General features: G+C 41.6%; 11 protein-coding genes and 1 long non-coding RNA gene across 15 annotated transcripts; 2 read left to right on the top strand and 10 right to left on the bottom strand.

Annotated features, from left to right (window-relative positions):
* Positions 1 to 11042: 11042 nt before the first annotated feature.
* hoxa1a (homeobox A1a) lies at positions 11043 to 14264 on the bottom strand. The gene is made up of 2 exons (XM_055893727.1): positions 13181 to 14264; positions 11043 to 12228 (listed from the first exon to the last, which is right to left on the bottom strand). The coding sequence occupies exons 1-2, from the start codon at positions 13794 to 13796 to the stop codon at positions 11858 to 11860; spliced, it is 987 nt and encodes a 328-aa protein (XP_055749702.1). The 5' UTR covers positions 13797 to 14264; the 3' UTR covers positions 11043 to 11857.
* Positions 14265 to 17887: 3623 nt separating this feature from the next.
* LOC129830899 (homeobox protein Hox-A2a-like) lies at positions 17888 to 20679 on the bottom strand. Its single transcript, XM_055893726.1, has 2 exons — positions 19655 to 20679; positions 17888 to 18993 (listed from the first exon to the last, which is right to left on the bottom strand). Exons 1-2 carry the CDS (start codon positions 20016 to 20018, stop codon positions 18224 to 18226), a joined length of 1134 nt encoding a protein of 377 aa, XP_055749701.1. The 5' UTR covers positions 20019 to 20679; the 3' UTR covers positions 17888 to 18223.
* Positions 20680 to 23861: 3182 nt separating this feature from the next.
* On the bottom strand, positions 23862 to 60671 carry LOC129830898 (homeobox protein Hox-A3a-like). Of its 4 annotated transcripts, XM_055893721.1 has the most exons (5): positions 58810 to 60671; positions 50672 to 50776; positions 33258 to 33318; positions 28795 to 29382; positions 23862 to 25483 (listed from the first exon to the last, which is right to left on the bottom strand). In XM_055893721.1, exons 4-5 carry the CDS (start codon positions 29264 to 29266, stop codon positions 24687 to 24689), a joined length of 1269 nt encoding a protein of 422 aa, XP_055749696.1. In that variant the 5' UTR covers positions 29267 to 29382; positions 33258 to 33318; positions 50672 to 50776; positions 58810 to 60671; the 3' UTR covers positions 23862 to 24686. The 4 variants fall into 4 exon arrangements, with proteins under 4 accessions (XP_055749696.1, XP_055749698.1, XP_055749697.1 ...); XM_055893723.1 differs by lacking the exons at positions 50672 to 50776; positions 58810 to 60671 and adding an exon at positions 39035 to 39367; XM_055893722.1 differs by lacking the exons at positions 50672 to 50776; positions 58810 to 60671 and adding an exon at positions 34752 to 34841.
* On the top strand, positions 35223 to 37403 carry LOC129830904 (uncharacterized). Its single transcript, XR_008755648.1, has 2 exons — positions 35223 to 35421; positions 36660 to 37403. It is a non-coding gene; the product is annotated as an uncharacterized LOC129830904 (long non-coding RNA).
* On the bottom strand, positions 41448 to 43645 carry LOC129830903 (homeobox protein Hox-A4-like). The gene is made up of 2 exons (XM_055893730.1): positions 43105 to 43645; positions 41448 to 42615 (listed from the first exon to the last, which is right to left on the bottom strand). Exons 1-2 carry the CDS (start codon positions 43517 to 43519, stop codon positions 42290 to 42292), a joined length of 741 nt encoding a protein of 246 aa, XP_055749705.1. The 5' UTR covers positions 43520 to 43645; the 3' UTR covers positions 41448 to 42289.
* LOC129830901 (homeobox protein Hox-A5-like) lies at positions 51399 to 54174 on the bottom strand. Its single transcript, XM_055893728.1, has 2 exons — positions 53122 to 54174; positions 51399 to 52472 (listed from the first exon to the last, which is right to left on the bottom strand). Exons 1-2 carry the CDS (start codon positions 53717 to 53719, stop codon positions 52216 to 52218), a joined length of 855 nt encoding a protein of 284 aa, XP_055749703.1. The 5' UTR covers positions 53720 to 54174; the 3' UTR covers positions 51399 to 52215.
* Positions 60672 to 60755: 84 nt separating the features above from the next.
* Positions 60756 to 63701, bottom strand: LOC129830902 (homeobox protein Hox-A7-like). Its single transcript, XM_055893729.1, has 2 exons — positions 63133 to 63701; positions 60756 to 61939 (listed from the first exon to the last, which is right to left on the bottom strand). The coding sequence occupies exons 1-2, from the start codon at positions 63497 to 63499 to the stop codon at positions 61548 to 61550; spliced, it is 759 nt and encodes a 252-aa protein (XP_055749704.1). The 5' UTR covers positions 63500 to 63701; the 3' UTR covers positions 60756 to 61547.
* A 4639-nt stretch (positions 63702 to 68340) lies between these two features.
* LOC129830897 (homeobox protein Hox-A9-like) lies at positions 68341 to 73666 on the bottom strand. The gene is made up of 2 exons (XM_055893720.1): positions 69834 to 73666; positions 68341 to 69468 (listed from the first exon to the last, which is right to left on the bottom strand). The coding sequence occupies exons 1-2, from the start codon at positions 70390 to 70392 to the stop codon at positions 69224 to 69226; spliced, it is 804 nt and encodes a 267-aa protein (XP_055749695.1). The 5' UTR covers positions 70393 to 73666; the 3' UTR covers positions 68341 to 69223.
* Positions 73667 to 74460: 794 nt separating this feature from the next.
* Positions 74461 to 77200, bottom strand: LOC129830541 (homeobox protein Hox-A10-like). The gene is made up of 2 exons (XM_055893108.1): positions 76174 to 77200; positions 74461 to 75301 (listed from the first exon to the last, which is right to left on the bottom strand). The coding sequence occupies exons 1-2, from the start codon at positions 77069 to 77071 to the stop codon at positions 75027 to 75029; spliced, it is 1173 nt and encodes a 390-aa protein (XP_055749083.1). The 5' UTR covers positions 77072 to 77200; the 3' UTR covers positions 74461 to 75026.
* A 4634-nt stretch (positions 77201 to 81834) lies between these two features.
* Positions 81835 to 84951, bottom strand: LOC129830540 (homeobox protein Hox-A11a-like). Its single transcript, XM_055893107.1, has 2 exons — positions 84047 to 84951; positions 81835 to 83216 (listed from the first exon to the last, which is right to left on the bottom strand). The coding sequence occupies exons 1-2, from the start codon at positions 84690 to 84692 to the stop codon at positions 82984 to 82986; spliced, it is 879 nt and encodes a 292-aa protein (XP_055749082.1). The 5' UTR covers positions 84693 to 84951; the 3' UTR covers positions 81835 to 82983.
* Positions 84952 to 95791: 10840 nt separating this feature from the next.
* On the bottom strand, positions 95792 to 97700 carry LOC129830539 (homeobox protein Hox-A13a-like). The gene is made up of 2 exons (XM_055893106.1): positions 97013 to 97700; positions 95792 to 96778 (listed from the first exon to the last, which is right to left on the bottom strand). Exons 1-2 carry the CDS (start codon positions 97677 to 97679, stop codon positions 96531 to 96533), a joined length of 915 nt encoding a protein of 304 aa, XP_055749081.1. The 5' UTR covers positions 97680 to 97700; the 3' UTR covers positions 95792 to 96530.
* Positions 97701 to 113502: 15802 nt separating this feature from the next.
* LOC129830896 (homeobox protein XHOX-3-like) lies at positions 113503 to 117869 on the top strand. Its single transcript, XM_055893719.1, has 3 exons — positions 113503 to 114074; positions 115207 to 115442; positions 115946 to 117869. Exons 1-3 carry the CDS (start codon positions 113702 to 113704, stop codon positions 116471 to 116473), a joined length of 1137 nt encoding a protein of 378 aa, XP_055749694.1. The 5' UTR covers positions 113503 to 113701; the 3' UTR covers positions 116474 to 117869.
* The last annotated feature ends 19631 nt before the right edge of the window (positions 117870 to 137500 follow it).

The following is a 137500-nucleotide window of genomic DNA, read 5'->3' as shown; positions in this document are numbered from 1 at the left end:
CTCTCTCACTCTGTTTCTCTCTCCCTCTGCTATCTCTCTTTCTCTCTCTCTCCCTCTCTAACTCCCCCTCTCTCTTTCTTTCCCTATCTCTCCCTCTGCTCTCTCTCTCGCTCGCTCTTTCTCTCCCTCTGCTCTCTTTCTGCCGTTCTCTCTTTCTCTCTATCTCTCTCTGCTCTCTCGCTCTCCCTCTTCTCTCTCCCTCTCTCCTGCTCTCTATTTCTCTCTCTAACAATCTCTCTCTCCCTCTCTCGCTCTCTGCTCTCTCTCTCTTTCTCTCTCTCTACCTCTCTCTCAATACTCTCTCTCCCTCTCTACTTTATCACTCTCTCCCTCTCTCTCTCTTTCTCTGCTTTCTCTCTATCTCCCCCTCTCCATCTCTCTGTCTGCTCTCTCTCTCACTCTCACGCTCTCTCCCTCTCCCTCTCGCTCTCTCTGCTCTCTCTCTCTCTCTCTCCCCCTCTCTCTCTCTCTCTTTCTCTCTCTCGCTCTGCTGAATCTATGGTTGACCGTGTAGTTCTCTAGGCCAGAGTCAGAGTTTGTGTCCAAATGATTGCCACGGATCAGAGATCACTTCACTGATTTGGGGTATTTATAACAACATTGTCTAATCCATGGATTATATGTGATTATAACAAAGCCTGCTGGAAATCCTGGGGAGGATTCTGGAGTGTTCCATCTGCAGCTTCCAATACCGTGATTCCGTACAGTGACCATTCCTGTCTGGTGAGAGAGGGGGATGGGCTTGCCCATCTGTGTGTGTGTGTGTGTGTGTGTGTGTGTGTGTGTGTGTGTGTGTGTGTGTGTGTGTGTGTGTGTGTGTGTGTGTGTGTGTGTGTGTGTGTGTGTGTGTGTGTGTGTGTGTGTGTGTGTGTGTGGAGGGGTAGCCTTTCTGTCAGGTGTTGGTACTCACATTAGTCACGTAAAAACAAAGCATTCTGGGAGGCGCTGATGGGCGACACAAAGGGAGCATCCAGACTCCCCTCTGTGTCAAACGATACCCGATACCCTCTCTCTCTCTCTCTCTCTCTCTCTCTCTCTCTCTCTCTCTCTCTCTCTCTCTCTCTGTGTGTTTATGTGTGTGTGTGTGTGTGGCGAGGGGGGTACTGGGGCTGGGGGCGTCCTATTGGCTGCCAGGCTGGGGTCACAGTGAGGTCGAGACTTACGTGATGGATGGACTACCCTGTCTCTACCCTGGGTTTCCTTCTCCTCCCTCTCCCTTGAGCTCTCGCTCTCTTCCTAAATTGTTTTCTCTACTGCGGTCTCCATCTCATGCTCTCTTTTTTCCAATTCCCTCTCTTTATCTCTCCCAGTGTCTTTCTCTCTCACTCTCTTTCTTTCACTCTCTGTTTAAAATAAAATGCCTCGCAATATCTCTAAATGCATTTCATTTTAATGCATTTTCTCGCTCCACTCCTTCTGATTCAATTTCCCTCTCAGCCTTTCTCATTATTTTACAGATCCCCATGTCTCTCTCCCCTCTCCCCCCCAGTCTTCCTCTCTCTTACAGATGTGCTGGTCTTCCATCAGTCATTTCAGGTCTAAACCAGAGAAACCTCATCACATGCCCTTCCACTCTCTGCTCCCTCAAGCCCTCATCTCTTTGTTCTCTCTTCCCTCCACCGCTTCTCTCTCTGTTCTCGCTATCTCTCCACTCTCTCTGTTCTCTCCATTCCTCCATCCCTCCTCTCTCCGTTCTCTCTCTTTCCCTCTTCTTTCTCTGTTCCCTCCATGCCTGCTCTCTCTGTTCCCTCCATGCCTCCTCTCTCTGTTCCCTCCATGCCTCCTCTCTCTGTCCCCTCTATCTCTCCCCTCTCTGTCCCCTCTATCCCTCCTCTCTCTGTTCCCTCCATCCCTCCTCTCTCTGTCCCCTCTATCCCTCCTCTCTCTGTTCCCTCCATCCTCCTCTCTCTGTCCCCTCTATCCCTCCTCTCTCTGTTCCCTCCATCCTCCTCTCTCTGTCCCCTCTATCATCCTCTTTCTGTTCCCTCCATACCTCCTCTCTCTGTCCCCTCTATCCCTCCTCTCTCTGTTCCCTCTATCCCTCCTCTCTCTGTTCCCTCCATCCCTCCTCTCTCTGTCCCATCTATCCTCCTCTCTCTGTTCCCTCTATCCCTCCTCTCTCTGTTCCCTCCATCCCTCCTCTCTCTGTCCCCTCTATCCTCCTCTCTCTGTTCCCTCCATCCCTCCTCTCGCTGTCCCCTCTATCCTCCTCTCTCTGTTCCCTCCCTCCCTCCTCTCTCTGTTCCCTCTATCCCTCCTCTCTCTGTTCCCTCCCTCCCTCCTCTCTCTGTCCCCTCTATCCTCCTCTCTCTGTTCCCTCCATCCCTCCTCTCTCTGTCCCCTCTATCCTCCTCTCTCTGTTCCCTCCCTCCCTCCTCTCTCTGTCCCCTCTATCCTCCTCTCTCTGTTCCCTCCATCCCTCCTCTCTCTGTCCCCTCTATCCTCCTCTCTCTGTTCCCTCCATCCCTCCTCTCTCTGTCCCCTCTATCCCTCCTCTCTCTGTTCCCTCCATCCCTCCTCTCCCTGTCCCCTCTATCCTCCTCTCTCTGTCCCCTCTATCCTTCTCTCTCTGTCCCCTCTATCCTCCTCTCTCTGTCCCCTCTATCCTCCTCTCTCTGTCCCCTCTATCCTCCTCTCTCTGTCCCCTCTATCCTCCTCTCTCTGTTCCCTCCCTCCACTCTCTGTTGTCTCCCGCATGCCTTCATCAGAAGGCCTGAAGACTGCTGAGGAGAGGATCTTTAAACTGAGAGACAAGGCCGGTAATAGCCTCATTATTATCATGTAACTACAGGTGAGACTTGCTTCTAATCCAATAAAAATAAGAAAGTGATTGGCTGCTCACTACTTGATGGGCACATGAAACTGATGTTTATTGAGCTAAAGTTCACCCTTGGGAGCAATAAACAGTACCATTCACTCTCTTTTCATTGCTTTATCGTTTGACATGTTTAGGTGGTTGTAATTCCTGTATTTTCAATTGTTCATTATAGACACTCTTCAATGACTTAACCTGACCTAGTTCACCTAGTTATTAACCGAGCTCCCGAGTGGCGCAGCGGTCTAAGGCACTGCATCTCAGTGCTAGAGGCGTCACCACAGACACCCTGGTTTGAATCCAGGCTGTATCACACCTGGCCATGATTGGGAGTGCCATAGGGTGACGCACAATTGCCTTAGCGTTGTCCTGGTTTGGCCGGTATAGGCCGGTATAGGCCGGTATAGGCCGTCATTGTAAATAAGAATTTGCTCTTAACTGACTTTCCTAGTTAAATAAAGTTTTATTTTTAACTGTCCACGTAGGGGTTTAAAATGTTGGTAACTTTCCCAGAATGTCCTGGTTTTCTAGAAATCCTGGTTGGAAGATTTTCAGAATCGGGGAGATAAGCAGGAAATCTGAGAATACTCCAACCAGGACTTCTGGAAAAACTGAAATGTACAACCCTATACCTTGTGTGAAGCAGTAGATGTAACTGGACTTGAGATAACTAGAGTATCTTTTTAAACTGCATTTCCAGCCTAGCGCTACATCACACATTCTACAAGCAACATCAGAGAGACATAATGTCATCTCTCACACTCTTTCTCTCTCATCACCGTTCTCTCTCTCTTTATTTTTTTCTCGATCATACTGTCAATCCCTCCATTGGCTCGATCCCTTAATCGGCACCCGGAGACCCACATCTGTCGATGGTGGAATTCATTTTGTCTGCCACTCAGAGAGGAGGGGTCAATGGCTGCCGACGTGCCAATAACCAGACTACCTGATGAGTTCTGTCTGTCTGTCTGTCTGTCTGTCTGTCTGTCTGTTTGACTTTCAGGATCTGGACGTATGTCATTGCATCATGTGGGATGTGTGTGTGTGTGTGTGTGTGTGTGTGTGTGTGTGTGTGTGTGTGTGTGTGTGTGTGTGTGTGTGTGTGTGTGTGTGTGTGTGTGTGTGTGTGTGTGTGTGTGTGTGTGTGTGTGTGTGTGTGTGTGTGTGTGTGTGTGTGTGCGGGGTGCGTGCGTGTGTGTATATATACAGTGCTGTGAATAAGTATTTGCCCCATTTCTAATGTTCTCAACATTTGTGGGTTTTCAACAAGAACTGCTCGCTTCAAGTCCTGCCACAACATCTCAGTTGGGATTCGGTCTGGGCTAGGCCATTCCAAAACCTGAAATTTGTTGCTTTTTAGACATTTTCCTGTGGACTTTATTGTGTGTTTTGGAACATTGTCTTGCTGCATGACCCAGCTGCACTTCAGCTCCAGAGCTGACAAGGTAAAAATCTGTCGTTCTGCCCCTGAGCAAGGCAGTTAACCCACTGATTATGGCAGCCCCCCGCACCTCTCTGCTTCAGAGGGGTTGGGTTAAATGCGGAAGACACATTTCAGTTGAATGCATTCAGTTGTACAACTGACTAGGTATCCCTCTTTCCCTTTTCCTTTCAGCTGGCAGACGGATGGCCTGACATTCTCTTGTAGAAGTTTCTGATACAGAGCAGAATTCATGGTTCATTATATTAAGGCAAGTCGTCCAGGTTCTGAGGCAGCAAAGCATCCCCAAACCATCACACTACCACCATAAGGTTCTTACTGTGGAATGCAGTGTTTGGTTTTCGCCAGCCATAATAGGACCGATGTTGTCCAATAAGTTATACTTTTGACTCAACTGTCCATAGAACATTCTTCCAAGAGTCTTGATGATCATCCCGGTACTTCCAGGTGCTTTTTGGCAAACTTGAGTTTGCTCTTTTTGGAAGAGATGGGTCTCATTATGTCTGGTGAAAGCCAAACACTGCATTCTACAATAAGAACCTTATACCAAAATTCCTCCACAGTGAGGTGAGAGAATGAACAACAACTACAGGAAGCATTTGGTTGCAGTCATTGAAGCTAAAGGTGACACAACCAGTTATTGTGTGTAAGAGGGCAATTACTTATTCACACAGGTGAATAGGGTGTTACATAACTTTGTGTGTGTGTGTATTTGTAGCATTAGTGTGTACATGCATGTGCGTGTGTGTGTGATAACCGCAATTAGTTGTATTGAGGGCCCAAGGGCTTATTGCTGTGGGTGTTTACTTGTACTGTGACATCTGTTCAGTGTGTGTGTGTGTGTGTGTGTGTGTGTGTGTGTGTGTGTGTGTGTGTGTGTGTGTGTGTGTGTGTGTGTGTGTGTGTGTGTGTGTGTGTGTGTGTGTGTGTGTGTGTGTGTGTGTGTGTGTGTGTGTGTGTGTGCGTATTTGCGTGTGAATACCTGTGTACCTTCAGCTGTCCTGTCCCTTTCATACTGTGACGGCTGCTGATGACGTCATATCACCCCTTTATCACACGTTCCTTCTTATCATCATCTGATGACTCTTCTTCTGCTCTCTGCCTAAAGAAGGGAGCAGAGGTGAGGACAGACGTCTGGCATACCTGATCACAGAAACACGTGTTGTTTGATGATTTCTTCATAACATAGGTAGGCCTATAGGTCAATGTATACAAGGTGAAATAGATCCACAAACACATACAGACAGACGCACGCACACATAGTGAGAGAGCGAGCGAGCAAGAGATAGAGAGAATTTCAATGGTGGATGTCTCCGATCTGTTTAGCATGTTCAAACATCACCTCGTGCTATTCTTGTCATTGAGCACTAATGCGAAACCCCAAAGTGTTTATGGCGTATCCCTTGGAGACACTATCCATTTCACAACATCGATTCATGTTGAGAAAAAAAAGAAAGATAGAAACGTTTTGGGAAGAAAAACTGTCTCTGTGCTGTCAACTCCCCAAAGGAGTCTTCCTGTGATACAGAAAAGTCTGAAGAATAGAAAACTAAATGGACAGATTAATGATAAATAACGTTTCAAACTTCTGAGAGGGTTATAGTTTATAAATGGAACGCATTAAGTTTAACAAATTGTTGAAAGAGTGTGCGCGCCAGCCCGCATGTCCGCGCCAGCCTCCCTCAATCACTCTTGCGCAGACGACATCGATAAACACAACAGAAGTCCAGAAACCAAGGCTTGCTGGGAAAACGAAGAATCAAACAAAGTTCAAAACTGAAGTAAACCGTTGAACGAATAGATATTTATTTTTGTTGCTAACAATGCATTTGAGAGTTACATCGATCAGCCTCATCTCTAAATGTCGGAGTGAGCTGAGAAAACTTTATCACGCACAGTAGTATTTGTTTTCTCTTAAGATTATTTAGTTATGTTTTTATCAAGTGAATTTTGTCAGATAATATAACAATCAGTTGTACATGTTATTGAAAATGTAGTGGTTTGTGCGATCTTTTTTATTTCCATAATGTTAAGCATTAACTTCTTTGAATAAAATTGAAAATGAGAGATTGCAACCCAGAAATTGTAGGGCCTATATCGGAATTGCATATAATAACATTCGTTTATGTATTGGTCTAATGGTTACAAAAACAAATGACAAGAAAACGTTTCTAGAGACATTAGCCTACTATTACTATGATCTTAACGATCCATTTGAAAGAGAAAAAAACTGAAATTACGATATTATATTAGACGCTTCCACAAATAATTAGTTTTGGTCTAAAGCATTCAATTAATCTAGTTTACAAAAGATAATCCAAAAAAATAAACAAAGGAAGTTGTTATGGCAAATGTGCTAATACCTTTCCGATTCAGTTAAATCAGTTAAAAGCACTTGTTGAAAGTTAATATAATTGGATTATGGTACTTTAACCGCCGGGGGAAAAACGGTTGGTTTGGAAACGAGAAAAATGATAACATTAGGCCTCCCTAGAATATATCCAGACAAATAGAAATAGGCCCGACATATTTAGATTTCACTTGAAAAGTTCATGTGAGCACTCAAAAAGTGTTTTTACATTTGGATAATAAAATGTTGCATTACATCCTCCAATGCTCAAGTTGTTTTGCACAAATTGTCCTTCCTGGTCCAAATCCAGGATACACGATGAAATATTTATTAAATTTCATAATCTACGTCACCTCGTTCTGTCAAAAGGTTTAAACATCTATTCCCCCATCACAAGGCCGTAATTGTTTACGTCAGACATCTATCATCGAACACTGTTTATCCGCGAGCCTAATGGGTACCATCAACTAGGCTTACACAAGAACACTCCACGTGAGCAGAATCTACCGGCTGGAGTCGGTGAAAGGGATGTTCTAACATACCTTGATTCTGAGGTCATACTTGTAAAAACGTGAATTGTACCTACAACAGATGTGTCCTGCTAAAACCGAGAAGGAGTATTGCTTTGTAGCTAGATTGTGACTTTGTTGTTTGCCCAGTGTGGTCTTTAAACTGGTGTTTGGGTTCGGGGCTGCTGTGACAAACAGCCTCGGAGAGGAACGGTGACCGCCGAATGACCCCGAGTTTTCTTTACTTTGTGTTTTTAATTCAAGCCTCGTCGCCCTGGTTCATACGGTGTTACCGCTAGTGTGGGGGAACGTTCAGTGGTTCCAAAGGCCTCGTGTAGGCTACAGAAAGAAAGAAGAGAATAGTGGATAGGCCTCATATAGACAGACGGGTATGAAACTCCAGGCAAAAACGACACATGTTGGTAGCCTATAGCCTACGGCTGGGTTATTTTGGTAAATATTATGTATTTTGAATTCAATTGAATACAGGCCTAGCCTATATATCATAAACTGACATAGATATGGATAATAGCATGCATCATAGAACTGCTGTAGAGCAGTTGCTAAAGATAGCCTACGTTGACTATAGTAGTGAAACTCTAACCATAGTAATGTCTGATAGGTTGTCCTAATATTGTAATATTATTGCATGAAAATACATTTACAATTTAACCATGGACCAACTATCAAGCATGAAGATTATCGAATGAATGTTGCAAGAACAACGTTTTATTTGAAATAGTATTGGAAATTATATTTTCTGTTTTGGCCATTTATTTTGTATAAACCTCGAACATTATAGTATAAATGTAATTTATTTTGAGATTCAAATTGTCAAACTGCAAATAAATAAATAAAACCCTGTTTGTGGACTAATACACGCCTATATACTCTGGCACAATTAGGTGGACATGTTTTACAATCACATACATGTATTTTCCAATAGGCCTGTGTTATTATATGTCGTTATTTCCCTGTGCTTCGTGCATTATTGGCGTTTTAAACAAGTCTACCCAAGTAATCGCATTAATGATTTCATAAGCACGGCCCTGCACGGTGACGCAAATGACATAGAGACGCCAGCTCTCTATCCTCATGGCAAACAGAAAATATAATTCCAACGGTAATTTTGTAGATATTGATTACATTTCGAAAGATTCGAAACCAAAACAAGGACCTAGGTTTATTTTAAAAGAATGTTGGAGAGATTTGTGGAATTAAATATTATAAAGTATATTATATTATAAAGTATATTGTATTATAAAGTATATTATAAAGTATCTCTTAAAATGAATACATTGTGATCAATTGGCTTTACTGAAAATGATCTGGCATATTTCTATTATTTCAAATAAAATATCTGAAGCAAGGAAAATAATTGTATTTTAAATCATGTGAAACAATGAGCTCATTTAGGAAATGCTACAGGCTCAACATTGATGTAACATGTTATCGTAATTTAACATTCAAATAGGCTATTCACTATGTAACATTCAGTGAAAACAAGTGTCACATTAGCAGGTCAGATTTTGAGCAGAGAAAACGACAAGTTAATTAATTGACTATTGGGAACTTTTGATTACATATGGACCATTGTATGTAAAAATTTAAGGAGAATTGTGTATAGGAAAATAGCATATATTTATATCTAAATAATATATATATTTAAACTGTGTATACAGCCTAGGGCCTAAACCAACTGGTAGGCAGGCCTATGTTTGAAAGTGGCTAGACGACCGACAAACATGACTGGCCTGGTCTATCAACCAACAACAAACCCCTGATGAACATCGTTATGACTATTTATACAGAAACACCCCTACTATTCAGGAATGACGGTGTCTTTTAGGATTTTACTCTCACAAAAAAAGTCAAATGGGACAACAAGATGTCAATGTCTAATCAAACAATCCTTCTTTTTTTGTCCAAAAGTGATCAGATGGTCCCCTAATTTCAAACCAATAAGGAGAATGTCTATCATTAGAAATAACTAAACGTTTCCCAAACTCTCCACGGGAAAAAAAACATCAGCATCACTTACGTTGCTAGTCCAATCGGTTTCCGCTATCTCCTGAGAGCCGGAGCTAGCGGCCCATGCAGCCTGGCGAGGCCTCGCGCACAAATAGCAGCTCTCTCAGGTGGATCCAAGGTAAAGTTGAACGTCGGTCATTAATCATGACTCGATTTCAACCTCGAGTTCTTCCTTTTATGGCAGGATCGACTCGCACCCTGCACACGAGGAATTGCAACATTAACAGAAAGAGAATGTATGGCAGCTAGCAGACATGTTTTGCCGGAAAAACGTAACGTGAAGTGTTCAGAGTAAGTAACAGTTCTTTAAAGAAATGTATGTCGTTTTAGACCAGTGTGTAAACTTACTGTTTTGTGGCAGCTTGAAACTCATCCAATTCATACCAATATTTGGCTTTGCCACTTTCCAACAGCAACTAACCAAATATTCATGGTTGCAATCCAAATTAAAATATAAAAGAAAAAGGAATGTTAATGGAACTGTGGGTGTGTTCGGAGTGGTGAGGACGGTGAATTGACGTACTATTTTGGTTTATTTTCATATCATTTTCATATATTTATTTTCCTCAATGGAAGCTATTGAAATGAGGAACAATAAAGGTGTAAGTACCAGCCCACATGTATCCGAATAATACACACTAAACCCAGTCAACATGTGAAAATATATAGGTCCGCTGTATTTGTTTGATTGATTCTACATCGCTTATGGGAGGTGAAGCACAAGTAGTCCTACCGCAGTCCTTTGTGGTTGAAACAGTGTTTGTATTATTTGCATTGTTTCGTGTGTGTGTGTGTGTGTGTGTGTGTGTGTGTGTGTGTGTGTGTGTGTGCGTGTGCGTGTGCGTGTGCGTGTGTGTGTGTGTGAGCTCCTGACTTCATTGCTGACTTTATACTCTCCAGTCAATATGACAGACACGCATCTTCCCGTATGCCACCTTACAAGTAATGCATGAACATATTGACATTTCTCTGTATTTATTGGACATAAGCCTACATCTATCTAATAGATCAATGGACATAAGCCTACATCTATCTAATAGATCAATGGACATAAGCCTACATCTGTCCTCTATTTGTCCTTCTCAATGTGAACAGGGGATCCGAAAGCGCATGACTCCCATCGCACACGGTTGGTACTTGACACGTCATCTGGCACATTGCAATATTTGTACCTGTACCTTATGTACTGCCGCAGCCAAGTCACTGCCCATACTCAACCGTGGATCTGGAGCATCCTTTCTGACCTATCATTTCCCAGCCTTATGCCGTCAGGGGGAGATGCCACACATCTCTGGTACCTTGAGGAGCCTGACAGACACACCGAAAATGACAGGAGCAGAAGGGCTCATCCTTGTCAATATCCTCCTCTCGATGTTTTAATCAATGACCTTTTTTGTCCCTTCAATAAGCCAGCAGCTCGATAAGGTTGTCATCGCGAATGCCACTGACGTCTGCGCTCTCATCCCCTCCGTGGAAAAACATGCCTTTATTATGCCAGTAATGCTTTAACCCATGGGACGGGAGTGCGCACGGCTGCATGCACTGAGAGCGTTTCAACTGGAACACGTAAAGCCCTATGCTGGAGAGATAATGACGTTGGACTTTGGACATGAGAAACCTTAAGCTATTGTATTGTAGTCGATTATTATAGTCGGGTCATTCTCAGAGGCCTGTATACAGGTACACTTGCAATGCTATCATATAAGAATAACACTATTGTAGTAGCATCTAAGGGAATATGGGTCATGTCTTCCACTTTCCACGGGTCACCTTTGACAGAAATGGCCTCTGTTCCATTTCGATGAGAGATCCAAATTTGAATGCTTGGTGATGCATTTAGAGAGAAAAAAGGCCTATGATCATCCTTTTAGCCACAATAAACATACATCCAGAAAATGTCGTAGAGGCAAAAGCACTTTAATACACATATTTTGACCCGTAAACATCGCGCTGAAAAACCCTTTACATGTGCTCTGCTCGAATAAATAGTAACAGACAAGCCTTATAAGACATAAGTCATCATCGGTCTCCAAACTGATAAAACTCAGTGTCCTGTCAAGTATAGGCTACATGAAAGCTTGGCGTATCATGCAAACCTCACACAATACATTCAGATTGACACTCGCGACACTAGGATAGTACAAACACAGGTCGGAAACACAGGTTTGAAAATGATTCGGGAGGTATTCTAAGAATGTGCCAGCAGTGATTCCACACATAAGAGTTCTCCTGGCTGATTGTGCGTAAAACACAACTCCTAGTGCAAACAGTCTGTGAAAGTAGTGCTGCACTGTCTAATGAATCAATCTGGCACACATGAGGTATTTGTTTCGTTGTGCAGCTTGTGTAGGCTATAAATCCAGCTCGTTGTGGAGCAATGGTACACTCTGCAGCATTTGCATTGGGAAAGTATCCCATGTGCACTATGATTACTCTACACATGAATGTACAATTGGAATAGAAATCTGACAGATTTGAACTCAAAACTCCATGAACTGGTCAGATATGTTACCCTGTTTAAACCACAAATTACAACACACCATAGATGAACCACGCAGCCAGGACAATAGCCCAATCTCATTGTCTCAAAATCCCCCAAGTAGTGCATACATTTTTATATTTACCTTGTTCAAATTAATTTAACCTATCCGAGTTAGGACTTGTACATTATATTTACTATATGTAGACCGTTGCCACGCGGCAAGGGTTCTTTAGCTGGAGGAGTATGGGTCAACCCCAGAGGACACTGTTGAAGAGGCTGGAGATGGGGTGGAGGGGGCGGAGAGGGACTTCTCAGATCCGGCTGCTTTTTCCGGGCAGCTATCCCTCGGGTCTGACACTGCGGCATTGGTGGGTAGCAGGCATTCCTTCTCGCGCTTCTTCTGTTTCATCCTGCGGTTCTGGAACCAGATTTTGACCTGAGTCTCGTTCAGTTGAAGCGCTGCCGCGATCTCCACGCGCCGCGCGCGGGTCAAATACTTGTTGAAGTGGAACTCCTTCTCAAGCTCAGTGAGTTGCTTGGTGGTGAAGTTGGTCCGGACGGTGTTGGACTGCCCCCCATAGCCGTACTCCCCTGATCTGCCTGTAGAGGAATGAAGGGAGAATATGAGGGATCCCTGGAGGTCAGGACTAAATAAAGGCCAAGGAAGTTGGCTGACACATTTCTCCCAACCTATGATCCTTAGAAATCGTGTGCCATGCACACATGTTTGGAAAGGTACTGTCATTTTTACGCACAATGGTTTAAATCCATCTTTTTGATCGCCAGAAGTTAACATAACTAAAAGTAGTTCAAATGTATATGTTCAAATGCACAACAATGTAAACATTGCCACAATTACTTTGTGACATGTTCATTTTCACTCATTCAACCTTTCATGCATGCTCAAATCACTTATGATGACATCAGTAAATGTTTCGTTACTTTGTATTCAATATTTTACGAAAGGCAAACAGTTCATCACCTTTTTCACAGTCAAATACACGCGTCATGCGTGGATATTAGATGCCTGCTTAGATGTCCACTTTCTCCAACACCCCAAAATGTTCCATGCATTCCAGATATCACACCCAAGACAAACCAGACACCATACCAATAGCTTACCCGGCCTAAAACTCAGACTTACAACTGGTAATTACATATGGCCCAACACTTCAAAACACGTCCTAAAGGAGAGTTTGGCCAACTTGAGAGCTGAATACCATAGAACTGAATGCCATGTGGTTGCATCTAAGAAGCGTTCCATAATGTCACTCACCATGCGTCATTTGGATACGATCTATGTGGCGTCAGAATGGCTGCCGTGACATTGTGGTGTTGTGTCAGCGTATCATTGTGAAATCATATCTATTTGAAACTGCAATGGCCAAACCCTCATCCTCCACTCTGCACTTGGGTTACTTCCTCCAAAATCTGTCTTGACTACACCTGTTCCAATAATAACAGACGGCCAATCGATATATTACTCACACTCTACATTTGGGTTTATGAGAGGTGCATTCATCTGTCAACTTATGCATTGTACGGCACCCACCTGTCTTGGGCGGGTTCCTCTTCACTTTCATCCAATCGAAGGTCTGTGCGTTGGAGGCGCTCTCGGAGGACAGGGGCGAGCAGCACGAGTCAAGGTGGGCCGCGTGCAGAGGTGACAGCGGGTTTGAGCACCCAGAGAAAGGAGGCAGGTTCGCCTGCTCGTGCCCGCCACCATAGGTGGCGTGAGCATACTGGAGCTGACCCAGGGGCGCTCCCCCATAACCTTGGCGATGCTGCGGTACCATGGACGAGGAAATGTTGCCGGAGTACATTAATGGGGCGCACTGGGGGAAACCCGTGGCCGACTCCACTTCCTGGTTCAGTGCGTAATGGTTGTAGGTGGCACAAAAGCCCTGGGGTCCATAGCCTGAGCCGCAGGCAGGATGGGCCCCATAGGCTAAACCCAGAGAGCCAGTAGGAGTCTGGTAGGACCCCGTTTGGTGAGGGATGCCATCCGGGGAAGACCTATTGGGCATGAAGCGCTCATCCGCCCCACAGTTGTTCACGGTGACTGCGCAGGACTGGAATGTAGTAATTCCGTGGTCGGAGTGGAAAGCCCTGACTGAGCAGGACCCGCCGTCGCCGCTCATCACAGAGTAATCTAACAAGCTGCTCATTGTAGCATTGTCTCAGCGGGACTGACACCGTCCACAAAAGGCCCGGTCTTCTGATGAATCTCTCCTTGTCTCACCCTGGGTGACCGTGCCACCTTACCGGTTCCCTGCCTTATCAGATAAGGGAGGGGGCAACACAGGGCGATATCAATGAAACGGTGGGTGGTCACGTGGACCGGGTCAGCCAGTGAGCTGCTTGGCCCTGTCCCCTTAGCTGTGACAGATTGTTGTCTGAGTGGGTATTTAAATTCCAAGCGCTCATCGATCAAGGTGACGTGCTTCGGCACTAATGTATTGGCCGAGCAAACAATGAGCCCGGAGGCAGACACGGCGGACAGCGCTCAGGTCGCATGTAGAGCGGGGAACAGCAAATACGGCATCCACTCTATAGCCTGCCCAGCTCGGATGACTGTCTGGAGAATAGTTGTAGGCTTTCCCAAGACCCTCCAGGAAAATGACCTACTCTGTTTCTTCAGTATGCACGAGGTAAGGTGGCATTTCAAGATGAACAGGGGGGATATGGAAATATAACAGAATGTATTGAGAGAGAGAGAGAGAGAGAGAGAGAGAGAGAGAGAGAGAGAGAGAGAGAGAGAGAGAGAGAGAGAGAGAGAGAGAGAGAGAGAGAGAGAGAGAGAGAGAGAGAGAGAGAGAGAGAGAGAGAGAGAGAGAGAGAGAGAGAGAGAGAGAGAGAGAGAGAGAGAGAGAGAGAGAAAGAGAGAAAGAGAGAAAGAGAGAAAGAGAGAAAGAGAGAAAGAGAGAGAGAGAGAGAGAGAGAGAGAGAGAGAGAGAGAGAGAGAGAGAGAGAAAGAGAGAAAGATAAGAGACTGTGTGTTAACATCGTCAGCTGGTTGGCATGGAGACGTGAGTCTGGTACACCCGTTCCTCTCAACTGCAACTTACCATAACCGTGGGCCTATTCAGCAGGATTCAACGTGCATTATGTTATTTCACTAGATTGGGGTCTGTATACATCACTTATGTATCAAGGACTTCCCTGTCGTTTGACCTCATCTCTGCGTTGATAGCGGGACAGAGGCATTGTAGGGTTTAGATTTCTTTGAGGCAGGCTAGCTGAGCCTCACGACGATATTTGAAGAGCACAAAGTTGACCCATCACAAAGAATCATAGTGACACAGTATTAATAGTGTTGCTCCAAAGGCCAGTCTACAGTGTAGGTTACTCTCATGATCAAGTGATCAGCTGATTTAATAATGGGAGGTCTGTGTTGTAAGGCTCCTACAGCCTGAGGAGAAACTGCTGCTTGATTATCCTGTTATGAGACCGTTTGAGAAATGAATGGTGATGAAATATACTGTTGCAGAGAAAGAGTAAAATATAGGGTGACTGGTGCTCTCAGTCCTGGTGCTAAACTCTGTCAATTGAATGCAAACGGATTTATTGGCATGGGAAACATGTTTACATTGCCAAAGCAAGTGGAATAGATAACAAACCGAAGTGAAATAAACAATCAGAAATTAATATTAAACATTACACTCACAAAAGATTCAAAAGAATAGAGACATGTCAAAGGTTATATTACTGGCTATGGACAGTGTTGTAACAATGTACAAATAGTTATTAAAGTAGGGGTTTGTTCTTCAATGGTTGCTCTTTGCTTGTGGCAACAGGTCACACATACTTCTGCTGTGATGGGAGTTTGGGAGTTTATATGGGAGTTTATCCAAATTAGATTTGTTTTCAAATTATTCGTGGGTCTGTGTAATCTAAGGGAATTATGGTCATACATTTGACACGAGGTCAGGGTGTGCAGCTCGTTTCCACCTCATTCTGTGGGCAGTGGGCACATAGCATCTCTCTCTCTCTCTCTCTCTCTCACACACACACACACACACACACACACACACACACACACACACACACACACACACACACACACACACACACACACACACACACACAGATTCAACCCAAGCCCAATAGGCTACGTCATAGTCACAAAGTATGTTTTTATACAACGTCACAAAGACACGTGACATGATGTTTCAAAATCAGTTGCAAGCTGAACTGTATGATCAATATTATCGCACACAGAAAGACACACACGGGCACATATCACACTCACACATAACAAAGACAGAGAGAGGACGAGGGTAGAGTGAGAAGAGGGGGAGAGTGGTTTGCGCCCCTACTGGATGATAAGAGGACTGTATGGCCTAGTGTCGGTCATTCTTACAACAGCCTCTTTTCCTTCTCAGCAGTATTTCCCTCGCGGTAGTAGATTAGCTCACATTGAGCTTCTAGAGCATAACCCATATGAACGCTGATAGGGCCTATCGTAAATTTAGAATAAAAACGGACTGACACTACAAGACTCTTAAGTCTGAGAAATGCAAGAAAGTATCACACTCCTTCCTTACTCTTCAATTTTCTCACTTCATCATCTCTCTCTCTCTCTACAACGGTGCACACAGCCTAGCCCCTAGTGCGTGGGCGCAGCATTGAATCTCTTCCCCAGGCCATGGACGTTCCAGAATACGCTTTGTGCGAACATGGAATGGGGAGAGAAAAGGCGCATTGTTTCGGAATGATTTCGTTACCAGCCTTTGGAAAGGAAATCCCAAGTTGGACCAGAGTTGTATAGCCTAGGCTTATATAGCAGCTTTCCTCTTCGCATATGTGCATAGCCCACTGTTTTTAGGAAGTTAAATATTGGCTAAACGTCACTCCAGTTAAATGTAATACGGCTATGCACTTAACTTTGCAATGAAACGTTTTATGATCGATCCATGCTATGTAGCAACCGGTGGTTAGTATGCCCACAAGCATAAGCATGTTGAGTGAAATAGCCTATTCCGAAATTATAACAGGAATGTAATAATTCTACCCACATTTCATACAACTTGCACAGTGAAATGGGTAATACACACATTTCTCCAAGACTATGGAGAAATATATTTCTGCAAGAACAAAACACATTTATAGCCGAAAGCCATTTTGCCCTAATAGATTATTCTTATGAAAATCCCAATTTAACCAAATGCATTTCTTGGCATAGGCCTACACTGTTCCCCAACATTAAACGCATTAGAGCTATTTTTAGAAAATATAAAACGTTTAAAATGAATACTAATGTATAGGCCTGCAGCAGGCTGTTTTGAATTAAGCTACTTACAGCACGAGGGGTGAGATTCTTCTGCTGTCCGCTGCCCTGCACGCTTGGAAAGCCCGCGCGCTGTATTTGAACAGCTATAAAAATGAATTATTACCCAAAGCCTACAAAGCTTCCGCGTTTTTGGCTTCGAATTGCGAATCCCATCCAAAAACATTTTATTTGTGCGTTATACATCACAATTGGTCTCTTTGATGCCATTCTTATTAATGACGTGGTTTGATTTATGAGCTCGGAAAACATGGCTCGAGCATTTGCCTCCCCATGCATCCAGCACTGGGAGCTCGCACTACAGGGAGACATGCTATTGCTAGCCTACCATGTTTACAATTCTACTAACTTTACAACTAGAGCAAGTAAAATAGGACATTTATTCAAAATATACTGTAGTAGGTAAGTTTACGGAGTTTGTTGTATAATCGCCTCTGAGTTACATGAAATTGGACCAGAAAAGTTTTCAAAATAGTTTCTGATTCAAAATTGTAAGATGATGTTTTTATTCAACAAAGTATTTGAACTAATATAAACTTAATTCTCGAATTTCACCGCTATTTAAATCAGTGAAAATAATTTTAAAGGTGCTAATTTGAAATGAACATAAACAGAATACAACCTCAATGGCTCTAAATTGGTGAACTGAGATTATTAAACCTCATCGATGAAGATTTGTGTTTGGGGTTTTTTATCCCACGAAATGTTATACTTACAATATAATATAAACCAAGCATTTATTATAATTACTATAGAATTCATACTCAGAGATCAGGATATATTGGCCTGCTTTCATCAGACTATTTTGCCTTGCAAATTAACGAGAGTAAATTTGTATTCAGGATGAACTAATTAACATTTAATCGATTGGTTATTCCTCCTTTCTATTTTTTGGACAAAAATAAATTTGATCCAAATTACACTTTACACTTCATGAAACGGTTTGGATAATAATAACTGTACACAATCTTGCAATTTCCTTATGGTAATTCAGATTTATTTCTAACAAAAATAGTCATGGAGTTGTAAGCTATACAAAAATAAAATGACCAGATTTCATACTATTGTGCACCTTTACACAAATTGCATCTTGAGAAATCAATTTGTTATTGTAATTACAAGCATATTGTATATTTGTCCAGACTCTTACCTTAAATTAATCGACTAATCAATTAATCAATGAAAATAAAATGTGCCGATCATATAGGCCTAAAACAACCACCAAAATTAAATTCATAATTAAACCAGAGTTTTAATTTATTAAATGTTCAGGTTTAAAAGTCTTGTTCTATTTTTTGATTGATTTCAATAGCTCAGATGTTGCAAGTCGATTGTAGTTAGTGACTCCGAGAAAAAGTAGAAGCTGTCCGTAGATATGTCCAGATTGTCCACGGGGCTGTCCAGGGATTCTGACAAACTGGGCGAAGCGGCATCGGAGAGGTGAAGGCAAGAATCCGAGGAGAATACTTGGAAGTCGTGTATTGAGCCGTCCAGGGCCGCGGGACTACCGCCATTGTCCGGGCCAGTTGCAGAGCCGGAGCCTATTGTTGACACGCAGCCTGGAACAGTGGGTGACGGGTTGAGAAAATGTTTCAGATTTTTGTCATTGCTGCTCAGTGGCGAAACTGTATAACTCTGGGCCTCGCCATTGTGCGGACCAACATTCTGGAGCTGCTGGGAAGAGCTCAGCGAGTTATGCTGAAAGGAGCAGGCCTCTCTCTCCATAAGGGCCCCGGTCACTGTATTGAGGCTCTGCTCAAACAGCGAGCCATCATTCTCCTCGTCGTTGCTCTGGATTCCGTCCCCGGCGCTCGGTCCTTTCCCTTCGCCACTGTGGTTCTCCTTGCATTGGGTCTGCCTCTTGTGCTTCATCCGGCGGTTCTGGAACCACACTTTGACCTGCCGCTCGGTGAGGTCCAGCAGGGCGGCTATCTCCACCCTTCTCGGTCGGCACAGATACTTGTTGAAGTGGAACTCCTTCTCCAGCTCCAGGAGCTGTGTGTTGGTGTACGCAGTCCTCAACCGCCGGGAGCCCCCTCCCCCTCCTCCTCCACTTTCTAGAATCTCAGGGGAACCTGAAACAGCAGCACATAAACCATAAGATTAAGAAGCATTTCAACATGAGCAACAATTACTTGATAATGCACATATTACGCCCGAATAGACACAAACCACCAGAGAGTAAGTAGCCTATTCCACACAGTGGCTACTTCGGCAAAATGGCCGCTCATTCAGAGCAGCACCCAATGCATCCCTTTACCCACAAATATTATTGCAATATGGATATTGATAAATAAATGCACACTATTAGACTAAGTCCTATAGTGCACCATATGTACCTAATTTCCCCTCAAAATACAGCAGAGAGAGAAAGCGGTAGTGTAGTCCAGGCCGGTGTAGGGTAGCTGATATACTAATGAATGCCCCAGCTGCCCCGCACCGCAACACTAGTCTATCACTCTTCATTACTGTCACACATCAGAACTCTGGCACTGCTCAGCGAGGAAGGTCAGCGTGGAAATCAAATACATATTTTTAAATTACTTACCTTTTCCCAAACTTTTAGGAGAAGTAGAGTAAAAATATGTTGATCCCAATGCGTAATTGTGAACAGGAAATTAATGTCGAATATGCAACTTGGTAATGACTAGCCTATTACCACTCCTTCAGGTGCTTAGAACGTGGATTCTGCATAAACATGTCGACACTTTAAATTACCCCATAAAAACCACCCACCTTTCGGGGAGAAGCATACAGGTCCACTCGTTATAGCTGTCGCCGTGGAAGTCGGCAGGTGATTCTTCTTGGAGGCTTTCTTCTCCCGCATCCAGGGGTATTCCGGGGGTAGGGAGGCGGTGGGCAGAGGGCAGCATCCATCCGGGCTGAGTCTGGGCCGGCTGTGCCTCGGGTGGCTTCCCGGGTTGAAGCTGGGAATGGTCTGCTCAAAAGGAGGAGGAATCAGTGTCGAGCGTGAAAGCGTCGATCTCTTGATTGATGAACTTTGAAATGAATCACCGACAGGGGGGAAAGATGTCAGGCACTCAGCAAGCGACGGCTGACTATTGATAAAACCGCTCTCTCGCTCGAATTCGTAATTCATCTCAGCTCACTGCGAGCCGGGGAAAGTTTGCTGCGTGTATTTTTATTTGTCGCGGCTCAATGAGAAAGATATACTTTTTTCAAATTCACTGATTACGGCCGTATGGTGAACGAGCTGCTATTAAACTATTGAATTCATGGAGACAAGGTGGAAATTGGAACGAACTGCCTGTCACATGATTACTTCTGCCCAATGACAATTTGGGGTTTAATCAAAAGAAGCCACTGTCTGCTTGATTGATCTAAAAACTCTGGTAAAGAACGCCTCGTCTATGCGGGGAAGGCTGTTTTTATTTACACCTTTGTCTCGTCCCTTAACCCCCCAGTCAACTCCACTAAGCTATAAATGTGTTTTTAGAATGGCCGCCTGCGCGCTGTGACAGGGAAGTAGACTTGCTCGTGCACTCTTCTTTTCTGGTGTCGAGTATGTCAATAGAGAACGCCCCGCGCCACGCAAATCACGCAAATCACGCCAATAGATAGCTACATGCTATGCCTGCGGTCATTAGCAAAGTTAGCCATTCATGTAGAGTTCAGTCAGGGAAAACACACCGCAAAACTAATACTGAGGGCTCCTGAAGAAACAAAACCCAACAATCCAATGTGTTCCAAAGCGGTAGAGCTAACCATATAGACTGTGTTCATAGACGTTCTGTTCAATAGAAGCATCTATGGGCTATATAGGCAAGGCTCATACATTGATACACACAACTGGGAACTTAGAGTCATACTTATTGTGGCTAATGCTCACTACGATGCCATGTTACTGTCACCCACTTGTGTGCAATACATTCATTACACATGAAGAAGTGAAATATTGTGCACAACACCCAAATACCCAAATAGCCTATACACACACACACACACACACACACACACACACACACACACACACACACACACACACACACACACACACACACACACACACACACACACACACTATACAAGTGGTGTATGTATTAGCAATCGGATTTTATACAATGATACGAACCTATATATTTCAAATGTCAAATTCAGCAAATTGTGCATTTGCATACCAATCATGTTCTGCTTCACTTTAGCCCACAATGCTTTGGGAACCGTTACTCGTTCTCTATCTCTATAAAAGACAGCACTTACACCACTCTGCATCGGTCACTCTGCATAGTACTCCCGGGTTCACTAAAGTAAGGTTGACCGATATTCTAAAAATAATCTGGTCTTTATGCTGCTTCTCTTGCGGGTTTTCCCCGGACATGGGAGGTTTTAGAAGGCGTCTGAGGCCAGGTGTGGTGGGTTGTGGGTGGACAAGTGCAAGAATGGAGAAAAGGATCCTCTTTACATACATCCTCTTTACAGAGAGTGATATGTGCCCACATTTCTAATACCCCTTTGTTCTATTGCACAGTATAAACCAAACCTGCCATGGGAATAGGTCGTTTAAACGAATACATTGCAGGGAGATTCTGTAGAAGGACATGTGTATCGACTGAGCAGCTCCCACAGTGTTTGGTAATTTGCCCGTCCAGTACAATCTGTGAAAGCCACATTTTGGATGTTTTTTGTCAAACAGTCAGGAAGTAGCTATGTTGTTTTCTTTAGAAAAAAAACTGGAATAGTTGGTTGGAGAGAGGAGAAAAATAAGTGGTAGGCCTCGCTCAGTTTATTGCTTATATACCAAACAAAGAATCCTGGAAGCCTGCGCGCGATCAATCTTACTTGCTAAAAGGTCTGACAGCTCCGTGCCCTCAGAACACATTTAAGGCTTCTAACTCTCCCCTGGATCAAATGCAGCCAGGAAGCGGCGAGAAACACTGGCCACTCAGATTAGAACACGTTTCTGTTTGCAATCACAGCTTTTCTGTCGCTTAAAGGGTGTTTTAAGACATTAAAAATACAAGGAAAATTTAGCAGATGTGCGATAATGCGCGTAAACGGTGAGTAGGCTAAACCAACATCTCCATTGCATTTTTCTTTCTGGAATTTATTTTTGCGTGTTTACAAAACGTCCATATTTTCGTTGGAGCAAACATTTGGGTTTGTTGGAGGTGAGGAGAGTACGCAAAGGACGGGGCTGCTGAGGAGGAGAAGGATGGCTTTTGGGAATTACGCATAGGCTTTGTCTGCAAGGCAAGGAGTGGGTGGCGGCTCTCTGTGAACCCTACTCCGACCTACACACTTTTTTACAGGGTTATTCTGGGGGAATGATTTAGGACCCCTTTCCCACGGATGGAAATACAATGAACAACAATTCATTTTTTTCAAACCAAAACCTTATTTATGGTGCGTTAAAATCTCCTACATATGAGTCAAATCAATGCAGTGTGTGTGTGTGTGTGTGTGTGTGTGTGTGTGTGTGTGTGTGTGTGTGTGTGTGTGTGTGTGTGTGTGTGTGTGTGTGTGTGTGTGTGTGTGTGTGTGTGTGTGTGTGTGTGTGTGTGTGTGTGTGTGTGTGTGTGTGTGTGTGTGTTTTGGATCCAGAGCTGCTCAGTGTATGCTGACAGACCATGGTTCAATTGTTCTAGGTTCCCCTGCTAACCATATGTCAGGATCATAGAGCTCTTGCCCTATAATATCAGTCATTTTGTCATCGTTCTAAAGTAAATAAATTCGAGTACAGCTTCTGTAAAACTTTTCGATAATCCTGAAATGCATTTGAGGGGAAACTATCAATTTACTAGTAAAGTACGTGTCTTCGATTATTGGTAGGGAAATAGTGCACAATGCATGGTACTGAATTTTGCATCGTGTTCTGCATTATTGGTCTGTATTGACCTGCTTTCCATAATTAATCAATATGCTCATTGAATTATGTTTGAATATCTAAACTTGAATGTAGTCAAATTAATTCAATAGAAAATACGTGTTATTCTATATGTACGACAGCTTTCTTTTTCAGACATGTGTGAATTCAATTTGGGCGTGCCACAACAAAGGAAACTGAAGTACACATTCCCAAAGCTAGTCTTCAGAGAGACATACACAAGCTTTAATTGTCATAGTTATTTTACGTGACTGCACAATATTAACAGCTGAGATTATGTTGAATACTTTTTGTTTCTTCTAAACCTCTATAATTATTATTGTGAGCAGCGAATCCCGCGGCCACATAGGACTATTTAGCTGCATCAGATAGCATATAAATCAAATATTCATATGCCCTGTATTACACCCCCTTCATTAAGTCTCATCTACATCATTTACATTTGTAAATAACTATAATTATGAGCTTAACAGGCCATTTTCTGCATCCTATAGCGCCATAATACATTTGAAACAGTTCCACCTAAAATGTAGTGATTGAATATAGGTCTATCAGCAAACTTTTTCCACTAACGGTTTCTCATTTAACATATTTTATCCTAACAGATACTGCAGAAGATCCTCGTGACACTTTTGTTATTATGGATGTGCCCATGCGGAGGAGGAGCGGAACAAGGCCACCGCAAGAGCTTCTGAGTTGCCCACGCGCTAGAGGAGACAAAACAAGAGGCCTACAATGTTTTCGTGATTTATTGTCACTACAAATTAAATATGATGTTATAGATTATTAATGGTATTACAGATTATGAGATAATGGGGATACATTTGTTTTTATGAAATAGCATAGCCTCTAAAGTCCTACCATTTTTTTTTCTACCTCACAAATTAGGCTTTTTATGGAATATTAAGGTGTTTATTATTACTATTATTATTATTATTATTATTATTATCATTCCTTCCTTATTGTAGTTTGTGCCATTGTGTTCTACGTTCAAATTCCCTCGAAATTAAGGTAGAAAGATACATTTATATTGAAAATCATTTATTTATCCGAACTGCAGCAGGATGGAATGTATGACATTGAAACAGAAACTTGGTAATATCTCAAATATTTTTTTTTTCAATAAAAAAAATTCTAATGTCTGTCCTTCCTTCCAACCTTATTGCATGATTGCGTGATTTACATTCGTAGAGGAAAAAAAAGACCTCCTCGAAGAAAAATAACACCAACATATTATGTGCTGCTGAGAGTCGTGTCTGTCTGTGGTCTGTCTGCCGTCAGGTAAAGGGTAGAACTGGAGCCGAGGTCTGTTTCCAATAACCTTCTCCCCACATACAAAGAGCACGGGGTGGTTAAATAATACTAAAGAACTCTATATTACGTCAGAACAAAAATAAATAAAATGTTGAAAGTCCAACAGAACACAATTTGGGTCGGTCATAGGCTGGAGCTTCCAGACATTCCTTTGTGTGTGTGTCTCGAAAAACCCTGCACATGATTCCTATAAGGATCCTTCCACAAGTGCAACAAAATGCAAAACAATAACATAAAAACATATATTCAACTGTGGATAAATAACAAAAAATCACATTAAAAAGAATACCATAATATTTGTTCATATACCCTGTTTGATTTTTGTTTTTAGAAACAAGTTAAAGATTAAATAGATCTATGCATTTGTGTCCCCGCGCTTGTCATATCAGATAATATGTCTGCGTTGAACAATGACACCATAGCAAATAGACAGAATATTTTAAGCAAAGTGATTACTTTCCTATCCTACTTCACACATTCAACTATTTAAAAAACAAAACGTAAAACAAAGAAAAGGTGGAAGAAGCTACTGAAGAAGAGAAGGAACAAAGCGATGGTAGGTCTGGAGGTATAGGACAATGGGGCGGAGGGATCCGGGGTGCATCCCGGCTACAGATGCGTAAGTTTGGGCGCTTCCTGAATTCTTCCCTGAGAGTAGTGCGGCGTAAGGTCTGTGTACGTCGGGTTCGGATCACACAGTCCGTGATGGTGACTATTGCCCATAGTGATTGCTCCATTGTAGTCCATGTGTGTGGACGGCGGGTGCGAGAGATGGGTCAGGCCGAAAATGGAGGACCCGTTGTTGGGCATCGAATCGATGTAGCCTCCGCTAACATACACAGGGCTTCCCTGCTGCAAGTGCGCCCCATAGCCCCCATTGCCTTGGAGAGGATGCGCGTCATACTCGGGCGTGGGCGAGCCGCCAGTCCCGGGATATCTCTTCTGAGAGGGCGGGCAGTTGTTTAGGGAGCTGTTCAAGGGAGGGGGATATGACGTGGGCATACCGTATGCATTATGAGCGGGCTTATTGTAAGACGTTGGCGACAGGGACTCATAGGGGACACTGTTAACCAGAGAATGCATAGAGTTGAGGTATCCTCCACCCCCACTACTGGGAGATGGACCGAGGGGACTCCGAGGGGACTGTCCCCCGGGAGAGGGCATCATGCCGCACCCTTTCTGATCCTTTTTGTACTTCATCCTGCGGTTCTGGAACCAGATCTTAATCTGCCTCTCCGTGAGGTTGAGCAGGTTGGCCATCTCGACCCTGCGGGGTCTGCAGAGGTAACGGTTGAAGTGGAACTCCTTCTCCAGTTCCACCAGCTGTGCGCTGGTATAAGCCGTCCGGGCTCTCTTCGACGCGGCTGACCCGCCCGGGGGGCTCTTGTCTCCTTGGCAACTCTCAACTGCGCGGAAGAGGAAAAGGAAGAAGGTCAATCAGTAACCAACCCCAGCAGCAAGCACAAGAACAAGACCAAGAACCACAGAGTGACAAGATACATATAGCTGATTACACACGTCTCTCCGCATGGACCGACTCAAATACACATATCATTAAGAGTTCTACAAATGCAGATAAAACAGAGATGTCCCAGTAGACTGTGGATGTTACTAATTTAATTATATCAGACATATCATTAACTATGACTGTATACATGCTGAGGCCGGCTCTTAAGTGTTAGCTATGCTTTACGCAAAAGCCAAATAAAAATTGTGTGCGTGCGTGCGTGCGTGCGTGCGTGCGTGTGTGTGTGTGTGTGTGTGTGTGTGTGTGTGTGTGTGTGTGTGTGTGTGTGTGTGTGTGTGTGTGTGTGTGTGTGTGTGTGTGTGAGAAAACGAAAGATTAGATAGGGTTGTAGGACCACATCCATACACAGCCGTGCTGTGCATTATAATACCTCCTATATCTCACTGGAGCTGTATTCAAACATCTGTATTCCTCAAGGCGCATGAGCTAAACCTCGCCATGCCTTCTCCTTTGAGTCTCACCATGCTGAATGGCTGGGGCTCGGCCGCTGCACACCAAGGTGTTGGTCTAGTTACCGTTTGTGGCATGTTGCCAACATCTAATAAATTGTACTTCTAGCTACTGTACAGAGGCTGAGCGAGAGGAATGCAGCATGCCATCATGTTCCTACTGGGCACAGACATCAGTTGAAAGTTTAGTTTAGATTTACATTTGGTTGAGTTGTCAACTAACTTGAATTCAACATGAAATCAACCAAAAATGTTGATTTAGGTTCAAAGTTAGGTGAAAAAAATGCTAAAAAATGTTATCTTATGTAGATAACTTTTTGCAAATCCAAACAGTTTTCCACATTGATTCAATGAGAATCACATGTAAATTGTTGGTAGAAATGATGTGGAAACAACTTTGATTCAACCAATTTTTGCCCAGATTTTCTTTTTTAGAAATGAGGAGAGAAATATTTTCATCATCTCAGTTTCAGAAACGACGCTACTATACTGCTGCTTCCTGGACCCCTGGAAGAGAAGCTGCTGCTTTTTTATTGTTTTATCTTACATTTATTTAACTAGGCAAGTTAATTAAGAACAAGTTCTTATTTTCCATGACGGCCTAGGGGATGCCTTGTTCAGGGGCAGAACGGCCTTGTTCAGGGGCATAACTGCCTTTTTCAGGGGCATAACTGCCTTGTTCAGGGGCATAACTGCCTTGTTCAGGGGCAGAACGCCAGATTTTAAACTTATCAGCTCGGGGATTCGATCTTCTAAACTTTCGGTTACTAGTCCAACGCTCTAACCACTAGGCCGCCCCATACTGCTTTAGCTTTAGCAGTATGGGGATCTTAATAAAACACTTTTAAAATGTAGGAAACATGCTATAATCATTCTAATCATAATTATCCAAATAAAACATTTAGTAATTATACTGTTTTAAACATGAGCTACTGCTGTAATTGGAATTATTGGCATATGGTTGAGGGTTCTGTGAATTATTGGCATATGGTTGAGGGTTCTGTGAATTATTGGCATATCTTTGGGGGTTCTGTGAATTATTGGCATATGGTTGAGGGTTCTGTGAATTATTGGCATATCTTTGGGGGTTCTGTGAATTATTGGCATATCTTTGGGGGTTCTGTGAATTATTGGCATATGGTTGAGGGTTCTGTGAATTATTGGCATATCTTTGAGGGTTCTGTGAATTATTGGCATATGGTTGAGGGTTCTGTGAATTATTGGCATGTGTTTGGGGGTTCTGTGAATTATTGGCATATGGTTGAGGGTTCTGTGAATTATTGGCATATGGTTGAGGGTTCTGTGAATTATTGGCATATGGTTGAGGGTTCTGTGAATTATTGGCATATGGTTGAGGGTTCTGTGAATTATTGGCATATGGTTAAGGGTTCTGGGAATTTTTTGCATATGGTTGAGGGTTCTGTGAATTATATTCATACCTGTGCGTAAAAAGCAAGCTATAGAAGACTTCTATTCAATCAGCTTTAGCTGATTTCTGCACAGCGTCTGTTTTGACGTGTCAGAGCTGGAACTAGATTAGAGCGCCTCCTGACATTATACCTAAAACAGACATTGCCATTCGCTGCACTGGAGCTCTCATGAACAGAAATGCCATGCAGCCTTGTTTACACGTTCCACCACAGGAATGTGAGATGGAATCTACACCTCCATTATGACGATAGAAATACTCATTATTTTGTTTAATGATTTGTCCATTTGAGCGTCAATGTTTTTATACAGCCTACACTTTCTGTGTCTGAACTTCTAACTCGAGTGGGGCGGGTGTGGCTTCGTGACAATGATCGCAAGAGCAGCTGCTCACCGATTTGACTACTCCAATGCAGTTCCACCTCTGACACCGCCAAAACATCCATCCGCTATGCGGGTGTCTTTTAAAACCAGTAAACGCTCGATCTGATTGAATCTAGGTCTAGGGTTTGAAAACGTCCCTTTGGCATTAATTTGGCAGACATCCTGACAAACTCCTGATAAATGTGATTCACTAGATCTTCTAGATGCCTGGATGCCCCACTTATTTAACTTCTCACTAAATATATTCCCAAAAGGTGGACATAAATAGGCCTACTATAGCCTATGGAGACAATATGATTTGGTAAGGCCATGGGAATTTAAGCGTCTTTGAACTTTGGGTTACATGTTGGTAAACAACTTCCTCCCCATCCACTGGCTCTTCCTGTAATCAAAACAATGGAACAAATTGGAACAGCTGTTTTTGCGTGTTTGTTTGTTGTCCTGCACACAACTTGTGACCCGGGCCAATATGTGATGTTTATTCTAGCATCAAGTCAACGCTAGAGCATACGGACAACAAATGGTGCATGAACCAAGGCCTAAAACTATGAGGAATGCATCACAAAGGAGTATTTCTAATGAACAGGACTACATCATAATATATAATAAAGGATGCGTTATATATCAACATATCGAGATAACATTGGAGTATGCGTAATAGGCCTCTGGAATGCATAATGATGGAAGAACCATATGACATCACGGGAGTGTATGCGTAATAGGACTAGATTAGGATAGATAATAAGGAATACATCACAATGGTAGAACAATACTTCGTTCAGTTGTGAGGCAAACGTTTGAGAATATAAATGTATGCAGCATAATCAAACCTTCTATTGTAACCTTGGTTGGTTCTTCTGTTTACGCATGAATAATGAGGTGTATTTTATCACGTGTTTCATCAGCAGTGGGGGTCTAGGTCATATACCTGAGCTGGAGCTACTGGTTTTAGGCTTCTGGTTCTGACGGGACTCTTTCATCCATGGGAAGATGTGTTTCCGGGTGGTGGAGGTCGGCGAGCCGTGTACGGGGCCATTTGAGTCGGCTTGACTGGAGCCGTTGCTCTTGTTCTGGTTGAGAGAACCGGGGGACTGTGACTGGAGAGGGGGTGGCGGGACAGACACCGACACCTGTGGTTGATTGCTGTCGGTGAGGACGGGTGGCTGCGCCGCCAGGATGGCCGTACTCCTATCACAGCTCTCTGCTATCTCCCCCGGCTTCTGCAGTGCGACCGAGCCGTCTGGGGACTGCAGGGAGCAGGCGGGTCGATGGTACTCACTTTCCACATGAGAGGCCCGGGGATATTGGACCTGATTGGCGTCATAACTGAAGCCATTTGCGCTTTGATACGGGTAGCCACTGTAAATTGCGGAGCTGTCGTAGTAGGTTGCCTTTTGCATCTCGCCGTTTCCCAATATTTATTTCAGAAACTGACAGGGTCTTGACACCCTTGTAGAATAACATTGGCACCCTTGGTCACGTGACGCCTCTCCGCCAATGGCCTCCTCGGGTGAACCTAGGGTTACAAGAAGCACCGTGAGGAGAAGAAATGGTGGCGATCCATCTTACTTTTCAATACAGGGCTGACACCAGCGACTATGGAGGCAAGATAGGGACAACAGTTCTCTGGCTATTATCGTTTACCTTCTGTTAACAATACAGGGCACAAAAGCATGCACAAACCTCATATCACCACCTGCACTTACGGCACACCAACTGTATCAAAATAAATACTTTTATAAAAGCATATACTCAATTGTGCCATATTAATAATGGTGCCAAAATGAAATGGAGAAAATACAGTTTAACAGGTTAGTTATAGAACACAAAACGATTGGCCTATGTTGTGTACAAGGTCAGAAGGCTGACGGTTGTCATTAGGCTTTATTATATTACATGTAATAATATTATTTGTTAGCTAAAATCCACATAAAAAATCCACCTCAAATCTCCCATAAACGTTGTACGGAATAGGCGGGCCAGCCCTCAACGCGGTGTGCTGTAGTCTACCCCAGCCCAACCACCTGGCTGAAATCTCTGTCTGGGCTAAAAGCATAAACAATCACATTCCCCAGTTTTTGCTGCATATTTTTGTAGAACCAAGATGGATGACAGGGCCAGGAGGAAACCTGAAAAACCGGGCGGGCATCCGCGCATCTCCATGACCACGAAGTGAACTTTACCTCGCAGGCCTATAATAATGGCTCCTGTCGCTGCTATCGACGCGGGCGCCCGTCCCGGTGATGTATGGGGGTCAGTAGCTGGCGGGATGCAGAAAGCGGGCCGATGAACAGCTAGGCTATGGCTCGATCAGGCACACAGAGATCCGGGATGTAGCCTAGAACTATAGGGTTACTAGTCTACTACATAGCTACTCAAGGAAGAAGCCTAGCTATTGTGGCTACAATGAGTAGGACTGCTCACCCACTGCTAGCAGTCTACTGGCTGAGGTTGGCAAACTGGGGTCATATCCAACGAGAAGTTATTGAAATATTATCCAATTGAATTTATAGGTTTTTATTTGAGATATTCGATGTGGGCAAATGGGTACAATACACAAGTTTGTAAAATAAAACAGTTGGGCTTTCGTTAGAGGGATTTCAGGCTTAATTTGTGAAGCCTTGTAGTCTTAATAAAGTAAGAACAATAGGCTAACAATACTGTCACAGCCGCTCTAAAGGTACTCTAATGGACATTATGTTTGTCATCAAACAAACAAAGAGATGAAACATAAACGAGTCATTTGATGCAGCAGTATCAAGTAACAAACTATTTAAATTCTGAAGCTAATTTCATAGCTACTGGCAACTGGGATAGCTTAATAGGCAGGTTAATGTAGGCTATTGTGGAAACTTAAATGAAAATATGAACATATTGTACAGCATAGTTATGGCAGTCCGAAGACAGTTAATTCAAATAAATGACTGAATTAATTCATGATAAAACGGTGAAAGTGGAGAAGGTTTGTGATGTATGATATTAATTATATTTCTATTCAAAATAAATATATTACTACTCTGTTAGGCTGTTATAATGTAGTACTAACTGTGGGCAATAGTAATAATAGTGATATTAATAAATCAATCGTATCAATCATAAACATTACCATTATCTTAATATACTATGACCTATAAGATATTTTAAAAGAATAGAAAATTGATAGATAATTAGTTAACTACCGCTCGTTACAGACAAGGCACCACGACAAAACAAAAACTCTCTGAACACCAGACCCTCTTGCCCTCAACACATCGTAGAATCAAAATGAATTTTACATCCCATCACAACATCTGCTCTTAAAGCCATGATCTGGAAAACCTATCAGAATGCTTTTTGATGCATTTCCAAAAGAAATAGTCCGGTACAAAAAAGAAAGCCAGGGCAGAAAAGAGAAGACAGAGAGAAGACAGAGCCTTCTAATGCTCAACCCCCCGCTCCGCGCGAGAGATCTGTCTGTGTTGTGAACTCTTCCTGAACCGAGATGTAAGTCATACAGTGATAAATCACCGCGCGACGCAAACTCTGCCATTTACAACCGAGAGAGATTTCTGGCCTGCTTACCTTTTCCTCTGACGACGAATGCAGAGCACAACGCAATATTTCTCATTCAACGACAAAATCGATCAGAACAGTAGTCCAGAGAAAAAGTTTAGCTGGGGTAGAATCAGCAGGACCAGCCTGCACCTAGCTCATACAGGACTCATCGGCCACAACAGAAAAGGGAAGAGGCGAGTGGCTCTGTGTGTAGAAGAAACGAACTCCCTTTTTTTATGTTCGACGTCGATGGGTAAACCGAGATTACGAAAGCAGGCGCGAGCACTTGGGTCGCCCAGATAAGCGCTATCTGCCCTCACGGTTGAACTTATCACATGTTAGAGCAGTGCCCATGCATGATACCAATATTAAACCTAGGCTATGCTGGACTATGTGTACAAGTACGTGCACAAGTACCATGCAGACATCACCAGACCAGTGAACTCCCCCGAAACATAGCGTCACCATAGACAAGAACAATTATGTAAATGAACTAGCGCCTTGAACACAGAAAGCTACTTCAAATCGTGTGGCTCTCCTCCCCCACGTGATGAAGTAGTATGGGGAAAAACCACGAACACCCATCCCCTAAGTGTTTTATGGCATTTGTTGTTATTTATTCCACACAGAATCGAATAACATAAGTACACAGATGACAACAGCACATTACCATTACCATGAGAGGGATAAAATCGTCATTAATCATTTACCAACATTTTAGCATTTTATGTAGTCTATCAAGCCTTTTGTTTACGAATGGTGCTGGGAGTTTTGGTTATTTTCGTTGCAATATTCCACCAATTTCAAAGTTCCTAGGATGGAATAGGTATGTTTCCTGAATGGTATAAAAATAAATAAACGATGCGTTAATGAACTGGGGACACCGCAGATCAAAGCCTTGGTTGGGATGAACCAAGGGAAAGACCCCCCATCAGGCTCTTGGTGAGAAAAATGGAAAGGAGTTACACCTCCAGAAGGGAGAACAGAGACTAGAGAAACAGGGGGAGAAAGAAACCGAGAGCATGGGGAATCCCTCTGTATGTGAATGGTGACGTTTGCGGCCAAGGCAAAAATATTTATGTCCTCTAGCATCTCTAGGCAGTAAACACGTCTTGAGCACTGCTTCTCTTGTCTTCTGAGGCCGCAGGATGGATGGATGGAAGGAAGGACAGAGTCATCCACACAGTAAAAAGATATAGACTAGAACATTCGGACGGCGTGGGAGGGTGAGTGGGACAAACATTCACGTGTGAGGATATTTTTTAGCAAACATTGCCTTTCTTTTTCAAAGCAGAATAATGACTTGGTATAATTATTTTCTCCTTTGTGTTTTGCCGAAATGCTGAGTCGTGACTTCCATTAATGTGGGCCCTAACTACGACGCTAGATGTCATGGAGATAGCGGAAACAGAAGGCAGATTGATATTAATGCAAAAAGGACGAATACAACCCATCAAACATTGTTGGGCTTTTTGGCAGTAGCATTTTGCTAAGTTTACAGCAAGTTAAGCGTTGTCTATAGCCTACGCCTAGGCTGATGGTTTTCAGAGATAGGATTTATTTTTAAAGGAGCAAGGCACCGCTCCAAGAGGTGCGATTCCCCCCATCGTTTTTATAGTGACAAATTAGACTACAAAAGACATGTGGAAGAGAACGAATTATTGCTCTCAGGCGTTTCATATCACCACAACAAGCTGTAGGAAGTGTAAGCTACAGGCTATGGATGTGTGTGTATGCTACACGCATGTGTGTAAGGGCGCTGGAATAGGCGTCTTTGCGCTACTTATTAGAATTGAATAAGGATATGACCATCAAGCATTTGTAACATAAATCAATAAGGACATAATATGGACTTACCGATGGCAGGGCAGGATCTCGTGAAGACTGTAGGATGGATGGGATTTATTTAGGCAGAATTCTGAAAGAAAAATGTAAATGAACGTTACTAGAGCCATACTGTTTTTTCCCTAATAAACCTATAGGTCCAGGATTACACCTAACATTTAAATGCGTATCATTATCAACAAGAACAATATGTATGCTATAGTAACTTCCTACCATATTTTACAAGATAGTAATTAATAAAATTAAGTAACAATCCATCAATTTATGGATATTTGGATAAGGCTAGTTCATTTTGAACAATAAATTCCTACAACATTAAACGACAAAATAAGTCACGCAAATTGATCAAATGTAGTTGAATTGTGATATGTCCTGCAAATGTAGCCGCTATTCAAAAAGCCGAAATATTGTGTCATATTGTAATCATATTTGTTCGTTTTGCAACACAGTTAGTTAATGTTCTTTAAATAATACATATCATCCACATTATCAGAAATAACCAAATGTTTGGCTCGTAATAAAAATAACACATCTTAAAACCAACAATCAGATGTATCATTCAACGTTCAAATTATTTTTTACAAATTACAAAACTATCCTGAAAACAACAAAGTAGCTTGCACTATTGTACAGCTTCTCTATTTTGGGGTGTATTTTTCTCCACCATTGGAATTGGATCGAATAGTCATTAGCTCTCGCGCAACGGCTGCCCCATGTCCCCGCGCCCATAAATCACACTCGAGCGCCATGACCTCAGCGCGGCCGCGCGGTCCTGGATGGCACTCCGTCTTCCATTATATTCTCGTTTCCCTGGCGGAGCGGCACAACCCCACAGCTTTTCTTAACTTTTTATGGACCTCAATTTGATTTATCCTTTCGCGAGAAAACCCATATATAACACCACAAATGAATGTATTTTACAGGGAAAGGAATTACACCTCCGAGCAGGACGTCATGACTGCTTTCACCTCCTATGTTTTCTCTTCTTCTTCTCCCGAACAGACGTTCAAATGGCTGGGTTTATTTGCAAACGCATATGTAGGCCAACTACAAATCTGATGTATCTGGCTATGGCTGCCTAACCTCCATACGGTTCTGTAGCTGAACAAATGGCGAGTCTCTGTAGCCTACAGAGGATTCTGAGGATTCCTATCAAAATGAAACTGGGGAAAAATTGTAATTATATATATTTCTTTCTTTTTTTGTGGGGGGGGGGGGGTGATATTTAAAACACCAGTGTAGTTAGGCTACACCATGGGATGGGGAATGGTTATAGGCGCTTGGAAACTAAGCTCAAATGGTCCCACTGTATAGTGAAGGAAATATCAGTGAAGTTATATTTAATGTAATTCATTTTAGTAGCCAAACACGTGAATATCGATACTCTTTAAAGATGTTCCAGTCTTAGTTTTCCAGCCAGGCAAAACCATGGAGTCTTTTTTTCTTACTGACCTCTGCTTCTCGCGGCAATAACTCACGACAGTAATGAACAATCGGCGGAAATACCTCAAAATAAAATCCATCCTCCCGAAGCACGAGCTCTGACTCTGTCCGCGAGGAAAAACATATCCGTCCGTGACAGCACTATAATACCATCCACAAAAACCAAGAACATCTTTCTTTCCTCTCTCCCTCTTGCTTCATCTCGTTGGCAAATGTCTAGAAAGCCCCGACTCCACTCACGGAAAGTGGGGTGACGCGCGCAATCGTTGTATGGCCAGACCGGGGCTCCGTTTTTTTCTTCGTGCCATAACACTGTATTATGCACCCTGCTCACGTGACACAACGTCAACTTAAATCGCTTTTATTTGAGCCTGTGAATCATTAATGGAGGCAGTCATTGCCCCTGAGGAGAAACGGATCACTTTGGAGGGAGGATAAAGAGGGTGGATGACACTGCAATGTATCTGGCAAAGGGACATATATCTCGCAATGCCACTCTACATTCACACAACTCGTCCGATTCCAAAGCGTGTGTGTTCGGTCGGTTTTGAAGGCTTTCGAGTGGCGCAGAGGTTTAAGGCACTGCAACTCAGTGCTAGAAGTTTCACTACAGACTATGGTTCGATCCCGGGCTGTCTCACAACCGGCCGTGATCGGGAGTCTCAAGGAGCGGCGCACAATTGCCCCAGCGTCGTCCGGGTTAAGGAGGGTTTGACCGGGATAGGCCATCATGGTAAAATAATAATTTGTTCTTAACTGACTTGCGTAGGTAAATAAAGGTTAAATATCTTCAGTGCCCATTTAAGTTAACAGAGAGTGCTAATCCCGATGGAATATACTGTGATCATTGGCCAGCTAGCCTTGAGCCACTGGCAGAGCAAGGGAAGCGTTTGCCACTGCGAGATACAGAGAGGTCTTTACGGGTGGCGGATGGATCACTCAACACCTGAGTTACCCCTTACTATTTTATTGAGAGATAAGGCTGTGGCTATTGTGTGCAGAGTGTGCAGAGGCCCTCATCATCACCCCACATCCCAAGCTATAGTCTACAACCACTCACTCACACATTCAGACAATAGCCTACATGCTGGCGGACCAATGAAAATCAAATGTCTTATAGTTAGTTACCTGTCCGAATGCTGAGTAAAGGTGTGCGCCCCGGTAGCCGGGAGGTGTGAGTGCGTGTCAGTCAGTCAGCGCTGGGCTGAGAGGGCATAGTGCATGCGGGAGCTCATTGAACTGAATATTTACCCCCCTAGTCAGTGCAGGGACCCTCCATTCATCCTGCAGCTCTTATGCATTCCCTACGGCCAGTTGAGTAATGCTGGAAATTATAGGTTCGCACAGAGGGCATACTCAATTCCCAGTATGGGGAGGGGGAAGGATCAGGTGGTAATATGGCAACTAGCCTACTCTTATGAGAAGAAGGCCAACGACAATAGTCATCTTTAAAATAAATGTATATTCTATTGCAATCCATAATAGGTCCACAACTTAAGTTATGAACGTATTGTGGCCCACTACATGATATCGTTTAGCCTTCCCGGGCATTGCCTAAACCTTGACCGGAAGAGCAGCCCTTCTCTCCGCACCGTTTGGCGCTTGATTTCCGTCAACACTGAGCAGCGGGCGTGGAAATGTTCCTCCACCATAACTATTAATCACGCCAAGCGGACATGTACCGCATCCCACTCCCACATCACAGCACCCTTTGTCTTCTCAAACTACAACTTGAGCCGTTTAAACTTTTAAAACCCGAACAGGAGGGAACAATCTCTTATCAGTTTACATTTCAGACCACTTTATGGATGATTGGGAGTGAGGAGGCTCAGATTTGATTCGCATTAATTCATTTTGTACTTTTTGTGAAGAGGTGAAGTCATTTAAACTCCTTTTTAGAGTTTGGCCTGTACTTTGGGATACATTTTAGTGATACAGAAATGTGATTAATATCTTTCTCTGTTCTTCTAGTTCGGCCAGATTTGCATACCACTCCACCAGCCCCGAGAGCACGTGCATTGCAACACCGGAGAGCGTCTGTGGCTGAGCTGACTGTGGACGGAAAACAGACCCTTTCTCCCACGCCACCTTTCGCCACCGCGCCTGAACTTTTCCCTGACCCAAACCGAGGCGCGGAGAGTTGAGTGTGAACATATTTTGGTTGAAAAACAAGGAGTAGATGGAGACTACATAACCAATAAGAGCTATACCTTCCTTTTCAGCTGGGAACGTTTTGCATCCTTGTTTTTAACGGGCTCTTGTTGGTTTCAGCAGTTGATTAGCCTATTTCTTGGTTTGTATGTATACATATATTAAAATTAGTAACATAAAGCTGGTAACCTAAATCCAACTTCCAACATTTACCAGCCTTGAGCCGTAGACTTGAGCCGTAGACAGTCCTCTCCACACCGCTCCGTCATTGGATGTTCGCCAGACTGCGGTGCATCTCTCCACAATGTTGACATTTGAAGCTCTTAACAGCGAGCCTTGGGTTACCGATACACTCAGCAGAATATAACTCTTTCTCTGAGGTTTACATCGGCCAACATCAAGGCTAATGCGAAATTCAACGCCGTAAACTGGTTTGGCGTGCATGCTAAAACAGAGAAGCCTCGGTGGATCTCGCTATACTCTCCATAACGGACTGACTTCTGTTGTGGTGGTTTGTCTCAGTATGTGCTGTAGAAATAAAATTGTAGTGGTAATAATGTTGAATTTTGGTTGTCATATTTTTTCATGCATTTCCATTGTAACGTTTGATAGTTTATCGTTATATATATTTAGTGTAGTGAAGAGCTAATTATATAAAACTAAGAACAAAATACAAAACGTCTTAATCTGACCTCAAAGCAATAATAATACTGGAAAAAATAAATAATAATACACATTATGAATGGAACATTTCATTGGATTAGTTCTGGGAAGCTTTAACTCAAACTAATACATAACACTCAAAGCCATTTTCAATTTATTTATATGCCTATCATTCTTAAAACGTATATTGCATGCTACGTGAATCTTCCATAACAGCCTATAGCCTAGTCAGTCTTTCGTGGAGAGGATGAAAATCTGTTAATGTTTAACTGAGTTCTTGATTGTTCTTTGTGTCTTCTCTGTCTGAGGCGCCCTTTCAGCAATGTGGACAACTCATTCATGCCCAATAGCCTACTGATATTTGCCTTCTAAAATGGTGCATGTGGCTTAGCTACACGACGAGACACGTTAAAATGCACACAAACTATTAATTTTAAAAAGTACTTTTATTACAAAATATTTTGAAAACAGTAATCTTTACCTAATGAAAACTGAGTACAGCTTTTCAAACAACTGTTTTTACCTAAATCTAACAATCCTTACAATTCAATAAAACGCAGTTTTATTCATACCATTACGAACAAATGCGTTTTTGTATCAAGAAAATACAACTATAAGTGACAGAGCATGCTGTGTGTGAATAAACATGGTAACTCTTCCTCGCTCAGGGTCATTGGGTCGCTGTAAGGTAAGGTATATTGTGATCACGTATGTTCACTGACAATATACACTTGGGTCGTGTTAATTGCATTGTTTCTTTACTATTACCTTATTTATACTCAATTAGCGAAGTGGCATTTCTGTGCTCTACAGCCTTGAATGTAAGCCACAGGTCATGAGCGCACAAGTAGTCACACTGCATCTCTTTGTCAATCTCAGCAGTATTATAACAACGGGGTGTCGCTACATCTTTTATCAGTTTATTTTACAGTATTATATGAGTTCTCTCAACGTTTATGCCACGTTGCAATTCCATATCCGGCTCCTCGGTGTTTTTGAGTATTTTTAGGGTACATTTGCGCATAAATAGAATGTTATGGAAAAGCACAGATGCTATACAGAAGTTTGTACTTTTCCACATGCTGAAGAACCTAGTGCATAACCTCTAGTCCAACTCTACCGCCTAGGTGTGCGCCTTAAACACGAGCTGAATGCCATATTCTACCATAACAACTACCTCTAGTGTATTTGAACACCTACATCTTCATGTTCAGATTCCAGGTAACCATTTACAAATGGATAGTTTTAAAGTTAGTCAATGACTACATGGCGGTTACGGTTACGCATTTTGGCCACAAGGAACCAGTCGCCTAGCAGAGGAGTCTAACCCACAGAGCTGCGGGTTAACACGAGGTTGGTGTTGGTATTGGTGAGCAAGAAAGCCTTATCACAAAAGAACAGCTGAATATACACAATTATAAATCAATCCCAACCAAATAGCAATGACCTGGACAGTTGCATTGCTCTCAAACTTGGAAACAGCAATGGAAAGCACAAATTATTCAGGAAAGAACATTTCAAAGTCTACTCACAATCAGACATGACGGCCTCTATCCAGCAGGGAAGATATGGTAAGGAGCGAGAATTTAGCAGAAGGAAATGTTTGATTCGTGCTCCGCGGTGGATCACTTCAAATGAGAATACTGCCGATTTTCATATCTATTTCTGACCCGGGGGCATTCATTATTGAATAAGTCACGTGAGCAAGCATATTAACATTTTAGTACATTGGGAGTGACCTCTATTCGGGTATTAAATGAGCTCAAATGTCTAATTTAACCATCTCGAAATCGTGAGAGACTGTAAAACATGTGCCAATCATCCAAAATGCCAATTTCTCAACTCCACCTCTGCGCCATGTGCTGGCACAGAAAAGGCCTAGACTAAGTTGGCAAGATAATTTTTTTGCAATTTAATTTGTTTCCTTAATACATTACATTTAATTGCACTTGTATCCACTTAAAGCTCAGAGGGAGATGTAGATGTATGAAGATGTAGCCCTATCATGCATTTCATTCCGGCTGTGCCCAATGCCATTTGATAAGAAAACACTCATTGTACATGTTATAACATTCCACTCAAGGCTACATTATATAATGCCACATCGTCATGGCTTCTGTGTATCAAGGATGGACCATGGAAGCTTGTACAGTCGAATCCCTAGATTAAACGTACTTCTGATGGAAAACAATATTATGGCCTTGAATAACTGGTTAATTAATTTCGTTCACATATCCCACTCGCAAATCACTGTTAGAGGTCCCATAATTATAACAGACTACCTTTAATTTACTAGAATAATGTAGATCCTTTTGAAGGGTCAACTAGGTCCTTGATATTATGGCTACAGTAAATGGAATATGTTGTTTTCTCTAATAGGTCTAAACGTGGTCTATCTCAATCCTTCCTTTCGCACACACGATCTGACAGACGTGTTTGTGTGACGAGTAGCAGCTTAGACGAGTTTGAGTAAATTAGCAGCACGGTTGCACACCTACACGTCATTTTGTTTCCGCAAAACAAAAGAAAAAGCCACGGAGGTCTGGACATTGTGTGTGTGTCGTAAGGTCAGGGGTCACGTGGAGTGCTCCGAGTCGATGATTGGTCAGAGACGGCCGTGTCCTCTAGTTAAACCCTCCGATTGTTTGACTGTAGCAGGTAGTGACCAACATTCACACGCTGGTACACTGTTTGAGGGGAAGATGCACTTCATCCTTATAATTACAAATGAAAACAGTAGCAGCCAGATACGTGGGTGGACAAATACTTTGATAGAACAGGCCTCTATGGGGCTACATAATACACTGGGGAAAATGTGTTACTATGGTAGTATCCTATTCGCAGCACTCTCATACTGTTGTAAGGCTGTCATATACTGCTAATTTACAGATTATCAACAAATATGCACACAGTATTCCGTTTATTAAGTGTTAACTGGGGGAGGCAGGTAGCTTAGTGGTTAGAGCTTTGGACCAGTACCCGAAAGGTTGCTGGATCAAATCCCCGAGCTGTCAAGGTAAAAATCTGTCGTTCTGCCCCTGAACAAGGGAGTTAACACACTGTTCCCCGGTAGGTGGTCATTGTAAATATGAATTTGTTCATGGTATGCCTAGTTAAATAAAACACTTTAAAACTGTGTATGTAATAATGTAACAGACATACATGGCTCATAAATTAAACAGCTTAGCCTGAGTTTAATAGCAGATATTTTGCACTCTGGAAAGTCCACAGAGAAAGATGTATCTGGGTGCATATTTTACCCACAACGATGTTTCTGGATGATTTTGCATCTTTGGCTGCGAACCTATATTTACTGAAAACCTTGGGGCTGTATGAATGCACCTAGTGGCCTTTTGTATGTATTTACAGACGTTTTGGGAGTTGCCTATAAGAATATCACTTGTTTGAGTTGTTTGGTCCAGAAAAAAAACAGAAAGTGGACAAACAAAGCAACATTCAACGCCCAGCTCTCTGTCTAGTTGCTTTTTGGACCAAGCCTGATAACAACATACCGAACGAATTGAAAGTTATTCTGTCAAAATAAGGTAAGAAACTAACTTTTTAAGATAATATTATTGAATGTATAAAGATAATTTTTCTTAGTGCATAGATATCCATAATTAAGTGAATTTCTTATGTGCATAACATCCATTAGGCACGCACATTCGAAGCACTGGATAGCTAATTCAAAGGTTTACTCCCTGTTTGGGAATAGTGTTATGTCATTAAAGACATAATGGAAAGTATTGTTATGTCATACATTTTAGAAAAACAAGCATGATGCGTATTGGGTTTGCAAGTCTTGTTAAAATTATATATCCACGCCCTTTGTGCCGCCTTTGACATACAGGCTATGGTATTGTTACCATAGCATTTATTAATTTAATCTATTTCAATGCATATTACTCAGAAATAACCTACAATACCGTATCCAAACCAGCCATATAATTTAAGTACATATTTATTTCACGGGAACAGTTTCTTGCATGGGCCTAAATTACAATACATTATTACAACGTCCATTAATCAGACAACATATACAAATATTCACAGTTTAGAGCACACCACAAAATATGGACAAACTAGTCTGCACTGCTACACGAACAAACAAACAAACGATGTTGCCTTTTTTAAGCCTACAAAATGGATTCAGTATTGTGCCTTTGCTATGATTTGTCTATACTCATTAGGGATGAAAGTCACCTGGACATTACACGACTTAATAATACATTCAACAGTAAACCAACTCACTCACACATCACGAGCTAAACCCTGACTCTGACCCTGTCTCATTCTAAACCTGCCGAGAGGTCTCATACGGGCACCCCGAGCTTTCCTAAAACATCGTCTTCCTTTCAAGTATATATTTCCATGAGAATAAACAAAATGATTGCATAGAACAAAAATAAAAATGAGGCCTCACTTATCTCTCGTCTCATTCTCTTTTATTTTCATTCTATGCAATGATACATATAATCCAAAGTCCTGTGATACATTCGAGTGTGAATTATCCTTCTGTCTTAATAAACAAATACATTTCAGTTGCCATCTTGGGCAGCAAGTGACGGATTTCGAGCAAAAAAATTAGGAGAGAGCGAAAAAACGGAGAGAGGAGGTTGAGGTTGAGAGGGGAAAGGGGAAAGGGTATTGAAAGGAAGTGACAGGCCCAAAAGCCAAGGAATGGGGTAATACCATGGTGGACATACTCGAGAATCGGTCCACAAAATTCCGTTTCTGTGTTCTGTTTGCCATTCTCAGTCTGTTGGTTTGGCGCGAGGGTTCCATAACTATAGGGTCGCGGCGCAAGGCGTGGGAACGAGCTGCTGGTGCGTGCCAGTTTTGATTTGCTGCTGCTGCTGGGCTCCCGAGGATGAGCTCGCAGAGCGGATCTTGGTGTTCGGAAGCTTATGATCTTTCTTCCACTTCATCCTTCTATTCTGGAACCAGATCTTCACCTGACGTTCGGAAAGGCACATCGTGTGCGCGATCTCCACGCGCCTGCGTCGGGTCAGGTAGCGGTTGAAGTGGAATTCTTTCTCCAGCTCGAGAGCCTGCTGGCGGGTATAGGCAGTGCGGGACCTCTTGGGCACTCCTCCACTGTAACTAGCATTGACTGGAGAAAGCAAGCACACACACATACAATCAAGCAGGTGTTATCTCCACTAGGCATATTACAAATGTTATTCTCCATAAAGGTTTGTTGTTAGTCTAATGGGGGAATAAAGCCTACGATGTTTTGTGGGGGTTTCCCCTCGATTTCTGTTGCGTAGAAGTACCTTAATTTGGAGACGCCATGTGTACAAGCGCTCGCATCCAGGGACAAATCAAGCCTTAGAAAATGATTAACAAAATCAGCGGGGCTGGATATTACATTTTGGCTGGGGTCCAGCCATGGAGGTAGTTTGGTTTAAAAAGCAACAAAGACCTCATGGCCCCGGCAGGCAATAAAATTTACGAGGGGTTCTTAATTACCGACCCCGCTGCTCGATGGTCGTAAATTGCCATTGTAAGGGGTGCTACTAGTGCTGCCTCAATGGGCGTGCATACGTTCCAGTGGTGGCTTGCTCAGTGGTTCCGGTATTTAAACGTGGCGATAACTCACCAACATGGACCTTCTTCATCCAGGGGTAGACCACCGGCGGTTCCTTGCCCTTCTGTGCACCGGGATAAGACTCAGTAGCGAGGCTGCAGTCTTTGCTGACGTCCTCCACCACACCGCTGTCTGGAACTGGGTTGAGGCGAGGGCCATGGTTCTGGGCAATGGGTTGAGGTTGTGCCTGATGCCTGTCGGTAAAATCGTCGAGTCCATTACTGGGGACATTACCGTAGTCGTAGCTCGGTTCTGTGTAGTTTGACCTCGGATACGACGCCTCGTCATGATGGGGAAAGCCCGAATCTTTTGGCCGTTCGTAGTACTCAGTAGGGGCGGGGATGTATCCGTTCTGTTGATATTCGTCGCATGGAGGAAAGGAAGGTTCGATATAGTTCGAGTTTATCAAATACGAACTCATGATCATTAATTTGTGAAGTGCAACAATACTAATTTTTATCGTGCTGTCGTTTTTCTGATCTCCACCAAACCCTCCTACTCTCTGTCAAATGTACAAAGTTGTCTGGTCACGTGTAAACCGCCACCAATCACCACGTCTCCTGTGGGCATCATGTAAACAGGAACCAATGGAAAGCCTGGCATTGGCACAACGAAAATTGCTCCGACTAGCCTACGTTGTGTTTTCCTTATTAAATCAAAATAGATCAAGAAAAAAACTATGAAGTCACTTGTTTATCACATAGCCTCAACTAAACTAGAATAAATAAACCCTTTATTTAGCAGTAAACCACATTAAACCACGGCCTTGAGGAGATGATGATGTTGGGTATATCTTACTGTTGCACAGGAAAAGGATGGGCTCTTTGGAAATAAGCAAACTGTAAATGCTCTCTTTTCTGTCAAAGATGACATTGGAGCTCATTTCCAGTCCATTCCTGTCCAAAATGCTTTCCTTTCTAGTCAATTCTGAGTTGGTAATTCCGTGAATAAAATGTAAATCTGTATCTCACTTGATTTGAACGACAATAAAACAAGGCAAGGTTGAAAACATTGCATGTGCGCCTTTACGCACCTCTGATGTTCATATTCAGCCATTTAAACTAATGAAAACTCAGCATTTTAATTTAAGAAATGTTTGAGAAGGATAACATCAAATAGTTTACATTTGGCTTCTCATATGATGATACAAGATGGCAACTGAATAGCAGGCCCAAATAAGACAAGTGATTTTGACATGACCAAAGGTTTTCATTTGAGTAATTTAGAAGATGCTCTTATCTAGAGTTGCTTAATCTATACACGAGTAGTGTTAGTTGATGAGAAATTAACATTTGTGTTGAAATTTGTAGCAACTCAAAACAAAAGTAAGGGTTCAACATGCACGTCTACAGACTCATATTCTACTACTAAACATTTTAGTAACCACGAAGATAGGCCTAATGCGAGTCATTTTGTGAAGCAAATGACTGTGATTGACTGTAACTAACCTGTGGTATGATATAGTACCTTTACTATACATACATTACGCTGTTCACTTTCCTCCAAGATCCAACATAAAATACCCATCATTTGTGCACCGTTTTAAACCATTGAGCTGGACACCAGATAATGATTACAACAGCAACAAAACTAAGGGCATAATGATAAGAACAATAATAACAATAATAATAAAACATTTAGTGTATGCCTACTATTAATACGTTAAACCACTACAACAACTGAAAAAAAACAATTACATCTAAAATAACTATATTTAAGACAACACCTGAAAAGATCATGACCATGTAAGCTAAAATTAACCAAACACACTTCTCGATTCATTTCACTACGACAAAAGTGCAATTATATCCAGTTTATAATAGAAGCATCCCTGACCGTATCTTTTCTGTGCCATCAGTATCTCGTCAATTGCCATCTCCACGACCTGTTCGCCCTCCAGCTCACTATTACAAATCAGAGGTGAAAACCTTGAGGAAGCCAGTTCAACCGCACGAGCAACACTACGGAAGGTGTCTGCGACCGTCTACGTGAAGAAGGCCCGGTGTGCGGTGGCAAGGGGATGCAAAACTTCAGAAATATTGAAGGCTTTATTTTTTATTTTTTCTCTCCCCCTTTCTGTTCGCCCCCTAAACAGCGATAACTTCTCTCTGACCCCAAAGTGACACCGTTTCTATGTTGTTTCTGATTAATCTTGCCCATTGACAGTCTTTGTTAAACAACAAGGCGTGCCCTTCCCCAACGAGGCGACATTTTCATATTTGTTAGACGCAGTGACCTGAAGCTCACCCCGGACTTGGACTTCGGTTTTCCAGGGTCTACTCGGCTCTGGGTAGATTACGGAGCACTTAGCACCGGTCAGCACCTAACAGCGCCCCCAAAAGAATTGTAAAAAAACAGTACAAAACCCACGATAAAGCGTAGGTCCACCTGAAAAAGCCTTGCGTCGACTGTGGCACTCCTGTAGGTAATGTTAGCCAACTAAACTGAAGTTTCGGTGTCTCCTGGTCAAGGTTTTCTTTAGAACAGTATAAATATGTATATGTGTTGAATTTGTTTCACACTGTCAGGCTTCTGTTAATGTTTCTCGCCTAGGCTCATGTTTTTCCTGTTCAAACAAGGTCCTCCTCGGAGCTTTGTATGTGTAAGCCATCGCTATGGGATTTTCATTATAGTCAGATATAGGCCTATATGGCATTTTACGCATCTAAATAGCCAAATTTGTTAGGTGTTATATTACAATTGAGTGTATTTTACACCTGTAACTCATCGTGAATGACAAGGGGAATCTTTTTTTGTTGAGGATCTGGCCTCCAGAACGCATGTAGCCAAGACCACCTGAGGGTCTATCTGTCAGCATAATGTCCACGGTAAGAATACTTGACTTGATATCTAAATGTACACTCTAGTGTGTTATATAAGTGTTATATAAATATGGGCAGGATTGGCTATTATCCACTCGCTAGCCATAGTACCCTTGAATGAGCGACAGTTTAAAGGGTCCGTAATGCTTTACAGCCATTTACAATTTACTTGTTGCTATACTATGGCTTGTGTGTGTGTATAATACACAGTTTTGGAAACGTTCAATTTGGAATGCGTTATAAACAAGTCTTTTTGCATGAGAAAAACTCATGAACTGTAAAAATCCTGATTTATGATGTTCAATCCCCTTAATTTCCTTCAGTTGAGAAAATAGTTCTTTCGACGTGCCGTTTTTTATTTTAGAGTTTTGAAACAGGCGAAATATAAACACCACTGTGTGTGAGTGGCAAACGTTATGATCTGATAAACACTTGAAACGACTGAAATGTGCTATTCAAAGAACCACATTCATTGTTTTACCTTTTAGGATGGAAATACTGACGTTCACGAATGGATGTTTACGGAACAAAAAAAAATAGAAGCGAATAAGAAATGTGGGCCTGCATGGTATCAATCTTAGGTTACAACGTGATTATGGCTATTGAAATGTTTCTGTAACAATTATTCCATATCAAAATCCTCCAAGACATCCATGTTAATTAGCAAAAGAGCAAAGAAAGTCTAGTTGTGAATAAGAAATAATTAGGCCTACTATTTATTGATTTAGAAAGGTACTGCGAGTGAAAGAAGTAGATTGCCACTCTTTCGGTCCTTCCCATATATAACGAACATATATCATTCTGACACTGTACTGTAAATTGAGATAATAAGAAAGTGCTCTGACGATAGTGACTGATCACATATGGTTGCTAGATCCCTTGTCTGTTAGGAGGACCAGGCTGCAGAGGAAAATGTTCCCTCGGTATTCACGAGGTGGTAAAGGTAAGGGTAAGGATTTTGATAATGCAACATATTGAAATAAAGAATATATCGGGAGTGGTTTGTAAGAAGGAAGCTATAGATGTATATTTTGGCCTTAACATGAATGCCACCCACAGATCTCGTCGCACATTTAACACACGTTCAGAGGAAGATGGGTGGGTGAAATAGTATGATTCCATTCAACATTTTGTTGAAGTTGTCTTCTTAAAAATGGGACATAAATCAAAGCAAATGGAACTACATCAAGTGAGTGTTTTATGTAGATTGTAGATATACACAAGTGTTGAACAACATGGCCTTAATAGGTCTGTGTTATCATAGCGTCCTATTTTGCCCAACCCGTTTCTTCTAAACTTATACGACGGAACATATACTATATCTTCATCCATAAACAGTTGTTAGAACGGTGCCATAACCCAATGCGTTATCTCCTATAACATAAAGATCACTTGTGGGAGCCACAAACATTGAGTGGCTAATGGCTATTTCTTTATTTCTTTATGATAAAGACACCTCCAATTATCATATTTGTCCTTTGGCTCTTGACTCTTGTGCAATAAACGAAGAAACTGAATTACCAATAGTTAGGCTGCTGTATAATAGGTCACTTGCTTGTTGATCAAAACGAAATATGAATCGCAAGTTCGAGAATACATTGTTGCTAACACGGCTAAGGTGGCTCTCACAATTTCGAGTGCACCGTTTTTATGTGAGGTTTTAAGAGAAAAGGCCTATGTTACGTTTAGCAGTGTGTTTAAACCAAATTGTATATATTACAATAGAGGTGCATATATTTTTTAAATGATCTCCATGAAACACGTTGGGTTACACACTTTAATGTAGAATAAGATAAGGCTTGAGCTCACATTTTCACAACTTTACGTGAAAGGATAACGCTTATTCGATCCTGTTATGCAGATCCATCCGCCATTAGAGGCTATATAGCCAATAACCTAATGCCTTTTCAAAACCCAATTAAGTTCGAATGATATTTTGTTCTTACTAATAACAATTGACTGTTCTCATTATAAAATAAACATATTCTTTCTTTGTAACCAAAATCACCTTCTGGATAATTTTTTGTAAGGCTAAAAAGAGGACTCTTTCCTCAGCAGAAGGAGAGAAAGACGACATGTTTTAAAGGGGTCCGGGGGCTCCATTTGGGGGGCTGTGGGCATAGCCTACCCATCATCCTGTGACCGGGGTAAGAGTATCAATCCTCAAAATGCAAATGTTTCCCTCATATCCAATGCAATTTATTCAAAGGAAATTCACCAATCAACCGCCCTAATAAAATGCCGCCACTCAATCTTGGGTCTGGGGACGGGCGGGGGTCCACTCCCCTCGGTCCCAAACTCGGGGTCGCCCTGCTTTCAGGGTTCACCTGGGGTGCACCGTCAAACATATGTAATTCAAAGCTATTCTATCTTTTGTGTGGAGAGTCAAGATCGCTATTATAACGCTGGCATCAGGCCCCTGCTGAACAGATGACGGGAGACTTGTTCAGCGGGTAAACTTTTGACCCCAAATGTTCCTCCTCTTCTCCCGCTATATCGAGATCATCAGTCCCACCCCCGTGAGGCTGTGCTGCCAGGGCGAGTTGTCTGGCTGCTTGGGAAGAAAACTTGATTTGCAATATATCCATTTCTGTTATCATTACTGTAATTATTCTAACGACAATCATAATTAGTGATATAACAAGCAGGCCTATAATATATTAACTGTAGTTGTATCTCTGTATTGTCTCACTGTGAGTGTTGGTTACAATGCACCGCTCTCTGTACAACATCACCAATACAAGCAAACCGCTCAGGGATGAATGTCCTTCATACTTTTGTGTGAGTCTTTTTCTCTCATTGCCTCACATAGGCCTAGTGTTTTTGCTAAAATGCCCCAAAGGCTCTCCAAATAAAAGAATGCAATATACAAATGATATTACTTCACTGCAATGTGTAATAATGCAAGCAAACCGGTCAAGTATTGTGTGCGTCCTATCATACTATTTTGTATTTGTGTATGTGTTCAAACCCCCCCCCCCCCCCCCCCCCCCCTCTCAGGAGCTGGCTGCAGGTGACACTGAACTTGGCCTAAAGCGAGCTCTGCTGGTGGCTGAAGGATGCAGATGTATCTTGCTGCTATGGCTGACCTCGCGGTGAACCGCGCACGGGGGATGGTTCATTTATTTCTGCCTGGCATTGTCTGCCTAGAACCCCGATTTGGATTTTTGTATTGTGTAACAACGGTGTAATTTTCGCACCAGACGTCACAATGATATTGACATAGAAAAACGGTTTCTTTTTCATTTTCTACACCATATAACTGTAATGGAAATGAAGTAAAATTTCATTGCATTGGCTATTTGTTTACACGATGGAGTCTTCTATGTCGATTGTTAGGGGAAGGGGGAGCGGGGATCAACCCACCTCAAATTATCAGATGTTTCAGAGTTTATACTTTGAGAGTTTAGTTTTTATATATAAACCCTTTTCATTTCAATTCATTTTCTGATGTGAAATAGATTCAAATTGAATTCACACCACTGACGGGGATAGTTATGAGGTGCCTGTAAGCACCAGTTTCGGTCTAATTGGGCGTAATTGCAATCTGTGCAAATACATAAGAGCAACACACGACAATGGAAATTGAGTCAGAAATCCAGAATTCCGAACACACCAAAGCACTGTTATACACAACAAATAGACCAAGCCTATACTAGCCACTCATCAGCACACACCTTATCGCAAAGTAAAATAAAACCAAGACTGTCGCCACAAGTAGGCCTAAACAAAATCTACATTATAAGCAAAACGAAAAAGTAATTAGGCTATAACCTACAAAATAAGAAATGATGATGCAGAGAAATTTTTCTAGAAAACGAAAACATACTCAAACTAAAGGAAACTATTGTGATTGGGCAAATGCGTCACAAAGTCAGACCAACGCTATGACGCATTTTCACATAGAAGTCAAAGCTTTATTGGAGATACTGGTATCTAAGTGTTCAAGTCGGCCCGGACGCACGCGCCCAAGCTGGGCCACGAGAAAACCATGAAGCAAGAGTGACACTCTCCAACTGAACTTTACAACACAAAAACACAAAATGACATGGCTGACGCAAAACGGAATTCCTTTCCAAGTGTGGCCCTGCTGTGTCCTCTATTGTCCTCTATTGTGTTTACTCTACAGTGTGTCTTAAACCATTTGAACAAATTTGGAACACATGAGGAAACCTGACCAAAGACACACCTAGAGCTTCAAACAAAGTGTACAAGTTGTGCCTAACTTGACAATTACACAGATTGAAAAGCTACATTTACCCCAAAAGTGGTTGTATGATAGTTGAGTACTGTACACAAACATATTCCAGTTTAGCAATGACATTGGAAACACCATAAAACAGCTCAAATAGCTTTTTGGCTTGTCCAGCACATTAATGGCTATGAAGAGTCCAAAGAAGTCCCGTGTGTAATACAGGAAGTGAAAAAACACGAATTAAAAATGAAAAGGAATGGACAGAAGCATAATTATCCCACATGCAAAAATGTATTATGAGTTACACCACAGATGGAGGGAAACTAGTTACACTAGGAAGGAAGCAATTAAATATCCATGAGCCTGAACCAACCCTGGCCAACATCTGCCGAGAGAAACCAGGATTCAGCTCAGCACCACTGACACATTAGCGTAATGGGCTAATATGGACAGATAGCGCGTCCGAATACAATCATAATTCTGTTTCAAACAGGGTGGCTGTTCAGAGCTAAGGGAATGGAGGGCTACAGGCTACTCAAGGGCAATAGAGGCAGAAACTTACCTCGAGACCGGAGCTGTCTTCTCGTGTGCGTCCGGCGTACAGGGTCCATCGCGAGGCGTTCTGGTGAGCAAGGAGTGGGTGTAACGGTCAAGGAACACTTACAGCCTGCAAGGAGAGAGTCAGACGAAGCCTCGCGTCAGTGCGATTATATGTTATGTGCAATATACTGTCAACTCCCCAAAACCATAAAACTTACTTTAATGGCCACCACGTGACAGTTTATGGCCAGTGAGCCTATCTGGCCGCGCTCCGGATGATTTTTACGATCTAATTCATAGACAAAACCCCCATTCATTTGGCACCCAAATGTCAGGGAGCCGGAACCGGCCTAATAAAGTTTACGTTTCGAAAAGTGAACTGATTATATGATAGTAGTAAGCTCGAGCACATGGGACGCAGAGCCCCTCGAGCCGGTCACTGGCAAGGACCTGCTTTATCCCTACGCACAAAGGTGAGTAAAGTGTGCAGATATAGATTTTGCTACCTGTTGATTTTCTCGACCTTGAAACTAGCTAGAAAAGTTAAACTTTTAAAGTTTTAATTGCAGTCAATGGAGTGAAAGGCCTATAGACTTGACCTAGAAAAAAACGAGTTACTGGAGGCCTAAAAACTTTACATTCAACAACAAAAACCTTACAAAAACATACACACTTTCGTTTTACCGTGCGGCACATAAAGAAGTAATATAAAGAACCGAAATAACAAATCATTGACAGTTTCTGTCGTTCCAGTAGAAAGTTTATTATAATCAGCATCATCACTATAATATTATTTTCAATTTCCAGTCATTCTTTAAAAACATTTACAAAAAGCGTATAGCACGATGAAGCTATACACTTAGGCAATGGGATCCACTATGGAACCCTTCACATCCAAAATAGAGGGGAACGTACAAGACAGAAACACACATTCTAAGAAGCTGTGCCAGGTGAACAGATTTACAGTAGCTCGTGTAAAAGGATACAAAGGCACAGCTCCACTCAATGGGTCAAAACTGCGATCCCGTCACGTGTTCACAACGCACAACAATCGCGTAAGGCTTATAAGTCTGTCTACAATAAGGAACAAGTTATCTAAGTTTGGTACAATACATTGAACAAATAAATACATACTTACATATAAAACAAAGGCTATACACAAAAGCAACATAATTTTTTATCAACTCATTAATTATTCGAGTTTCTATACTGTTTTACAAGTGCAATAGGCTACACAACTTTTATTGGATAGTTAATGGACTTTTTGCGGTAACTTCGAGTTTATTCTATTTTGAACAAGAAATAAGTTAACAAACATGTATTTCCCATTGGTTTGTCCTAAGACAAACAATGTACAGAATGTTTATTTTTTTACTCACATAAGCATTATCACGGTCAAAATAAATATAACTATAGAGGAAAGTATTTTTGAAAAGGCCGGAGTATGGACAACTGCATGTTCACTGTCCCAAAATAGCCATCGGAAAGTCTTTCGCAATGTAAAAGTGAATGGAAGTTCTTCCAAGCTTTGTATTATTTTATTAGAGCTCATCGGGGAACCAAATATCAGGGACGGTGGTACCCTACACCCCCTGCCGCTGCCATGCTCATGCTTTTCAGTTTGTTGTCCTTTTTCCACTTCATCCTTCTGTTCTGGAACCAGATTTTGATCTGGCGTTCTGATAGGCAGAGCGCGTGCGCTATCTCGATCCTCCGTCTGCGGGTCAGATACCGGTTGAAATGGAACTCTTTCTCGAGCTCCAGGGTCTGGTAGCGCGTGTATGCTGTCCTCGCCCTCTTCCCCTCTGGTCCAGTGAGACTGTCTGGTGGTAACACACAGGACGCAACAATGAGCCCATAATCAAAATAGCAACCAACACAACAATGTTTACGAAGGCTTTATGCAGATTTACCTGGCAACAATGCAAGGACATTTGTTTTTCTTGATCGATAATGTTTACTAACGCTTTATGCAATGATTATTATATGCTAGAAAATGTACTTTATTCTTGATCACACTTCGATGCAGCTCAGTCCACATAAACACACTGTTCACCTTTGCCATGTAGTGGAAGTGCCAATTAATTCCCAAAAGTTTGTCTTATAAAAAGACCATAAACATTTAGAATAATACAAAATTATGACAAAAGAAAATCCTATATTTAAACAAAATGTTCACCTTCTGCATTTTGGAAAATGTTATGTTTTCATGCCACGTTGAATAATTTTTCCAACGCTTTGGGTACAAATATGCAGGTGAACAGGTGGCGTAGATCTCGCCATTACACCACTTAACCATTACTACTATCAAATAGAGATTATTTCTCTCTTATAGAATGATTCGGTGAAATACTTTTTACCTTCGAAAATGGCAACAAGCACATCTTAAAAGGGCTATAGGACGTCATCTCCACGACAAGTACAAAACATAAACATAAACGTCTACCAAATCAACATATAAAGCTATTTTACCATGACTTATGTGCAGTTTCCTCATCCAGGGGTAGATCTGAGGCTGGGCACCGTCGGTGAAATGTTGGGAAGTTGTCTGCTCTCTTCCAGCGGGCTTCTCTTCCTCGAGGAGGGGGGAGGCTTTGGACACACACTCCTGGTTCAACAGCGTGCCTCCGTTCGAACTCGAGCTCGGGGTCGCGCAGGGGATAGTTATGGAGTTCTTTATGGCTCGGTGTTGAGGTTGAGACTCGCTGACCGGAGACGAGCTTGTGACAGAGGAGGAGCACGGGAGCGGGTCAGGTGCAGGCGAGAGGGGCGCCGTCCCAGTGGCGCTCGCGGGCTGGGTGTACCTGGATGGCTCGACAGAGGACGTTGTTGCCGCCGCCGACTGGTTCGGGGAGTAGCCCTGTGCCCGCTCGTTGGCAACAAAGTGCCCATTACCGCGACCGACAGTGAGGTCCATCCCGTTGTAGCCATAACCGTGCCTGCTGGAATGCATGTTCGTTGAGTCCCTGTATTGGTCGTTTGCTGAGCTGTGGTCTCCATAATTATGTAACTGGAAGTCGGCGCCATTGGGATAACGACCGCAGAATGAGTTTACAAAATAGGAGCTCATTGATTGACTATTCAAATACTGTTGTTTAGCAGGTATTTGTTGTTTTATTTTTTGGAGAAAATAGTAACCTGTGTGCTTGATTTGTGGATCTTGATGCTTTTGCTTCTTCTATTGCACCCTTGCACAATTTATGATGAATTAGGGAAATGAGTAGAACGTGTACTTGATTCTCTCTTACGTAGGCACCCAAATATGGGTTAAGGCTGAGAATCACGTGCTTTTGTTGACCAGTCGTAAATCCTGCTTGATGACCTCCAGAGGTAAACTCGTGCACAAGTAGGAAATCTGGGTGGGATGTTAGGGGCGCGCGCCTGGGAGTGCGCCTGGGCAGGGCGCTCGCGGGGCCCGGGTTGCATCTCTTGGATTGTCCTTGCGCGCCATCCTCCGGCCACAATCTGGCACTGCCTGCGACGGTGTTTGAGGCGTGGCCTCTGAACAGGGTCGTTCAGAGGTTAACGACCATTGCGGCAAACGCATTGCCTTCCCAAACAATACAACAAGAAACGCACTGAATAGTGAATATGCAACCTTTCCACTGACACAGAGTACAGAAAGAAATTCAACATTAAACATTATCCTTATAGTTGGGAATAAAACGCGTACAGTAGGCCTACAAAACAACACAACTAGCCTAAAATATCAAAAACAATTGTCTAGCACCTTACCTTTAGTTTAATATTTCGTTAAACCACGTTACAAATCTTCGAATTTTAGTAATCAACCCTTGAGAAATCTTTGCATTAATATCCTCCTTAGTTCAGGCTACTGGTGTGAACAGCTTGGTCAACCCGCAGATCAACCGTTATTCCTAAAATTGTTAGATGCTCTGAAAAATGAGGCACTTCAAATGAATTACTGTTTTGTTTTTTTAAGATGACATAAAGTAAGCTACCATACAATAGTATTATTAGACAATTATTTACCCCCCAATTGAAATTCCATAAATACTTAACGTGAATAAAGCACGTTTTGATCAACAAAAATTGCCTGAATTTACGTGTACGTACGTGCGTAAAAATTTGCTGCGGTTCCAAATGAATAGCCTAAGCTCTAGCAGACATTACAGCGAAACAATAATATCCATTTTATTGTCATTATATTTTTTGCCAATATGGATAACTTAAGTCAATTTAAGAACAGGAAAACTAGGAGCAGAATATCATTCGAAAGGAATCTAAACACACGAAGTTTCTCGCATTCGACGAAGAAAGAATGAAAGAAAATCAAAGTAAGAGAAGGGAATTTAGAATATATATATTTTTAAATAATGTCTGACAATAGGGGGAATAAACAGGATTTCTTGGTTTAGGAATTTTAGTGTATTTTACATGGACATATGCATGCCTATGTGAAATGAAATGATTTCCCTTGGCCTCTCTCGGGAAATCTTCGAGAGAGGCCAAGGTTCGAAATATGATACGAAGAAAGCCCTATCAGTATAACAGCAGAAGTAATACAACTGTAGGCTCAAAACAATCAATGACATTAACAAACATATGACTACATTACTTTAGCACAATTTGGTTTTAAATCATGTTAATCTGTGTTGAGCTGCTGATTAGTTGCTGTAACTTAGAGGTCACCTGTACCTAAAATAGAAGCAGCGATGACTATAATACTAGCCTATTTCAACAGGGCAAAACGTTTCCATCCCAAAAAGCAATGTGTTGACGTTGAATCAACGTGCAAAAAGTCATCAACATGAGGGCATTTCCTATTTTTTTCCACCCACCTTCTAACCTAAATCCAATGACATGGTGAAATGTTTTGTTGATTTCATGTTGAATTCACGTTATTTAACAACTCAACCACATGTAAATGAAAACTAGACATTGAGCTGTGACCAGTGGGTGGTTATGACATTAATGTGACTGCTATAGCTGGTGCAGGTGCAGGCAGAGCAACAGCATTTTAAAAACATTTAGCCTTACAAAAGATACTGTTCATTCCGTCTACTTAGCACGCTCGCTACTCAGGCACGCTCGCGACGGCCAGTTGCAACCAGTTTTACAGGAGTAGGCTCTGGTTATCCATAGTCCATTGGACCTCTTGGTCCTATAGTCCCCAAAAGACGATAGCCCATATTTAGGCTACACAACGCCCCACGCTGGCACTAACAGCGTGATGGATACGTCTGCGTGTCTGTCCGAAGGATGCAGACTCACAGAGGTAATATGGCCCCTTCAGGCACCGCAGGAGCCGAGGAACAATCTGCACTCAGGACCAGATGTGTACAGCGCTGTATGAAGGAGCCCTCTATCTGAGCCCGGGTCTTGACTTCCAGGGATAGTTTGAGAGAGCGCGTTCAAACATGCTCCGGATGTTGGAAGGAGCGAGGATAGGTTCTGTGCTTTATAATGGCCAGGAGTGTTTGTGATTGAGGTTTTAAAGAGGTTGTTAGCGAGAGAGAGTCTAAGAGCTAACATCGGATTTATCAATGGCCAATAGAAACAAAGTTCCCAAGAAATTATCCCACCCAGGGGACAAGGGGCAAACCAGGAAGTGAGGGAAAAAGTCTAGAAAAAACGGCAAGACTAATGTCCGCATCTGGTAGAAGTGTCAGGATTCGGCAATCTGTGTGCGTGCTAGTGGCGCACATAAGCGAGGGGAGCGCATGCTTCCCAGACCGTACAAGGCCAACTATTTGAAATTCAGATCCGAATCTTGATCGATGAGTGAGTAAAATTTCACGACGCTTCAGTTTTATTTGCTCATAAATGTAATTTGCTACGTAGGCTGTATTACACGCGCAATAGCCTAAACGTTCAATCTGCATGCATTTCAGATACCCTAGATTTTGTATAGTGCAGGGGAGCCGCAGCAAGGCCATTTTCTAATGTCAACTCGACTGGTTGCATTACCACTGCAAACATCGACGAGGGTATTCAATTGGAGACGCTAAGGTTAAATGGAACACTAAAAACACACATTCAACGGGTAGGTGAACCGTAACGGATTCGCTTGTAATAGACGCAAACTCATCGAAGGAAACTAAGCAAACTGACACCGACACAGCAACTACACACGCATTATTAAAATGCAATACAACAATATGCTATTGTGCTGTACTCCTTCCTTGGTATTGATGCCAATTGTGACGTTTTGGTCTCTCAGAGTCTTATTTGTGTCAGTTTTTTGAGGTAATAATCTTGCCATATCAATGGTGACGTTTTGGTCTCAGGTTCTATTCTGTGACATAATTTTGAGATTATCATCTACGGTCACATGAATGGTGTCTATCTGTGACATACAGAGATCTTATGTAAAGAACACTGACTATCTGTTGTCCTAATCAGAACCCCATTTTAAGCGAAAGTGTATTTCCTTTCTAGTCTATGGCTCATAATGATTGTATTTGTTTCTTGGTATACTCATTTGTCAACAAGTCTCGGTGTTTTATCATTCTTTGGGCCATTTTTGTAGACTACACCTTAAAATGTTATATTCTATTCTGTAGGCTTTTTTAGCCGGGCAAAATAGGAAGGATTAACTTAAATTTCGTAAACGTCCAATAAAAAAATGTCAAGCATATACAGTAATTCACAACAACCAACTCCAGCCATCAGGCCCTACATGACAGTGCCAATGCCATTACTGAACAGCATAATATCACATCACTTTTATTTGTGTTGCTATAAAGTTTATAATTATTATAGGTATGCACAATATCGAGATGAAGGTGAGGATATTCTTTCTGTGATGTGGTGCTGATGTTACCTCATTGGGATAGCAAACAGATGTGGGTAGCAATCAGGAGAGGAAGACAAGGACACCCGAGATTAAGCTAACATAAGATAGTATACATTATAAACGTTTTAGTCATTTAGCAGACACTCTTACCCAGAGCGAATTAGAGTAGTGAGTGCACACATTTTCGTACTTTTTCCTCCTGGACTCAGAAGTAAACGTAACACCGTAAACAAAAATCCGGGACACTCAAATTAGTATGATATGTTACATTTTGTATGGTATGTATTAATTAGTCATCCATTTCGTATGATATGTTACAAATTCAAATTGGTATAATATGTTACGAATTGCAATTCGTACAATATGCTACAAATTTGATTTGTTATGGCTAATTTCAACTAGGGGGCTATCACTAAAGTTAACTAGGTGGCTAACATTAGCTAGGCTAACTAACATTTTAAGTATTTACAAAGTAGTAAGTAGTTGCATGTCATGAGATTCGAACACGTAACCTTCGGGTTGCTAGACATTTGCCTTATACCCCACCTATCCACCCTCCTTTCATTTCTTGCTTCAAGTAAACTTCTGTGTTATGTAACCATACCATACCAAACTAAACATATCATACTAATTTGAGTGTCCCGGATTTTCGGTTGCTATATTTCTTCTAGTCTATAAAACGAGGCTGACTTTTTCGTACTGGTCCCCTGTGGGAATTGAACCCACAACCCTGGCATTGCACGCGGTCCTATACAGCATACCGTATATAGATTAACACAACTGCAACACAAGATACACGTTGATTGTGATTCGTGCTAGACAACGCAATGTACATCACTGTGTTGTGGTTGAACTGTGCTGGCACAACCATGTAGACTGAAAATGGCTAAATGGAAACAAAGTCATGACCAAAAGAAGACCACACTTCTCCCACAAGAGGGCGACAGAGAATAGCCTATTGGCTACAGTCCCAATACCCAGCTGCCGACAGACCACCCAATTAAAATTGCAACAAATAAAGAAAACACAAAATAGCATACAGGCATGCTAATAAGTTATTGAAATTCTCAAAATGAAAATGCATAGGTCTACACAAATATCGAATAACATAATTAGATAGGTCAAGCCCAGAGACCACAATCAACTACCATAACAATGATCATAAATAATCATGCAAATTATGATCATATCATTATTATCAAATCAAATTATCGGAGAAAACCCATTTTAACGAAGCCTACAACAACACTCCAACCAATCTTCTGAAAGTCACCACTTTAAAACTAAACAAGCATAGCAAGCAAAATGATGCTATTTGTTTTAACTTTTATGCTCACTCTATTTGATGAATGATTCCCAAATCATATAAAATCATAATCATGATAAGCAAGCATTCTTACCGTGTCCAGGTCTCATGGTGCGTGGGGATGTTACGAGAAGAGGACGGACAGGTGCAGTTGGCGCGAGTTAGACCGGGGAAGATCCCCTGTTGTGCCAGTTGGATCCCTGGACGAATCCACGAGCTCCCGGGGTCAGGCGACGACGCGCTCCCACTCAATCCGTCCATTGTGCCAAACCGTCACAAGAACGACGGTAATGAATCCAAACCGTCCGGTTCCAAGAAAGGGACACTGCTCCTTGCCACTGCATAATACAAAACTCAACTCAAAAGCGAAACAGCATTACCCATGACGAAAATACATAAACAATTACATTGAGGAGCAAAAGAATTTACAGTACAGAAAGGGTTGTGTGGCAGACACAGGCTGTTAAATGAGTGACGTTCTCTTCTGGAAAATTATATATAAAAAAGTTAATGTTCACGGCTCCATGCCATGTGACCAGTGTGAACCAATGGGAAAGGAGGAGCCTCTTAAAGCTGTATTGCTATTTTGTAAATGTTCATAAACAACAACAGATTTATGACCTAGTGAGAGAGGGAGAAAGCGGGTGGGGATATGGAGAGAGAGAGGAAGGGGCAGGTCAGAGCTAGGCGCCATTTTACCGGAAAGACGGGGAATGCACAGTTAAACATTCAACATTCATTTCCCCTACACAGTAGGCTACACATACACAGCCTGTCCAGTCTCATGTCCTCATAGTTAGCATACTTTTGCCCATTGTTTCCCAATCTCAGTCCCGAGGACTCCAAGCAGCGCTGATTTGGGTTTTTGCCCTAGCACTACACAGCTGATTCAAATAATCAAGTCATTATTAAGCTTTGATTATTTGAATGACTGTGTAGTGCTAGAGCAACAACAACAAAAACATGTACCTCTTGGGGTCCTCGGGACCGAGTTTTGGAAACACTGCTTTAGCCTCTTTTTTAAAGGAGTAGTTCACTATTTTACAACTTGATGTTAGCTGGTTCCTCACCCTGAAAGTAGTCTATGGTCCGGGAGAAACTGTAGTCCAGGGTTCAGTGGTCGTTGAACAGCCACTACAAACTTCAGCTGACCTTAGCCACCACAAGCTAAAAGTCTATGGAAGTGATAGGAGCATGTGAGCACGTTTAAAAAACGAAGGTAAAAATCTCCTGAAATCAATTCAAATCAATTCCATATTTAGTTTGATGTTACTTTAAGGTGCTTTGGCTATTTAAAAAAAAACATGCTCACATGCCCCCATCACTTCCAATGATTGTTAACTTGTGGTGTGTGTAGCGAGCTGTTTACAGGAAACTGAACTATGGATTACAGTTTCTACTTTCAGGGTGAGGAATCATCTCAAATGAAGTTGTAAAATAGTAGACTACTCCTTTAAACACACGTGTCATGGGTTTCATCCGCTCTTTTCACTTTTCCTGCTGAATGAGCCAGATAGGCAGTGTATTATGGAATAGTATAATTTGTAGTCTTAGTGTTGTCAATATTTATTGTCATATAAAAAGAAATGTAGAACTAAATGAACGTGAAAAAGTAAGACAAGTATTTTCATCCATGCATAATTTAAGCTAATACCATCTATTTTGGCATGTTGACTTTGTGTGCGTTCTTAACATTTTGTCTAAAGTTCTTATAAATGTGTCGTTGGTTTACAGGAAATTCGTTACGAAGCTATTTTCAAAATTGAAGGCTTTTGTTTTTATTGGATTAATATTGTGTCTTGCCTAATGTCAAAATACGAATACCTCCGAGTCAAAGCAGAGATGTGGAGGGAGCATATAGGTTATTTCTGAACATTGGAGCAGTTCTCTTGTATTCATTTGATCAGATAAAACAAACACACTATTTCCCTAATTTACAAATAGCCTACAAACACATGCAAGCAGACAGACACACTCACGTCCACCAAAAATTTGATTGACGTATAGAGGATGCAAAAATACACTAACAACACGACGTCACAGTGTTTACAAAGACTTCAATTTCACACATATACAATAAGTTATACAGTATTGAAATTCAGTGATACAGTAGTAACCGAATAGGTCTGTAGTCTCTGAGGTAGGGTATTGGAATCATACGAATATGTATTACAATCTCTACATGGCCCCAAAAGATAAGTTCTCACAAATATAAGATATAGGAATATGCCAAGCCGTAACAGCTACAGCATTGCAATATAACGAGAATAAGGGACAGTAAATCGTTAAAGCCATATTCGCTAGTTGATTCAACAAAGGCACTTTTACGCAACATTTGCTTTTATTTACATTTGAAATAGAAACAAATAGAATGCGAAAAAGGTCCCTTTGTCTAAGTCAATTGAAATTGGAGGTAGGCTGAATTCGGAAGTTGTTTGGATTTAACTGTCGCGTTAGGTAGTTCTCTGTTCAGGAATGTTATTTCAGTAGTAAAATATGTAATAGTTCCCAACCAATAATATTTATTATTGAATAACATTTACAGTAGGCCTTTTCTACATTCAAAGATCAAATTGAGTTTTCATAATAATACTATGGTGTAAATAGGTAGTATCCGTTTCTTTTCATGTGCACATAGACGTATGCCTTTTGTTGCTAGAGACAGTGTTTCACTAGCTTGTATACAGTGCAATAAATAAGTGCTTCTCAACTTCAGCCTGCAAGTCGTTTCACCAATCCTTACTAATCTCTAAATTGATAAACAAACATGATGAACAGAGTGTGTCGATTCTATGAGAGTAAACATCTTTAACATTTGACAAATACAAACATTTATGGAGTGTTTCTTTCATTAATAGCCTCTACGTCGCCATCTCCTTCTCTTGCAGGGGTTTCTGACGCCACACCCGCAGACGGGGAGTCTCCTTGCTCTGCCTCCTGGGCCTTGGACTGTCCGTTGGTTACCGGATTACCATCACCATCCTTGTTTACGTTCTCTGAGTTGGCACTGAGGTTTGAGCTCGAAGACTCATCCTTGTGATCTTTCTTCCACTTCATCCTCCGGTTCTGGAACCAGATTTTGATCTGGCGCTCAGTCAGGCAGAGCGCGTGTGCTATCTCCACGCGCCTCCGGCAGTTCAGGTATCGGTTAAAGTGGAATTCTTTCTCCAGCTCCAGTGTCTGGTACCGGGAGTACGTCTGACGTCCACGCTTTCTGTTTGGATCTGAAAGAGAGAATGGTTTTAATCGATGTACAGATGCAGGATCTTAATTTGATCACTCTTTTGTTGTTGAGAATTTTCCTAAGCAGCAGGAAATGGAAACTTCTAGAGTATTTGAGATTTTAAAAGGCTTCTAAAGTTGGTCATTTCCAATTTAAAATGCCAGGCTTGATTTGCCCTAACGAAAAATGCACAAAGCCCTACAAGAAATGTCCATTTACTATAATCCACATAATAATTCACATTTCCTGTTGCTGCAGGATTATGTTCCTGTTGTTGGAAACTGGCTCAAATTAAGATCCTACATTTGTACATAGCATTTTCCTACTAGGGCCACAAATAAAAAATACTGCAAATTGCTCTAAAACCATGTTCTACACAAGCATGCCATATGTAATAACTCCGATAATAACTTGATACTGATAATGACACACATGACAATTATGTGATCTTGGATTCTTGTATTTTTTTCTATAGAAAATAATCAAATAAAAAAAACGTGCCACAGTCTTTCATTCTGTGCCATTTTTGCTAAGATTTCTTTCTCAAAATGTCTTCGGACTGTCAGTGCTGTTTTGGCTCAGACTTCCGTCCGTTATAAATATTCCAGCTGGGATTCTAGCCTGTAGCCTATTGCTAATGCACTGCATGCCTCTCCAATTAGAAGCATGTGTTGGTTCACCGTTACTAGGTCATACCCACAGCCCATAAGCAATTACTACTGCTATTTCAATGGTCTTTATTAGACACTGTCCTGCCTACCAATGCCGTACTAATCAGACACTAGTGTCAATACCACTGCTCCAACTAGTCTACTGATATTGTTTACAGCCACCACTATAGTTTAGTTATATCCCTGTGTACAAATAGGTTTCTGAAACTGATTATGTTAATCACAACTGCCATTCTGAGCCCAATAAAAAGAGCGAACTGCAGCGTGCACGAGCAATGATTTGCACTACAATTTATAGCCTGGTATTTTACTGCCACATACCGTAGAAGACCAACAACAACAAAAACAGCGACAATGTCCCTGCGCGATGAACACTACAGAAGCGGAGTGATAATGAATTTATGGTCACACAACTAAGTAATTAAACATTTTTCAGATTCTTTTCATGCAATACCAATGGCTTCACGGAATTAATTGCACCATTAATTAAGACAACAGTAAGTTGTCCCATGTAAGATCATACCTGATGTTCTCATCCAGGGGTACATCCGGTAGTGTTTGTCCTCTGGCGAGGTGAGTGGACCCGGCACCGGCTGGATGCAGCTGTCCCCGAACAGACGGCTCTGGTCGAAAGAGCTGCAGTGCAGACTGTGCACGTCCGGCCCCTGGTCATAAGCAGGAGTAAACATCGGGGGGCTCTGGTAAATAGCATTGTTGACGTTGTAAAGTCCGGACAAGGACGTTGGAAAGGCAGGGGCTGCGCCACTGTGAACAGATTCGGGTCCTTCTCCACTGGCTCGAAGAGCGCACGAACCCCGGTCGGCGTTTGGGAAGAAAGAACCGGTCGCCGTATATTTGCTAAAAAGACCATCCACATAATAAGAGCTCATATTTTTTCCTTGTGATTTGTTGGGCCAGAATCTTCAGTGTCGTTTTTACGAGGTAGTGTGATAAATGACAGCAATACACCCTAGATTTACACCAAACCACGTGATCCAGCCCTGTGACCGCTGTAGCCAATCTCCAGCAGGGCCAGAAATATCATTATGGCGCACAGACTGCAGAGTAGGATTAACACACACAGACTGCAGAGTAGGATTAACACACACAGACTGCAGAGTAGGATTAACACAGACTACAGGGTAGGATTAACACACACAGACTGCAGAGTAGGATTAACACACACAGACTGCAGAGTAGGATTAACACACACAGACTGCAGAGTAGGATTATCACACACAGACTGCAGAGTAGGATTAACACAGACTACAGAGTAGGATTATCACACACATACTGCAGAGTAGGATTAACAAACACAGACTGCAGAGTAGGATTAACACACACAGACTACAGAGTAGGATTAACACACACAGACTACAGAGTAGGATTAACACACACAGACTGCAGAGTAGGATTAACACACACAGACTGCAGAGTAGGATTAACAAACACAGACTGCAGAGTAGGATTAACACACACAGACTGCAGAGTAGGATTAACAAACACAGACTATAGAGTAGAATTAACACACACAGACTAGAGTAGGATTAACAAACACAGACTACAGAGTAGAATTAACACACACAGACTAGAGTAGGATTAACACACACACACACACAGACACACAGACACACAGACACACAGACACACAGACACACAGACACACACACTATCGTCCTCATCTCTTTGGACACACACCCTCTCATAAACACTGTGGGAACATATGAAATGACACAAAATACAATGTCATTGGTTCAAAAGAAAACCGCTGTCCTGTTGCAGTTATACCTTACTTTTCATAATACAGCATAATAGCATCGCTCCCACCCCCTCATAACATCTGTCATTTATACACAACTAAGAATATAAAACTGCATTGTGTATTTTTTTTAAAGCTTTTCTTCAAATCCTTCAAATAGCTACATGTCTCCGTGCTAAAACGGAACAATATGTGATAGTCTACAACAAACATCAAACATGATGATTATAGTATACAAAGGGCAGAGCACTACATTTGTACATAGTTCATTGTTTTTATATATTCAACATATAGTCAGAATATAGGTGGGCTACATTTGATTGCTTGTCATAATTAACTTTACAACAGTTTATTTTATATTACTGTGATTCAAATAATACCATTTACAAGTGTAACCATTATCAATTGTATCCTATTTGAGTTGCTGTTGTTGTGTAACTCGTGTTTCCAAAAATATATTATAAACTGGGTGGTTCGAGCCCTTAATGCTGATTGGCTGAAAGACCATTGCTTTGTACTGCTCTAATTAAATTGGTAGACAGTTTATAATAGCAATAAGGCACCTCGGGGGTTTGTGGTATATTGCCAATATACCAAGGCTAAGCGCTGTATCCAGGCACTCCGCTTTGCGTCGTGGTTAAGAACAGCCCTGAGCCGTGGTATGTTGGCCATATACCACACACCCTCGGGCCTTATTGGTTAAATATAAAATGACTTGTTGTAATGAGTACAAGAAGCAAGTGAGAAGATGATTTTGAGTGGTAACCCAATGCCAGATGAAGCAAGTGATTAATTAAAAACATAAAAGTTAGGTAAGCAAATGAAGTAAGTCAATTTGAATAGTCTAAATGAGCCACAGTATTTGTAGGCCTACATGTTGACATCTACCACGTTTGTGTTATCCAGCGTTCTTGGCGGTAGACCTATTTCGAAATAAAAAAAAATAACTCTGAATTTATTATGTTTTATCTGCAATGGGCTATGGCCTAATTTGGTCAAGTTTATGTATATTCTTTCGTATTCCACAATGTTATCTGGAAATAAACACAGGAGGGATCAACAAACAAATGCAATTCTGTGTGTGGCGTTAATGATCATATAACCACTTAGGCTAAATCTAAATATCACCAAACATACTCTACAACGCAAAACCTATCAGATTTTCCAATATGCCATATCATAGTACTCTAAAATGGATTCAACGAAAGCAAATTGAACGCAAATCAGACCAAAAGCTACTTGTGTTGGATCATATTGCAAATGTTGAACATGAATAATACTTCAGAAAAAGGGGAAAATATCTTTCCACTGACTTTACATAATGGAATTGCTTCTTGTACTCTGAATCATGTGTTGATATTGCATGATAATTATGTTTATTAAACACTACTTATAACCTAAAGATAAAAATAAACGCATTCTAACTATAATAATTAGGCCTACTAAAAGCCTGTTTTCTTTGAAGACAATCTAACACTCAACGTTATTTGCCCAGTAAAATGTACCCAATTATCTTGATTGTCAATTCATTTGACATGTAGAAAAACGAAGTTTTAGGTTTCTTTGTGTATAAAATGTAAAGATACCCATGTACAACATGTTGTGTATAACTAGACTAAGGCCTACTATTTCGTCTATTTTTATAAATCTTTATATTATTAAATACTGCCCTGGATGTGCTTACGACCACAATAGCTAATAATATTGGGGCGGCAGGAAGCCTAGTGGTTAGAGCGTTGGACTAATAACTGGTTGCAAGATCGAATCCCCGAGCTGACAATGTAAAAATCTGTCGTTCTGCCCCTGAACAAGGCAGTTAACCAACTGTTCCTAGGCCGTCATTGAAAATAAGAATTTGTTCTTAACTGACTTGCCTAGTTAAATAAAGGTAAAATAATCTGAATAAGAACAATTAGAATTACGATGTTATAGAACGCAAATTATGCAGGAAAAGGATGCCTAAACATGCCTAAACGTTGTATTCCTGGTGAGCGCACTGTATTCGTAAACATTCCTTAACGTGGTATTAGACTTGCATTGTAAAACCGTAGGCAGGGTGTGAAATCACTTTGTTGCACTCTTAAACTGTTACGTTCCTGCGAGAGTAATCACAAAGGGAAAGCGTTCAAAAGAGGCCATTCTGAGGCTTGTTATGGAACATAAGCGCCATCCTCTGGTCACTATACAAAGTTGCAGGGTGGAAAAGGTGCAATGCGCACAGAACTGCAATCACAGCCACCCCCTTAGTGGCCAAATAGAGGGAAAAAATCACATAAAGGAATGTGATTCATGTAGGAACTGTGTTATTCATTGCGCGCGGTACTATTTCCAGACGGAATGCAGATTTAGAGGTCCAATTATTAGCATCGAGAATAGTATATCTAAAATGTCCATGTTGGCCTCATATACACTGAGACTAGGTCTTGCCTCATATACACTGAGACTAGACCTTGCCTCATATAATGCTTTTGCTTTATTGCCCTTCCCGTTCCTCCAGCACGTGAACAGAACACTAGCTACCACCAGAGAACCCGAGCGAGAACGTTTCCCAGGCCAGGTAGAAACAAAGGGGCGCTCGAGATGACCATGAGTCCCGCGAGCAAAAGTCGGGGAGACGCCAATAAAGCTGATCATTTCCGCTAGGCCTTTTGTTCATGCTGCAGTCCTACAGAAAGAGAGAAAACAAATGGGTGCCGAGTTCTGAAAACGGCCTAATTGTGTCTGGACGGCCATAAAGCCATTAAAAGTGGAATGCCAGACAGTATAGCAGACCAGGCGTTTTATTGCTCTTTCTCTGGCCCAGCCTTTGATGTTTGGGGTCCATCTGCGTCCTCGAGGCCGAGCGCGTCAAAACACCACTATATGGCTCCATACAACTACTACAGGCCTGTGGGTATTCAAATATATGTGCATGCATTATGTGAATGATGTTGTCTGATAAAAGATGGGTGTTTCTGTGATTCTGTAATTATGTAGTTTTGCCAAGCTCCAGTTGTAGCCTATTCCACATGTCTCTATAATGTCAATTGTTATTATTATTTGGTACACCGCAGATTTAAGAGAACTCCTCTAGGCCTATAGGCCAAAGGCTTGTGGAAGCAGGTCTACCTCAACCACTCATTCTAACTAGAAGTTCAGATCAAATAGATTGTAATTTGATTACCACCACCACAGCTAAATTCCATATAGTACAGTCCCTCGTTGAACGCTCAATACCTTTGACCTCTCTCTCCTGCACATGTTGCAGGTTTTAAAACATGGCGGCCACGATGTGTCCAGAAGCACGGGGTCTAAACTGAGCGGTGGTGTCATATCATAGCTGAAGAACACATATCCTACAGGCCCCAGCTGTCGAAGATATCGACATCTTTCTTGTGTTGTGTCCTCTCGCCTTGCAGCGCTTCGCACCCCATAAACGGTTATAGTGGTAATGGTCTTTAATGGCTGTATACAACTAACAATGTCCTCTGCCAAGGCGCGCGGAACAGAGCAGCGCTGCAAGCACGGAGCGACGGTCAGGGCTTGACTGTTTACCCTGATACAGAGACATCAGGCAGAGCCCCCCCCCCCCCCCCCCCCACACACACACACACAAATACAGTGTGTGTGTGCGTGTTCTTTGCGCGCGGGGTTGAAGAAAGAATGCCAAATGCGCGTTTACATTATTTGATAAGCCGTTGACATTTCAAAGTCAAAGACTCGAATTTCCTCACGGAAAATGAAATAAATGGTCGACTGTCATTACTACCTGGTTTACATTACCCCATGAATAGTTTGTATTGGAGTATTATTCCAATATTTTGTTGGAGAGAAAATATGAGTGTATCCATATAGGCTACACAAGACATTTGGTAGGATGCAATACATTTGACTGTCAATATATTTAAGAATTTGATAATTTATTGAATTAATTCTTAGATTACAGTGAAATGTAAAAGCACAACAAATGATAAGAATTCAATGTGGCTGCATTCGCAGATATAATTTGTTTTATTCAATAAATAAAGTACAAATTACATTTGAGAAGCGAACATCGGAACGTCTACAGACCATGAGGTATTCATTACGTAGCCTACAGTGTTTTAAAAATGTCCTCTCTCTCTCTTTCTGACCAATATGTCCTCTAAATGTTACTCCCTGAAATTCAGACATAGTTTCCTATACAAGCGTTATGTTTCTTCACAACGGAGTCAGGTAAAAATGAAATAGGTTCTTGCAATTATAGGTCTTGCAATTATAGGTAGTTGAGAGACGTCTAGGTAGTCAACACAAAATAATTGTTATGTACCTTCTATTAATATTATCAATAGGCTTATATGCATTTTAAAAAGGCTTTTGATACTCATGCACCCACTTCAAAATGCTACCATTACGTTAGCAGCCAGACGTTAGCCTATCACTCCAACGTTAGATCATGAATCAACGTTACCAGTAATTGAAATAATGACAACAACAAAAAAACTTAATCACATTTAAAGCTAAATTCAGTTGAACCGGAAATAGAAATATCTACAAACCAGAGAACACACACATAGCTACAAACATCCATACACAAACGAGCACAGAGAACAGGCCTACTAATACTCGTCTTACACAATGACACTTGCAGCCGAGGCCTTAATTAATTAACATCCTAATAACAATAACAACAAATTATGCGCACTGTTAAATTGTGCAATATAAAGGTAGTTGCATCAAACCGACGAGTAGGGCCGGACATGCTTTTTACAAGACACATAACAGCTTCTGTTTGGAATAAAACAATAAGACAACGACTTCTAAAAAATACAGTCTTTTCACAGATATCCCTTATTTGTGATATTTTTTACGTTCTCGTTCAATGAATCATAGGTTCCTATAAATCATTTGTTGGTCCACAATCTTTATTAAATTTCTTCATCTTCATTCTGCGGTTCTGAAACCAGATTTTGACCTGTCTCTCGGAAAGGTTGAGCTGCCTCGCGACCTCGAACCTACGGTCCCGCGTGAGGTACGTGTTAAAGAGGAACTCTTTCTCCAGCTCGAGGATCTGGTGCTTGGAGTATGGACAGCGCTTTTTTCTCGTGGCGCTTGCGTGGAGCCAGTTAGATACCGGGTTATCTGGAGAGAGGGGTGCGAAACGAGACTGGTGTGAGCCCGGTGCTGCTGGCCCAGATGTAATAAAAACACATGACCCACAAGAGACGAGGCGGATAATAAAAGCTCTGGAAATCAATTCTGGATATACAAATCTAAATGGACTCCTATACCTGACTGTTGCTGTTTCAGATCTGAAACCCATAGTATCAGAACATGGAAACGGGTGAGAGAAAGATAGCCTATTGTCAAGTCCCTATAAATGGCACGCCTCGAATGGCATATTTTCAAACACGCGCCCCATCTGCTACTCACACATTTCTACCTGCATCCCCGCAGCTTTACAGAACATAGCATTACCAAATGTCAAAGGATGAAGCAGCACTTACTTGGATCGAGGGCCGGTTTCTCCTCTATCTCCCCGTTCGGGTTTGCGGTCTGGCCAGGTAGTGTGTTCTTGTCCACCGGGGACGCCGTCGCAACTGTCCCGTTGGTGAAGTCGGACAGGAGCAGTGCGGTGTGGGATCCAGGCAGCGCGCTGTCCACTCGTGCGCCCAGGCTCTCCGGTTTGATCCCGTAATGATGACTCGTCGGTAATCCGGTCAAAGGCAAGGACCCTGAAATGGGCTCCAGCAGCCAGGACTGCATGTAGCGACCCTCCACATCGCCTGGAGCCGGGCCTTGGTGATGCCCATACGGGTGGTGGTACACGGATGACACGGCACCTGGAAACTGGGTCGATACATGGCCCCAGGACGGGTTGAAGACCGGAGCTTTCGTTGGGAAGGTGCAGGGCCCAAGCTCGGTGTGATCCGTGAGCGAGGTGAGCTGCCTCGCATGCTGGAGCCCCCCCGGACCGGAGGTGTATCTGGGCGCGGACAGCTCCTCGCTCTCGGGCAAGATGAGGGAGTCAACGTAGTAGCTCGTCAACGTTCCAGATGTCGACATGGCAAAAGAGACTTTCACATGTACCCACACATACACAGATACATACAAAAACAAGCGTGCCACACACGCCACACACACATACACACGCACTAAACCCGACTTTTACAAAATAACAATCTGAAGAAATCAAGTATAGCAACTTGGCACCACAAAGATCTACAGTCGACTAATAGTTGGGAAGCAGGACTGCCATTCGATTGGGTGTCGAGCGCACGTGATCATAAAGGCTGAACAATACAGGATAAATCAATCCCTTTGGCTATTAAATGCTCGCGGGTTTCTGTCTTAAAACGTAACAATGTCTAGGTTTAAAAGCAAATTATTATTATTTTATACAGTTACTGCTGATATAAATGTAGGGCTATGGAAAGGGAGAGTAGGCTAAACTGAAATACCATTGGAAGTATCTGTCCATTTAGTATAGGTCAGCGAATCCAATAAATAATTCTCCCAAAACACACATTTAACGAGTATATTTACACATATGTTATAGGGTAATAAGCATTACCAATGATACTCACAACAAAACATACAGGGGCTGAACATAACCAGGAGAACGCCGCCATATTGGGGCTTATTAACGAAACCAAATGTCATAAACTGCATTCTTTCTATGGCGCCAAGGAACGTAAATTATTCAGATATTCTTTCTTACAACTAATGCTCTGGGTAGCTTTCCATCGTAGTAGGTAACCTCGTTCATCTTCAGTCAAAATGTTCAAACCTTTCATATTTTCATTGTCAGGAAACATTCCAACATGAACAAGCTTTTACGCACACACCCCATTAAACATAAGCTTTCAAAGGTGTGCTATATCATGCTATTTTGTGAAGCCTTAGTTTGGTATTATACAATAATAACCCAATACAATATAAGATTAAAGCCTAATAGAACCACAAGCCTGCTGAGAATAATAATTGACTAGTTTAATGTGTTATTTCATCAACATCCTATGACATTGCTATTGTATTGCCTATTTGGAAAAAATATATATAATTACTCAGTAAAAGTAATATTCCTTTCAGCAGCAAAATATGGATTTTTTAAAATTCGTATAGTTATTTTTGATAGATAACAAATGTCTAAATAGAATAGAAATGTGTGTTGGCATAGTAGTAGGTCTACCCGGTTAAGTTCATGTATTTACTGCTGCCTTAAAACAAAAAAACAAAAAAATTGAAATAATAATTTTACTGTTCTAGTCTAATATTGTATTCTATATCCGTGAATATCCAGGATAGCCTACATTCTGGTTATTAAACAAAACCGAGGAATTAAACAGCAATGTTCTATTACAGAAAATATATTAATTCAATCAATAACCTACATGGAAATAGGCCTAATTGTGGCATATTTAAAAAATTAAGATACAACAAAATAAGCGACAATTATGGATATTCGTCATAGAAAATAGTATGCACATAGTAGTGCACATCGACCTGTAGCCTAGCTGGCTTCTTTTTCAAATACAAATACTTTACCACTATTACTAAGAAATAGGCTACACATATTGTTTACAGCCAACTATTACTAGGAGTTCTATTATCCTATTATGAGGCCACTATCATGATTAGGACCCTGTGTTTTGGTTTACCTGGATTTTAATGTTCATTAAAAATATATATTATCAAACTTTACCCTTTTATTTTAATGTCAGATGGTCCAGCATCATCCTCAGACAATTGTTTTTATTTTTGTTCTAATTCTCATTTCTGGAAAAGGCTTCAAATAAAGGTTAAAATCCAGGTCATGTGACATGATCAACCAAAACACAGGCCCCGAACCATAATTACCATCAGCACTATTACAAATAGGCTACCAGCACAGCAGTGCCAATTATGGAAGCCGCTATGGCTAAAGAAAACAATTATACACTATTAAGTAGAAACTAATACGCTAACAAATACAGACTAATGTACAGAAGTCGTTGAGTTTATGAGTTTTCCTCACAAAAGTGTGAGAAACCTCGTGAGAAAAACATGCAATTAATAGATAATTGAATAGATACTTTACACATGGGGTTGTTTGTTTCATCATCCAGACGCATAGATCACGTTCTAATCAAATTTGAAAGCAGAAATAAAACTCGTTTTCAGAAACCAAACAACGCTCAATGGACACGCAAATACAATACAAACCAACACATGTAATTCAACAATAGCCGAGAAGAGGCTTTCTGAACATGCAAACCCAAGTCTGGATACAATATGATCAAATCTGAACTAGTATGAAGAGAGGAAATGACGGGGTAACACGTTGTAACACTTCACAGACATGTTCTCGAACCTTGCCCTACCATAGCTTTAGAGAACCGTGATAGTACAGCCACAGAATTACGTGTTCTATTTATTACCGTCAAATAAAACTGAAAGCTAGGCCAACACCTTACAGGCCATAGGCGATTGACTACTGCTAAATAATTCACTCCAGCCTGTTTTCCCATACTGAAGGAAAAAAACGGTATAACTCACACCAATAACTGAAAAGATAGGCGTTCATCTACCTGGAACGCATTGGGCCTACAACTGTGCATAATCAGATAATGCTTGGTGAAAATAGGTTAGAGACATTAGAACAAAATAAAGAGGCTAGTGGATAAATAAAGGCTATGCGCACTTAAACACAGCACAGACAGGCACCTTCAAAAGAAAAAAAGGACACACAAGTGAATGCAATGGCACTTTAAGGCTGTAAACTAAATCAGGGTGTTTTTAACACGGACCCAGTATACCGCAGGGGTTATTCACTTATTTTTCCCGCAGATAACAGCTTGTCTGGCGGATCTAAATATCGCCATAAAGCCCTTCCCTTCTTTTGTGTTCGGGCTGTATTGCGCAGCGGAAGCATCCGGTTCAATTGCCCACCGGCGCGCCGCTGAGGTCGCTGTTGCACACTCAACTTCCCCTTCCACTCCAATGCAGTGGTCGTAACCGAGGCCTTGTCTGGCGTCATTGCGTCACGACTGACAGAAAACATGCTTATCTATACGCTAAATCCAAGTCCAACTCGCCTATGGCTGAGCTTTTACCAAGATAAATATAGGACGCAGGCAATACAGGGGCTTAATTTAACGACGAAAATAACAAGTAGAGTTTGTATAAATATTACTGACGATATGTTAAGAGAAATACACGCCAGCAAGTATTTCTCAACAGCTAAAGGAAATAAGAAATGTCCTATTGTTTATTCATATATTTATGGAAAAACAAATAACACTCCATCCTATTACATACAATTCAATCAGATTGCACGAGTCCCAGACTAAGTTGACTGAAGTTTCGATGTATTAAACTGGGCCAATTCAGACAGTTTCGTGTTGTAGAGGTAGAAAATAGATCCCAACAACATGAAACTACCTAAACCACTCCACAGTCCGCTCCAGGCCTCAAGACGCACAGCAGCCAATGCATAACGCCACGTCTTCTTCGGTTTCATATCGATTTCAAACACCAATGCTGTTCATAACGAGCCTGTATTGAAAGTATCATATTCTTTAATGTTCATGATCAAATCTTTGCACTGGAAACTGTCTTTCTTTTTACATGTTGAGTCCAGAAAACACAAATCGCAAACAACAAATTGACTTACCCATTCATCGAAGTTATTCCACTATTCCAATCACAAAATGAATGGATGACTTAGTAGTCCAAAAATGCCAAAACGCAGTATAACTTTCTACCACTGTCTATTGCTTCCTCTCCGGCTAAACGTCTCTCTCTCGACTGAAATCAGTCTTTGGGGAGAGCGAGAATCGTCATATACGAGCAAGTCATAAAACTCTACAAATGCCGCCTTGCAGCGTTCTAGGCCTGTGCCTACACCGCCTAGACATATTAGGACTGGGGTAATATTTAAATCGTTTCCGGGAGCTACTCCATGGATCCTTTAAACATTTCTGAACGGACAGGCAAGTAATGTACAACCCAAAGAGTACCTACGACTTCAATAGCCTGTCCAAAATGACAATACTATTTTACAGAGGTATAAACACAGACTTCAAAAACCAGTCTAATCCAGTATATGTGAACTGATAATTTATTACGCAATACACAAAACACAATCTCATATGTACATAATGTTATACACAATAAAAACATTTTCACAATGTAGACAGCTCATGTACATTTCCCTTAGTTCGAGTCTACACAACTAAATGATCCTCAACTCATCATAATATATCGGAACAATACATTTATAGGGCGACTCATCTTATTCCCTCACTGTTGATAGATAGGCCTTGTGTGATCCACATTGCAAAATGCAGGAAAAGGGGGGTATGAATCATGTTGTTTCATGCAATCTACATTTTAAAGAAACTCCACAATATATGCAATATATTTGTAAAACTCAATTGTGATTTATATGTGTAGCTCCAATTTAGATAAAATGTCAACCATTATTTTACCCAAGACACCTATTCCAAGACGTGATAGCAATAACAGAACCGAATCAACGAACAATTAACAGAAAATAGGAAGAAATAAGAAACAACCGGTAACATTCACGTTTTACCAGTAGCTATACAGGACGATGCAAAGGCTTGCCTGTAGGCCTAAGAAAGATGTGCCCTTTTCAACTTGCATTATAACTAAAGCTCGTTTAATACAAAGCTTATTAAAAACATTCGGTGTTATCACGAAAAACCGAAATTTGACGTGAGCTCCCGAATCCTGTTTTCCCGGGTCATTTTCTTCAGTTTCATTCTGCGATTCTGGAACCATATTTTGACCTGCCTGTCGGTCAGGTGCACGCTCCTACTGATCTCTAGGCGACGCTCGCGAGTCAGGTACATGTTGAAGAGGAACTCCTTCTCGAGCTCCAGTGTCTGGTGCTTGGTGTATGGGCAACGTTTCTTCCGGCCGCTTTTTGCTGTTAGCCAGTTGGCGGTGCTCTCACTTTTTGAGTCTCCTAAAGGAAATGGTAGATACATGCTTTTAGGCTGACAGCTTGGGATGTAAGATAGGCCGCGCGCACGCTTGTGTGTGTGTGTGAGTGTGCGTGTGTGTGTGTGAGTGTGTGTGTGTGTGTGTGTGTGTGTGTGTGTGTGTGTGTGTGTGTGTGTGTGTGTGTGTGTGTGTGTGTGTGTGTGTGTGTGTGTGTGTGTGTGTGTGTGTGTGTGTGTGTGTGTGTGTGTGTGTGTGTGTGTGTGTGTTGTGCAGGTCAATGGGTTGATATAGGCCTTTCCATAAGGAAGGTTCAACGGCCTTGTGTACTTTGCTTGAACTTAAAACATGTGCAGGTAATAATTCAAAGATATTTTATGAGATGTATAACATTTTCTATCATTTTAGACCTACTATAATAATAACAAATATCAACAGACAAAAATAAAAACACGCTTTTAGTAGATAGTGAATAGACATAGCCTACGAATGTTAGGCCTATTTTGAGCGACAGTGAAGTCATTTTTTGTCCAAAGAAACAAGGGCCTATAATGGAAACTCTATGATAAACCTATAGCCTAAGCCGAAACAAATAATGACATGTATTTTTTTATAATAACATTGCTTTTTTCCCCCACAGCATTTTTACTTTCATGGCCGCTTGATATTAAGACATTAAAATATTTTCAACTAAATCATATAGCCTCATATAGACCATATATAAACCCTGAATAAAAACAAACACCTAAATGACCTCTGAATGCTAAAGCAGAAATCCGTCTCTCGGCAAGTGTTATAATCTTTTTATTTGTCGCCATACCTGCTTCACTAAACAGCATGAAATAAAACCAACCGTGGCAGAGTGAGTGACAACACCTTTTAATGATCTCAGCTCACCTTTAGTCGTTTTCACTGACTTTTCCTTCTCGAGCTCCACCTCAGCTTCCTCGGGAGAGGAAAGTTCCCCGTCGGAGGACGCTCGCGTCTCCTCGTCCCCCTGTAGGGCGTTCGTCTGCTGGGGCTTGGGCGCGTTACTGGAGGGCAAATCCTCCTCGGTGTCTCTCCTCTCGTGCTCCGCGGTGGCTGAGCAGGCTAAAGCTGAGGACAGTTGGGGTGTCGAGGTGTGGAAACGAGTCGGTGCAGGGGGGTGTAGGCCAAATTGAGAATGAGAGGGGTTCGATTGGGCACCGTGGTAAACTTTATGAGAGCGTGCGTGCGTCTGAGACAAGCGGAAGTAGCCAGGCACGGGTACAGTACCGCCACCACCGCCACCGTCGGTGACTGTACACGAGCCTGAACTGGAGCCTGCTGTGGTTAGCCTCGAGTATGTCAGGTCTTCGGCTGTGGAGGCTTTGGGGCACTTCTGCGGTTCATAGAGACAGTACGCGCTCTCCTCCTTAATGCTCTGCGGGAACGAGCAGGGCGCGACCTGGGGACCCACAGTTTGTTGCTGGTCCATTCGGTCCATTCTGCACGACCTCTGCGCGTCCATCCACATCTCCATGCCTGACATATACGCGCCTGACGCGGCAGACATCATGTTTTGGGGACCTGCGTTGCTCCGCTTGCCTATGCCAGGGAAGTATCCACAGTTCTGTAGTCCGTAAGGAACCTCTGAGGCGGTGTTATGGGGCAGACACACGGCGCTGCCCGGGTAGTAGTGTCCCCCTGCACCCTCGGTCCGACCGCTGATCAGAGAATCCACAAAAAACGCGTTTCCTGCGGGGCTGTCCGAGCATGACATTATTGTAGTGTATTTTGGCGAGGGGAGAAGATAGCCCTTTCTGGCTGACATTTCTTGTGCAAAACATGCTGGATATGATTAGATGTACCCCCCTCTCCACCGTGCAGACTCTGGAGCCAATAAGAACGCTCGGATAGGCAGGGCCCCTCCCCACCCACGACCACGTAGCAGTCGGGGCCATCGTAGGTCTGAGGAATAGAAAGGAGAAAGCACAGCAATCAGTGCGTTTCTCTCATCTCGCTTTAATGCACCACCATAGCGCCGACGGGGCGAGGCCCTGTGTGCAGAATGCAAACATTCGAAAATAAAATGTAGTCTATGCGCACCCATGCATGCGCAAAGGGGAGTTCTGCAGCATATGTTCCATATCAACTACCAATTCTGTTTTCAGCATTATTGAGAGAAGTGCGTCTTATCCCCTATTATTTTGAACTGTGCGTAAAATAAAATATGCATAAGGTTCAATCAAATGATTAATTTAAGCCCTATGGCTCCCTATAGTTGATACTTTATATGCGTAAATATCACACAAGAAGACAAAATGGAAACCATATTCGTTTCAAATAAGACATGCACAGACGCAACAACAGGACCAATAAAGGAAAGCCTATATAAGCTACTAAATAATGACGTGTTCACCTCATCATTATAACACAATGAATATTAAATACAAATTACAAAAAGTATTTGACACCCTATTTTACACTGTAGTTTAGTGACCTTTAAAGATGCCTTTGCAAAAGTTTAGAGACTTCAAGTGATATATCCTTCAACTGCAGATAAGGCTATGCGTTCTTCCTGTACTAAAATGAGAGGTTTACCAGGATTAACAGCCCTCAGATGCTGTTTAATCGATACTAGACTAGATACAACTAGGCTACTAATGTACTCCTTATATAGCTCATTTCAAATGAACGTTGGAAAAGTAATACCAGCACATTAGTTCATATTAAACCAAATAAATTAACAACCACTTCGCAAGTCATTCGCGGCTATAGCCTACACCTTTTCATGCGCATTGTCAACAATCCCCCCGAACTGTAAGTGACAACTGTAAGCCAACATTAAGGTTCCCTTCAGGTTTAAACAGGTATGGTAAACAGGGCGTAACAAGACGGCTACACTTTCTTTTACAGTGATTTAATATAAAATAGATCACTGCGTAGGTCTAATTAATTGACAAGTAAATGGATTGTAGAGAAATAAAACACCGATGAAAGCAGTAGGCCTAATTGACAGGAACATTACACGCTTTACGTACAGCAATTTTCTCCGTGTTCAAAGGATTTGTTTCTTCTAGATCTAGTTGTTATATAAGATATACATATGGGGACATCAAAACAGACTGTATATCCGACTCAAATAGCAGCACTAGATGATTTTTGGGAGTCTGGTTAAATCTAAATCATTGTCAATTTAGCGTCGAAGGATGATGCAGTAACGCCAAGTGATGTTTCTGGATAAAAATAGGCCTATGTGTAGCCTCGATGTGTAGCCTCGATGTGTAGCCTCGATGTGTAGCCTAATAGTGTGTTACAAAGGCATTATAAAAGCAAACTATGGATGCAGATAATCATTATGCGTTCATCAAATATAAAGGTGTTCCATGTCCTATATGAACCTACGCATTTCTTATTCACAACAATTCACCACACGTGTAAAATACCTTTGTGGGCATCTAATTGACATGCTGTTTCAACAATAACAATACATTTTTCTCCATTTTGCATTGAGATGGACACCACAGGGTGAAAACAGAGCCTGAGGGCCACAAGCCACCTGGCCCGGGTAATGGTCAAAACTGTCCGAGATTAACTTCAACCTGGAGAGAGAGAGAGGAATGGACGCATCCAAATGGAGGGAGCCCCAACGAGACAATGGGAATAACCTGAGCAAGTAAGTAAACATGGTGATTTAACCCCCCAAAACACAAACGTGGCCTTAAATGTAGACCTAAAACCAATTTCTGCATCGTTACTATAGGCTTATAGTTGTGGCTTAGGTCTAGTGGGATAATAGTTCGATGGTAAAAAAACAAACATTGCACTGTCACGAAAAATGAGATCTTATTCAGTATGTCTCCCAATTAAACCTAGAAGTGAGGCTGGTAGTAGTTTTATCAATTCTAAAGTATAAGGAACGAAAATGTTTATCTGGTGCATAACTGGGGTTGACTATATATATATATACTGTATATATGAGGAGGGGGGATTCGTGCAGCCAACATTTATTAGCCTGTTCTATAAAGAGAACAGTGAATTTTGCATTCCATTACGAGTGAACTTAACTACCAGACAAATCAGCAAAAACACCATCAGCAAATATATATATATATATATATATATATATATATATATATATATATATATAAAGGTCTTATAAAATATCAGCCATTCGAAATTCAATACTTAATTATGTTGACGTTAATTAATTCTGTGCACATGCAGCTTTGAAACAGTTCTAGTCAGCACACACACCACGCTGCTGTATTGACGTGTAACCTAGGCCTATCAGTTATATCTCCGTGTTACAGTTATTAGCCTAATTGCGGCTATTAAATCTTCATTTCACAGCTGTCCAGCTATCATTTCCCCCAAAACAGTTTACTCTGAGCAACGCTTTGATCAACCTCATATGATGGTGGCCGGGGAGGCCGTTTCGGACGGATCATGTTCGTCGCGAGTGCAGTTATGAACAATAATGCAGAGTTTTATTACATCCAGCGGAAGCATTTATTTTTCACGAGAGACAAAGGAGTAGTAGAGGGGTGTCCACGCGCATTCAAGAGCCGTGGCGAACCCCATCCGCGCCTTGGAATGATACCGAATACCCCCCCTCTCTAGCGTCTAGAACAGGAAGGAAAGGGACACACGTTTCTGGCGTATCACAATCAAACCTACTTTTTCAATCACATATTTATACTTTTGGCACGACCCAGAGAGTAATGTCTTCTGGAAGGACACCAAATGCAGATTGGTTCCGAAAAGCCCAGCTATGGGTGAGAGTGGTGATTTAGTAAGGCCAGATCAGCAAAAAACTATGTTTTATATAAAACAAATTAAACACACGGAAATGAATATTTAATGATAAACTACTTTAGATAAGACATTCACTCCTCTTTCCATGATTGTGAACAAATCCATTCAGCCTGTAATAACCGTGATATCTTAAAGTAGGCCTGTACTATTCGATATTTGGGACAGATATTTTGCGGTATATTTTTGGGCCATGCTTATACATGTAAAACATACAAGCCTAACAAATGTAGCAGAGCACAAAATAAGGCTTTCAGTCTCGCACATGTGTTGCTAGGCTACTACATGTAATATCTTAGCTAGGCCCTCTACCATTATACTGCCAATCATGCTCTTCTATTGACCACCATATTGAATGTGCAACCTAATGATCAAAACAGCTAAAGGAAAGAAACGTTACAATACAGTTGTACTTAAATAAACTGTTCAAATAATCTACTTCTGAAAACAGGAAAAGCCAGCTCTCTCACAGAGTATGAGGCTTTGTTCTTTATTTACCTGCATTGCAAGGTATTGTATCCCTCGAGAATCTTGAATGTTTCTTGTGCTGGGTTCGAGTTCTTGCAAACAAAAAGATCTACGACAATGACATTGATCTCAACAGCGCCGCACTGTGGCAGGAAGAAGCGTCTCCAACTGAGCACAAGCCCCATGGCCGCTACTCTGATCCAAGGAGGACAACCCGCGAAGGGGGAAAAACCTTCTCAAATGAAGTCGAAGCGGCCAGTGAGCAGAGGCTTTCCTATCCGTCCTCTCCCCTGTCTTCGCTCTTGCCTCCTTGGTAACAGAGTTGATAACCTTGGGTCTCAGACGGTTTATTGCACTGCACTCCAAATGTCCAAATGCTCCAGACTCTGAGACAGAGTTTATGGCCGCGTTGCTGCGGCAACGGGGAGGATGTCCAGTAATTAGGGACGGAATTCCAGCGCGCAGTAAAGGATGCGCCAGGCGAGGCGAGGGCGGACTATGCCGGAGAGAGGCAACCATAAACTTCAGCCTCTCTCTCCAAGCGTTTATGGCCCTTTTGACTGTCATATATGAACGCCATTGCGCTGCGGCTGGCGCTCATAAACAGAGTGATAATAACAGCAAATATGGCGATGCTCGCTTAGGAGGATGTTGTGGAAGAAGGGATGCTTTTAATCCATTCCATGAGAGACACAAGTAGGTGAATGAAAAGGAGATGCACATGGTGACTATATTCGGCTTGTTTACCACAGTGTTGTGGGTAATGGAGACAAACATATTCAAAGTTCAAAGCCAATAAATGAACTCCATTGAAAGATAAGCCTGAATGATGGTAGCCTATACGTCAGTGAGTTCCAAACTAATAGTGTCTAGATGTGCACGTCACCCTATACAATTGCAATGAGCAAAGGTCATTAGAAAATACAACCTGACACAAATAAGAAATAGTGGCCTAACATTTAGGTGCATATCAACATTTACGATTGGTAGCTTGATGAAATATTGGTATTTATCAATCAATCGCTCACACAAATATCGTTTCCACGAATAAGGTTTCACATTAAGTAAATAACTCTCAAATGTTGGATGTATAATCTACCAGTTCCATGAATTAACAAAACAGTTTGAAATATTTAAATAGCATTTTCTTGTCTTATTTCTTTGTGCGTAAAATGTTTAGGGTTGTGCGTAAAAGGCCTGTGTGAAGGTAAAACAGCTTTCAAAATGGTTTCCAGTCGGAGTAAAATAACCAGTCACATTTGTACATTCCTTCAAAAATCTTTTCATTTTTAATTTCGAAATATAGGATAATACAGAATATTTGGGGCATACCAAGCAGTTGATCCAAGATTATGTCCCTGACAATACATTTCAAAATGCTTTTCACGTTCATGTTACTGCAACAGAAAACAAGAAGAAGTGTGAATAATAGAAACAAATATTTCGCCCTATTTGAACAAAACCTGGATGCATATTGGCTGAATCTGGGTATCGAAAGATTGCGGCCTTGTTGCAATACATGACCTATATTAACAACAGGCGTCTCGCAATGCAACAATTCGTAGGCCACAATGAGGCTGAACAAACTTATATCAGGTTCTGTCTGTATTGGGTTAATATTCTCCTCATTAGGTTTGTCCGTGCATTAATATCAAATTCAGAGCCAAATTAGGTGTGGTAATCAAGTATACAAAATATAAACAGATGTTACTACATGTGTTGTATTGAAACTATTACAATGGTAGCAATGGCCTAGTCACGGTTTGGGGTCAACACCATTTAACACCCGAGTCCTTATTTTTTCGCTGATAGAGCTTTGCAGCTGATATTTAAAAGTGATAGAAAATCAGTGGCTGCAAAATAAACAACCTTACAAACAGAGACAATTTACAAACGCGCCCTTCCAAGTCTCATTATTTGGTCACACCAATTAATTAATTAAAGTCATAGCCTCAATTATGAAATGCACAACATCACATATTGTCTGCCAACAAAAAACCTATACCACGTCACCACTCGTACGAGTTCAATAACAGAAAACTTAATTTACCGAGGCTTTTCGATTTCAAAATGAACCCGGTTCAGTCATTGTTAGACTGGTAAGGCTGTCCGCGCTGTGAGGTGAAAATGAAGGCAATAGGCCTACTGTGTCACAATATTATTAGGATACACAAGAAACATAGTCTTGGTGAGGACAAAATCCGCAGAAATATATTTTTTAAACAAAGTCTGATGGCCAAAATGCCGTCAGTGAGTCAACTTAAATCATGCTCGTTCTCAAACTGATGGAAATCAGGAGAGATTCTGCTACCTGCCCTCGAACTTGAAATGAACAGTTGAGCATCGTGTTGCAGCTGCAGACATTGTTGTTGTTGTGTTGTTGCTACTGCTGCCACAAACGTCAGGGAAAAGAGACCACAGCGATTCAATAAGTCTGTAAACGCATATGACAAGTCACTCCTAAAGCAGCGGGTTCGTGGTGTAATACTGTAATCTGTCTCTGCTTAATTTCTTTTCCTTCATTCTTCGGTTTTGAAACCAGATTTTCACTTGGCGGTCGGTGAGGTTCAGCATACGAGAGAGCTGCAGCCTCTTCTCTTTGTTGATATACACACTGAAAAAGAACTCCCTCTCCAGTTCTCGGATCTGATATTTTGTATAAGGACATCTTTTTTTACGAGTCCTCTGTCCATCTAGAAGAGAGGAGAGAAGAGAATGTCGGTCACCAAAATATACAAATAACTCATATTATCCATGACTATGTTCTAGGATTTATAGGCACTGTTATAGGCTTTTGGGTAGTCTATAATTACGCATGTGGTCCAAATCAATACGACAAATAATATTGTTATTGCCTCTTTTAATTTCTATATATTAATTAAGCAGTCATTTCAATTACAATATGAAGCCATTAAATAGCATATGCAGTGCTGTGGATACGAACACTGCATATGCTATACATGATAACTGACAGTTTTCAGCGTGCATGTAAGGCTATAGACGAAATGCAATTAATCATAAAATAATATCAACAGTAATACCACATCAATAGATTACATTTGATTTCTCACATCAGGAACATGACAAATAGCATACTAGTGCAACACACACACACTGCCAGATTGCTTTAACGCACGATCTTCTATGTGCTAACCCCTAAACCAGAGGGGTTTATGACACGCAAGTAAGTGCTCTTTTAATGCTAAGAAACCGTGAAACTAGGCTACATTTATGATTCATGTATGACCGGGAATATTAGGTATACGTTACAATTCACAGTAATAACTACGTGCTTTTTACAAACTTTAGGGAGGTTTAAGAAAAATCACTAGTTCTGATTTCTTTCACGGCCGATTTCAATTCCAAGCACGTGATCCTGAAGTTTATAACAAAGTTTTGTTGGGGAAATCTACAGGCCCTCTATAAACCTTATAAGCTTATAAAACACCATATAAAGAATTTAACAGCAGCGCGCTAGATTGCAAACTTTCTCTCATAACCAGGGTGCTGACTTAATACGTACTGCTGCTGCTGCTCGATTTCTCCTCATTGTTGCCGGAAGAGGACTCTGGACTGCTTGTCTCCTCGCGTGGCTCCTTCCCCTCAGTGTCCCGGCACCGTGGAGCGTGCTCTGCCACGGAGCTTGTTTGTTTCGTGGCCGTTGTGTTCCCTGAGTAGTCGTTAGACGACGGCGTTTCCGAGGCGTTGCCATATGCTGTCTCGAAAAACTGGTCGAAGGCTTGGGGCAGCACCCCATTCCTGCCAACGTTTCCGTAGAAATTGGACGCTGCAGAGCCCGCGCCGGAGTGGTGGTGGTACGCGGCAGCTGCGGCAGGGTTGTTTTTGGCAAACATTTCCCCCATGGTGGGCTGCGACGACAGACAGTCCCGGTGAACCATGTCCTCCGTGGTGGGGTAGCACTGGGGCAGGTTCCCCCGGTGTGTCCATTTACCAGACGCGTCAATGGCAGCATAGTCCCTGAACGTCACCTCTCTCACAGGCTGGACTTGCGGCAGGTTAGAGGAGTACGAATATGTTATGGGGCGAGTAGACGGGGTCTGAGACAAAAATGAAGGTAGACCGGAGAAGTCTGCCCCCGCCGAGACGTAGTAGGTGCAACTGGGCAAATACATATTCGAACCGACAGGGACCAGTTCGTCAAAATCCATAATTCCTTCACTCTACCACAATCTGGGTCATGCCTCTATAGCCGCCCTTAACATGGCTCTGGAGCGCCCTGGCTCGTGCCTCTTTGAAGCTGGTTCGCTAGGCAGAAATTTTGAGACGTAAGCTGACGTGGAGAGCCAACTCCATCCATTCCGGGGAGGCGTGGGTCACGTGACCAGCAGAAGAAATTGACAGATTTCCTGTGCGTGTGTGTGTGTGAGAGAGAGAGTGTGTTAACTGTTTATTTTTTATTTATCTTTTGTATATTGTCTATTTCACTTGCTTTGGCAATGTTTCCCATGCCAATAACATGTTTCCTATGCCAATAAAGCCCTTTGAATTGAATTGAATTGAGAGAGTGAGGGAGAGAGAGAAAGAGAGAGGGTGTGTGTGCTATGAGAGAGGGTGTATGTGCGGAGGGGGTGTGCACGCGCGTGCGCGAGCATCATGGAGAGTGAGGACTTATTCAGTGAGTGAGTGAGTGTGTGAGTGAGTGAGTGAGAGAGACATACTGCTAGTTGTCCTGAAGCTTGACATTGGTGGTTTATCACCATGTCGGTCTAAAATGAATTCCCTTACATGCAGCAAGTCAGAGGGAAAACTATAATTGCATTGGTTGTAAAATGTAGGGAAGTGACATATTTCTATCGAATAACTAACCTGATTCAATATCAATTTCACGTATGCTATGAGCCTTTCGACATTTAATCTGGGGGGGAGGGGAGGGGGGTACTGGTTGAATCCATGCGTCTTGTAAGCTTTATGATATCCCTGAGGGTTTGAAGATGTCTTTGGAAATATTACACATTTGAGGCGTGCCAACAATATCCGTATCCTCTAAACGTGTAAGTACATTTCATTCAATAGTAAAATCCAAGACTAGTGATTATGCTTTTGCAAAGACAAAGACATAAAAATAACATATTTCCATGCTATGTTTGATGTTTGTCACTGAGGTGTGTGCTCATAATTTACAACATTATATCATGACCGTTTGGCTTCACGGCAACATTTGTCAATCAGGGTCATGTTCAAGTAAGCCTTGATGTTTGGCCCTGCCTCCGGTCAGGTGTCAGCGACGCGGCGACCAAACAGACATTTTAGGCCATGCAACACTTAGACAACATCAACAGACAGCTCATATCGACGCTTGGCTGTTAAAATACTCCAAACCCGTACATCACCTAAATTTTGCCACATAAAAAAAGACGGACGTTTTGTAAGCGGTTTAAAAAAGTTGCCAATATTGCACAATGTTGTTTACGACAGCGATAACCGAGGAGGCACCGGATCAATACTTCATATTTGAGCGCAGTAGGTATAGAGATAGAGAGAAAGGCCCATGAATTGATTGTGGGTGTCTGTCTGGATATTATAAACACCCAGCGCTAGACCAACAATAGGCTAATTAAAAATGGACGTTTGTTAAATCATAATAGGCCTTTGTTAATTAAACTAATTGTAGTTCGTTACTAGTTAGGTTGCATAATTAGGCCACTACTGCAAAATTAGTTTTGTTTTCAACTTGAACTCCGTTATTTATGAATAATATACGAATACAGGTCTCACCGCCTGTAAATAGCAATATTATCCAGATTGCACAATGCGTAAAGTGACGTTTTACGCACAGATAGGCCTATTTCTAGATGGAATGAGGAAATAGACATCTATTTCTATGACCTACAAGACATTGTGAACTACAATGCAATTCAGTTTTACAGTCCAATTCCGTTTAACAGACTGAGCACCCCTTCAGCGGCCCAGACAATAGTCCAGACAATAGTTCAGACAATATTTGAAATAGCGTCAACACACTACAACTATCAGCGTTGTGGAATACATTAATGTTGAATCAATAGCCGATTTGTTTTGAAAGATTTCTCCATACATTGTCCTCGTTTAAACCCAACTCCACGAGAAACGTTTAAACAACTTTTATGGGCTCCATGGGCAATAATTATGTTCGAAACCATTATTAATTCTAAAGATTATGTTGGGTAAACATTTATTTCCTTATTAGCACATGATGTATAGACAATCTAACCAAAGGTTGAACACTTGTCAAAAAAGGTTCATGCTTAAACATTAAAAAAGTATATATCGTTATATCTCATAATTAGGCTAAATACTATAGACTGAATTTTCCTCACGAGTATTGTACCCATTTCGCATCTATTGAATAGAATTACAAACACATAGGCCTATGAATTATTAACAACCCAATAAGGTGTATTAGGTTATACAATTTACTTCTTGTATTGAAATACAAAATAACATATATTTAGATGAATCCTTTTCGAGTTTGTTTTTAGATGATACATTTTGAATATGCTACATGTGACGATACATGTTCTATTAGATTATGTAGGATAGTCGGGTATTATCATTTTTACTATAAATAAGACAATGACGATATCGGTCTCTTTGCGTACAGATAGACCACAGTGGTGGGTTTTGCGTGTTGTGAGCTGGTGGAACCTAACGCTAATGTTCTGTAAACGAGCGACCTGAGGACGGATTAGGACCGCGGGGACTCGCTTTACCCAAATCCGCCCGGCCTAACCTCCACACACAGCTTCAGAACGCGCCAACGTGACACGTACTGTAATATGACCTCGAAAACATAACATGTCTTAAGAAACTGTAAGTAGGCTATGAGCTAAACCCATGTTCCAAAATAGAAACAAATCGAAGCATTAGAATATCTCGGGTCATCCGTTCATGCATCGTCTCCTATTCAAATGATTGTGGGGACACAAACAAACCCTGTGCCTTCGCAACCACACGCTCCGCCTCTTCGTCAATCCAGACAAATTCTACGACTTGAGCTAGAGCTTTTAAGCCGTAATTGAGCACAGGGTGCCCAGGAATACCAAAGGCACAGACCTGAGTTTTTATAGCTCCCATAGTATTATACTGCGTTTTTTTCTCTCGGCCAGACACCATCAAACCGACCAGGCGTGATAGGAAGTCGCCACCTACACGGACAAAGTCAGGAGCCGAAGCAGTCCAGCGACAAAAGAAAACTAGACTTTCTAAAACTTAACAAAGACAGGTAAGATTCATACTTACTCTTATAAAAAATGCATGAGCTGCAAAAACGTTTTTTCTACATAAACTATTTGTCTATACTGACCCAAAAGTTTTAAATAATTCACTAAAGATAGAAACAAGCTAAGAGAGACATTTATGTTTCAACATGTAAACAGTTTTTATGTTCGAAGAAGACGCTTCATAACACACTTGATTCATGTCGACCCTACGACATCTCTCTTAAGGTCTTGTGAATTTTCTTCGGTGGCCAAAAAACAAGACGGCATCTCTGCGTAAAAGCCCCACACGCCATAGCGTTGTCTGTGCGGTCGACTTCAAGTTCGGCGGAGGGAAAGGGTCACCGCCCGCGGGGTAGGCCCTTACAGTAGGGAGTGCAGACGCCATTTAAGGGCACAGTATGCCCCGGATGAAGTTTCCCTGATTACAAATTCATTTTCAGCTTCTGGCAACAACACTGTGAGTTAAGGAAAAGAGAAGGTGGCTTTAGGTTACAAGACATCGATTTCTGCATGTGTGAAGTGACGTCTAAAATGAACTTAACCTTCGTGGACTGCTTTCTAGACTTTGGAATAGCAGATTTGTTGGTGTAGTTTTCATTTGAGCCCTAGACACCAGTAAGCTTACACTGATATTACATAATAGAACTGTAATGTTTTTCTAGCCTACCTGGTTAAATAAAGGTGAAATAAAAATAAAAAAATGACAAAAAACCCATGGATTATAGTCCTCTCCATTTGGTACATTAAACAATTAACTTTACACGCAGAAAAAGGTTCACTTCACTAGATCTGTTGTTAACAAAGGGACGCAAATAGGCATTGATATAGTCCCACTGATGGTAATAAAGGCGATAGGGCTGCCACATTAAGGATGAATGAAGGTAAAAGTCTAACACTAACTCTTTAGACTTATCCAAGTCAATAACTTGTTATGGAATATTGGTCAGTGACAAATAGGCACACATGGCACAAGTATTTTTACAAAACGAAACAATTCAACTTTGCTGTCTGGGGATATGTCTTTAAAATGTCCTTCATTTTTCCATTGATTGTTTCTTTGTTCTTCAATTACCGTTAGACTTACTACTAAAGCCCAAGGATTATTGATACACAAAAAATCATTAAACTGTTGTTGTTGACTACAGTACGATTTTACCATTCAGAAAGAGATGTGTACAATTTATTATTGGTGTGTACCATGTTTTGTGTACCGTTTATTTGTTCCACCTAAAGCCAATAAATAGGAAACAAAATGGCGTAGGCTACTTAGATGAACCTTGCACTTTGGCATAAAGTCTATTGTTTTCAAAAGAAAAACGTGGGTGATGTATTACACATCTTCAACAATGTCAACTGAATTGGTATTTACATGTTCAACATAAACATCGAATAAGTTACCAATGGGGCTATATAGGCCTATAGCATAGCAACCTATTCTCACGTTACAATAACATTCCTTCTAACCCCAAGCCAGAAAAAAGCATTAGGCCTGCTGTAAAACCTCCAATATACAAAATAAATACATTTCGATTCATGTTCAATAAACATTTTTGTAATCTTGCTAAAGCGTGAGTATTCCACGAAAAGTCGTGATGCTAAATTGCATAGGCTTATATTCAATTACGCAAAGCCCCAACACGAAACGCATCGCCTTTACGATTGACGAGACTGCTCTGCATTTCCACACAAAACATGTGCTTCATTTCCATATGTTGATTCGTCAAAAGTAGACTAGAACTAAACATTTATCTTGCGATTATTTTCTGCCCAGGTGTGAAAAAAATGTGTGTTTTTGAACTTTAATGATATCCCATCTTGGCTGTTATTTAGTTGTAGGCGGTAATCAAGTCTATAAGCGAAGACGGCGCCGACGAGGCCGATTACTACTACACAGATATAGTCATATGAAACATGACCAAAAAGCCCTGACATATACTTTAATACGAATGAACAAACACGAAGATACCAGGAGGCGTGAACTTTTTTTTAATCATTAAAGAACTGTTTATTTATCCACAGGTGACAGAAATGTGAGGAGAGGGCGACGACAGAGGAACCGAGGAGGGACCACAAGGAAAAACAACGCCCATAGTGGGAACCCTATTCAACTCCCTGGTCAATGGGAGGACGTGGCTTTAGCCTTACTATCTCTTGCATCAATTCAAGGGAAACGACTGACATCAGTCTCGCATTGAACTCCCAAGGACAGAGTGACACAAAACGAGTAAAATGACCTCAGCGACGGAGTGGACAACCGCAACAACATAACAACTAACCTTGTGTTGCATAGAGTATGGATTATAATCATTCCCGATATAGATAAAAAATTGGCGAGAAAATAACTTCATAATGCAAAAGACACATTTCAAATTTCAAATTTCAAATTTCACCAGGACCTTTGACTTGTGTACATAATGTTGCAATGGCTATAGCTTAATAAATTGTGAAACAAAACTGCGTTTTTTTCTCTCTCCATTTTATAGCCTTCTATAGGAGTCACGGAAGTGTTGGGCATGTAATATAGTAGACCCACCAATATCAGCACCCTATGCTTATACAAATCATCTTCCTATATACCGTAGGACGACGGAAACGCAGCAACGAAAACAGGCCTACTTTTTCTTGACGCATCTCGTGCTTTCGAACTTGATTTTCTTATGGACGTCGCTCGCTTGAGATACAAAAAATAATTAACCATGTAAGGCTGTGATAACAATGTATAGACTACGATCACACTGTGTTACTTGGATCAATTCTACATTTAGCTCAATCAGAAGCTACATTATTTCCACCTTGTAAAACGAATACGTCCCCTAAAGGACTCATCCTAGAAATGTACTTATAACTCAATAAAAAAGAATATCATAGTATTTTCCCCATGAAGAATATTTAAATACAGGCTTTAACATATATTTGTGTTTGTTTATGAGTCGGGTGAGGGAGGTTTTTGATTTGTCGACGATGACAGGATATTTTTCTCCGGTTCTAGGTATGGGACCTGTATCTGAATAACACAATTAAAGGAAAATTGCATGTGTATGATTTAGGCCTGTTTGTTGCACTGTGTTCTGCGTGAAATTTATTTAGGCTAGAATATTAACGGAAAATATAGCTCATATACAACTCAATGTGGACAACTTGGGAACTAAACATGAACCTAACATATAGACTAGGCTTTAGACTAAACTAAAATCGTGAATGTCAAATGCAAAAGTGATACTTTGTTTTACTGTAATGTTTTGAACTTCAGAGTACAAATTAAATATATAGGGAACGGTGTGAAACCAAAATGCACCACGTGGCCCTATAATGGTCGGTTTACTGGAGTTTTCTATGATGAGACAATAGTCTATATTAAAACAAATATAATGTGTGCTTCAATCGATAAAAACGAAATAACACTGTAGAATATTTAAATATTTTTCCATTTCATTTCAGATGGAAATCCATTCATCTTTCCGTAAAAAGGACCTTTGTCACGCCGTTCAAAATAACAAGGCACACCATCTATAGGCCTATCCCTTTTCTGTAAACGCCAATCGGAGCACAATAGCATCGTATAAAAACAGACAAATAACGAACAAAGTGTGTAACTAAGACATAATTAGGCCTACTGAAGAAGAAAAGGATACTATACTACACTGCAGCCGGACTCCTTTGCCCGCACACAAGGTTCATTTTGGAGTGGGCTACAAAATCATTGGTGTCAATACACTTTCCTCGTAGAAATTGAGAATAGACCTACTGAATTGTATAGGCCGAAGAAAAAAAAACACCGACTTACTCGAATTAGTAAACGTATAGGCCAGGGCACGAGAGCGCAGCCTACGGAGGTGTGACGCACATATCCTCAGTCAAGTGCCTCTGCTTGACCGCTGTTAAAACGGCCGTATCCCACGGTGTCTACCGGGCTAAGGTATTTTAGCAGGCTATACTGCGTGAGCTTAAACCGCATCTGTATGCGCTATCCTGGCTAGCGGGGTAGGCCTCTGGAAAACGCCATCAGTATATCTCGGCCAGCCAGTTGAAGATTACAGCCTTCTTCATAGTCTCTCTCCATTACCCGGGTAGACAGCGAAGGTCAAAGTAAAGAGCACAACACTAGCCCCGGCCTTTACTCATCTCCTCCCCGCATGACAGAGTTGGGAGAGCGGGGTGCAGTGTGAGAGTATAGGCTGCTCCTCCGCCAGACAACAATGCGGTTAATACAATAGGCCTACATCGTTTTTTCCCCTTTGTTAAGTTTCAAAGCTTTTTTGTATGGTTTTTTTCTGTTAGGATTGACCGCCAACAGCCATTAAAACTGATGCAAAAATATATTCTACATAGAGAAAGGCAAAAACCAAGATATGACCTTTTGTGGACGTTTCATTAAAAGTAGATATTTCAGTGGAGATATGAAATGGAAATGGACTATGGAAATTCTATAGCCCTTAAAACGTCTGGACTATTTGATAGCGCAGCAAAAAAGATTTACAGACGATCATGTACTTCTTACTTCACTTAGCGCGTTTGCCATTAAGCGCGAATCAGCAAGACAGTGAATTATGTGGAGCTCTCTCAACCTGTATGTATATCATTCATTTTACGCAACAGGGAATGCCAAATAGAATTTCTGCCTGGATTACTTAGGAGCTGTCATGCCTGGCTTTGCCTTTGGGTGGCAGCAAGACTCCAGCATGGCTGCAGTGAGCGCTGGGCGTGTGCCAGATTTTGAATCCAGTCCAGCCTGCTCTGCTCTATCGCCAGCCACAGTTTGAATATCTCTCTCCATGGGTGGCGTGCGCGTTCGCGTGTGTTTGCATCGGAACCGTGTACGCAAGGACGGAGACATTGCACGCAGACGGTACTCTCGGTTAAGACATACTTGACCCTGAATTCAATTTGTCTGACAGAGGATTTAGTGTAATGCCGAATAAATAATAATTTTGAGAAACTAAGAAGTTAAAAGTCATTATATATAATTTGCATATTTTTACATTAGAATTCTTTACGAATTACCGACAATACTTAATTTGAAATTCATCTCTTTATGCTGCTTAAATAGTTATCATATGATTAGGACTACATGTTTTGTTACCAATTAAAAAACTGTTTTAAACTGCAAATCATAATTTATTATACATCATAAACCATGCATGTATTACTAATATAAAAGTAATACAAAAGTACTATAGTAAAACAAATCATTTCGAGAACTTGTTTTTAATCAAGAGACATTGTAGCCTTATTTAGGTTAGATATGTTATAATGTTATATTTTGATGTGATAGCACATTTCACCTGCCTTCATGACAGCCTATAGACTATGAACATAACATCTACAACGGTGTTTAATCGTTAGCATTATAGAAGCAACTTTTTTAATCAGCAAAAACATTAGGACGCGACCGTTTCTATTTCAAATGTATTAATGTGTGATTCCGGATGTTGCTAGAAAAATAGCATGCACCACAGTTGTGCGAGATCACTGATTAAAAATAGCATGCACCACAGTTGTGCGAGATCACTGATTAAAAATAGCAAAAGACAATGGCACAGCCTAGAAGCATAATGTGTCTTGTTATTTCCCTGTGCCACGGAGTAGGCCAGACGTTTGCTTTTCTTAAATGATATACATTTTCCTGCAGCAACTGAATCAATTTATTTACGATATATGGATAACTTAAAGTAGTAGAGCCTGAAAACATTTAATATTCTGGTATGTTTACCTGTATAGACTATATGAGTTTGCTCTGCTGCTTCCTGCGTTGAAGACTTTGATTTTGCAATGCAACATAGCCTACACTCAGCATATTTATTCAGAAAACAAACGCAACCTCAATGACATTGAAATATGCAGCCAAACATGCGAAGGCCTATGCATTCTGATTCGTGGGAACAGTATGTATTTATATTTTCTGGCAGAATTCGGTTACCGCAGGATACATTAGAGTAAACATTTTACAATTATAATAAGTTTCTATTTGATCGTGAAATGTTTGTGGTAAATGTTCATAGTCTGGCATTCACGAAGATAATGACAAGGAGCTTTTGAACTCCCTACAACAATAAAAACACAAGTCATTGCTACGGGTTCTGTAAGTGCAAATCCTTTCCCCTATATAATCACCATGTTTGTTTGCTTTGCTAGTTTCACGTCCGCGTTCTTCTCTTATTTGAAGAGTGGTGGTCTGTGCCACAGTAAAAATGCATGATACAGTCCTAAGCCTAGTACACTGAGACTTAACGGATATGATTCCACTAATACGGTAATAGAACCAAAGTGATAGGCCTGTCAACGAGAAACATTTTTATCTTGAGTCACCAGAGTAGTACATGGTGCATATCAGAATATTATTTAAGAAAGCGCTCTATTATAAATTCTACATTTTCAGCCACTTCTGAATGGGAATAATAGAATAGTTGTAGGCTACGGCTGGTGGCGTGATAATGCAGCATCAGCGAATCAAAAGGCTGCGGCCTTTTCTCTCGATGTTAAATTCACGGGTTAGCACTTCATATTAGCCTGCATACAGATGTGCATAAATACCTTTATTTAAACTATCTTTATTGTTAAGTCTATTTTCCAAGAAAATCTAAAAACGTTTGAGCTAAAATGGTATTGTATAGGCTTCTAGCTCATTATAAAGTTACTCCACGGATTAGACTAGTACTGCGGTTAATATAATGTGCCACCCATGCACGTTTTCAATCCAAACTATTTTAGAATTAAACATGTAGACCTGCATCACAATCTAGACCTGCAGCAATAATATCCCGCATTTCAAATCGCTTCTCATTTTGTGATTTAGTGTGATATGGATATTATCAGCAGACATGAACGCGAGACGCTCACCTGTTACAACAAAAGATGATCAGTCATACAGGGGATTAAGAAATGCCGAAATGATAAACATTTTCATACAGACTTTGTCGTTGGGATGACGAGATCATTGATGACATCATTGAAAATATTATTGCAGATTAGTGCAAGAAAATCGGAAACAACACTAGCCTAAACCGCGCGTGGGTGTTTTCTGCACCCAATGGGGGGCATACTAATGTTCAAAATCCAAAATGCTCACCTCTGTGACGCTGAAGCGGTTATATGGAAACACCTTTGAAATTCTGATATTTTAGCTGTGGCTGAGACAGTGCATCAAATTTACGTTTTTACTGATATTATTTTCACGTAATAATAAGTAGGAATTCCTATCGAAGAAATGCTTCCTGCATTCTCTATATGATTGCATCACAGTAATAGTATTATGACGCGAAAATGGACAAAAATGCCTGTGAAAGCATGTAAAATAATCCGAATAATCGAAATGAACGGAACATTCACAACTGAGATCTAAACATGTAACAGTAAACACAACAGGACAAACAAATAGAGAACATTTGGAGCAAGTATCGCTTCGAATAGGCTGTTTGTCCAGGTATTGTTGCTAAATATTTCCACATTGATCTCATATAAATGTAACTATATTATTATTATTGCCAAGTTGATGTGGCAAAGTAGGGTAGAACATATTCATATGCCAGTCTGGCTACAGTCAACTACTGTAGCGCTTGAGAGAATTTCATCAGTAGATGGCGATGTTGGCATTATAGTCCAGCACATACACTCAAAACCAACTTCCATTATTTGATCTTTCTCCAGAATTAGACATTTTTGATGCACTCAATAGATAGCTTCAGACTCTTCGTAATAACATCACAACCAGGCGACACATGGAATTAACGCACAAAAAACGACAGAGCCCAGAGTAACCCAGTATGGCTAAACGAGGACCTTCCGCAGTGACGCATAAATCACCGCGGTCAGACATGTTCCTTACACACCGTAAACAGACCTACTCGAGCCTCTCACACTGCCTCTGAATCTAAGCATAACTTCAACCAACTTATGACTGATCCTTTCACATTTGAATAGCTATGACAAAATGACACAATTGACATCAAAATGTCACCAAAAACTGAACCATTTCTCTGCAATATACTGGATGGATGCTCAAAACAGAAGTCGTGGATATATATGATTGATTCAACAATGTCCATATTTTATTGGGACGGATTTTCATGTCAATCCTTCTACACCGACATGTTTTACAGACACACACAGATGCCCTGAAATATTATAGTTTTGTCTGCATAGTTTACTTATACAACCACATGAATACACACACAATATAAAACCTATGGTTCATATGGGCACACAGACCATTATCTATGCATTACAAGAGGGAATGCACCATGGATTCGTTATGAGTGAGAGCAAGAGAACCATTTGAAAAAGCTTAACTTTAAATAAAGATGCACATGATAAGTGGTGTGTTGAAGGGGAAATGGAACGGATTAATATTTAACCGTGGAAGCTATAATCCTAAATGCCGTCACTTCCTGTGGATTTCCAAATGTTTTTTTTCCCTCCACATGGTGAAGTTGCAGATAAAATTAGAAACTAAAACACACACCTCTGAAGGGTGTCTGTTTTCCTGTACTGCATACCAGTCGCAAAGTTTACACGCCCCTTCCTGCTTTGGGATCCATTCACCGCGAACAATATTTTACATCATGGAGGAAAGGTGGAAGGTCCAGAGTTTTTATGCATATTCGTTCCAAAAAGGTCCCGGAACGCATTTGGCAAAGTAGGCCTACATTTGTGAATCATGATCGGTGGGATATAATGAGTCAACTGTTCCAACCAAAAAGCGTGAAGAGCATTTTGAGTGTGTGTGTTTGTGTGTGTGTGTATGTGTGTGTGTGTGTTTGTGTGTGTGTACTCAATTCCCATCGTTCAGAACTAGCTGATGCTCTTCACTTTGACGACCACCTTCTTCTCCTTTACCCGTCTGTTCTGAAACCAGATAGTGACCTGTCGCTCGGATAGATTCGTCTGGGCCGATATCCTCCTTCGTTTGTCCTTCGTTATGAATTTATTGGCCGCGTACTCGCGCTCAAGTTCCTTCAGTTGCACCTTGGTGTATGGCACGCGCTTCTTTCTTCCACGTCTGAAGGAACTCACGTCCCCTCCTATGTGAGACATTGCGTCTGGTGGAGCAAAACGGAAAACAAAATAGATATGGTATAATAAGATTAAAATAGTAGCCTAGCCATATGCTATCATACAAGATAGTTTTACAAAAAATGCATCGTTTCGAAAATGTTGTTACATTAGGCATACATGAAGGCTAAAATATTTCGTACATATAACTATAAAAACACACTGAAAAGACTGTCTGGTTTATTGCGTAAAAACCTGAGGGCTCCCTCCTTGTGTTGTACCTGGTATGGAGGATTTCCACATATGTCCGGGCTGAGGCTGCTCCTTGGTGCAGTAGACTTGTCCGTTCCACCCGTTTGTAGTCAGAGCCCATGGCTGATAGCTCTCCATGGGCAGCAGGGGCTCGTGTCTGGGTTCTGCTGGCCCGCTCATAGTTGGAACTACGGGGACGTCCAGGTAACTGGGAACGGGCTGGTACGGCCCGGACGCATAGCTCGGATAGAAGGCGAACTCCTTGGCCCGCGAGGTGAAGTCATCGCCCGAGGCGGACGTGTCCATGTACTTCTCCCCGTACGCAGAGGGGGGCTGCGTGCCGCACGACTTTATGCTACTGTGGTGCGACATTCTGCACGGGTAGTAGCCGCTACCGAAGTATCCATAGGGCAGGGACGCACTGGAGGAGCTTTGCGCAGCCGAGCAAGGGCTGCACTGCTTGGCCTGCTCACCCATACCGGAGATGGGGACCTCACTTGACGAGTACGCGGTGCTCGGAGCGAGGGACGCGGGGTGCGCCATCAGGTTTCTGCATTGGTTCGCCGCAAAGTTGCCTCCCGCAAAACCACCACCGCTAGCGTCCATGTTCTTGCTCACTTCATCGGAAACGTTGTCGTAGAGGAACATTACCGACGGGTCGACCCAGCGAGGACGGAGTAGCAGTGACGTTGTCATAGCACGACATCCAACATTGAGGCGTCTGGCTCTTTTTAAAAAAGCACAGAGACTGAAAAAAGGAGATACTGATTCGGAGAGAGTAAACCACTCTGACGTGCCCTGGTGCAACCAAGGTCGCGCCTTCATTGGCCAAGAAGGGCCCACGTGATATGCAAAGAGCACGATAAACATCTCCCAGTGCAGATAATTAAATGTAGAAAAATGCGGTGTTGTCAGATGACCGTACCTATCAAGGGATTTGGCTTGTCTTTTTGCCGCTCAAAAACAAGAGGGTTTCGTGAGTAAATCTAAAACAAACAACAAATATCCTCTCCTATGACTCCTATATAAAGGTTACACTTCAAACCTAACTGTGTGACGGACACATTTGTTTGAAAAGGTTCCTCTTTTATAATTGGAAAGCCAAATAAAAATAACTTAGTTGTCCAGACTGTTTCAAACGACTGCGGTGATTCACCTACTTACAATCATCCATACACGTTGCTTTTACGCACATAAAGGAAATACGTGTAACCATGTCTATGACACAATGTCATTGCTGATTATTTTGAAGATTGTGAGCCTGTATTAATTCCACAAAGTATAATCCATTCAAACCCTCATACAGTTCACATAATTCGACTAGTAAGTAGTACATAGCATAAGGAATGGTTCGCCAAGGACACGTTTCCTAACATCCCTTAAAAGATGATGGAGATTAACTACTAATGCGAACAGTGTCTGAACAGACCGAACCACTGTGAGGAAAACCGACGACACGCATATGATAGAGAATAAACAGATGAGAATTAAAATTAACAAGGCTTTAGAACAACAACAAAATATAGACTTGGAAAACGTCCGTCTCATTTTGCAACTAAAGAGACATTGGCTCAAATCCATGGGTGATTCAATCAAAACGCCCCGTTTTCTTATCACTCAAGTGAGAGTGATGGACACAGGTTCGAGCATTCAATACATTAGTGAGAATTCGGATATAACGTCAGTGTGCACAGCAAATACCATACCCCTCGCTTTACAATATGCAAAGACAGAAAATAGCTATCAAGTTTGGCGCAGTTGGTTTTTACATAGCCTACTGGGTAGACGCGGCTAGAGGCCAAGGTCAAGTTGAAAGTTGATGTCTAGCGGACGAGTCTGTTGGGTTATTCAGTCTTTGAAGGACCGGTCTGTTCTTGAAAAGGGCAGAGGAGGGGTGAGAATTCCTGACCGAATGAAAGCTTTGGAGGGTATAAAGTTTTACTATCATTTTGTTTTCGCAAACGTTTTCTTCTCTTTGTGTCTAAGGAAACCGTTTTAGGCATCATGTGTCTCACATTGGAAAAGTAACCGGAATGTTGCATTTGCAAGCCAATCTCGTGTTTTGGAGAGGTTTAGCGAAGACTTGATGATGTGATCTCTCAGAAGAAGGATAGACGTGGCGTTGGCTTGTCTGCTTGGTGGTGTTTACCGCCAGGGGCTCTCTTTCCAATTATATTGCGTCGGGAGAAAATACACAAGCCTATACAGAATATTTTAGTTTTTTTGCAGTATAACGCAAGACAAATATGGTCAATTGGTTGTAGTTTGTGAACTTCAGCGGTGTATCACAGATAGGCCTAAATTAAATGATGCAAGTAGTCAAATGTTAAAGTTAGTTTCAGACTACAAATGGACCAAAAATAAAGTGCGCAATGATTAATTCATAATTCAAAATTTTTCCATAGGCATTCTTGCCGATTATCGCGTCATAATACTATTATTGTGATGCACTCATATAGAATTCAGGAAAACATTTTCTGTAGGTATTCTTACCTATTATCACGTCATAGTAATATTAATAAAAGAAAACAGTGCCTCAGCCCTCAGCCACAGCTAAAATACTACCATTGAATAGGCCTATTCGATATTAAAGCTAGATCGCGTGTAGGGTTCACATTATCCATTAAACAATAGGCCTAATAACAAACGTAGACATATTAATTATCAAGTCAGACCAGTTCTTTCTTTGTATGTCTATTATTTGAATAATCTGGATGGATGAGGGACTTTGAGAATAGTTAAATAAACTGTCGTACCCTATCAGACGTCAGCTAAAACGAGAGACAACAGATATTATTTGTAGCTTTATGTTACGCAATTGGTCGCCTACCCAGATTTCGTTTACCTTGTGATGCCGTAACGGGAGTCAAAATTCATCTTAAAACGCATTAATAGGCTACATCAGGGTGTTCGGATAGTCTCAGCAGATTAACAGTTCCAAAATCAAAATGTTAGGATTGTCTAACGGCCCCTACTTTAAAAAGTAGACGACTTATGTCTTCCTTAACTTGATTAAACTAAAACGACATCCCCAGTCTTAATTCGTCAGACATAGATACTGATTGATGGCGTTGTAGCCTACCGGTTTGTTGTGAAAGGTGATCTATTATTGCGATATTGAAATTAGTGTGTGCTTTTTTTAATCAACTCGTTGACTAACAATTATATGTGCTACAGCTTAAAGCAATCCCATAGGCTTTGTTCTAAAACGATAAGGAACTATTCATTATCCTCCCATTTGGCGAGTTATTTTAAGATTATTCTATATGTTTGATCTAATTCACATTCCGAGAATCTATGTGATCAAATAAGTTGGTATTTCACCATTTGATTCCCACATTGGGTGTTTAACTTATCTTTATCTAAGCCATAAACAGATTTGAAAATTCTACTCGATTCATATCGTGAAATGACTCGACTCCGTGTTATCAAATATATTTTACATAAAAGATTGTTTTAATACGTTCAGTAGCCATGATGTGTGCGAGTACTAATTAACCGATAACAAAGAAGCTATGATACAAACATAACGGCTTTGTGAATCAGGTGTGAGTCATCACGCTTCAACGCTATTACTTTCTCTTTTTGCTCACATTAGTATGGGTTAGACCCACCAAGATGTTCCAAAATCAAACTTTTCGAAATTGTAATACAGTAGATTCAATATTTACATGAACTAGTCCAATAAATAGCAATCTAAAGCGAGGTTAATTCTCAAACCCTGGTTTTCCAGCGCCGGGCCTGCAATCAAAACAAATGAGGAGCTGTCACCGAGACAGCGGCGCGCGCATATGCGGTCTGCTTTGAGCCAGTGGTCTGACCAGACCAGACATCCTAGCGAGGAACAGACCACCGCCATGCCCCATGAACCTGGCTCAGACATTCTACTGGCTGGGGAGACCCGTCTGTGAGGTCATTACCAAGAGCATGGAAATGCTTAGCTTCCTTCGACTGGCATTGTCATTGCGCGGCAAATAATAACATTTTAATTGTATGCGACGTAACAATAAGCCTACAAAAAGAAGTCTAAACTCATTAATGAAAAACCAAAACCATTTTTTAAGCTATGAACTATCATCATATTACCATTTTCAAATAACAATGACTATTACAATAAGTTGCAAAGATGGGGGCCAATTTCCAATCCGTATATTTTATTCAATCCCTAACGTGAAACCAATATGTGCCTTATCCATTTGTTATGGTGTGATGTGAAGCTAAACTGTGGTAGAAAAACTATAGCCAGAGGAATACAAATATGTTTCTGCGGTCGAGCCAGTGAACCACAAGGGCGGCCTGGCACATGACTTTTCCATGTTCTCCGGACTGCAACGTGATGTGCCACTAAAGGATAAAATAAAAAGGAAATTGGAGAATGAGCCAACAGGGTGGCTCTTGAATCGCCCCTGACTGACAGCTCTCTTATACATTCGCTTTGAGTCTAAGTGTCACAAAGTAGAAGTCTTAAACATTTTGTTAACGGGCTGATAAAACTATAGCTATGTAAGCTACATGTTAAATCATTTATTGGCACAATGGAATCCCAGTAAATATATGGGCCTACAGATAATTGCAGTTAAACATCAGCCACTATCCATGTCCACATCTGTTGTATTTTCGAATGTTACCAGTCTTCAATGAGTGGACCGATTAGGCTAGCCAGCCAGCCCCTGTAGGATAACTATCTTTCTGGTGACATGAACTCTTCCTAAACATTATTGTCCCAAGGACGAGGCCGTGGAACTTTTTCAGTTAACATACAAAGGAAAATTATGTTCAACACAAATTCTATCAAGACGGCGGTAGTAGGCTATATACGGAATATCCAGTCATTCACTAACCATCAAGTTGACTCAGATTGAACCATCAGGAAACTATGTTCGTCCTTCGACTTCCTGATGACTTCATTACGTATGAACAAATGTTTCACAATAGCCACTTGCGTTTTTGTAAGGCCAAAACGATTCGTCATTAACAATAAACAAAACAACTCGACAGTAAAAGCATAATTTCAAACTAGCATTAACATAAAATAAAGTTCCTAAAAAGCTCTGTATTGCAAAATACAGAAATTAACGTCAAAGTGTTTACAATTAGGCTAAACACCAACAAAATAGCCTATAACCTATAAGATTTCAACAATAACGCCATTTCGCCTAAACATAGAGCCAACATTTTTAGGCTTTACATCTCATGGTTTAAAACGATAAACATAATTTGTGCAAAACCACTTAAAATCCATATTATATTGACGTTATTAACTTTAATGTAAAAAATTATTTTACTACATAGACATTTGTTTCCAGTGAACTTGAAATTCCATTTTATTAGTGACTTCTGTTGTCCTTGGTTATGAAATACACCGAACCGTTCGTGATTTAGTTACATATTTCATCATTCGAAAGGAAAATATATTTTTTTATATAAAGGAAATTCCTGCCATCAATGATGCACTGGTTACACGCAATGCTCGATTTGCATGTATTCTAGATATAATATAATATAACATTTTACTCTAAAATTACCAACCACATTTGTTTAATATGCTAACGAAAATTCTGCCTTTTCATAGAAGTCACATTAGCCTATACAACAAGCCTATACAACAAGCCTATACAACAAGCTTCGATTTCACATAAACCAAATCATTTTTACTTAAAAAACAAAAAAACAAGCGTTGCACAATGTCACATTCAGTTGGTCATTCGAAACGTTCAAGACATTTTATCCTGTCAAGAGATTACAATGGGGCGGCAGGTAGCCTAGCAGTTAAGAGCATCGAGCCATTAACGGAAAAGTCGCTGGTTCGAATCCCTGATGACCCTCATTGCTCCTGTAAGTTGCTCTGGATAAGCACGTCCGCTACATGACAAAAAATATGTCGTCGACACAACATCACCCCCATATGAGGTGCGGCAGGTAGCCTAGTGGTAAGAGCGTTCGACCGAAAGGTTGCAAGATCGAATCCCGGAGCTGACAAGGGATGATATCTGTCGTTCTGCCCCTGAACAAGGCAGTTAACCGGTTCCTAGGCCGTCAAATAAGATAAGAATTTGTTCTTAACTTACTTGCCTAGGAAAAATTAAAAAACATGAAAAAAAGTATGACCCATTAGATAAAGCTGCTTTGATAAAGCAACTTCTTCAACAATATAGAATTTGTATATTTCGTAATCGCATAGTTTTAGGAAGAAAAATGATGCAACATTTGGTCTTCTGTGAAACTAGCTTTCTGTTAACCTGGTTGTATTGGATAAATACAAATAAACTTGAGTACATAAAGTCAGAACATTCGTTCAAGGCCATATTTCTAAATCTTGGCATTCACTGATTAAGTCAATGGCTTAATTTCAAGGAAAGGTAGCCTGGAACAAGCCTGGCACACGCCTGGCACAAGCCTCTCCATGTTCGATTCCCAAAGCCAACATGTGGATCTTCTCGACCATAAGACGTGTGGTATGTTGGCGTTTCAGCTAGGAACGATGTGTGTAATCCATAAACAAAGGCTGTACCAACTAAAAGGGTAGACTCGGATCTGTAAGGATTCTGGAATAGCGGTAGAAGATAGACTAGAAACGAACTGTACATCTTCCAACGGACATAGCGTTTATATGATATACTGTCCTTTTAAAATTAAAGACCCAAGTTATAATGCTCCAAATTAAAACAGGTAGCGTTTCAAAGGTTCGCGCCAGGTGAGTGCTGGGTGTCTTGGTTTGCTACGCTATTGTTGACATTGTGGTAAAACCCATACGGCTACCAAATGGTGTTTTTGGTTTAACGGGGTGATGTAGGTGTCAGTGCCTAGGTAAGACCTCCGTTAGTGAGAAGAGCGGTTAGCAGTAACAAATAGAGGCGCAAGGAGCGATAAAGGGGGGCTTAACAACAGAAGAGATCTGCAGGCAGCTCTAGTCACCTCGCATTCTCTTGACATATTTACGGGCGCGTTCCAAGGTCAACGCAATTAAAGCTCTGGTGTCTGCGTCATCTAGTTTCAAGGCCAAGTTGTGGCAGAGGAAAGGGGAGGGGCTAGTATAGCATAAAATATATTATTCCATTGGCGTATCCTTCTTACTGACAATTCTATAAGCAAAACCATTCCATGTGAAATTTAAAGTGGTTTAATTTTTTGCCATGGCCCACTCAATTTTTTGCCATAGCCCACTCTTGTTCAAAACTAAAATAGTGAGATATATGGCCTAGCCTATAGTCGGGGGTTGCATCGAGCACTGCGCAGACTCCATGGTCAAGTTCAAGTTGTGCCCACTAGTAAAACCCAAAACGGCACAATCTGCAAGGTCTGCTGAGGGGGCCGCTTCCCTCTTTGTTCGACCGGTGTACTAGACACTTGCAAAGACGAGAGCAAAAGCATAACACACCGCGGTCCGTCTGCCTTTCGGTTCTTGCACTTAAGCCCACAAATAGCCTACGGAGAACAGACGTTTGTGGGTCAAACCGTTAAAACACAACTAGAAATCTACTTTGAGTGAAAACCAGAGTGAAAGTACTATAAACAATGAGCGAGCCATCCTACCCCATCTGGTGTCCTCCGAGTACCATATCTAAAACACACACAATAAAGTGCCTCTACTGTAAACGAACAAGGTCATCCTTGAATTGCGCAAAAGAGCATTGTAAGTGTTGGCTTATCTGCTGACAGATCACAAGATAGTAGGCCTATCTGTCATGACTGGTACGCTGCAAAACTCCTCACAAGTGACACACAAGGGCTTCTATAGTCCATCCTTATGTGTATCCTATAGCACAAAGATCAAGTGAAACACAAGAGCTTCTATAGTCAATCCTTATGTGTATCCTATAGCACAAAGATCAAGTGAAACACAAGGGCTTCTATAGTCCATCCTTATGTGTATCCTATAGCACAAAGATCAAGTGAAACACAAGAGCTTCTATAGTCAATCCTTATGTGTATCCTATAGCACAAAGATCAAGTGAAACACAAGGGCTTCTATAGTCCATCCTTATGTGTATCCTATAGCACAAGGATCGAGTGAAACACAAGGATACAAGAGGTCATGAGGGCCTCTATGAAAAATAGCATAGCCTATAGGGACTGATTGAACAAAAACTATTCATTTAAGCGCGTATGACATCAACTTAAATATTATTTTCAAGGATTCCCTACATTCTATTTTTTTATACCAGATTCTATGGAGAAAATTAACTTAAAACATTTGCAGCGAAATGTACACGAAATTGAATGGTGTGATGTACACGAAATATTGCAAACAAACATGTATATCAGGAAACGTCTGTCTACTTGGTATAGCGTTTAGATATAATTATAGACCAAGGAAATTGGAAATTGGACATTGCCTTCAAATAGGCGTCACAGTTTCCTTATTTTATTTTTATTTCATCCAACACAAAGGGATTGACAAAATATGTATTCTATTCATCTATATTTATTTGTACAATGTAGACGGGCAGAAAAAGACATGTAAAAGATATAATAGCTGTTTTCAAACCTAGTTGGTAAAGAGCCAGCTATTGTGTATAAAGTACTGCTTATGCCACAAAGTATCAGCCGATCAGAGATACAGCATAGCACAATTGATAACTAAGACATACTGTATATAGCTAGGCCTATGGAGAAAAGTATCCTTTAATTTTCTGCCAAAACAGAATGTGTACATTTGGCTGTGATTCTGGGTATTATACTACTGTACAAATATTTAGCCTTGGGCTATAAATCAGTTTCAGAGTTCTCAGACCAGTCGATATATTTCCATGAACCCAGATGAATGGAAGAAAAACAGTTGAGAGAGAGTGGAACATAGCAGGAGAGGTTTTTGGAAGGGAAAATATGGAAGGCTCGGTTTACACAGTATCAAATGCATTTCGTTTCAAAAGATCAATTCATCCGATATTATGAATACAACAGTAAATCACTAGTTATAAACACCCAATGAATACATGCTCAATAATATTTTTGGGGAAAACATGGTAGGCCTACGTCCTTTAAAGCAGACAAAGCCTCCCGTAGTTCAGATGACAGCCTTAGTATTGTAATTACTCATTGTTACACTGCATACTTACAGCAGGCGAATCCGAACCTTCATCCCAACATGGATGGTTTAAGTCATGCGTAACAACTATTGTGATGACCCAACTTATTAAGCAGAACACAAATAAGAACTGGCATCGTTGCAAAGTGGTACCTAAATCCACAATATGCAAAGTTTCTCAAACCACACAAGATAGTATGAAGAAATATCTAGGCCATTTTGTTGTCAATAATGCAACATTAGGACAACAGAAAACAGTAACACGCAACAATATAGGCTATCGATTATCAATAACATCATATTGGGAAACATGGTAGGCTTTACAGTATGTCTACACTCGCAACCGTGCTTCTACACCTGCATTGCTTGCTGTTTGGGGTTTTAGGCTGGGTTTCTGTACAGCACTTTGAGATATCAGCTGATGTAAGAAGGGCTATATAAACACATTTGATTTGATTTGATTTGATTTTGAACCTATTATTGATTTTTTTCTTCCCATCGACTCCTACTATTGTTCACTCAAACATGGAGGGTGTCAGTGAAGTCATAGTGAAGTGAAGTCATACGTGTTACGTAGAACGTTACACAGTAATGGCAACACTGTAAAGTGTTACCAAAAATCCAGAATTGCAAAAGATTTGTCAAACCACCCACGATAGTTTGAAAACATAGTATGCTAGGTCTTGTTGGTAACTCAAACTTAAAAATATCGAGGAACGTACTCTGTCAGGAGTGTTGGCTGATCCAGAGAGCTTGTTGTGTTGCAGGTCTTCTGGACATAGGCTTAAGGAAACAGTCATGTCTTACCGAAATCATTTCCCTCTCTTTGGAATTGTATCTGCTGTGAAATATTAGTTAGGTTCTAATGATACATTCTATTACTATGGTTCCGATTGTGACTCGGTGGTATGGACACATCATAAATCTCTCCCGAGCTTGTCTTGATCTGGACTATATCAATTAACAGCATCAACGTTCTCATGGAGGGACAATAACATGACATACCTTTTCACACTTTCTTATTTTCATTTTCAATTCAATAAGGTCTTCAATTTTATAACACAAGTGGAAGAATTGTACGGTAGCCTAATAGGGCTTAAGTGATGATTAAGTGATGTATGCCTACATTTCTTAAAAACGTCAAAGACAGACAGAATAAGAAATCTAAAAGATATTATCACTTTTTGTACACTACGCTGGTAGCAAAGAGTCGAAACTACTGTTAGCCTACCTCTTGTGCCAGACAGAGTATCGTCAGATGGGAGATAAAGAATACAACAATTTCGAACCAACTCTAATACATATAGGGCCTATTGAGTAATATAGCTAGTCTATTTAGACTATAGAATCAAAGCACAATCCATCCAAAACGTGTATAGTTTTAAGAGTATACTGTAGTGTGTTTCAGAGGGATACAGAGAATCAGGAGATAAAAGAGGCAGACCTTGAAAACGGCATCTAATATCGTTAGAGAACAGGCCGAAACATCACCTTTACTGTGAACTGTCATTGTAAGGGGAGAGTAGAGCGAGGGAAAGCTAGAGAATAAAAAGAAACGGAAGGATACGGGGAAGGTGGACCTGTGTGCACTGCAAGAGAGTGTGTGCGCAGGAATTTCACTCAGTCAGTGTCGCTGTGACGATCCGGGAGGGTTCGTGTGTGTCGTCCTCTTTTTCAACAGGCGAGGGCGCACGAGGACAGCGATGGCTGCGCGAGATTGCTTGGCGGTATCCCCGGCGTCACACCTTCTCACGACGACCCTTGATGTCATCTTAGTCCCCAGTACCATGATGGGCTAATGTATCGGAACTGTAGGACATGTCTGAGGCGATGCCACATCCCTAACCTGCTCAATCTAGCAGTGGAAATCAGAGGACCCAAGAACTGGATAGCCCAATAAAGAGTGGGGAAAGAAGACTGTCACTATGGCTGCATCCCAATTCTCCAACCTCCTAAAGTGTGCACTTGCACACTCCCATCATGGATTCAAAAGCATTTAATCGGTGTTCACATTGTTTAATCCATGATGGGTACACTCTTAGAAACAATGGTTATTTGGTGTTCTATATAGAGCCTTTTGGTTATTTGGACAAGATTAATTTGAAAAGGTTATATTATACTATAATACTACCTACTGAAGGCAAAGAACCAAAAGGGTTCTATCCCTACCCCATAGCGTAATGTGGATTTTAGACAACAACAACTAATAAAAGCTAACACAGTCATGTCAAACTCTGAAATGCCAGCTAACAACCTGTTTTTTCATTTGTTTAGCTTTTTTGCTTTGACACTTATATTCATATTAATGATACTGCTGCATGATTTTACCTGGTCAGAAAAATGGATAACTGTCTCTTCCGACACTAGCAGAGGGAGATCAAATTCATATTTCGCAACATTGTTGCGGAGGTCAGTGGCAAACAGCAAGATTCATACAAACCTCTGCTGTTGCAAACTAAATGCTAGCTAGAAGCAAGAAGAAATGTTTAATAAAATCATAGTTTACACTCTTAGATCAAAAATTCTGAAGGTGCCACCAGCCATCAATTTGACCCTCATCTTAGCCCCGCTGTCAGCCCTAGAATTTGGGGCAATCAATCGCAGTTCTCCAATGGATAGCAACTGTCTTCAAGTCCCACACCTTGGACAAGCTCATGTTTAGACTGTATGAAAGCTTTTGAGGGCTATGACAAAAACTGAGTTTTTTTTAAAAAGGAAAAGTTTCAACAGTTAAATAACAGTGCACCAGGAGTAGTGGAGTAATGCCCACAGGACCACATACATGCCCCCTCAGATTAGCCCTGTTAAAAAATAAAACAAATATTTATAATATTTCTATTTTTTGTTGTTTTTTTTCTCTGTAATACGACTAGCCACCTAGCAATTTTATGAAATTGCCTTTAACTGGCCCAGATAGGTTCCCAATCTGCCAATCTCATAACTAGCTACCAATAAGTCATTTCAGGCTATCAATCAGTTAGAGTAGCTAGATGGTCTAACTACTTTAGCTGACATGCCCAGGCAGGTCACCCGTCATACAAGTCAGCATTTGATGTCCATCCATGTCTGAGGATGTTGGGAGATGACGTGGAAACGGCCACTATGGGCAACAGTGAGCACTGTTATCTTCAAGATAGAAGCATGTATATACTGAACAAAAATATAAACGCAATATGCAACATTTTCAAAGATTTTACTGAGTTAAAGTTACAAATAAATTAACTAGGCCTTCATCTATGGATTTCACATGACTGGGCAGGGGTGAAGCTATGGGTGGGCCTGGTAGGGCATAGGTCCACCCACTGGTTAGCCAGGTCCAGCCAACAGCCAATCAGGATGTTTTTTTCCCCACAAAAGGGCTTTATTAAAGATAGAAATACTCCTCAGCCCCCCCATAGACGATCCTGCAGGTGAAGAAGCGAATGTACAGGTCCTGGGCTGACGTAGTTACATGTGGTCTGCAGTTGTAAGGCCAGATGGATGTACTGCCAAATTCTCTAAAATGACGTTGGAGGCAGCTTATGATAGAGAAATTAACATTCAAAACTGCACGTTTTAGAGTGGCCTTGTATTGTCTCCAGCACAAGGTGCACCTGTGTACTGATCATGCTGTTTAATCTGCTTCTTGACATGTCACACCTGTCAGACAGATGGATTATCTTGGTAAAGTAGAAATGCTCACTAACAGGGATGTAAACAAATGTGTGCACAGAATTTGAGAGAAATAAGCTTTTGTGCATATGGAACATTTCTGGGATCTTTTATTTCAGCTCATGAGAAATGGGACCAACACTTTTACATGTTGTGTTGATATTGTCTGGCTGGTTCCTGAAGACAAGAAAAAAGGAGCAAAAACATGAGTTAATCATTCGGAAATAAATATGAGTTCATCCGCCAAAATGAAGACAAAATTCTATGCAGACATATAATTATTATGATGTTGAAGAACAACTGACATGAAGTTGTTGTCAGCAGCAGCCGAAAGAGAGATCCTCTGCCTCTGATAGCTGGGTTACTGCCAGACTCTGAGCCAAATGTAGATAGTGTTTTAAAAGTCATTTAATGATTAACTAGGCTATTGAATCACCAAGACTTATTATAAATCATTTATTAGGTAGCATAGCGGTTAGAGCGTTGGGCCAGTAACCTGCATTTCAGGAATCACAGTAGCAAGTACTTCTGATCAGGGGCGGTATGCACCTCAAAAATCTGAGGATGGCTGGGGAGTGGTCCGGAGGGGGGCTAGGCCTCCTGACTATACGTTTTTCAAACACCTGAAACAGCTTTTTCCTGCAATCTAGAGCCATAATCATTATGCTTAATTCTATGTAAAAAAAAAAGAGATTATTTTTCTGCTTATCTAAGCATAGGCTACCTCTTCAGCTGTCTGCATGCTCCTGACTGGCCGTCATTTTTTTAGAAGAAAATATGCTGAACAAAAATGTAAACACAACATGAAAAGTGTTGGTCGTATGTTTCATGGGCTGAAATAAAAGATCCCAGGAATTTTCTATACGTGCAAAAAGCCTATTTCTCTCACATATTGTGCACAAATTTGTTTACATTCCTGTTAGTGAGCATTTCTCCTTTGCCAAGATAATCCATCCGCCTGACAGGTGTGGCATATCAAGAAGCTGATTAAACAGCATGATCGTTACACAGGTGCACCTTGTGCCGGGGACAATAAAAGGCCACTCTAAAATGTGCAGTTTTGTCACACAACACAATGCCATAGATGTCTCAAATTTTGAGGGAGCATGCAATCGGCATGCTGACTGCAGGAATGTCCACCAGAGCCGCTGCCAGAGAATTGAATGTTAATTTCTCTACCATAAGCTGCCTCCAAAGAATTTTTGTGAATTTGGCAATGTGTCCCACCGGCCTCACAACCGCAGGCCACGTGTATGGCATCCTGTGGGTGAGCGGTTTACTGATGTCAACGTTGTGGACAGAGTGCACCATAATGGTGGTGGGGTTATGGTATTGGCAGGCATAAGCTACGGACATCGAACACAATTGCATTTTATCAATGGCAATTTGAATGCACAAAAATACCTTGGTGAGATCCTGAGGCACATTGTGAGGCCCATTTTTTTCAAGGTATCTGTGACGAACAGATACATATCTGTATTCCCAGTCATGTGAAATCCATAGATTTCGGAAATGAATTTATTTAAATTTGACTGTTTTCCTCATATAAACTGTACCTCAGTAAATCAATGAAATTGTTGCATGTTGCGTTTATATTTTTGTTCAGTGTATTATATTCTTAGATATAAATATTTATATTTATTAGTAGCCATAATTAACAAATGCAGGGCTCTGTATGGAGCCAATTTTGATTCAGTGAAGAACCCTCAGGGTTCTGATCAGAGGGTTTTATATAGAACTTTTAAATGTTCCACTTATGAAGCAACCGATAGAACCCTTGTGCAAGTACACATTGGGAGAAGGGTGGAGAATGGGGACGCACACAACCTTGTATACTTAATCTTCGTCAATTAGCTAATAACGGCTTGGTCTGGATGCTTATATAGACTATCCTTAATAGACAGAATAGTCTACTGAGGATGCTATGCGTAATGGGTAAGTAGAAAACAAACAGAAAGAGAGTTGTAACAGGCCCCAATACGATTCCAGGGCTCAACTTAAAACACCGTGAAATCTTTAAAGTGGTAATATCAAGTTCAACCTCCCCCAAAGGCCATAGCCTTAAAAGCCTTGCCCTTTATCGCTGTGTTTAGTGACTTTTTACTGCGCTAGAGTACATACATCAAAGGGAGTTTAGGAGACAGACGGCCCCCACCCTGAAAACATTCACCGCACATGCACGGCCTCGCCTTTATCTGCGCGTGCGTAATCACCCATAGAACGCAGGCGCGTGTGCACAGAGAATGTCAGAAATGGTTGTTTAAATTTCACAATAATCAAATGGTTGACTTTTCCAGTAATGTGTAATATTACTGATATACCTTCTTCTAATATATATATTTTCTTCTAATATACCTTTTTTTGTGACACATATTATGCATATAAAGTTTTACCCTGTTCAAATGTGCTATAGCCCTAATGCAGGCTAGAGTATAGCTGAAAAATACGACACAATTACAGTAAAACAATGCTTCCTAAATTATAGGCCTTAGTTGTGATAAAAACCTTGTCACATTGTCCTGTAGCCTATGTTCTTGGTTTTCTAGACTAATATAGCCTAAATGTAATCACAAGTAAAATGGTCAGTAATCTTAACTCTGGCCGCCAGGACTTGACCTCTGAGCACTTTACTTGACACCACTTTAGAGGAGGAGGGGGTGAGGAGGGAGGGAGAGGAGGAGGGGTGAGAGAGCGAGGGAAAGAGATTGGAAGGGGGGAGGGAGAGGGATAGGGGCATTGAAATGTGACGAAGATTGCGTGTTCTGTTCCAATTACGCAGCGTTCTATGGACACTTGGACAGGGCACTATTGAGCGAACATCTCAATTTCATTTCATTAGGCGCTTCGTGGCGCTCATGAAGCATGTTGTTCCAAATGGAACATGTTTTAAACGGCTCTATTACTTCCCACTGGTCATGGAACCTGCTTTCACTTCCGTTTAGAATTGCGGTCTCACGGACGTTGCATTATAACAACGTTATTATTTTGACGTCAGATATGCATTGGAGGCCATGATGCTTTTGATTGAAACGCTTGCATTGAATAATGTAATATTGTCATGCATTCTTCTTCACATTAGACCTTTTAAAATAACTTTGTTTTGTTTTGACAAAACATACATCATATTTCCTCAAGAATATTGATATTTCCAACAATATATATAACAGTAGGCTATTTGCTGACCACGTCACAACTAACAACACAGATAATTTGTCCATTGTTAAAAATGGAAATAGTTGGTTTCATATTATGGATTACTACATTACAGATTAGGCTACATAACCTGGTGTCCAAGTTATTAGTCAATTATTGATCTTCATAATTGACACATCAATCTTGTTCATCATCTTAATAATTGTGTACCACCTAAGAACTACATGTAGAACCTTTCAAAACAAATTTTTGAAAGCATGCATGCAGATTTGTCAGAATGCATCATAATGATTTTGTTTCCACAATTGAGGATTTGAGAACATTGATGCTCAGTGGGCTTGCTATATACTCATGATACCGGCACCAAATCATCTGCTCGTTAGCTCATGCCGTGTGGTGATGTGCTTCTACACTCCGGTTCCAAAGCTGCTTGTTTTCCCTATTAGCCCTCGACCCCCCCCCCCCCCCCCCCCCCCCCCCCCCCCAGCCCACTGTTGTAATTGCTCGTTCCATAGAGAAAACCTATTTCTAATTCCTAATTCTATGGCTCGTTCTCTGTTTATCCACATCCAATCGATGCGGGGCGTCATCAGGGGTGCCATCATGACGACTGCCCTATTAAGAATGACAGCTCGAGAGAAAGCGAGGGCAATGGTGATCCCTCCCAGAGCTCGTGCTGCACTCTGGAGCGCTCGCCTCGCAGGGTCAGAACGTACATCCCCCTCTCTCCTCTGCTCTCATTTCAATCAATTCCTCTTCTCTTTTCTCCACTCTCACGACTGAATCCCGTCGCCACCCGTAGTGTCACAGCCAGATTGTGCTCTTTCCATAGTAGCGATTTGGCGCTGGTTTATTCCACGCGCCTTCGTTTGTTCGTTCGTCGGTAATGGAAAACAGAAAAGAGATGGTGATGCTCGCGGAAGGAGGTCAACTTGGCACGGTAGTTGGCAAGACGGGCTCTAATTTGTCGGAAGCAGTTGGAAGCCCCGCGCGAGAATCACAAGGAAAAACGGTCCGCAGGAACTACACCAGCCCCGGTTCTGCGCCCTACTCGCGAGACAGAGCAGACGAGGAGGTGAAGGGCGCACGGGGACGCGTGTGCGCCGATATAAGGCCGGTTGGCATGTCCTCTTCAACCGAGAGTCATCGATTAGATCACACCAACAAAGAAGCTAGCAGCTCAGACACAGAGTCAGACTTCTATGAAGAAATTGATGTGAGCTGCACGCCAGAAAGCATGGACTACCCCAACGGGAAAGGTAATGGAACGGCGTGGAACACATTGCATGGATGGGATTTTTGACAACGTAAATGAATGAATACAATAGATGTCACGCTGTAAACATCGCTAGTAGCCTATTTATGTGCATGCAGCATCCAGAATGAATAAGTCAATTATGGGGTAACATATGCAAGAAATTCCATATGATTGTATTATGGAAAGGGAGTGACAACGACTTACGGAACGTAATTGTTATGTTTTTATAACAACGTTCATTTGGAATGAATGTCACATGAATGAATGAATTTCACTATAGTTGAACTCGTGGATTGTTACATCCACACCCATGAGAGATCTCTCTTAGGGTTACACCCCCCTAGCTAGGGTTTTAACCACAGTGTCACTTTTTTTAAAACGAGTACACCCGGCGCCAGACACCCTGTAGCAAATTAACCAATTTGCACGAACTAGGCTACTAGTAGAGATGTTAAGTACTAAACAAACCACAAATAAAAATGGTAGACCAAAAAAAAAACACAAAAAAAGGTTTATATGAATTCGTTGGTAGACTGATTGGATTTGTCTGGGGACCAAACCCCAGGAGAACTGACATCAAACTGGTCATGTATTTATGAAAAATAGCCCCCAAAAGAATTGTCTAATGCTTATTATCATATGTATTTTGAGGATGTGTTTTCAAATTAATGGTAAAAAGTAGAGTACATGTTGGACGAATTATTATACATGTATTTTTATTTATTTAATCTGTATTTAATGAGGCAAGTCATACATAGGCCTATGCTATTCTCTTCTTCAAATTTATTTCATACAAATGTTGTACTGATATCAAGTAAACAATTACCACAATTATGACTTAATATAATTGTCCCTTCTGCAGGTATGATATTCATCGATATGGATTGTTTAGTTTACTGTATATAGGCCTAATTTAGCATCAGATGCATTTTGGCTAGTTATGGTGCTCTGTTTTCGATTGTTGTCAACCTCAATCAAACGAAAAATACAGGCTGCAGTGTCAATTATACAAAAACAAAACGAACAAAAGAAACCACTGTACAATTGTAGGATACTATTGTATAATCAAATGTATCTTTACTTTAGGCTTTTCGATAACAAACAATCACATTCATGTTTTGAACCCATTCCAGGTCGAAATGGTGATTCCCCCATCCACCCGAGTGACAGCAGTATGGATCCCGGTAAGATGGGTTTGGGCCAGGTTTCGCTGTCCTACGGGGCTGACGCGATGCGACGGTACCGGACAGCCTTTACGCGGGAGCAAATCGGCCGGTTGGAGAAGGAATTCTACCGGGAAAATTACGTGTCCAGGCCGAGGAGATGCGAACTGGCGGCTTCACTAAATTTACCAGAAACCACTATCAAGGTGAGATTAGGGTCTATAATAACAACAACAATATTATAACAACATAATACAATTTCTCGACTACATCTAAACCTACATTATTGCTCATAGAACATATTGGCCATATAAAGGACATGGTTTCATTGCGAATCTAAAAAGAAAACAATGTGAGTTCGCTTGAAATCATATCAGACAAATCGAGGCCTAAGCTACTCAGACAATATTTATGTGGGTTCTCAAAACAATACAGTAAATGCAGGTGCAGGCAACATTTACCTAAATGAAACGGTGATTCATTTTGTTAATGATTAAACCGAAAACATAAGGGTCGAGCTTAAGTATTGACTCATGAATTGGAATTTGCATATGCCTATTGGTCTGGCCAGTACTCGCCAACTGTAAGGCCATTTGGAACCCTGCGTAAAGTGCAAAAAACAACTGTAAATCCCTTGTCTGTCTCGTCACAGACTGATGTAGGTTAATATTTTACCCCGCCTGTCTGTCTTTATGTCTGTGTTCCATAGGTGTGGTTCCAGAACCGCCGGATGAAGGACAAGCGCCAGCGTCTGGCCATGACGTGGCCTCACCCCGCCGACCCCGCATTCTACACCTACATGATGAGTCACGCGGCCGCCACCGGGAACCTGGGTTACCCCTTCCCGTCCCACCTACCATTACCGTATTACTCCCACCTTGGGGTCGGAGCCGGCCCGGCCTCCTCCGCCACCCCGTTCTCCAACCCCCTCAGGTCCCTTGACAGTTTCCGGATGTTGTCTCACCCCTACCAGAGGCCGGAGCTTCTGTGTTCGTTCAGGCACCCGCACCTGTACCCCAGCCCGGCCCACGGCCTCGGTCCCGGGGGGAGCCCCTGCTCCTGCCTCGCCTGTCACTCCGCTCAATCAAACGGTCTTCAACAGAGGCCTACCGGGTCAGATTTCCCGTGCTCCCCAACGAGCAGGACTGACGCGTTTTTGACGTTTACTCCGTCGGTGCTGAGCAAGTCCTCGCCGGGGACTTTGGACCAGAGAGAGGAGGTGCCATTGAACAGATAAAACGAAGAGAGCACATCCACATGTGTTCATTGGACTGGGTCAAACAAGCGCAGAAGAGGGCCATAATATTTTACCATGAGCTTTTATCAAACTTAGAGAAAAAAAACATGAACATGACCCAAACAGCATGAATACAACGATCACGTGGAGCATACTCCATACAAGCAGCAGCATAAACGACAGATACCGCAGTGCGCGCTCTTACATACACCTGCTACTACAAAAAGGAGAGATGAACGTGCTCAGGCGCAAACAATTTGCCTACATTGTTTTTAGCGATATGTTTTCTAGCACCAACGCGACGATCTCACACATCGTGACAGTCTATCCCCTGAAAAAAAATAATTTCAGTTGTAAAACCCCATGCAGACTATGAAACATGAGATCGGACAAAAAACACATTTGATTTATTGAAGATTAATTTGGTGCGAGGAAAGAGAGAGTCCGGGTGGACTGGGAATTACAGACAAACGTTTATCTCCGTGACGGATGGCGTTAACGATTTATCTTTAGGCCTATCTATAGTCTCTTCAGATTTCCAAATTGACCTGTTTTGTAAATTTCACTAGAATGGTCTATTCCAACTTCCCTTTTGACAAGGGAATGTGTTAACAGACTGCACCGTCTCATTATGGCTCTCTATCTCCCTATCCGAGCCTCCCTTTTTGACGGGTGGGGCCGAAATGTGCAGATGCTGGTAAAATTAGTAAGTGATGTAGGCCTATATATACGTGGTGGATGGATTTTGAGTGTTGAATAAATGATAATACCGGCGCGCGCGGAGGCCGTGGAGGGTTCGTTGCTGCCAAACCGTAACAAGGCGTCAGGGGAACGGATTAGCTCTCGCTGGCTTGACGGGGAAGAGGAGGATATGTGACGGGAGTCTGAGAAGAGGACGAGGGAGAAACGGAGAGGAGGATATAGAAGGGAAAGGGAAGAAATAGAAGCCATTGGACAATCACTCCAGGCAAATTAGGCCGAGTTCGTTTGCTCGAGCTGCCCATCTCACCCATATACCCTCGACTGAACACTTGCCACCTCTCTCCCCCTGCCTCCCCAACTGCCTCCTACTTCACCCTCAGCCAATGTTCAGAATACCGAATGCTTGGATTAATGCATTTATAACGACTGATTCTGAAAGATAAGCCTTATATTTATTAGCCTACTCATTCTAAAACATTTTTGGGAAATTGCTATTATTTCTTTATGTCAATTTCTCGCTTTGCACTGTTACTGACATAGTATTTCATCGAAATAACCCGGTCATGTTTTATGGGTAGTACTGTAAAAAGGCTCAAGAGAGCGAATTCATATAGGTGCTGAACTCTGGTCATTTTTGCTGAATAAATTGTTGTATTGTTCTGGACTTCAAATTTGCAATAAACAGCATTTCAAACAACAACATCTATTGACTGTTTTATTCTATGACTGATTATAGGCCTACTGTTTTTAATCAAAGGAAGGCCTGCATGTAGATTCCTACTCTAAATCATATGAAAATATTATCCAAAAAGGTTTTTCGTATTCTATTGATATGGAACGAATTCATAGCTCATTGCAAAGCCTAAAGTAATAGAACTATGTGACTTCCTATAAATTCCTTTATTGTAGGCTATTTTAGACAAATGGAATGGAAAAATATAAAATACAGTGCCCGGTGTCGAAACAGAGATGCTGGGCCTCGTCTTGTGATGTGCAAGCGAGATTGTGTGGCAGCTAAGTGGTCCCCGGGCTCCGTTAACGCCTGTCATATTTTCTCCACCGGTTAATAGACAACAGCAGAATTAGTTGTCTCGAAAAGATATTGGAATGCAAAAGATCGATGATCTAACCGGTCCCACCAATCAGCCCGAGCTTAATTGGCTGCATTTGACTTGTAAATTGAGGCGCGCGCTCTCTGTAAGCGAGAGCTTCCTGGATATAATGGGACACATTTGGAAAAGACTAGTACCACGAGCTGAAATAGGGTTCTAATGGGCGTTTACATCGCCGAAAGGGTAGATTAGAAGTGATTTCAGCAAAGGAAAATTGAAAATGTGTGACATTTAAGTGGAAGGTGGATAAAGCACTCCAATAGACTATGCCGTGTAAAACGCAGTAACAACACATTTTCCCTATAACTATGCAATGAGGCTAAAATAAGACTAATTAAGTCATGATCGTTCTCTAATTAACTAATTTCCAATCGTTATCTAACGAATGAACGAGACAAGATTACACTACGGTTGGTTTTACTTAGCCTACCATTTTAGGAAAAAATTGCCTATGGCCTTATTATAGAGATACAGTTTAGGTAATTTAGCAGATGCTCTTATCAAGAACAATTAGGATTAAGCGCCTTGCTCAAGGGCACATTGACAGATGTTCTACCTAGTCTGCTTGGGGATTCGAACCAGCGACCTTTCGGTTACTCGCCAACCGCGCTTAACAGCTCGGGTACCTGCGGCCCAAACTCTTCCTTTCCCTTTCCAATAAACACACGTTTCTAAAATATATTAGCATATATCTATTTTTGTATCTGTAGAAAAATTATGTGTAGGCTAATTATTCGATAGATTCTCCCATTCCGAGGTCACATCCGTGTGTCACGAGGTAAAAGGTTCGTCCTAATCAGACGGCGCCCGCGAGCCCCCTCCCCCCTGATATACCCTCCACCCCACGCGCGAAGGTGTGATTGATCGCCTTATTAAGTGGAGTTCTTGTAAGTGTGACCGAGCTGATTAAAATGCATATGTTTGGAATAATACACCGTTTAAGCAGCCCGGGTCGGGCGAAACCACAAGGCAGATTTATGTAAGCTATCACGCCATATTTTAGCCTGATATGGCGATTGCAGGACGGAAAGGAAAATAGTTTTGGTTTGCATAATAAAATAATAATGTAAAATAAAATGTAAACGAAATACATATTCAAATGCATCGACCATTTCAAAATGGTGTCCCATTGGACAGTGACAGTGTGAGTTATGGGCAGCATCCAGGAGCTTATTTTGATTATCCCATACAGTAGCAGCCACCCCCACCATATGATCATATTTTCAAACGCGCGTCACATTGCCTGAAAGACACATAAAAGTGATACAAATTACAACCACATTTAACTAACAACGCATATGGATCCCCAGCTCTCCCTCACTACAGTTGAATACTCAATGGACTAATCCACCATCAACACGCTATTTAATCGCTGGAAGACAGTATAGACTACGACCGAACGGCTGCTATATTGCGGACATAACAGCAATTACATCGGTCTTATAAGATGTTATTAGTGAGAATTGGCTCAGGGCTCGTCGGATCCCTGACTAGCACAAAGCTTCTTGATAGGGGAGGTGCGGAGCAGCTGTCCACTGGAGAGAGAAAAAAACAAAGTCATTCTATCGGAGGCTGCTGCGGCTGCTGTTTAAATTGTATTACATTCTAATTTACAGGCCCTTGTCATAGCGCGCGGGGCTGGCTAGGGGAGGCGTGGATGGACCAATCACTGAGTAATGATGATGAATGGGGAATTAAACTCCATACAAGCAAGACAATTTAAGCCTTCATCTGTTTAAATAGGCTTCCAATATCATTTGGAAACGGAGGTCACGTTAAATCAATCGGGCGATGTGTGAAAGTCGTTTTCGGTGGCGTCTTTATCAACATTATTTACGGTGCACGGGAGAGGGCTTTTATACCGGGCCTACGGGAGAGGGAGGGGGGAGGAGGGAGAAGGGCACGGCTGCTCAGAGCTGGTGACATGAGGGAGTGGGGGTGCCTCTTTAATTGTCACCGGTTATTTTATTCAGGTGGATCTAAACAGGTTGTAGCCTAGCTATAGCGTTTGTTGATGTGAGTCAATTCAGACTGGCACATAACGATTTCCCTCACCTAATAGAGCTATATGGATATTAAGCTAGAGTTTAACGAACCAATATTTTATTTATGCATGTTTACACCATATGTGTATGCACAATGTAGCCCCAGAGACGAGAGAAAAACACTGATTGGCAATAGGCAATATATAGGGGTTTCCAGAATGCTTTCTGCCACGCCATTGGATGATTGAGTAATTCGCTGACTTAATGGTTCCTTAACAAATAGGCCTTTACTCACTCAAACTGTTCTTCACAAGCACTTTAGGGATGCACCACCAATTTGGCACGACAAGGTCGGTACCTAGGCCTACGCCAGCTAACAACAAACGTTCCCACATCTTTAGATAATGTTCCCTTAAGATTCTCATTAGGTCATTAATTAACATTTTCATAGAAATGTTGCCGTGATGTGAAAGGAATGTTTCCAAGCGATCCTTCCCTTAATGTCAAATGCCCAGAATGTGGTTAAGTGTGGTTGTTCTCAGAATGTGGTTAAGTGTGGTTGTTCTCAGAATGTGGTTAAGTGTGGTTGTTCTCAGAATGTGGTTAAGTGTGGTTGTTCTCAGAATGTGGTTAAGTGTGGTTGTTCTCAGAATGTGATTAAGTGTGGTTGTTCTCAGAATGTGATTAAGTGTGGTTGTTCTCAGAATGTGATTAAGTGTGGTTGTTCTCAGAATGTGGTTAAGTGTGGTTGTTCTCAGAATGTGGTTAAGTGTGGTTGTTCTCAGAATGTGATTAAGTGTGGTTGTTCTCAGAATGTGGTTAAGTGTGGTTGTTCTCAGAATGTGGTTAAGTGTGGTTGTTCTCAGAATGTGGTTAAGTGTGGTTGTTCTCAGAATGTGGTTAAGTGTGGTTGTTCTCAGAATGTGGTTAAGTGTGGTTGTTCTCAGAATGTGGTTAAGTGTGGTTGTTCTCAGAATGTGGTTAAGTGTGGTTGTTCTCAGAATGTGGTTAAGTGTGGTTGTTCTCAGAATGTGGTTAAGTGTGGTTGTTCTCAGAATGTGGTTAAGTGTGGTTGTTCTCAGAATGTGGTTAAGTGTGGTTGTTCTCAGAATGTGGTTAAGTGTGGTTGTTCTCAGAATGTGGTTAAGTGTGGTTGTTCTCAGAATGTAAGATACTAATGTTCTAGACATGTTTCATGAGAACGTTGCAAGAACATTCATGTGTCCAGTTTTCTGTGGGTTAGGAGAATATTCCATCAACATCCCCCCCAAAATCAATCTTAGCTCTGTTAAAATTACACTCAATAAAGACTTGTATTGATCATAGTGATTCAGGAGAATCACTAAAACAGGTTAACATGCCCCACCAACATTAAACAACTATAGTGAAAGCACTAGCTGAAATAAGTACATGCGGACAATAGTCAGATTAACCAGTAGTCGTCAAGGCCATAGTGGCATAGCAGGAAACTCAGCATACCGTAAACCCAGAGGTTTTGAGTTCAAATTCCAGGCGAGGACGGTTGAATAATAATTTCTGTATAAATTAAAATGCGCAATATGTGTCAAATAGGTCTATGTAAAATGAAAACACGTTAAAACCACTGTGTGTGTGAGAGTAGGAAAAATCACTTCCGTTTGTAGCTGTACCGAAGTGGAAATCTCGACCAAAAAAACGGTTACAAAATCTGATGTGGAAGTTCCACACGATGTTGATTGTTCCGCTGACATCACATGACCACCGTTGCAATGATCATCACGATACTTATCACAATTCTTCCAGAATGGCGTGAGTGAAACAGCAAAAGCTTTTGGGTTTGGTATTTCACATGATGTAGCTTACACTGCTGTATAAATACATTCTTTCTGGCAGATTGCCTTCACTACATGTAGATGGGCTACCTCTCTGCTTCATCCCCAAATGTGCTATAGAACTATGGGTTTCCCTGTAGGTTTATGGGTCTACGGCCTCGACATTGGTCTAAATTTGAACCATTCTCCCTTGTGCATTACCCCCACACTCCCCTGTGTCTGGTCCTGTGTGTTACCCTCACACTCCCCTGTGTCTGGTCCTGTGTGTTACCCCCACACTCCCCTGTGTCTGGTCCTGTGTGTTACCCCCACACTCCCCTGTGTCTGGTCCTGTGTGTTACCCCCACACTCCCCTGTGTCTGGTCCTGTGTGTTACCCCCACACTCCCCTGTGTCTGGTCCTGTGTGTTACCCCCACACTCCCTTGTGTCTGGTCCTGTGTGTTACCCCCACACTCCCCTGTGTCTGGTCCTGTGTGTTACCCCCCACTACCCTGACCATCCATCCTCTCCTGTTACCCCCCCCCCCCCCCACCCACCCATTTGGGGAACCAGGAGTATAAGTAATAGTATAAGTAGTAGTATAGGTAGGAGTATAGGTAATAGTATAGGTAGGAGTATAGGTAGGAGTATAGGTAATAGTATAGGTAGGAGTATAGGTAGTAGTATAGGTAATCGTATAGGTAGGGGTAGAAAGGCGTATAGGTAGTAGTATAGGTAATAGTATCGGTAATAGTATAGGTAGGAGTATAGGTAGGAGTATAGGAAGGAGTATAGGTAATAGTATAGGTAATAGTATAGGTAATAGTATAGGTATGAGTATAGGTAGGAGTATAGGTAGTAGTATAGGTAATAGTATAGGTAGGGGTAGAAAGGCGTATAGGTAGTAGTATAGGTAATAGTATCGGTATTAGTATAGGTAGGAGTATAGGTAGGAGTATAGGAAGGAGTATAGGTAATAGTATAGGTAATAGTATAGGTAGGAGTATAGGTAGGAGTATAGGTAGGAGTATAGGTAATAGTATAGGTAATAGTATAGGTATGAGTATAGGAGGGAGTATAGGTAATAGTATAGGCAGGTGTATAGGTAGGAGTATAGGTAATAGTATAGGTAGGAGTATAGGTAGGAGTATAGGTAGGAGTATAGGTAGTAGTATAGGTAATAGTATAGGTAATAGTATAGGTAATAGTATAGGTAGGAGTATAGGTAGGAGTATAGGTAGTAATATAGGTAATAGTATAGGTAGGAGTATAGGTAGGAGTATAGGTAATAGTATAGGTAGGGGTAGGAAGGAGTATAGGTCGTAGTGTAGGTAATAGTATAGGTAATAGTATAGGTAGGAGTATAGGTAGGAGTATAGGTAATAGTATAGGTAGGAGTATAGGTAATAGTATAGGTAATAGTATAGGTAGGAGTATAGGTAATAGTATAGGTAATAGTATAGGTAGGAGTATAGGTAGGAGTATAGGTAATAGTATAGGTAATAGTATAGGTATTTGTATAGGTAAGAGTATAGGTGGGAGTATAGGTAAGAGTATAGGTGGGAGTATAGGTATGAGTATAGGTAGTAGTATAGGTAATAGTATAGGTAATAGTATAGGTAAGAGTATAGGTAGGAGTATAGGTATGAGTATAGGTAGTAGTATAGGTAATAGTATAGGTAATAGTATAGGTAGGAGTATAGGTATGAGCATAGGTAGTAGTATAGGTAATAGTATAGGTAATAGTATAGGTAAGAGTATAGGTAAGAGTATAGGTAATAGGTAATAGTATAGGTAAGAGTATGGGTAATAGGTAATAGTATAGGTAATAGTATAGGTAGGAGTATAGGAAGGAGTATAGGTAAGAGTATAGGTAGGAGTATAGGTAATAGTATAGGTGGGAGTATAGGTATGTGTATAGGTAATAGTATAGGTAGGAGTATAGGTATGAGTATAGGGGGGGAGTATAGGTAATAGTATAGGTATGAGTATAGGTAGTAGTATAGGTAGGAGTATAGGTATGAGTATAGGTAATATTATAGGTAGTAGTATAGGTATGAGTATAGGTAGGAGTATAGGTAGTAGTATGGGTAATAGTATAGGTGGGAGTATAGGTATGTGTATAGGTAGTAGTATAGGTAGGAGTATAGGTATGAGTATAGGGGGTGAGTATAGGTAATAGTATAGGTAATATTATAGGCAGGAGTATAGGTATGAGTATAGGGGGGAGTATAGGTAATATTATAGGTAATATTATAGGCAGGAGTATAGGTATGAGTATAGGAGGGAGTATAGATAATAGTATAGGTGGGAGTATAGGTATGAGTATAGGGGGGAGTATAGGTAGGAGTATAGGTAGTAGTATAGGTAGGAGTATAGGTAGTAGTATAGGTAGGAGTATAGGTATGAGTATAGGTAATAGTATAGGCAGGTGTATAGGTAGGAGTATAGGTAATAGTATATGTAGGAGTATAGATAGGAGTATAGCAGGGAGTATAGGTAATAGTATATGCAGGAGTATAGGTAGGAGTATAGATAGGAGTATAGCAGGGAGTATAGGTAATAGTATATGCAGGAGTATAGGTAGGAGTACAGGTAGGAGTGACCATACCGATCATTCTGCTGGCTACATCAGGGTCGGAACGTTTCCTATTCAGCATGCTGATAGTGATGTGATAGAGTTGTTATAGTTATCATCATCTTGTTGTTCCCCAGCTTGCTCCATCACATCTTCTGTTTGTAGAACACAGCCTGTGGAACTCAAACATCACATCTTCTGTTTGTAGAACACAGCCTGTGGAACTCAAACATCACATCTTCTGTTTGTGGAACACAGCCTGTGGAACTCAAACATCACATCTTCTGTTTGTAGAACACAGCCTGTGGAACTCAAACATCACATCTTCTGTTTGTGGAACACAGCTTATGGAACTCAAACATCACATCTTCTGTTTGTAGAACACAGCCTGTGGAACTCAAACATCACATCTTCTGTTTGTGGAACACAGCCTGTGGAACTCAAACATCACATCTTCTGTTTGTGGAACACAGCCTGTGGAACTCAAACATCACATCTTCTGTTTGTGGAACACAGCCTGTGGAACTCAAACATCACATCTTCTGTTTGTGGAACACAGCCTGTGGAACTCAAACATCACATCTTCTGTTTGTGGAACACAGCCTGTGGAACTCAAACATCACATCTTCTGTTTGTAGAACACAGCCTGTGGAACTCAAACATCACATCTTCTGTTTGTAGAACACAGCCTGTGGAACTCAAACATCACATCTTCTGTTTGTGGAACACAGCCTGTGGAACTCAAACATCACATCTTCTGTTTGTGGAACACAGCCTGTGGAACTCAAACATCACATCTTCTGTTTGTGGAACACAGCCTGTGGAACTCAAACATCACATCTTCTGTTTGTGGAACACAGCCTGTGGAACTCAAACATCACATCTTCTGTTTGTGGAACACAGCCTGTGGAACTCAAACATCACATCTTCTGTTTGTGGAACACAGCCTGTGGAACTCAAACATCACATCTTCTGTTTGTGGAACACAGCCTGTGGAACTCAAACATCACATCTTCTGTTTGTGGAATACAGCCTGTGGAACTCAAACATCACATCTTCTGTTTGTGGAACACAGCCTGTGGAACTCAAACATCACATCTTCTGTTTGTGGAACACAGCTTATGGAACTCAAACATCACATCTTCTGTTTGTGGAACACAGCCTGTGGAACTCAAACATCACATCTTCTGTTTGTGGAACACAGCTTATGGAACTCAAACATCACATCTTCTGTTTGTGGAACACAGCCTGTGGAACTCAAACATCACATCTTCTGTTTGTGGAACACAGCCTGTGGAACTCAAACATCACATCTTCTGTTTGTGGAACACAGCCTGTGGAACCCAAACATCACATCTTCTGTTTGTGGAACACAGCCTATGGAATTCACCCAGATCATGCAACATTGTTTAAAATAATTTAATAAGCACTTTGTTTTATGGGGAGTGTTATTGTTTTACGACCCTCTGGGCAGCCAATGGCTTTGCAGATCGGTCCAGCTCTCCACACATCATTTTATTTTACTGCATGTTGGCCGCTTTACTGGTCGGCAACGGCTTCACTGATGGCGACAGAGAAAGTTTTCCCGCTCGTTCCCAGAGAATCATCATAAGGAGAGAGAACGTAAACACACACACGCACACACAGAGGGGAAACGTTAAAAAACAGTCATATATTCACACAGTTATATTGTGCACAGCCACACAGTCGAGCAGTAATGTTGTTGTGGACCATAGAAGGAGTCCTAGGTCTTTGACACCCTGGTTTCTGTAAGCCTCAACAGCTTTGGGTTACATTGATATCCTCAGTGAGAATGTGCCATATGACAGTGAATATCAATCATTAAATATGTCAATCAAATGTTATGGAGGCCACATAGTCATGTTGTTTTTGAGTAGAAAGAGCTTACAGTGAATGTGTTTGGGTGGTTTTCTGTGTTTGAGTATCGATCAGTATTGTCTGGTGGGTATTTGGTCAATATTGTATATGGATGAAAAGATACACTGACAATGTGCTCTTCTGTGGCGGGTGGTATAGACAACCTTTTGCCCTTTGCTACCTGTGTGTGTGTGTTTGTGTTTGTGTGTACCACTTTGTGTATGTCTGTGTGTGCTTGTGTGTGTGTGGGAGTACCACTTTGTGTATGTACTTCTTTGTGTATGTGTGTGTGTGTGTGTGTGTGTGTGTGTGTGTGTGTGTGTGTGTGTGTACCGCTTTGTGTATGTATGTGTGTGTGTTTGTGTACTGCTTGGTGTGTGTGTGTTTCTTTGTGTGTGTGTGTGTGTATGGGTGTGTGTGTGATGTATTGTCATTATTTCCCGTCCCGTGACCGTCACACTCGGCCTGCTGCACCCCTCCAGAAGTACTGGGATGTCCGGGTTACCCCCTCTACCTGCTCGTCCCTTCGCCCCACGGTCAGCCCAAACTGCTGAGTCGCTCTGACCACTGACTGCTGACCAAAGACAGAGTTTTGTGACATCAACGGTCCTAATTGACCATCCTGTAAAAGCATTTCAACAGAAAGAAGAAAGGAGTTGACCCTGCCCACCAGTAGAACAGGGTCAGATATTTTAATTTCACCCTTAAAGTCACTAGTGAAAGTCCACCCCCCCAATCTTCACATTCTGCTCCACATTTTCAAAGTAAAAGAAAATTAACAGTTAAGACATTCTAGTGTGTGTGTGTGTGTGTGTGTGTGTGTGTGTGTGTGTGTGTGTGTGTGTGTGTTTGTGTTCAGGGGGTTACAAGTGGGTTCACACCCCTTCACTTATTCACCATTTTGTTAAGTTACAGCCTAAATTTAAAATGGATTAAATAGGGATTTTTTTGTCATCGGCCTACACACAGTAGTCTATAATGTCAAAGTGGAATTATGTTCTTCGAAATGTTTACAAATTCATAAAAAATGAAACATCTTGAGTCAATAAGTATTCAACCCCTTTGTAATGGCAAGACTAAATAAGTTCAGGAATAAAAATGTGCTTAACAAGTCACATAATAAGTTGCATGGACTCATTCGGTGTGGAATAACAGTGTTTAACATTATTTTTGAAAGACTACCTCATCTCTGTACCCTACACATACAATTATCTGTAAGGTCCAGTGAATTTCAAACACAGATTCAACCACAAAGACCAGGGAGGTTTTCCAATGCCTGTTTACAACAAGGCACTAAAGTTATCCTGCAAAACATGTGGCAAAGCAATTCACTTTTTGTCATGAATACAAAGTGTTATGTTTGGGGCAAATCCAATACAACACATAACTGAATACCACTCTCCATATTTTCAAGCATAGTTGTGGCTGCATCATGTTATGGGTATGATTGGGGAGTTTTTCAGGATAAAAATGAAACGGAATAGAGCTAAGCACAAGCAAAATACTAGAGGAAAACCTGGTTCAGTCTGCTTTCCACCAGACCCTGGAAGATGAATTCACCTTTCAGCAGGACAATAACCTAAAACTCAAGTCCAAATCTACACTGGAGTTGCTTACTAAGAAGACAGTGAATGTTCCTGAGTGGCTGAGTAACATTTTTGACTTAAATCTACCTGAAAATCTATGGCAAGACCTGAAAATGGTCATCTAGCAATAATCAACAACCAATTTGACAGAGTTTGAACAATTTTGAAAAGAATAATGGGCAAACGTTGCACAATCCAGGTGTGGAAAGCTCTTAGGTTGTGTCTACACTTGACACCTACATGCGACTTTTGCTATCAGAATATGAAGATTGCATTGAAAGACGGGTCTAGATGCACAAACGTGTCTTTGTGGTGTGATTGTGTTCAGATCTGTCTGACCACTTCATGAGGTGGTCAGGGATGCATTATGTGTGGATTTCTCCTTAGTCTGGATGCAATCATGCTACAGAAAGCGCATACAGTGGGTGACGTCATCAGCACTCCTCCCACAAGTCTCCAGAAAACTTGTGTTTTGGACCGAGAGGCACCATTTCATTATGATGTTGGAAGAAATACATTCCTAGCGTGTGAGGAACGTGTTTGCTGGTCTCATAAAATGCTAGCCAGCTAGCTAATATTTAGAATTTTTTTTTTTGTTAGCTAGAGTTATGCTAACCTACAGAGGTTAGCTGGCTAGTTAGCTACAGTAGTTAGCTACTGCCATCAGTTGTTGTGGTATAATATTTTGCCTATTCCACCATTTGTAGAATGCCTACTGGCATTTGAATATAGTATGGGAATAGGGAATCCGGACACATTGTGGACACTTTAAATGTAGATACATGACAGAATTCCATGATCAGAATTCTAAAGCTGCATGTACTGTCAAGTCTAGACCCGGCCTTATAGACTTACCCAGAAACACTAACAGCTGTAATCGCTACCAAAGACGCTTATAGAAAGTATTGACTCACGAGTGTGAATACTTATGTTAATGAGATATTTCTGTGTTTCATTTTCAATAAATTTGCAAAAATGTCTAAAAACATGTTTTCACTTTGTCATGATGGGGTACTGTGTGTAGACGGGTGAGAAAAATACATACAGTACCAGTCAAAGTTTGGACACAACTACTCATTCAAGGGATATTAACTATATTTTTTACTATTTTCTACATTGTAGAATAATAGAGAAGACATCAAAACTATGAAATAACACATATGGAATCATGTAGTAACAAAAAAGTGTTAAACCAATCAAAATATATATTAGATTCTTCAAAGTAGCCACCCTTTGCCGTTGATGACAGCTTTGCACACTCTTGGCATTCTCTCAATCAGCTTCACCTGGAATGATTTTCCAACAGTCTTGAAGGAGTTCACACATATGCTGAGCATTTGATGGCTGCTTTTCCTTCACTCTGCAGGTCCAAATCATCCCAAACCATCTCAATTGGTTTGAGGTCGGGCGATTGTGGAGGCCAGGTCATCTGATGCAGCACTAGTCCTTACACAGCCTGGAGGTTTGTTGAGTCATTGTCTTGTTGGAAAACAAATGATAGTCCCACAAAGAGCAAACCAGATGGGATGGCGTATCACTACAGAATGCTGTGGTAGCCATGCTGGTTAAGTGTGCCTTGAATTCCAAATAACTCACAGACAGTATCACCAGCAAAGCACCCCCACACCATCACACCTCCTCCTCCATGCTTCACGGTGGGAACCACACATACGGAGATCATCCGTTCACCTACTCTGCGTCTCACAAAGACACAGCAGTTAGAACAAAAAATCTCACATTTGGACTCATCAGACCAAAGGACAGATTTCCACCGGTCTAATGTCCAATGCTTGTGTTTCTTGGACAAGCAGGTCTCTTATTATTATTGGTGTCCTTTAGTAGTGGTTTCTTAGCAGCAATTTGACCATGAAGGCCTGGTTCACGCAGTCTCCCCTGAACAGTTGATGTTGAGATGTGTCTGTTACTTGAACTCTGTGAAGCATTTATTTGGGATGCAGTTTCTGAGGCTGGTAAGTCTGTGGCGGTCCTCATGAGAGCCAGTTTCATCATAGCACATAATGGTTTTTGTGATTGCACTTGGAAAAACATTCAAAGTTCTTGAAATTTTCCGGATTGACTGACCTTCATGTCTTAAAGTAATGATGGACTGTCGTTTCTCTTTGCTTATTTGAGCTGTTCTTGCCATAATATGGACTTGGTCTTTTACCAAATAGGGCTATCTTTTGTATATCCCCCTACCTTGTCACAACACAACTTATTGGCTCAAACGCATTAAGAACAAAATAAATTCCACAAATTAACTTTTAACAAGGCACACCTGTTAATTGAAATGCATTCCAGGTAACTACCTCATGAAGATGGTAGAGAATGCCAAGAGTGTGCAAAGCTGTCATCAAGGCAAAGGTTGGCTACTTTGAAGAATCTGAATTATAAAATATATTGTCACGCCCTGACCGTATAGATCTTTTTATTCTCTATGTTTGGTTGGTCAGGGTATGACTCGGGTGGGAAACTCCATGTTCTCTGTTACTATATTTTGGCTGGGTATGGTTCTCAATCAGGGACAGCTGTCTATCGTTGTCTCTGATTGGGAATCATACTTAGGCAGCCTTTTTTCCTTTGGTATTTGTGGGTAGTTGTCTTTGTTAGTGGCATTATAGCCTAAGTAAGCTTCACGGTCGTTTCCTTGTTCTTTGTTTTGTTGGCGACATTTATCAAATAAAGAAATGTACGCTCACCACGCTGCATCTTGGTCCGGTCATTTGCAAGACGACGCGCGTGACATATATTTTGATTTGTTTAACTATTTTTTGGTTACTACATGATTCCATGTGTTATTTCATTGTTTTCATGTCTTCAATATTATTCTACAATATAGAAAATAGTTAAGAAAATTAAGAAAACCCCTTGAATGAGTAGGTGTGTGCAAACCTTTGACTGGTACTGTATATTTCATCCATTTTGAACTCAGCCTGTAACACAACAACATGTGGAATACGTCAGGGGGTATGGATACTTTCTGGAGGCAGTGTAAGTGAGCAAGGTAAGGTTAAACCGTGGGAAAGAGACTAGGGGAGATAGTAGCGAGATAGAGAGGGCATCAGTGAACAGCTAAGAGCCTGTACTTAGTGTCTTTCAGGGAAACGCTTTGAAAGGCCACTCACACTGTTAGTCTGAGCAGACCTCCCCAAACCTATAAACTTATAGAGAGAAAGAGGGAGGGAAGGACCGAAAGGGAGGAGTGTGTGTATGTGTGTGTAATGGTTTGTGAGTCGCTCCAGAAGGGTCTGTGCTTTGTAAGTGATGATGTGTGTGTTGATGTTAGTATGATGACAGGCTAGTTGTTCAGGAGGGTGTTTGTGTATTGATGTTAGTATGATGACAGGTTAGTTGTTCAGGATGGTGTTTGTGTGTTGATGTTAGTATGATGACAGGCTAGTTGTTCAGGAGGGTGTTTGTGTGTTGATGTTAGTATGATGACAGGCTAGTTGTTCAGGACGGTGTTTGTGTGTTGATGTTAGTATAATGACAGGTTAGTTGTTCAGGAGGGTGTTTGTGTGTTGATGTTAGTATGATGACAGGTTAGTTGTTCAGGAGGGTGTTTGTGTATTGATGTTAGTATGATGACAGGTTAGTTGTTCAGGAGGGTGTTTGTGTATTGATGTTAGTATGATGACAGGTTAGTTGTTCAGGAGGGTGTTTGTGTGTTGATGTTAGTATAATGACAGGTTAGTTGTTCAGGAGGGTGTTTGTGTATTGATGTTAGTATGATGACAGGTTAGTTGTTCAGGAGGGTGTTTGTGTGTTGATGTTAGTATGATGACAGGCTAGTTGTTCAGGAGGGTGTTTGTGTATTGATGTTAGTATGATGACAGGTTAGTTGTTCAGGAGGGTGTTTGTGTCTTTACGTGGGTTTTGGGAGGGAAGGAGGGAGTGTATTTGGTTTGTATGTACACCAGAGTGTATATACGTGTACAGATTGAGAGTGTATATAGGTAGGCAGATTTGAACAAGAGGGTTGACCATGACAGAAACTAGTTTGCGTCCCAAATGGCACCAAATAGCCTGCATAGTGCACTACTTTTGACGAGAGCCCTATGGGGAATAGGGTGCCCTTTGGGACGTAACCTAGGGAATCAAGGCCCTGGGCTTTAGATGATAGACATTGTGACACAGACCTGTGGCGTCTCCAGGACCTGACTCATAGACCAGGAACTCAGAGTCAGGGAGAAACGAGGGTGGTGGGGGCCAGGGAGAGACGAGGGTGGTGGGGTTGGGACGAAGGTGGGGGAAGGGGGGTTAATGGAACTTTTATGGGTTTGTCGTGCAATCGTGTGACCCCTGGCATCTTTCCCCTCTCTCCCTCTCTCCCCCCTTCTCTCGGTCTCTCTCTCTCAAATTCAATTCAATTCAAAGGGATCTCTCTCTCTCAATTAAATGTAAGTAATTTCAATTCAAAGGGCTTTATTGGCATGGGAAACGTGTTCACATTGCCAAAGCAAGTGAAATAGACAATAAACAAAAAGGGAAATAAACAACGTAAATAAACAGAAAAAAATGAAATTAACAGTAAACAATACACTCACAAAAGTTTTAAAAGACTAAAGACGTTTAAAATGTTACATTATTGGCTATGTACAGTGTTGTAACAATTTACAAATAGTTGAAGTATAAAAGGGAAAATAAATAAACAGATAAATATTGGTAGTATTGACAATGGTGTTTGTTCTTCACTGGTTGCCCTTTTCTTGTGACAACAGGTCATGCTGCTGTTGTGCTGCTGTTGCTGTGATGGCACACTGGTATTTCACCTAATAGATATGGGAGTTTATTAAGATTGAATGTATTTTCAAATTCTTTGTGGGTCTGTGTAATCTGAGGGAAATATGTCTTTAATATGGTCATACATTTGGTTTGGAAGTGCAGCTCGGTTTCCATCTCATTTTGTGGGCAGTGGGCACAGTCTGCCGAGGGTGGCCTCTCTCAATAGCAAAGCTATGCTGACTGAGTCTGTACATAGTCAAAGCTTTCCTTCAATTTGGGTCAGTCGCAGTGGTCAGGTATTCTGCCACTGTGTACTCTCTGTTTAGAGCCAAATAACATTCCAGTTTTTTCCGTTTTTTTTGTTGATTCTTTACAATGTTGGGTCTAATTGTGTTTCTGTCCTGGGGCTCTGTGGGGTCTTTTTTGTTTGTTAACAACAGAGACCCTGTATCAGCTGGCGAGGGATTTGTTATGGAAGGTTTGAGAATCATTTATTATTAGGTGGTTGTAGAATTTAATTGGTCTACATTGATTTTAAAAATTAGGGGGAATCATCTTAATTCTGCTCTGAAAGCATTATTGGGTGTTTTACGTTGTACAGGGAGGATGTTTTTGCAGAAGATCATGGTGCTGCTGTAGACCCTACTTGGTTGGGGACAGATCTAGGTGCTGCTGTAGACCCTACTTGATTGGGGACAGATCATGGTGCTGCTGTAGACTCTACTTGATTGGGGACAGATCATGGTGCTGCTGTAGACTCTACTTGATTGGGGACAGATCATGGTGCTGCTGTAGACTCTACTTGATTGGGGACAGATCATGGTGCTGCTGTAGACCCTACTTGGTTGGGGACAGATCATGGTGCTGCTGTAGACCCTACTTGGTTGGGGACAGATCATGGTGCTGCTGTAGACTCTACTTGATTGGGGACAGATCATGGTGCTGCTGTAGACCCTACTTGGTTGGGGACAGATCATGGTGCTGCTGTAGGCCCTACTTGGTTGGGGACAGATCATGGTGCTGCTGTAGACTCTACTTGGTTGGGGACAGATCTAGGTGCTGCTGTAGACCCTACTTGGTTGGGGACAGATCATGGTGCTGCTGTAGACTCTACTTGGTTGGGGACAGAATCACCAGATCATCTTTAAACGAGATCTTAGAACGCACTAAGAAGCATAGAGTGATGTTAGAGACATAGGATTGGTCAGCTAACAGTGCCATCATGACCTGCTGCAGAAGAGCAGTCAGAGAATTGACCATAATCTCTCCCCTCTCCTCTCTCCTGTCCAGCCCTACTACCCCCCCCCCCCCATCTCCCTCACTCCTCCTTTGTCCATGTCTTTTAGCCAGAGGGGGAGTCTGGAGGGGGAGGGCTAGGCTAGAGGAGGGGGGCGTATTGTAGGTGTGGATTGATGGACTTTGGCATGGGTAAGCGGGTCTGGGACCGGACAGGAGAATCATAAAACAGGCTAAGGGATGAGAGGCAGGAGGTGGCCAGACGCAACTTTTAATGCTCCCCATGACTCACACTGACTGTCCATAATGAGTTTTATTCACTTCCATCATTTGAGTGTCAATGACGATCATGGGCCGGGCAGAGAAAATGATTGAAGGAGGAGAGTGTGAGAGGGAGGGGGGGCACATAGATACACATCTCCTATGACCACAAGGCGACCTGCAGTTGACCGCTACAAACAAGGAGATAAGGATGGTCACATTGCAGTGACCACAATATGACCAGACCATTGCAAAGCAACCATAAGTAAGATTGGAAAGCTAGTTGGAAGGTTGGAACACTGTTAATTCCTGAGTAAGAGTGGAAAGCTGATTGGAAGAATGGAACACTGGTCATTCCTAAGTAAGAATAGAAAGCTGATGGTTTGACAGATTTGGGATCACTTCAGTCCAAACGTGTTGATAATGACATGACATTTAGGACGGAAGAAAGCTCACTGTGGGGTAGATGAATAGCCACACACTTTATTCCTGCAAACCATCACTGGTTTACCTTGCCCTTCTCCTTTCCATTATTTTTCTCTCCTTCCTCTCACTCCTCCTGTTATTCAAGCCCATATTCTGTTTCTTTCTCCACCTTCCTCTCTCTCCATCCAAGCACCACTCCCTCATACAAAGGAGACGGTGATAATCCCCCCAAAAAGAGATCAATTTCTTCTCTTCTCATCCTTTTTATGTCTCTTCACACTCTCCTTCTCTCTCCCTCTCTCTATCGGTCCTCCTCTCCTCCACACACCTATAGGCAGAACCCCTTCACAGGCACTCCACAGACAGGCAGTTTAAAGATAATAATCAATATTGATCCAGAGAGAGAGAACGAAAGAGAGAAGGAAAGAAAGAGGGAATAAGGAGGAAGAAGGGTGCGAGGGAGGGAGTGACCGGCCCTCACTCTGTCTGGTGTCTGACACGATCAATGAGCTTTAGCGGATAGAGGATGGATGGAGCCTCTGACTGCTTTAGAGGATAGAGGATGGATGGAGCCTCTGACTGCTTCCTAGTCAGTGACACTGCTAAAGAGATTACACCCCAGGAGTGACACAGCCATGGCCCACACACTCTCCACCTCTCTCTTTCTCCCCGCATCTGTCTCTATTTCTGCCCTCTCTCGCTATATACACTACCGTTCAAAAGTTTGGGGTCACTTAGAAATGTCCTTGTTTTTGAAAGAAAAGCACTTTTTTGTCTGTTTCTCAAACTAGACACTATACTCGTCCTCTTGCTCAGTTGTGCACCGGGGCCTCCCACTCCTCCACAAATGAACTCTAGAGCTCTGTCAGAGAGATCCATCGTGTTCTTGGTCACCTCGGCCCTTCTCCCCCGATTGCTCAGTTTTGCCGGGCGGCCAGCTCTAGTAAGAGTCTTGGTGGTTCCAAACTTCTTCCATTTAAGAATGATGGCAGCCACTGTGTTCTGGGGACCTTCAGTGCCGCAGACATTTTTGGTACCCTTCCCCAGATCTGTGCCTCGACACAATGCTGTCTCAGAGCTCTACGGACAATTCCTTAGACCTCATGGCTTGGTTTTTGCTCTGACCTGCACTGTCAACTGTGGGACCTTTATAGACAGGTGTGCCTTTCCAAATAATTTCCAATCAATAAAATTAACTACAGGTGGACTCAAAGTTGTAGAAACATCTCAAGGATGCACCTGAGCTCAATTTCCAGTCTCATAGCAAATGGTCTGAATTCTTATGTACATTTCTTTTCTTATACATTTGAAAACATTTCTAAAAACCTGTTTTTGCTTTGTCATTATGGGGTATAGTGTATTGATAATGAGGCAAAACAATTTTTAAATCAATTTTAGAATAAGGCTGTAACATAACAAAATGTGGAAAAAGTGAAGAGGTGTGAATACTTTCCAAATGCACTGTAAATGAGGCTGTTTTATGCATGCATGTAATGTGTGTGTGCCTGCGTGTGTGTACAGGGTGTGTTGAGGTGACTGTACATGAAACATTGGTCTAATTTTTCACACACTCCAGAGTATTGATCTGAAGGCAACATGCAGTGATCTACAGGGCAGTTACATTAGGACATGACACATACACACACACACACACACACACACACAGACAGACAGGGCAGTTACATTAGGACATGACACATACACACACACACACACACACAGACACAGACAGACAGGGCAGTTACATTAGGACATGACACATACACACACACACACACACACACACAGACAGACAGGGCAGTTACATTAGGACATGACACATACACACACACACACACACACACACACAGACAGACAGGGCAGTTACATTAGGACATGACACACACACACACAGACAGACAGGGCAGTTACATTAGGACATGACACACACACACACAGACAGACAGGGCAGTTACATTAGGACATGACACACACACACACAGACAGACAGGGCAGTTACATTAGGACATGACACACACACACACAGACAGACAGGGCAGTTACATTAGGACATGACACATACACACACACACACACACACACACACAGACAGACAGGGCAGTTACATTAGGACATGACACACACACACACAGACAGACAGGGCAGTTACATTAGGACATGACACACACACACACAGACAGACAGGGCAGTTACATTAGGACATGACACATACACACACACACACACACACACACACAGACAGACAGGGCAGTTACATTAGGACATGACACACACACACACAGACAGACAGGGCAGTTACATTAGGACATGACACACACACACAGACAGACAGGGCAGTTACATTAGGACATGACACACACACACACACACACACACACAGACAGACAGGGCAGTTACATTAGGACATGACACATACACACCTTACTATCTCTTTACAAGGCCGTTGCATTAGGGGGAAATTAGACACACACACACACAGACAGACAGACAGACAGACAGACAGACAGACAGACAGACAGACAGACAGACAGACAGACAGACAGACAGGGCAGTTACATTAGGACATGACACATACACACACACACACACACAGACAGACAGACAGACAGGGCAGTTACATTAGGACATGACACATACACACACACACACACACACAGACAGACAGACAGACAGGGCAGTTACATTAGGACATGACACATACACACACACACACACACACACACACACACAGACAGACAGACAGACAG

Source organism: Salvelinus fontinalis, chromosome 32 (assembly GCF_029448725.1).
Source record: "Salvelinus fontinalis isolate EN_2023a chromosome 32, ASM2944872v1, whole genome shotgun sequence".
Taxonomy (NCBI): domain Eukaryota; kingdom Metazoa; phylum Chordata; class Actinopteri; order Salmoniformes; family Salmonidae; genus Salvelinus; species Salvelinus fontinalis.
The sequence above is the reverse complement of the archived record's forward strand: the minus strand, read 5'-3'. Positions and strand labels throughout refer to the sequence as shown.

What these genes read in the sequence shown, in the direction of transcription:
- LOC129830541 (XM_055893108.1), bottom strand. Translation starts at nt 77,071, where the DNA reads ATGTCAGCCAGAAAGGGCTATCTTCTCCCCTCGCCAAAATACACTACA. An exon ending in GTCAGTGAAAACGACTAAAG is followed by an intron (nt 75,302 to 76,173) that starts GTGAGCTGAGAT and finishes CATTTCCTTTAG; the next exon opens with GAGACTCAAAAAGTGAGAGC.
- LOC129830901 (XM_055893728.1), bottom strand. Translation starts at nt 53,719, where the DNA reads ATGAGCTCCTATTTTGTAAACTCATTCTGCGGTCGTTATCCCAATGGC. An exon ending in GAAACTGCACATAAGTCATG is followed by an intron (nt 52,473 to 53,121) that starts GTAAAATAGCTT and finishes TGTTACCACCAG; the next exon opens with ACAGTCTCACTGGACCAGAG.
- LOC129830903 (XM_055893730.1), bottom strand. Translation starts at nt 43,519, where the DNA reads ATGATCATGAGTTCGTATTTGATAAACTCGAACTATATCGAACCTTCC. An exon ending in GATGAAGAAGGTCCATGTTG is followed by an intron (nt 42,616 to 43,104) that starts GTGAGTTATCGC and finishes TGCTTTCTCCAG; the next exon opens with TCAATGCTAGTTACAGTGGA.
- LOC129830898 (XM_055893721.1), bottom strand. Translation starts at nt 29,266, where the DNA reads ATGCAAAAGGCAACCTACTACGACAGCTCCGCAATTTACAGTGGCTAC. An exon ending in AACCAGTAGCTCCAGCTCAG is followed by an intron (nt 25,484 to 28,794) that starts GTATATGACCTA and finishes TCTTCCGCGCAG; the next exon opens with TTGAGAGTTGCCAAGGAGAC.
- LOC129830539 (XM_055893106.1), bottom strand. Translation starts at nt 97,679, where the DNA reads ATGACAACGTCACTGCTACTCCGTCCTCGCTGGGTCGACCCGTCGGTA. An exon ending in GTGGAAATCCTCCATACCAG is followed by an intron (nt 96,779 to 97,012) that starts GTACAACACAAG and finishes TTGCTCCACCAG; the next exon opens with ACGCAATGTCTCACATAGGA.
- LOC129830899 (XM_055893726.1), bottom strand. Translation starts at nt 20,018, where the DNA reads ATGAATTACGAATTCGAGCGAGAGAGCGGTTTTATCAATAGTCAGCCG. An exon ending in TGTATGCTTCTCCCCGAAAG is followed by an intron (nt 18,994 to 19,654) that starts GTGGGTGGTTTT and finishes CTGCTGTTTCAG; the next exon opens with GTTCCCCTGAGATTCTAGAA.
- LOC129830896 (XM_055893719.1), top strand. Translation starts at nt 113,702, where the DNA reads ATGGAAAACAGAAAAGAGATGGTGATGCTCGCGGAAGGAGGTCAACTT. An exon ending in GGACTACCCCAACGGGAAAG is followed by an intron (nt 114,075 to 115,206) that starts GTAATGGAACGG and finishes AACCCATTCCAG; the next exon opens with GTCGAAATGGTGATTCCCCC. An exon ending in TACCAGAAACCACTATCAAG is followed by an intron (nt 115,443 to 115,945) that starts GTGAGATTAGGG and finishes TGTGTTCCATAG; the next exon opens with GTGTGGTTCCAGAACCGCCG.
- LOC129830902 (XM_055893729.1), bottom strand. Translation starts at nt 63,499, where the DNA reads ATGAGCTCTTATTATGTGGATGGTCTTTTTAGCAAATATACGGCGACC. An exon ending in CCCCTGGATGAGAACATCAG is followed by an intron (nt 61,940 to 63,132) that starts GTATGATCTTAC and finishes TCTCTCTTTCAG; the next exon opens with ATCCAAACAGAAAGCGTGGA.
- LOC129830897 (XM_055893720.1), bottom strand. Translation starts at nt 70,392, where the DNA reads ATGTCGACATCTGGAACGTTGACGAGCTACTACGTTGACTCCCTCATC. An exon ending in GAAACCGGCCCTCGATCCAA is followed by an intron (nt 69,469 to 69,833) that starts GTAAGTGCTGCT and finishes CCCTCTCTCCAG; the next exon opens with ATAACCCGGTATCTAACTGG.
- hoxa1a (XM_055893727.1), bottom strand. Translation starts at nt 13,796, where the DNA reads ATGAGCAGCTTGTTAGATTACTCTGTGATGAGCGGCGACGGCGGGTCC. An exon ending in GAGGAACCCGCCCAAGACAG is followed by an intron (nt 12,229 to 13,180) that starts GTGGGTGCCGTA and finishes ATTCCTCTACAG; the next exon opens with GCAGATCAGGGGAGTACGGC.
- LOC129830540 (XM_055893107.1), bottom strand. Translation starts at nt 84,692, where the DNA reads ATGGATTTTGACGAACTGGTCCCTGTCGGTTCGAATATGTATTTGCCC. An exon ending in GAAATCGAGCAGCAGCAGCA is followed by an intron (nt 83,217 to 84,046) that starts GTACGTATTAAG and finishes CCTCTCTTCTAG; the next exon opens with ATGGACAGAGGACTCGTAAA.